This window comes from Lactuca saligna, chromosome 9 (assembly GCF_052625555.1).
Source record: "Lactuca saligna cultivar CGN05327 chromosome 9, ASM5262555v1, whole genome shotgun sequence".
Classification (NCBI taxonomy): Eukaryota; Viridiplantae; Streptophyta; class Magnoliopsida; order Asterales; family Asteraceae; genus Lactuca; species Lactuca saligna.
In genome coordinates, this window is record NC_136425.1 from 197,838,507 (window position 1) to 197,982,685 (window position 144,179).

Consider the following 144,179-nt stretch of genomic DNA (forward strand, 5'->3'; position numbering starts at 1 on the left):
GTTTCCACTTTGTGATACACTTACTTTTGGCACAATTATACTTCACGATACGAATCCACTTGTTACAAACTCAAGCGTAGTTAAATGTATGTCTGTTCATGTCTAGATGCATATAAGTAATGATTGAAGGACTTAGGAAGGCTTGCCCGCCCTATTTCCTTTTCTTCGTTGAGATGTGGTCTGGTTGGATCGGATGGTCGTCCGAAGGTCGTTTGATTAATTAGTTATATATTATGTATACGAGCATAGCCATACAGGAATTCTCTAGTCATTTCAGTTAAAAGTCTCTACTCTAGTCTACACTTACATTAGAAACACACTACCCACTATTTGGAAGTCTCTACCTCTAGTTCAGCACTTACACACTACCCACTATTTGGAAGTCTTTACCCACTATTTGGGATGCATCTTCAGGACACGGCCTTCTCCGTCATTTAGTTGGTAACCAGAATTTCCTGTAGGGAGAGCGTACATTGTGTGTATAGATCTATACGGGATTGACACCCCCGCACCCTGATTGCTAGCTACAGTCCACGGCTCACCAAGCCAAGGGGTGACAAATGTCACATTATATAGATTCTTGTAGGGTATCTGGTACTCTAGTATCGGTTAGTATGGTTACGAGTATCCCGGGTTATCTTATTTTTCATGGCCTTAAGGTAACGGTATTTCACCGGCAGTTTACACTGTAAGCTGGTAACTCATTTTCAGAGTCACACTGTTTTGACCTTGCAAGATGTATCTTTCATTAATACTGTCTGCGGTATATAATCTCTGTTTTGACCTTGCAAGATGTATCTTTCATTGATACTGTCTGCCGTCGGTAATCTATGTTTTGACCTTGCAAGATGTATCTTTCATTGATACTGTCTGCGGTCTGTAATCTCTGTTTTGACCTTGCAAGATGTATCTTTCATTGATACTGTCTGCGGTCTGTAATCTCTGTTTTGACCTTGCAAGATGTATCTTTCATTTGATACTGTCTGCGGTCTGTATTCACTGTTTTAAGACCTTGCCAGTTGTACTTTTCATTTGGTACCTTCTGGGGTCTGCGTCTCCATTTGTTAGACTGAACCAGACGTGTCGTTCATTCAATGCTCTCCTGGAGTCTATGATTCCTTTGCCTTAGTCAGCAGTCCTCACTGCTGAGGCATATGTTATTTCCCTGTCGTCTCTTGCTTTCTTTAATAATCAAATTCAATATTTTGATAATGATAGCAATTAAGGGAAAACCACTTTTTACCACATAACACTGACCAGTCTTGGTAGAAGGCTGCTTTGATTAACGAAAATATAGGATTTTCTGGAAAGAACTCTAATACATTATAAACACTTAAACTATTATTTTATGAAGTTATTTGAATGAAATGTTACTAAATACTTATGAACTCACCAGCATTTGTAAAAATGCTGATACTCGCTTTTCAAATAACTTGTATTCTCAGGTTAGCATTAGACAGGTACATCTCGGAGCTGTTGGTGAAGATAGCTTAGTACTGCGTTGTTTCTATTCGATTATTTGTATTACTTTGATGTATTGATGTAACCATGTAAAACTATTACTATTAATGCAATGTTTTGTTGTACTTTGATTACTATAATGCATGTGTTGTGATACTTGACATGACGTCATCCACCCCAGAACGTTTCCGCTGTTCCGGTTTTGGGGTGTGACAGATTGGTATCAGAGTATTGTTTTTAGTGAGCTAAGTATATCAATTCATAAAAGATATACAACCTATAAACACAAAGAGATAAAAAACTCTGACCAAGGATTATACTTTAAAATATAACCATATTTTACCAAAGTATAATAACATCCAAAATCTAAACACTCGAACAAAAGTATCACAAGAAGAACAATAATAAAAGTCTTCGGATGTTGAGAATTACAGTCAAATCTGGGCAGTTATGTAATCGTAAGCTGGGATAAATGTAACCTAATCAACTACATTTATCCAAGATGCGATGAACGTGTGCTTGGGAGTGATAGTGGTGTACAACAGGTCTGAAACTTACCAACTAGGATTGCTAGAGCCAAACATAAAGTTAAAATACTATAGGAGCATTTTAGAACGCTAAAAGATCCACACTAATCCCAGAATGAAACTCAGAAGATAAGAATCGAACAAGAATTAAGATGCCATAGGGGTATTTTAGAATCCATAAACAACCTTGCGTGAATAACTAAAAAGATCCTTATTGATATACCTACAACTACAGAGGGTGTACTCCCAAGGTTATATATAATAAGGATCCCATAGGCTAAGAAGGTGTGATTTCGCTCAATTTCCTTTTCCTCGTTGGGATGTGGTTCTAGATTAGTATCACATATTCGAAGGCCTATCGAATCTAAGCTATATATGATTTGTATATCCTGTGTAATCGTAGCACGACTCGATATGGATAATCCAGTGAAATGTTAATAATCTCTTAGGATTCTTTAGACATTTCCATTCTCGCGCGAATCCTGTAGACAACCCTATCCACTTCAGTACCGGCAGATTAGTTGATTCAGACCCAGAGAAGGTTCATTGAGAAGATTTCCTGTTCGGAAATAAATGGACTGGGTCGAGACTATTGAATTCACCAGGTGCCTATATTCTTTTAGGGACATCGGTGAGGAAATCCGCCTAAACTTCGGAAATTCCCACTCATCCATCACGAAGTGGTGACACCCAGAGTCAGAAATCAGAAGGAAGGCGGAGTGGAAATTCAATATATCCATACGAGAAGGGAACCCTAGGAAACCACCCGAAGGAAACCAACGCCGATTCCAGTCAAAGATACGAGGTAGACCGAGGGAGCTAGTACAGGGAACCCGAGAATTGTCTTTTCCTCGTGTTCATCACACTAATAAACCCTTAAAATAATACAATTTAGTGAGTTAGTGGTTACACTACTCATGCTATGTGTTAGGTAAATCGTCGATTCCCGTTGCCAGATACACGATTAGGGCGGATCCCCGCACCTTTATTGTGAGTGTATAGCCATGAGCTTTCATGAGCCTCTCTTTCCGCAGTTTCGTTCCGAACTGTTCTCAAATCTCTCCAGGCCGGAGAGTGAAACCTTTCCCAGTATAAAGGTAACTTAGTAGGAACGACTCGCAACTTATGGCCTTTTTCCGATACTCCTACTCCTACCTTGATTACCAGGACTACATCATAGGGATGTAGGTCGACACTCAGACAACCAATACCCGAGGCACGGGAAAAATATTATGCCTAATACGTTCAGGACAGAAATGTCCAGGGTAACCATCATCTCTCATTACCTTGTATTCCTTTCCGTGTAGGAAAACCATGCCACCGAAGAAGCGTAACCTATCCACAAGCAAGAAACCTACTCTCTTATTCGATGAAGCTACGTTCCAAGCTGCAGTCTCAGCAGCCGTAGCAGCTGTCATGACTCACCTGAATGCTAACACCGCCAATGTTAGCAAGGGCGCTGTCGGGATTTCCAATCCTGGCGATGGACAGGAACAACCAACACTTCCATACCCAGTCACCCAAGAACCTCAAACGAACCCACTAAAGATAAAACTCAAGATGGAGGAGGGAAGTACCTAGGCCCAAGGCCTTTCTAAGGGCAACGAGTTGAAGCAACCCCTGTCAACCCTTCCCTCCCGACTTCAAGCAGACCATACCTAGGAGACCTTCCCCACTGCGGCAAGTGCAACTACCATCATCATGGTGTCTGTCGGGAACTCCACTGTATTAGATGCAACAGGAAGGGGCATACCTCCCGTACCTGCAGAGCCCTGGTGGAGCTTATTACACCAACCACTAGCGCGGAAACCAATATAGTTTGTCACCTATGTGGTGGAAAGGGACACTTCAAAAGGGATTGCCCAACTGAAAGAAACAACAAAGACACAGAAGGAGCCTGACACTACCACTTTGGGAGAAGCGGCAAGAAACTCGATAGATTTTGGTATGTCTCTCGATCTTGGATAACTAAACTAAGAACAATAATAGACTAATTCAAATGTAAATTCTTCCCAGTAAGGCGAAAGTCGCAGCACTGTTATAAAATTTAAAATTCATTAGGTAAAACTATAATGGCTAAACATATATGTTACGACAATGTATATTTAAGATGGACAGACCTAGAGTGAGCGAATGCCGCCTCATTTCCTGTTCCACGTTTGGTTGTGGATTTAGGGCGGGGTCGCTCAGTCAACAGTCCTCCCCACCTTAAATATACATGACTAGTATATTTGAGGCGATTATAGAAATGCCTCGTGAGAATCCATTCATGAAAAGGTACTCTATTTGGAAACACTTAGAACTCTCTATAGTTCCACGTCGACTCTATCAGTCCAGGTATCCGCGATAGTGATACATAGGACGAAACCCGAAACGCCTAGAACTTGTGTGCCTGTTCGGCACATGACTCTATCGATCTTCATTATATATCATGTCAGAGTGTGCCAACTTCGACGACTCTATTGATCATGGTTCGACTTCGTGCAACCATGTGTATATCCTTAGTGCTGTGTAAAAAGAACTTTCTCCGTAGCCTCATCGGCAAATAAAGGTTCTTCCGAACCTAAACATAACACAAATGATTAAACCTAATGTGATCTGTCAATCGTCCCTCTTATCTCAACCCTTCCGAAGTACCCAAGAAAGGGTACCTCGTGCCGTTGACTGACCCCTCGTAGTCAGATGGAAACCGAAGCAAAAGATACTGTAGATACTCTAGAAGATGATAACCATCTGAAGCGTACTTCATAGTTTCCCCAAAAAGACCTTTCGCACCTTGCACGTCAGGTTCGTAAGCATAGAGATTAGAACTCATAAGGAATGACCACCATAACCAGGTATATGTGTAAAGGTGGTATACAATTGAGATCAAAAAGATTTAAGGTGTGTGTTTCCTCCCTACTCCCTGTTCCTCGTTGGGTTGTGGGTTTGGGGTGGAGTCGCACAGCTGAACATCCTGCCGACCTCAATTGTATACTACTTGCATACACCAAGTACTGGTGGTTAAGCCAAGCATGAGCTCTACCACGAACCTCTTCGCAAAACACTTTCACCCTATTCCATAACATAGGAGCCGGAGTCAAGAGAATCACCGCGGGTTGAGCTATTAAAGTTCCAAGCAATGAGACCCTATACTCACTAGAATTGGCCTAGACCGAGGAGACTCAGAACCTTCAGAAGAGTAGTTGCAGTAGATACTCTTACTACTCAGGCACCTGCCCACCCTGTTATAGACAGGTAGTGCCTATTACCCTCCACCCTCTCGTATGGAGGAAATCGTCGTCGCCCTGTAGACGATAGACTTCATTCTCCGAAGTGAACACTAGAATACTGAGAACCACAGGATAACCTCCGCAAACAAGAATCCTTGATCAAAGTGAGAAAGTAGTTGCGTTAAACCTCGTGACCTAGATCCCGAAGAGATTACCGACTGGACGCCAGCCCAGGTGTCAGTCGAGGGGTTGTGCAAGAACATGCGCTTTCCACACTAGAATAAATCAAAGTCTTGGACAACCCTTGGACTATTAGGTGTTCCACGAATACCATCTCACGCAGAGATAGTAGAACCACCTCCCAAGATAGCCCAACACTCGTCTACTGAAACCCTATCTCCCCGACCCTCAGGGTTTCCGCATCTCAAGAGCCTTTAGTGCAGATTCTATTTGCACAAGCTTGAGATAAGACAATCTACAGGAAACAGACAACCATAGTCACGCAACTCACTTGATGATCTAGAAAGTCTCTATCGGTCAGTTGACAAAAAACATGAAACCAAAGACCACTCGAGATTCCTAAGAACCAACCTGAAGGACTACACTACTAGTACGAGTGAGAATGTTAGTAACTTCGGAATGGTGATCACGCTAGTGATGATCTTGCCATAGAAGTACACTATGTTCTGAGTACGGAAAAGCTCTACCCTTCCGAGAGCTTAGGACCATATGAGAATCCCCATGAAGACTTGGTCCAACCCGCTTCAGACCGCCACTACATTCGGATACCCCACAAGATTCACACCCGATCGATCCACTTCTTAGACTTGATATGTGATTTCCCGACATGACTCTTCGTGCCTCAGTCATCTAGATAGAATCCATTGAGAACCCTAACCTCGTAGATACACTAGTTGGAACCCACTAGCTACACTAGACGGAATCCGCATCCCGTATGTGAAGGTCTATTGGAATGACAAACACAGACTAGAGTTCACTTGGGAATGCGAGGACAAACCGTGTAGGAGGTGCTCTCTTATCTCTACTTGGCCATTCATACCTACTTCCTTGCCTAGACCTGAATTTCAGGACAAACTTCCCTCTAACGGGAGGATGATGTGACAACCCAACTTGTCCCGTTACATTTTCCCCGTTACCATTAACGGAATATTCCACTGTATAAAAGTTCCGATAATTAGAGGGCATCAATTTAATAAACATTCCATTGGTTCACATTAACATTCCGTTAAGTCGTGATAAAAGAAAATAAAAACACATAACACATATTTCCATTTAATTGGAAATGTTAAATTTTATTATTACGACCACTAAATCGGGTGCGACCAAAAGCCCCGTATAACGGCAGTATCAGGTAGAATTCCACTGAGCTCCAATTCCCACTCATATATAAAGGGGAGTAAACTCCATTTGGAGCTTTTCCACCCTCTCTTTCTATACTCTCTCTCTCTCTCTAGACTCCTTTTCGCCCCGAATCCGCAACCAAACGCTTCCAAATCGTAAGTCCGCTTACCCTAGCTTATTCTAAACGTATTGATTCGTGTTTATAGCTAAACATTCGGACTTAGAAGCTGTTAGAATGGAGTTTACGGCCTAAGCCCCTCCTTAGGCCGTAAACCCCTTAAACAAGGCCAAAATAACCCAAACTTGTCCCTAATGGCTTGGAAATAAATAGAGGAATTAGTCTAGGAGTGTTTGCACATTTAAAACAATCATTTTGGGGCATAAAAGAGAGTTTACGGCCCAAGCACTTGCTTAGGCCGTAAACACCTCTAAACTATGTCAAAATGCCTCCAAAACACTCCCAAACCACCCTTAGGCTTCATACATAATTTAGGGACTTAGTATTTGGGGTTTTGATCACTTAAACACATCAAAATGAAGGGGAAAAAGGAGTTCATGTCCCAAGTATGTACCAAGGCCGTAAACTCCCCAAAACATGCCCAAATGTTGGTTTTTGCCCCCCCAAATGGCCTTAGACTATTTCTATAAAATGCTAGGAAGGTATTAAGGGCTTAAAATCAAAGAATGATGGGTGTATGAGAGTTCACAGCCAAGCCATAGAGCTTACAACCGTAAACTCTCAAGGATTGGTCTTTTGGTCCATAAACTCTAAAGGAGTGCCCTTTTGGAACCCCAAACACCCCCTATAGCCTTGAATAATTACTAGAAGTGAGTTAAGGGCTTGAAACTTCACAAAACTCAAGGAATGAGGGTTTACGGCCGTAAACTCCCTTAGGAGTTGCCCTAGGCTGTAAACTCCTCTAAAATGCCCTTAGAAGCCTCAAACCCACTCATGTCTTTTTAGAATTGTACTTAGAAAAATCCCACTAATAAGATTAAGCTTTGAAACACACTAGATACCCTTACCATGAGTTTACGGCCGTAAACTCATGGTGAGATGTCCCTGGGCCGTAAACTAAGCTTTGGGAGTTTACTCTTGGAGAGTAAACTCCATTCCTTAGCCATACATACCTTTAGACGCTACCCGGGACACCCAAACACTTAACCAAAGTGTTTTCCACTCCTTTGAGTGCGTATATTTGTTTAATTAGTATTAAATATACTAATTGTCTATGAACATATGTTATCATATGTTAAATAGGTCATTGTGTGTGTTCAAGTCCTTGCATGACACCGAACGCCCAAACGACACCTTCGTCGAACCTACTTACACCAAGTGAGTTCATACCCCTGAATGAACCTTTTAAATGTTTTAACATGTTTTATAGGGGGGGGAATACAAGTTAAACATGCTAGTTATCATATCAATCACATGTGATTGATAACCCGCATGCACAAGATTTTACCATTGTACACTGTTTTACCGAGTAGGACACTATAAATGGCTTTAAAAAGGGTTTTCATTTGTTCAAGTTCTTACTTTTATTGTTTTATCAAAGTTCCATTTTCAAACCGATTTATGAAAGATTCCCAAAGATTTCTAAAGGTTTTTACACTTAATTTACCAAAGAATACAAATGCGATTTTCCTGAGTATAAAGGTTTTTCCAAGGTTTTCATGTATACTTTTACTTGTTAGTTACTGCTGCTTCACTTATACTTATTTTTTTTAAACTCATACTCAATAACGCTTTCACTTTGGGATGCGTTTATACGTGGTATTGTCTCTATTTCGCTTATACTTGTAGTCGCTTATACTTAATAGACGCCCTTACTTCACTTATCGTCGTTTCCACTTTGTGATACACTTACTTTTGGCACACTTATACTTCACGATACGAATCCACTTGTTACACACTCAAGCATAGTTAAATGTATGTCTGTGCATGTATAGATGCATATAAGTAATGATTGAAGGACTTAGGAAGGCTTGTCTTCCCTATTTCCTTTTCTTCGTTGAGATGTGGTCTGGTGGGATCGGATGGCCGTTCGAAGGTCGTTTGATTCATAAGTTATATATGATGTATACGAGCATAGCCATACAGGAATTCTCTTGTCAGTTCAGTTAAGAGTCTCTACCTCTAGTCTACACTTACATTAGAAACACACTACCCACTATTTGGAAGTCTCTACCTCTAGTTCAGCACTTACATACTACCCACTATTTGGAAGTCTTTACCCACTATTTGGGATGCATCTTCAGGACATGGCCTTCTCCGTCGTCTAGTTGGTAACCAGAATCTCCTGTAGGGAGAGCGGACATTGTGTGTATAGATCTATACGGGATTGACACCCCCGCACCCTGACTGCTAGCTATAGTCCACTGCTCACCAAGCCAAGGGGTGACAAATGTCACATTATATAGATGCTTGTAGGTCGTCTGGTACTCTAGTGTCGGTTAGTATGGTTACGAGTATCCTGGGTTATCTTATAATTCATGGCCTTACGGTAACGGTATTTCACCGGCAATTTACACTGTATGCTGGTAACTCATTTTCAGAGTCACACTGTTTTGCCCTTGCAAGATGTATCTTTCATTAATACTTTCTGCGGTCTGTAATCTCTGTTTTGACCTTGCAAGATGTATCTTTCATTGATATTATCTGCGGTCTGTAATCTCTGTTTTGACCTTGCAAGATGCATCTTTCATTGATACTATCTGCGGTCTGTAATCTCTGTTTTGACCTTGCAAGATGTATCTTTCATTGATACTGTCTGCGGTCTGTAATCTCTGTTTTGACCTTGCTAGATATATCTGTCATTGATACTGTCTGCGGTCTGTAATCTCTGTTTTGACCTTGCAAGATGTATCTTTCATTTGATACTGTCTGCGGTCTGTATTCATTGTTTTAAGACCTTGCCAGCTGTACTTTTCATTTGGTACCTTCTGGGGTCGGCGTCTCCATTTGTTAGACTGAACCAGGCGTGCCGTTCATTCAATGCTCTCCTGGAGTCTATGATTCCTTTGCCTTAGTCAGCAGTCCTCACTGCTGAGGCATATGTTATTTCCCTGTCGTCTCTTGCTTTCTTTAATAATCAAATTCAGTATTTTGATAATGATAGCAATTAAGGGAAAACCACTTTTTACCACATAACACTGACCAGTCTTGGTAGAAGGCTGCTTTGATTAAAGAAAATATATGATTTTCTGGAAAGAACTCTAATACATTGTGAACACTTAAACTATTACTTTATGAAGTAATTTGAATGAAATGTCACTAAATACTTATGAACTCACCAACATTTGTAAAAATGCTGATACTCGCTTTTCAAATAACTTGTATTCTCAGGTTAGCATTAGACAGGTACATCTCGGAGCTGTTGGTGAAGATAGCTTAGTACTGCGATGTATCTATTCGATTATTTGTATTACTTTGATGTATTGATGTAACCATGTAAAACTATTACTATTAATGCAATGTTTTGTTGTACTTTGATTACTATAATGCATGTGTTGTGATACTTGACATGATGTCATCCACCCCAGAACGTTTCCGCCGTTCCGGTTTTGGGGTGTGACAGTTTGTCAAGAAGTTCTTGTAGTTGGCTAGACAATTCTTGCATTTCAGATGGAGCCAACCAATAAGGAGATTTTGCTACCTGTACTGCTCCTGGAATTAAGTCGATTCGAAACTCAACTTTTCGAACAGGAGGTATTCCAGGTAGATCTTCAGGAAACACGTCAGGGAAATCACATACTTGAGGTATGTCCTTGATTTCTTTTGTCTTTCTCTTCCTATCTACAATGTGGGCTAAGAATGCCCTACATTTCTTATGTAGATATTGTTGGAATAGTGTCTAAGGCTGCAACTATATTAGGCAAGTATTTGATCCGGTTGTGCATGGTCCTTTTGGGTTGCCTTCACCATAGCAACTTGATGGATGATTTGTTAAGAGAGAGTAAATATTATAAGGAATAATATATGGTTATTTGATTAATATAAGTCATAGATTAATTGGAATTAATTTGGTGACTTAAAGAGATTAATTAAATAAGAGGGTATAAACTGTCAATTGTTTGATAGTTACACTTTAGACTATAAATCCTTATCCTAGATAGGATGGACGATTTCTAGGGCTTGGATAAGCCAAAATCGTCCATAGGGTTATCAAGGAAAGGATATGGATCAACTTAAAGTCTAAGTTATCCAATTAGGGTTTAGGTTGTAACCCTTAAGGAGTCTACAAGTATAAATTGACCCTAGGGTTGAGGGAATTCGACACACCATAAAAAGTAGAGATACTCTGGCCGAATTCCTCCCCTCTCCTCTCTCCTAAATCATCTTGCTTGCTATTGGTGTTTGTAAGCCATTAGAGGAGTGACATTTGTGACTCTAGAAGCTCCAAGACAACAAGATCAACAAGGAACTCAAAGGTATGATTCTAGATCTGTTTCAATGTTGTTATTTAACCTAATTAGCCATTAGAAGTCTTGGATTCAAAGCATGTTTAATTAGAAAGCCTAGATCCAAGCATTAGGGTTTTGCATGCGCACATAGGAAAGTTCTTATGGCTAAAACCCATCAGTGGTATCAGAGCCTAGCTTGGTTTTCTTTAAATTGTTGCTTGATTAACTGAAACAAACCTGCAAAATTCGATTTTGGGTTTATGAGTCATGTACTCGGCGAGTCCGAGCGTCTGGATTAGGCAAAACCGGGATTTTTCCATGTTTATCTTATGGAAACTTACCTTAATCATATTAGATCAACCCTAATCCGATTTTTTGATATATATGACTATTATCTTGATCAAATTAAAGATATTTATCATCTAATAAAATATTTAATTTCCTTATGTGATAAATGATTAATTATGTTGATAATTATCTTAAAAGAAATCATGAATAAATCAAATATAGATAATTAGGATATTAATTGTTAATTGGAATTATTTGTTATTTGATCCTTCATGTTTTAAATGTTTAAAACCTACCCTAAAGTTTTGAAATTTATATTTGTGATTAAAAGTTTTAATTTAGACAGCTTAAATTTCAAACCCTAGATTTTAAAAGGTTTTAAAATACAACCCCATACTAATATGGTATTACTAGAATAATATATATATGTATAACTAAATGCTAGTCTTACCGTTAGTAGGCATCATTCACGAAGCCGATCTATAAGGTGGGTATAAGGTTGCGGCCTATAAAATGGCGCTTAATGGGTGTACACTCACACCCACCGCTTGCTTGATTGGTGGAGGGTCGTTAGCCGAACGGGTAGGATAGGGCAATCTCACCCTCTCATTAAAAGTATAATAAGAAATACAACGTAACTACACGTTTTAAAAAATTTCCCAATCTTAGTTACTTTAGGAAAAGTGAATTGATGCAATCCCATGAAATTACACTTTGCACCTTGCTAAGAAGTTAGTGGAGCGTGTGTGGTTTACCGGCACACTAATTGGTTCTAAGCGAAGGTGGCAAAGGGTGATTCATTGTTTATCATAGTTCGATGGAGTGTGTGTGGTTTACCGGCACATCGAATAGGTGATCGTTACAATGAAGGCACCATGTGAATTTGCATGGTAATTCACACCCGCTTTGTGATCCTCGGCATCCCAGTCACAAACGAGAGGGGCATATCGAGATTTAAACATGCCATTGAATAGTTCAATGAATCTCATCCGAACCTAGGAATTCTCAAAAACACTTAGGACTAATAGTTTAAGTTTTGTAATGGAGAATTAGTGAATTGTCATTCACTTACCTTCAATTTATTTGCATGTTAGATTACGACATCCCTTTTCTAGTATGTAAATGTTATTGTTGGATCCTAGCCCTAATTTTTCTTATTAGGTGATAATTAGGGATTCTTATTCTAATCTATCTTTGTCCTTTTCTAATTGAAGATGTCGAACGCAAACAACGCTGCTGCTAGTTCTTTCACGTTGATGAGCCTTTGCCAAAAGGTCACCTTCGATGGAACGAACTTTAGCGAATGGATAAGATACATTCGCACCATTGCTCGCTATGAGGATAAAGAGTATGTCCTCGATGAAAAGCTCGAGAAAATCAACCCCGAAGTTGCTACTCCCGAAGAAATCACCGCCTTTGAAACTCATGAGCGAGATGCAACGAAGGTACATTGCATCATGATCGCCACCATGAACTCCGGATTCCAAAGTCCTACGAGGACATGTATCCATACGAGATGCATTAAGACTTGTTGGAGAGATACCACCAAAACGCGAGACAAGAGCGTTATGAGATTTTCACTAACATGATCTCCGCTAAGATGGGTCATGGAGAATCTCTTACCGTGCACCTGCAAAAGATGCAAAGGTATGTCGACCGCCTTCGCAAGTTAAATGTTGACTTCGGTGAAGACTTGGCGATCGACATGGTGCTTCACTCTTTGCCTCCAATGTACAACCAATTTAGGATGACCTACCACATGAACAAAGAAGAGGTCACCCTAAGCAAACTCCAAGGTCTCTTGAGGGTCGCTGAGAGCAACTTCAAGGACAAGTCTGTTGCACCAACTCCCAATCCGTCCGCTGCTCCTGTCTTGGCTATTGGTCAAGGGAAGGGAAAGAAGAGGAAAGCTTCATCGAACAACTATCGCAAGGTGAAAGCCTGAGATGGTGCCTCTTCTAGTGGGACCAAAGTTGATCCCGCTAAGCCCTGCTCCAACCCAAAGGAGGTAGAGTGCCACCACTGCCACAAGATAGGACATTGGAAGAGAAGCTGCCCGGATTACCTGCAAGCGATCAAGGAAGGAAAGATCAAGCCATCTTTCACAGGTATATACACAATCAAATCTAACGATTCTAATCATGCTATTTCTTGGGTTCTTGATACCGGTTGTGGTTATCACATTTGTTCTAATGTGCAGGGACTAAGAAGAAGTAGGGATGTAGAGCAAGGAAGGATCAATCTAATCATGGGGAACAGAAGATCGTCGCCTGTGACCAAGATTGGAGTGTATTCTTTAGTTCTTAGGAATAGTTTGGTTTTAGATTTGAACAATTGTTGCTATTCGCCAGAAATGGCTAGAAACATCATTTCATTTCATGGTTTATATAGACAAGGATTTAGATTTTCTTTTAATAATGAGAATGGTTCTATTTTGACTTATCTAAATGGTGTCTTTTACTTTGAAGCTATACCATGTAATGGAATATATGAAACTGTTATGATTGTTGATAACTTAGGAAATGATGTTTTGAATATTGATTCTTCCACTAGTATGGATAAATCATCCTTGTGGCATTGCCGTCTTGGACATGTCAACAAGAAACGCATAGCCCAACTCCAAAAGGATGGAGTGTTGGAGTCATTCGACCTTAGGGAAGATGATACATGCGAGTCTTGTTTACTTGGAAAGATGACTAAGTCACCCTTCACGAGTACTTGTGAAAGGGGTGAGGGGCTATTGGACCTAATACATACCGATGTATGTGGACCCTTTAGATCAACCACGAAGGATGGGAACCGCTTCTATGTGACTTTTACCGATGACTATAGTAGATATGGGTATATCTACTTAATCAAGCAAAAGTCAGACACCTTTGAAAAGTTCAAAGAGTTCAAGAATGAAGTGGAGAATCAATTGGGCAGGAAAATCAAGATGCTTCGATCCGATCGAGGAGGAGAGTACCTAAGTCTTGAATTCCACGATTATCTCAAGGAGTGTGGAATAGTTTCGCAATTGACGCCTCCTAGGACACCGCAGTTGAATGGTGTGGCAGAAAGGCATAATCGGACCTTATTGGATATGGTTCGCTCTATGATGAGTCGTGCTTCACTACCTATCTTTTTTTGGGGGTATGCCTTAGAGACTGCCGCCCATGTCCTTAACCGAGTCCCTACTAAGAAGGTTGCCAAAACACCTCACGAGATGTGGACGGGGAAAGCTCCCTAGTTGGCACATATCAAGGTTTGGGGTTACGAGGCTTTCGTAAGACGAGATACTCACGACAAGCTTGAACCTCGAAGTGAGCCATGTATTTTCATCGGCTACCCGCAAACATCCTTTGGATATCTCTTCTATAGACCGAAAGACAATGTTGTCTTTGTTGCGAGGAGAGGAGTTTTCCGAGAGCGAGAACTCATAAGCCAAGGAGATAGTGGGAGGCAAATCGAACTTGAAGAAATTCAAGAGTCGATAGATGAAGGAACCTCTACCGCTGGCATTCAACCCGAGGAGGAAACTCCGGTTGAACCGATTGACGAATCCTTACCTCTCAGACGTTCCGATAGATTTAGAGTTCAACCCCAGTTTTATGGTTTTCATATTACTACCGAAGGGGACACGTATATTAGTGATGGTACACTAGTAAATCTTGATGAACCTAATAGCTATAAGGAAGCCATGGCAGGCCCGGAGTCTGCGAAATGGAAAGAGGCAATGGATAGCGAGATCCAATCCATGTACGATAACCAAGTTTGGAATTTGGTTGATTATGTGCCCGAACGTAAGACCATTGGGTGCAAATGGATCTTCAAGAAGAAGACCGATGTGGATGGGAATGTACACACATATAAAGCGCGATTGGTCGCGAAGGGCTTTACTCAAACTCCCGAAGTTGACTATGATGAGACCTTCTCACCAGTTGCGAAGATTAAATCTATTAGAGTGATGCTAGCAATTGCCGCATTTCATGATTATGAGATTTGGCAAATGTTGTCAAGACCGCTTTCCTTAACGGAAAGTTGGCTAAGGATGTTTACATGGCTCAGCCAGAGGGGTTTGTGGATCCGAAGCATCCGAATAGAGTGTGTAAGCTTGAGAAGTCCATTTATGGACTTAAGCAAGCGTCTCGCAGATGGAATCTTTGCTTCGATGAGAAAGTCAAAGAGTTTGGATTTGTACGAAGCGAAGACGAATCTTGTGTATATGTCAAAGCCAGTGGGAGTATAGTAAGCTTTCTCGTTCTATATGTCGATGACATATTACTCATAGGGAATGACATCCCGACTCTGCAGGAGGTTAAGTCCTGGCTCGGGAAGTGCTTCGCTATGAAGGACCTCGGAGAGGCTTCTTACATTTTGGGAATAAGGATAGTAAGAGAAAGAAGTAAGAGACTAATTGGACTTAGTCAGAATACTTACTTAGAGAAGGTACTAAAACGTTTTAGTATGGAAAACTCAAAGAAGGGAGAACTACCGATACAAGGAAATGCCAAGTTGAGTAAGACTCAAAGTCCGAGTACCGAAGCTGAGATAGCAGAAATGAGCCGAGTACCATACGCTTCCGCAGTTGGCTCAATCATGTACGCTATGACTTGTACTCGCCCTGATGTAGCCTTCGCTTTGAGCATGGTTAGCAGATATCAAGGGAACCCTGGCAAAGCACATTGGATTGCGGTGAAGAACATCCTTAAGTACCTTCGGAGGACGAAAGAATGGTTCTTAGTCCTTGGAGGGAGTGATGACTTGAAGGTGCGAGGGTATAGTGACGCCAGCTTTCAGACCGACAGGGACAACTACCGTTCACAGTCGGGCTGGGTCTTTACCCTAAATGGAGGAGCAGTGACATGGAAGAGTTCCAAGCAGGAAACTGTAGCTGATTCAACGTGCGAATCAGAGTACATTGCAGCGAGCGAAGCATCGAAGGAGGCAATATGGCTAAAGAACTTCATTGGTGATCTTGGAGTTGTGCCGGCCATAAAGGAGCCCATGGAGATTTTCTGTGATAACGAAGGTGCGGTTTCCTTGACCAAGGAACCGAGGGATCATGGTAGATCTCGACATATCGACAGAAAATATCACTTCATTAGACATCGTGTAGAAGAAGGACAGCTAGTAGTGAAGAGAATATCATCAGAAGATAACCCAGCAGATCCGCTTACGAAGGGACTAAGTAGGGTGAAGCACTTGCAGCATGCTAGGAGTATTGGGCTGAAGGATGATATTAGTATAGATTAGATAGTGTTAGAAACGTATAATAGATAAATGTAATTAACATTTGATGATTAAATAAAGGAGTTTTATTTATGAGTAAAGTTACTGTCACATGTTAATTGTTTAACTATTGTTTCACTTTGCATGTTTTGACTTCTAGAATAATTGAGTTTAGTAGGAATAATCGAATTATTCAAATGGTCCACAATCGTTCATATGTTGGGAGTAGATATGAATGAAGATTGTCATGAATTGGTGTGTAGAATGTCTAAATGGTGTTAGACATAGCAAGGGTTGCTGCAACGTTCATGAGTGCTTATGAACTGGTTTTGAGCATTGGAATAAACCCGTGCTTGCTGGAATCACCTTATGGAATACGATATAAAAGGGTGATCGCAAGACGATAATATCATATAGTCTTAAAACCTAGATATATGATTTATTATTTGTTAATTGATTGTACATTGATAATGCGAAAACGCATCAGTAACTCGTTGTTATAAAACGCATTGTTGTGTATAGTTGGTTAATGAATAAGTAAATGCATATAAGTCGAAGTTTATCTGTAAATTTTATCCTAAGAGGGTAGAAGAGATATCTTGGCCACTCGATGATTTGATTTGACTTATGTGCCGGGCCCGGTCAGAACTGAATTTATGTGTTTGATTAAGTTCTATGTCAAATAAATCGGAGATCGAGAAATTAAGTGCTTGACTAACCATTCCATAGGATTGTCAGCATGATATCTAACAAAGGACTGTAAGATCCCTTATCTAAAGGACAAGATTGATTTGATCAGAGTTGATAGTGTCTTTGAGAGCTACGATTGCAAACCGAATTGTACTTGTATAGTTACTAGACTTATCCAAGTGGGAGACTGTTGGAATAGTGTCTAAGGCTGCAACTATATTAGGCAAGTATTTGATCCGGTTGTGCATGGTCCTTTTGGGTTGCCTTCACCATAGCAACTTGATGGATGATTTGTTAAGAGAGAGTAAATATTATAAGGAATAATATATGGTTATTTGATTAATATAAGTCATAGATTAATTGGAATTAATTTGGTGACTTAAAGAGATTAATTAAATAAGAGGGTATAAACTGTCAATTGTTTGATAGTTACACTTTAGACTATAAATCCTTATCCTAGATAGGATGGATGATTTCTAGGGCTTGGATAAGCCAAAATCGTCCATAGGGTTATCAAGGAAAGGATATGGATCAACTTAAAGTTTAAGTTATCCAATTAGGGTTTAGGTTGTAACCCTTAAGGAGTCTACAAGTATAAATAGACCCTAGGGGTGAGGGAATTCGACACACCATAAAAAGTAGAGATACTCTGGCCGAATTCCTCCCCTCTCCTCTCTACTAAATCATCTTGCTTGCTATTGGTGTTTGTAAGCCATTAGAGGAGTGACATTTGTGACTCTAGAAGCTCTAAGACAACAAGATCAACAAGGAACTCAAAGGTATGATTCTAGATCTGTTTCAATGTTGTTATTTAACCTAATTAGCCATTAGAAGTCTTGGATTCAAAGCATGTTTAATTAGAAAGCCTAGATCCAAGCATTAGGGTTTTGCATGCGCACATAGGAAAGTTCTTATGGCTAAAACCCATCAGATATTTATGGGTCTTAGTACAAGAGATGACTTTGAGGTTCTTCCCAGATGTATCACCATAGATAATCAGGGCTTCGCCGTTTGGTAAGGGTAGTCGTATGGCTTTCTCATGACATAAAATTTCGGTGCAGTGAGAAGATAACCAATCCATGACAATTATGACATCAAAACTACCGATAGGCATTGGCATGAGGTTGACGTGAAAAAAGTAGTTATTAAGAGTTAACAGACAGTTTTCTAGGATTTCATGTGTTTTCTCAGATTGTCCGTTGGCGATTTCTACTTCATAGATTTCTTTTAATCTGCTAGACTTATGACTTAACAATTTTCTAAATGTCGGAGTTATAAAACTTCGCTTTGCTCCAGAGTCGAAGAGTATGGTAGCATATAAATTATCTATGAGAAACATACCAGATACGACCGAAGGGTCCTGGATAGCCTCTCTACTTCCGATTACAAACGCCGTGCCACGTCCTATGCCTCCTTGACTCCTTAACTTTGGACATTCTTTCTTGATATGTCCAACCTCCCCACACTCGTAGCATTTTCTTCCTTCACCACGACCTATGCCATTATTGGTTTGTTGATTTACTGTTGCATGTGTTGTGCTCCTGCAGTAACGAGCACTATGCCCCTTTTTCTTGCACTTCATGTAGGCAAAACAGTCACATGGATGATGATGGTTGCACTGATTGCACCATGAAGATTTTGGTTGTGTAGGTACTGCTGTTGTAGCTGCATAATTGGTTGCCACTTCTTGTCTTTTCTCAGATGATTATTTGGGATTCTTCCTAGTAAACTTGCGCTTGTTTGTTGTAGATTTGGGAGACTCAGCCTTTGAGATTACTTCTGTTCCTTGGATCTCTGTAAGGGTTAGCTGATGAGCTATCCTCTTGGTGCTATCATAAGTCATAGGCTTTGATGCGATCACCATGCCTTTGATTTTTTATGCTAAACCCCAGATATATCGCTCAATCTTCTTATATTCAGGGGTTACAAGTGCTGGAAACATTACTGCAAGATCATTAAATCTAGCAGTATAAGCTTTTATCTCTGAAACCTTCATGGTTAGGGTCCACAATTCTTGTTCCAACTTATGTATTTCCTCCTTAGGACAATACTCCTCTACTAGCACCATTTTTAGCTCTTCCCATTTCATGGAATTTGCAGTATCAATCCCCATTGTATTCACATGCCTATTCCACCATGTAAGTGCTGCATCAGCGAAAGTACATGCTGCAAATCGTACTTTACAATCGTCTGGACAAAAGCTTATTTGAAAGCCATATTCTGTCTTTTCTATCCACCTTGTCGAATTAACTACCCCTTCATTTCCTTGAAAGCTTTTTGGCTTGCAATTCATAAAATCTTTGTAGGTACATGTTCTAGTGGTCCCTACATCTCCTTCATTTCTAACTCCATCTCTTGTAACATTAGATAGAGTCGAAGCAATTCTTTGAGCTATGATTTCTTCAAGTTGTACTGTACTTATTGAGGGGTTTATTTCTGGTGGTGGTTGAGGTTGTTTTTGTTGTTGTGGTGTTGATAGTCGGTTAGGGTTTAGCCGATTACTCCTTCTAGGCATTTTGTTTTAGTTCCTATTATAAATAATAAGAATTTTATGAGTTTTGTTATTCAATTATTCTTCAAAGTGTAATACATAATGGATAACACAATGATTATTGTAATATATGCTTCATATTATTATTGGTGGTTACATCAGTTTATTTAGGCTTATAAGAGAAAAGTTTCTATAAACATTACAAAATATGCAAGGTTTTCTACATTCTTGCTATAAGATTTTACTCTTCTTGCCTTAACTAGTCTGATTTTCTATATTTACACAACCACTAGTTTTAGCTTATCTACCAGAAACCCAAGTGATGACCTAACACATCAGTGACATTAACCACTTGCTCCTCAAGTTCTCGAGTTCTCTGCTTAAGACCTCCTGTGCGCTCCTCGTTTCTTAAGGTTTGATTGTATAGCTCTAACTCTACAATCCTTGCATCGTAAGTAATCATATCGTTATAAGCAAAATTTATACGATGATGGACATCCATCACTGATTCCTGATCTCGCGTCCTTTGTCCTTCTAGCCTTCGTACTCTTCCGGAGAGATGAGTAGCCCTTCCTTCAACAATTTCAATCTTATCTTCAATTTTCGCACTTTTCTCAAACAGTTGAGATAAGGCGTTCACTTCAGAAGAATGTGGGGGATGTGGTCGAGATGATTGACTAGTCTCATACATCTTAGTAGCTCTTTCTTCTGCCACCCACCTATCTTCGGTTTGGGCTATTCGTGCAGGTTCATCTTAAACTCTATGACTTCCTGAAGATGTCGCCTCCTGATTCTTCTTATTCTTTATCCATATTGGTATGGATTTATGTGTTGTGCGTTTCATCTTTGCTCCTCCGGGAACTTGACGATAAAGAGTGTTCATTGGTGGTAAAGATGATGCTACTGATTCTGTCTCCTCCATTGGTTCGCTCTCTTCCATTGGTTCACTCTCTTCCCATTCATTGGAAGGTAAAGGTTCTCCATCGTCAGAAGGTATTGGATGAAAGGTGGTTGGATTTATAAGGTAGTAAGGATCGCCTACCATAATGGGGAATGAAACTTCCTCTTCTTCATCCGTATCCTCGATGATTATCCATTATCGTGAATGTGCCATGTCGAATTCCTATACATCTTGGATCATCAAGATTTTTGTCTATCAAATATTTCTCCCAAATTAAATATCCCATATGATCTGATCAATAATAAAATTTAGTTGCGCACCTACACCTAGTTTTGATAGGATCTATGCACATATAAACTTTAGTTGGAATATTTGATCTAAATCCTTGAGATCAAAAGCATTCCGGGTATTAAGGTGTATTCTCTTCGTGGGTCTGAGTCTTTGTATATGACTTTATATTCTTATTTATTGTATTCACGCTTTAATTATTGTTTGTTACTTTAGTAGAATAATTAATAATAATTTTTATCATAGGCTAAGGGATATACCTAAACCTAATAGAGTAAGCCCTAAACTATAGACGTGCTTTCCTAAGAAAGTACTAGTTCACTATAGTTAATAGCTCTGATACCAAATCTGTCACACCCCGGCCATCGGCGGAAACACCGGGTGGTGCAACGTCATTCTTCGTATCACAGTTATATAACATACATTGAACAATACTAAAGAAAATACATACCTTTATTGATATTTGAAAGTTACATAACTATTTTTTCTAGAACCTATTACATAATATCCGACTATGACATACTTCTTAATGAACAAAAAGATAATAGTAAAACTTCTCCTGTATGAATACATACCAGCTTTTCAAGATCCATAAAACACATAAATTTTAAAATACGTCAACATAAAGTTGGTGAGTCCACATGTTTTGACTCTATAAAAATAACACATTTTCCATGTTCAAAAGTATAGTTTTGAAAGTATCATTTTTGACTCTTCAACATTTAGTATATATATCAGGTATACTATTCTACTTATCAAATAAGTGTTATACCTAAACGTTCTTTAAACCTAGAGTATAGTAGGGGGAAACTTATACATAACATTAATACTTGTATACGAAAAAGTTTAATGTTTCTAACAAATTGCTACCATGAGCCTGTAACCACTGCTACGACACAATACCTCTGATAAAACACACTCATGATTTCCATGAGAAACAACACCGTACGCTTCATCGACGCCGGAACAATAACAAGTAAAAGGATAGTTCATCACTTGTTTATGGTTTACTGTAGCTAACAATCACAAGTGGGGTTGTCAAACCGTATACTAATTATACATGACTTCCTCACTCACACAGGATCAACGGTCATAGTTCAGAGGATTTCCGCTAAGATCCCCAATCTTAGTTGATGAATACAATTACTCATGTACACTTCGACGAATTCCTATAACTCTAACAACAATAGCATTTTCGTGTCTAAAACTCTAAGTTACTAGACTTTGCTTTTAAACATTACTCCTAACTTCATAACATTTAGGCAGTATAACAGCTATTACTTGAAATAAAACCAGGTTTTATCTTGACATTATACCAATAACAAAAACAACATATAACATAACAAGTTTTATATTGATATAAAACCAACAATAACAACGTACATACTTTTTAACACATAGAACTTCCGAATATAACTTTGGAACTATATTTCACACAACATATATAGAATCTTAAGTATAACTTAAGATTCCACATTAATATATTTCTATAACACTAGCATGCTAACAAGTTAACAATAGTTGTATATATTCAAAGTATTATAGTTAGAACAACTATCTATATTGATACTAATATACCATCATATAGAACTAATGGGGCCGTGAAACTCACCCTAGTAGTGTGATTTTATGTAATTGAAGCAGAAACGGTCAGCGATACGAGGTCGTCGGGGCTCGGGATGCAAGACGGCTTCAGCAAGGGAGAGAGGAGAAAGGAAAATGGTGTAAGGAATAGTTGAGGTCATACCTGATATTTATAGTAAGGATTTTGGAGTCTCACATCGTGAATTTTTTAAAACTCACGTCGTGAGTCTTGCATGCTCATCCCGTAGACTTTCCATTTGTGTCCCTAGCTTCGGAGGGTGGCCATGTGACTCCTCACGTCGTGAGTTATTCTTGCTCACGTTGTGAGTTTGGATCATATCCCTTCATAGCCTCGTCACACACCTTCTAGATTCCGAGATGTTGAAAAATGACACCTCACGTCGTGAATAAACCCTTGTTCACGTCGTGAGTTCGGTCAGATTAGGGTTTCTGAAAGCCAATTATTCGGAAGGTCGTAACTTTCGCATACGAACTCCATTTTTGACGTTCTTTATATCCACACGTAGGTATTTACGAGTACTACAACTCTGTTCTAGAATCTAATGGCTAATTCGAAGTCTATTATAAATTTCTATTATTATAGAGATATATAGTGTTCGGTTTATCACAACTTCCTTAGTCAGATTCAAATGTTCTCTGTATCTTTGGAAGCCTATGGACATATACTTGGAGTTGTATTATAAAGAAAGTTTGTATTTGTATTAGAATTTATCATGAACTACATAGTACATTTATCACATTACTAGTTTACAAAATTATATGATTGTTATAATCACATGTGATTGTCTATCGACCTATTCTGACTGGTGTTACAATTATAATCATTCTCTCTGTTCATGTGTTGTTTCCCGATTTTCGATTTAAGATGACTGACAATAAACTTCAGTTGAACACAACAACTTAGTCCAGGCTTGGCCAAGGGCTTAGGGTGTCATCACTAAATCATCGAGGGGCCCATAGATATTGCTTTTATCCCTCTTAGGATAAAAGGAACATATATACTTCGACTCAAATTCTTGCTTGTACTTACTCATGAGATCACACACAACAATATGTTTTATAACAGCAAGTTACTGGTGCGGTTACATATGTCAATGTGCAACCAACTTGCAAACTACAACTCACATGTCTCCTTTTCAAGAATATAAGATATTATCATCTCATAACCACTCGTGATATAAAGCTCGTCGAAAACGGACTTAGAATGAAGAAGTTATAGCACTTTGAAGTTGTGGGCAATATTGGTCCCTAATGGAGAAAAGTGTTAAGAAGTACCATGCATGCAAGGTGGACAACGTGGAAGTACGCCCAACGTAATCTGGGGGTACGTCCAACGTAGAGGAAGTAAGTGGACGTGGGTGTGGGAGAAGTATGCTTAACATACGAGAAGTACGCCCAACATATACTCAGAGTTCCTAAACCCTAATTTTGGGGATAAGCACTATATAAAGAACAAAATGCCCTAGATATCAGGCTCCCTCTCATTCTTAGACAACCACCACAAAACCCTAATCCCTCCTTGAGTGTTATTGGAGCTTAGGAGGCTATTAGAGAGCATTCTAGTGTTGTGAAGTGATTTTCCAAGAAAGTGAAGAGAAAATCAAGGTGGTGGTTCAAAGGAGAAGCTGTAGATCCGAGATTGTTGTTCCATTTCAGATCATATTGAGGTATAAAGCCTTGAATGCTCCTCAAGTATGCTTAGATCTAGTGTAGTGATGATTTGGACAATTTTGGTCCCACAAATAGAGCTTTATGGTTCAAATCAGATTCCTAGGCTTAGAGTTGCCACTCTCAGTGCTAAATGAGTCCCAAAGGCAGAAAGTTGCCATCTTGGATGTCTTATTGGGTTCATGCATGATTTAATATCACTCTCATGAAAATAGAATGTCATTTTGGATTTAGGGCTAATTAGGGTCATGTAAAGTCACCAAGTCGGTGACTTTATAGATTAAGACATTGAAGAGGACTTGGATCTGTGATTATAGCCGTTGGAATAGAGTATTAAGTGCTTAATGGGAAGAGTGACTTAACAGAGTAGTACGCTGGGAGTACATGTAGGTACGCGCAGCGTACACACCATGCAGCCTGTACGCTTAGCATACAGAGGAATACACCCTACGTACTCATCAGATATGGGTTTGGCGTGTTTTGGGCCTCAGATTAGGCCATACATTGGATTTTGGTTCCTTGGGCGTTAGTGGGCCATCAGAAGTCAGATAATTTGTGCCAAGAATATGTTTGGGCTTAGGTTAAGGCTTATTAGAGGGATTGGGCCCAATTTAGCAAAGCAAATTGGGCCATTAGTGGGCAACTAGTGGGCTTGGGAAGCCTACCTAGTTTTAGGCCTTTTTATATTATAGTTTTGGGCTTTAGATATGGACCAAGTTGGATTAGGGGTAAAATGGCCATTTTACCCTAATGAGAGTTATTGGTTTGGACTAATTGTTATTTTGGGTAACGGTAGCTCAAGGAGTCGAGAGATCAACAGTTTAGAGATCTACCAGCTAGCAACGAGAGGTTTATTCATAGGATTCTATAGTCAGCTTGTGAAGTGAGTTTTCTCTTGTAGGAATGGGTCTAAGGCACCAATGTCAGCCCGTTTATGTATGTTAGTGTATACCAGATTTAGATCCGATGTCGGGGTTAGCCCGATGTAGTTTATATGCTTCCGGATTACTGTTCGATGCTGGGCAAGGCCCGAGGAATGTGTATATGTATGTTTCTGAACTACGGTTCGATGCCGGGTGGTACCCGAGGAAGGAATGCATGCTTACTTATATTTGTTGTCTTTGTGATACTTGCATGTGCCTGGTAGGGAGGTGAGTGTGGGCGGGGGCCCATAGCTCATCACTAACTGAGTATGGACGGGGTTCCGTATCTCATTATTAACATAGTAGGGGCGGGGCCCAAGATAGGTGGGGCCTTAAGACTAGCAGTTACAATGTTGTGTTTTTCTGTTATGTACTAGTGTAACAACGCAAATTTTCAAATAAATTTTTTCATTTAAAATAAAGTAGTTTCATTCAGCCAATAATATTTATCTCATATTTCATATCAAATACATATATAAAATCCCCAAGATCTCAAATAGCAGCAGTGTGTATGCATCATGCCGGCGCCTTCCCACGGTCCTCGCTAGTACCTGAAACACATACATAACAACTTGTAAGCATAAATGCTTAGTGAGTTCCCCAATATACCACTACACATATACGCCTTTCCAGGCCCGAACCTTACGGTCCACAGTACAACGCCTTCCGGCCCATGAGATAATCGCCTTCCGGCCCATAATATTTTGCCTTCCGGCCCATAACATATTGCCTTCCGGCCTGTAACATATTGCCTTCCGGCCCGTAACATATTGCCTTCCGGCCCACAAACATATGCAACACATAGTACAATTACTTAAACACATATAGCACATATATCATATAACATACCTGACCTTTCTGTCACATAATACTTTGCCTTCCGGCCCATAGAACATACATAGCATGCATAGCAACTACCTTTTCAATTATAGCATATATATAACACATAACATATCCGACCTTCCGGTCACACATAGATACCCTTCCGGGTACAGTATAGTGAGAAGACTCACCTCGTGGTAATGTAAGCTATCAACTCTTGAAACTACTCGCACTCGATCCGCCGATCTGCAGACTCCCTATAATACCATATACCCTTATTAATACTCTTATCATTCAAGACAACTGACCCTAAGAATTTACATGCAGGTCAACTCTGGTCAACGGTCAACTTGACCGGACTCGTCGAGTGCAAAGGCGACTCGGCGAGTCTAGACGTCCTCCCCAATTTTCCCTGTTGTTCTCCTTTCTACTCGTCGAGTATCCCTCTTGACTCGACGAGGTCCTCATGGAAGAATCGCGGGGCCACCCCGACTCCACTCGCCGAGTCTGAAGAACAACTCGGCGAGTCCCAGTGAATCTTCAAGCTACTCGCCGAGTCTGCTCATCCAACTCGGCGAGTCCATGCCATGCAGTCGATCAACTGCTTCCTGAAACACGTATGATCCCGAAATACACACTCATGGGACTATCTGGACCTCTAAACATCCTATTACTGGGGTATAAACACTTGGGTAACAACATAATAATCCATCTAATCATCAAATGGGTTCTATAAACCCTAACTTCATTTACACATCAATCACAGAAGAACGAAATCCGAGATATTACCTGATTGATGCACTTTCTGTGTCCCCAATCCTCAAAACGTGATTCTCTTGCTGTTCCTTTAGCTAAACCTTCCTCTTCCTTGCACACAACTCTTCCAAACCCAACAATGGTCTTCAATCCTTGCTCCAGATGCACACAATCGTTCTAGGGTTCTTCTCAGTAAGCAAAACGAACAATGACGGCCTAAGAGGCATTATATACGTTCCAAACTAAACGGATAGGGTTTCTGCTGAACAGCGTCGACTCGCCGAGTCCATATATGGACTCGTCGAGTCCAGTCGCGCATCCGCGACCAAGCCTGTGGTCCTACTCGGCGAGTCAGGCACCAACTCGCCGAGTCCCTTCCTAAAATGTCCCAAAAATAGATTTAAAACAATACCTGAAATTACGGGCTGTTACAACTCCCCCCCACTAGAACTAGACTTCGCCCTCGAAGTCTCACTCTGCGAATAACTCCGGATGTTGCTCCCGCATTTCACGCTCCGGCTCCCAAGTCATCTCCGATCCCTTCCGGTGTTGCCACTGAACCAACACCAGAGGTACCTCCTTGTTCCGCAGAACCTTGATCTTCCGATTCCTTATAGCTACCGGTCTCTCGGCGTAATTCAGGCTCGCATCCACCTGAATATCCTCTAACGGGACCACTGCCGATTCATCGGCTATACACTTCCTCAACTGTGATACGTGAAAGGTATTATGAATCTGTCCCAACTCTGCTGGCAACTCCAACCGATAAGCTACCCGACCTACCCTTGCAATTACACGAAATGGACCTATGAACCGGGGCCCCAACTTGCCCCTCTTTCTGAACCGGATCACTCCCTTCCAAGGAGAAACCTTCAGGAGAACGAAGTCGCCAACCTGGAATTCTAGCTCGGACCGGCGTCTGTCCGCATAACTCTTCTGTCGGCTCTGGGCGGTCAATAACCTCTGCCTAACCTGCTGAATCTGCTCTGTCGTCTGGAGTACGATCTCGGTACTGCCCATCACTCTCTGTCCCACCTCTCCCCAGCAAATGGGAGTCCGACACCTCCTACCATACAACAACTCAAAAGGTGGCATACCAATGCTCGAATGATGGCTGTTGTTGTAGGAAAACTCAGCCAAAGGCAAATGTGCATCCCAGCTACCCCCGAAGTCTAACACACACGCTCTAAGCATGTCTTCCAATGTCTGAATCGTCCGCTCGCTCTGACCGTCTGTCTGGGGATGGTATGCGGTACTAAAATGCAGTTTAGTACCCAGCTCCTCATGGAATTTCTTCCAGAACCTGGAAGTGAAGCGTACATCACGGTCTGAAACAATCGAGATTGGCACTCCATGCCGAGATACTATCTCTCTCACGTATAACTCCGCCAACTTCTCCGCTGATGAACTCTCGCTAATGGCAAGGAAGTGTGCACTCTTCGTCAACCTATCCACAATCACCCAAATTGCATCGACTCCTCTGGCAGTTCTCGGCAATTTGGTGATGAAATCCATCGTAATCTATTCCCACTTCCACTCAGGAATCTCCAAGGGCTGCAACTTACCATGCGGTCTCTGGTGCTCGACCTTAACCCTACGGCAGGTCAAACACCTCTCAACGAACCAAGCGACGTCTCTCTTCATGCAAGGCCACCAATATTCCTTTCTCAAGTCCAAATACATCTTCGTAGCACCGGGATGGATCGAGAATTTCGATCTATGAGCCTCCTCCATCAAAGTAGCACGCGTACCGCCCACGAATGGTACCCAAATCCGACCCTGAAACGTCAGAAGTCCTCGTCCATCCTTAACGAACTCCGAAACTAACCCAGCGACCCGCTCTTTCTTCTGCATTTCGGATCTCACAACCTCGGCCTGTGCCCCACGAATAGCATCTAATACCGGAGTCATCACCGTCAGTCTCAGACATACGTCTCGCAATGGAGTGCTCTCCGCCCTACGACTCAACGCATCGGCTACCACATTAGCCTTGCCTGGGTGGTATAGGATCTCACAGTCATAATCCTTAACCACGTCCAACCATCTCCTCTGACGCATATTTAGGTTGGGTTGATCCATCAAATACTTCAAACTCTTATGGTCCGTGTATATAGTACAACGAACCCCGTACAGGTAGTGAGGCCAAATTTTGAGAGCGAACACTACTGCCCCCAACTCTAAGTCATGCATGGGATACCTCGCCTCGTGAGGCTTTAGCTGCCTCGATGCATAAGCTATCACATGGCCCCTCTGCATCAACACTGCACCCAGTCCCGAAATCGACGCGTCGCAATACACGACAAAATCCTCCATCCCTTCCAGGAGAGCTAATACCGGGGCTTCGCACAGTCTCTGACGAAGTGTCTCGAAGGAAGTCTGCTGCTCGGGTCCCCATGAGAATGTAACACCCTTCCGGGTCAATCTGGTGAGCGGTACCGCAATCTTGGCGAAGTCCCTAATAAACCTCCGATAGTACCCCGCCAACCCAAGGAAACTTCTGATCTCGGAAGGTGACTTCGGTGCCTCCCAACTCATCACTGCTTCCACCTTGGCGGGATCGACCAATATCCCTACCTGATTAACAACATGTCCAAGAAATTGGACCTCCCGCAACCAGAAGTCACATTTGGAGAATTTTGCATATAGCTTCTCCGACCTCAGTACCTCAAGGACCTCCCTCAAATGTCCCTCATGCTGCTCTCTAGTTCGCGAATATACTAGGATGTCGTCGATAAATACAATCACAGACCGATCCAGCATCGGCCTGCATACCCTGTTCATGAGGTCCATGAACACTGCCGGGGCATTGGTGAGCCCGAAAGGCATCACCACGAACTCGTAATGCCCATACCGTGTCCTGAATGTTGTCTTCTGGACGTCCTCATCCCGCACTCTTACCTGATGGTACCCTGATCTCAGATCGATCTTGGAAAACCAAAATGCCCCTTGCAACTGATCGAATAGATCATCGATCCTCGGTAACGGATAGCGGTTCTTGACCGTCACCTTGTTCAACTCCGGGTAATCAATACACATCCGGTGTGAACCATCCTTCTTCTTGACGAATAGAATCGGTGCTCCCCACGGCGAGCTACTCGGCTGAATAAATCCCTTCCCCAATAACTCCTGGAGTTGCGAGGACAACTCTTGCATCTCTGGAGGTGCAAGATGATAAGGCACCTTCGCAATAGGTGCAGCCCCCGGAATCAGATCGATACCAAACTCTACTTGCCTCGCAGGAGGTATTCCCGGCAAATCCTCAGGAAAAACATCTGAAAACTCACGCACCACTGGAACCTCCTCCACTGTCCTCGGTCTCTCGGAAGCCTCCCACGTATCCATCACATACGCCACAAAACCTCTACATCCCTGCTGTAGGCATTGCCTCGCCCTAGCGGCCGAACAAAAAGCTGATCCCGAACGGGTACCCTCGCCGTACACCGTAAGAACTCCCCCACTAGGGTCTCGTATAGTCACCAGCTGGCGCTCACAGTCGATGACGGCGCTGAAACGGCTCAACCAGTCCATGCCCACGATGACACAGACATCACCCATCGCAATAGGAATTAGGTCAATCGGAAACGCAATCCCAAAAATCTCTAGTACGCATCCCCAAAGAACCTCCGTAGCACAAACCACCCTCTCGGCCGCTATAGAAACGCTCAGAGGCCGACTTAACGACTCACGACTAATGCTGATATGCTGACTAAAAGCTAAAGATACAAAGGATCTACTCGCACCCGAATCAAATAACACAAGAGCAGGCATAGAGTTCACAAGAAAAGTACCTACACATATATTAACATAAGCATAACATTTCAACTTTAAATAAATACGCGAATTACAGTATACCTGCCAAAACATCGGGTGCAGCGCGGACCTCCTCCGCAGTCAGCTGAAAGGCTCTCCCGCGAGCCCTCGGGGCCTCGACCTTCGCCGGTCGTGTCTCGGTAGTCCTGGTAGTAGGTGTAGATCCCTGACGAAGCTGCGGGCACTCGGCCTTCCGATGGCCTGTCTGGTTGCAATGAAAGCAAACCATAAACCCCTTAGGGCAATCCCTGGCAATGTGTCCTTCCTTGCCACACTTGTAGCAACCCCCCGCTCGACACGCCCCCTCATGACTCTTTCCGCACTTTCCGCAAGTGCGGCCCTTCGAACCTCCCATCCTCGAATCAGCGGACTTGGTCCGCTTGGCTGCCGGCTGAAACTGAGCTGGTCGCCGGTCCGCCCGCCGAGACTCGGCCTCCTCCCTGGCCTGGGTCTCTAACTCGATCTCGCGCTTCCTGGCGTTCGCCTGAAGCTCAGTAAAAGTACGATAGGTGGAGTTTGACACAAACTCTTGGATATCCCTCCTCAACACGCCCAAGTACCGGCTCATCCGTGACTGCTCTGTAGACACCAGCTCGGGGCAGAACATCGCCCTCTCGTGAAACTTCCGTGTGACCACCGCAACGGAATCAGTACCCTGCTTAAGGGTCAAGAACTCCTGAATCAATCGTTCCTTCTCCACTGGGGGAACGTACTCATCCCTGAACATCTCAGTAAACCTCTCCCATGTCACCGCTGAAATCTCCGCCAGAGTGAAGTTCGCCGTTACGAACTTCCACCAATCCTTCGCTCCCAGACGGAGCTGTTTCAAGGCGAACCGTACCCTCAGGTGCTCCGGGCATGAGCAAGTATAGAAGCACCCCTCAATGTCGGCGATCCACCTCATCGCCGCAATCGGATCCTGCGTCCCATCGAACTCAGGGGGTTTCGTGTTGCTGAATTCCCGGAATAGCAACGAATCACCCCCTTGCGGCCTAGCAGCGGCCACAGCTGCGGTAGCGACAACGACTGCAGCTTCAGTCAGTGCGGCGTACCGCTCCTCAAACTCCTCCATCAGGGTGGTCTTAATGGACCCAAACATCTCCGGGATCTCAGCCCGAACCGCCGCAGCTACCTCCTCTTGAATCATCTGACGAATCTCCTCGTCACTCATACTGCTCGAACTCGCTCCATGGCGTGTCATAACCATAATGTCTCTGAAATATAACATAAGATTATCAGAGACTCCATCAAGTACTGTTGCACTCGATAACGCAACCCTACTCAGTCTCCGACATCCAGGGATTCTTACTTGGGTCGCCCACCGACCCGGTGTCTTCGGTAGTACGAGCCCAATACTACCGACCACACCGTATCAGCATTCGTCCCAAATCTTCCTCCCTGAACCCCGAATAGTGAGTACTCTACTTCTAATATGCACTACCTACCTGCACGCTACCGAATATCTCATATAAGCAATCTTCCTAGACTAAGGCATCACAAAACAGGCCATTCTAGTCCTATCATGTATACCTAGTCTTCTAGCATGCATAACAATTCATAATTCAGTGCATAACATAACATTGTAAGGTATTCTGGGGATCTTTACCGTTCGGGCGCTGGCTGATCGTACACACTGCTTCTTTCTTGTTTACCACTTTACCATTTATAAAAGTTTATGTACTTATTATTTTTAAAAGATTTTTCCTCAAATCCTCGGTTTGAGTTCAGTTACACCCGAAGGTACACCCGAATCCCTCAAACCAAGGCTCTGATACCAATTGTAACAACGCAAATTTTCAAATAAAATTTTCATTTAAAATAAAGTAGTTTCATTCAACCAATAATATTTATTTCATATTTCATATCAAATACATATATAAAATCCCCAAGATCTCAAATAGCAGCAGTGTGTATGCATCATGCCGGCGCCTTCCCACGGTCCTCGCTAGTACCTGAAACACATACATAACAACTTGTAAGCATAAATGCTTAGTGAGTTCCCCAGTATACCACTACACATATACGCCTTTCCAGGCCCGAACCTTACGGTCCACAGTACAACGCCTTCCGGCCCATGAGATAATCGCCTTCCGGCCCATAATATTTTGCCTTCCGGCCCATAACATATTGCCTTCCGGCCTGTAACATATTTCCTTCCGGCCCGTAACATATTGCCTTCCGGCCCACAAACATATGCAACACATAGTACAATTACTTAAACACATATAGCACATATATCATATAACATACCTGACCTTTCTGTCACATAATACTTTGCCTTCCGGCCCATAGAACATACATAGCATGCATAGCAACTACCTTTTCAATTATAGCATATATATAACACATAACATATCCGACCTTCCGGTCACACATAGATACCCTTCCGGGTACAGTATAGTGAGAAGACTCACCTCGTGGTAATGTAAGCTATCAACTCTTGAAACTACTTGCACTCGATCCGCCGATCTGCAGACTCCCTATAATACCATATACCCTTATTAATACTCTTATCATTCAAGACAACTGACCCTAAGAATTTACATGCAGGTCAACTCTGGTCAACGGTCAACTTGACCGGACTTGTCGAGTGCAAAGGCGACTCGGCGAGTCTAGACGTCCTCCCCAAATTTCCCTGTTGTTCTCCTTTCTACTCGTCGAGTATCCCTCTTGACTCGACGAGGTCCTAGTGGAAGAATCGTGGGGCCACCCCGACTCCACTCGCCGAGTCTGAAGAACAACTCGGCGAGTCCCAGTGAATCTTCAAGCTACTCGCCGAGTCTGCTCATCCGACTCGGCGAGTCCATGCCATGCAGTCGATCAACTGCTTCCTGAAACACGTATGATCCCAAAATACACACTCATGGGACTATCTGGACCTCTAAACATCCTATTACTGGGGTATAAACACTTGGGTAACAACATAATAATCCATCTAATCATCAAATGGGTTCTATAAACCCTAACTTCATTTACACATCAATCACAGAAGAACGAAATCCGAGATATTACCTGATTGATGCACTTTCTGTGTCCCCAATCCTCAGAACGTGATTCTCTTGCTGTTCCTTTAGCTAAACCTTCCTCTTCCTTGCACACAACTCTTCCGAACCCAACAATGGTCTTCAATCCTTGCTCCAGATGCACACAATCATTCTAGGGTTCTTCTCAGTAAGCAAAACGAACAATGACGGCCTAAGAGGCATTATATACGTTCCAAACTAAACGGCTAGGGTTTCTGCTGAACAGCGTCGACTCGCCGAGTCCATATATGGACTCGTCGAGTCCAGTCGCGCATCCGCGACCAAGCCTGTGGTCCTACTCGGCGAGTCAGGCACCAACTCGCCGAGTCCCTTCCTAAAATGTCCCAAAAATAGATTTAAAACAATACCTGAAATTTCGGGCTGTTACAACTAGTATGATTATGGATATGTTTGTATGTGTATAATGAGTGGAGCCAGGAGACAGGCAGGGCCTGGTATAAACAGATCAATATATCGAGCAGGGCTCGATGCCAGGCGGGGACTAATGTCGGATTTATCCGATGTCGGGCGGTGCTCGAGGTAGCGGGCTAGGCCCAATGTATGTAGTTATGTGATTATGTGTATGGTATGTGGTAGTTTGGGGAGACTCACTAAGCTTTGTGCTTAGTGTCTTCAGTTTTGGTTTCATGTGCTTCTAGTAGTAGAGAGAAGAGCTCGGGATGACTACATTGCACACACCATAATGATTTAGCTTGGTATGGTTACTCTGATGTTTGATATGATACTCTAATAATGTTTTGAAATACTTTGACTTATATTGGATGAAATGTTTTGATAACTATGGTTTATTAAATGGTTTAAAATGAAATTTTTGGCCTATATTTTTGGGATGTTTCAGTGTGGGTATAGCAGGCCAGTTGAGGAATGATTAGCCAATCTTGATATATTGAGGATAGGATGTATACACATCCTAGTTGCAGGTTCGCTTTCAGGTACTTTGTGATGATCCATTAAAACAAATACGGGTAGGTGTGGAAGGTAGTATAGGCCCGTACTACTCGAAGCACAAGACCCATATTCGTATTAAGGAAGGCAAAAACTCCGAGGGTTTAGTCTATCTGTGATGGTATTAATTGTGTCATTTCTGATACATTTTGGTTCATTTTTCAGTATGGTGTTCATGAGAGGATCTAATTCTAGATCTGGAGGTGGGGGGGGGGGGGGGGAGATAGGCTTGGGTTGAATGATTACCAAATACGAGAGATGATTTTCACCGAGGTGGATACTACTGTCCGGGTATCTATTTTGGAGATATTTGGTTCTATCAAGACCATTATGATTGAACTATTTGATGATCGCTATGTTTTCCTCTGGAGGCTGCTGCTGCTTCAGCTACAATGACTGTTGATACTGCAGGGATTCGAAGAGAGAGATCATTCTAGTATCAGGACTTCAAGAACACAAACCCCCGGAGTTTGATTGGGTCAAGGATCTGATTGTGGTGATGAGGTGGTTGTCTGATGTGGAAGGTTGTTTCTTCACATGTTCTTGCTCGGATGACCATATGTTCAAGTGCTCCCAAAACCTTCTCCGATTAGGGGCGAAGGATTGTTGGGGATTGGTGACTGGTTCATATACTCTTGAGCAGAGGGTTATTATTCCTTGTGAGCAGTTCTCAGAGATGTTGCATGCGAGATATGTTTACCTAGTGGAGAGGGAGAGATTGGCTCAGGAGTACCTAGATCTAAGACAGATGACTGAGTCAATGACGGAGATCACCAAGATATTCACTGAGAGGGCTTTGTGTTTGTCCTGTGTTCATTGCTTCGTAACGGACACATATGAAGAGGTACTTGAGTATACTCAAGACCGACATTCTACAGTTTGTGTCTACTCAGCGTTATAGTGCCCTTGCCGAGCTTTATGATGTCATGGAGAGGCGAGAAATTGAGATGTAGATCCAGACAAGGGAGTAGCGGCAGGCTCCCATTCAGTCACATCATGAAGTAAAGCGGTTCAACCTTGCTGATTCACAATCTGGGGGCATAGGGTTCGTACTTGTGGCAAGTGTGGCAAGGTTCATGAGGGTGCTTGTTGATCTTCTTCTAGGTGCCAAAAATGTGGCAGGGAGGGCCACATTGTTAGGGATTGTTGTCAGCAGACCCTACCGGCGAGCACCAGGATTTGTTACCACTGTGAGAAGGTCGGCCATGTAAAGGCCGAATGTCCCTTACTCGCTGCAAGATCAGAATTGGCTCCATCACCGGCTACTTTGAGGATCACGAATGGACGCTAGGGCAGGGCGGAGCTCCTTAGGACATGGGGTCATGCTTTCTAGCTCACAACGAAGGAGGCTAGGGAGACACCATATGTCATTCCTAGTATGTTTTCATTTATTATTTTGTCAGTTATTTTATGGTATGCTTATGTTTATGATTCTACTAGGTGCCTTCTTAGCTAATCCCACCGTGATTGACTTGTCACTTCCCAATAAACTAGCTATTCCATACATATTTGCAACCCTAAACACAAATACTAACACTGCCCAAACGCTAAAACTGCCCGAACACTGAAGTGCCTGAAGCAGTATGTTGCCACATGGCTACTTTCCAAAATTTAACGAGACCTCCCTAGTCTCAATTTGTTCACCAATCATCTAAAATATCAGGTTCCGAACCGGCTGTGGAGCCAAAGGACTCCAACTTAGTTGCCTCAAATGACTTCTGAATGAAATCCTTCTCTAGAACTAGTTGCCACTAGTTATCATGCCACTATGGCTCTAACAACCTCCCGATCTAACCGATCAGGTCCATGCGTCGAATCCTGTCATCATAAAATCCAAGGCTAAAAGTGATTGCCACCTAACTGATGGTAGCCTTGCATCACAAGCAATGTTATACGGTCCATTGCTTTTTTGATCCCATAACTGAAGTGGCGCTCCTATAGTCCTATCACTGGCTTAACCAGATCTAATCCATCTGGGTAATTCCAAAATCCAACCCATGGATTCCCTTATCCTCACTGTTGCACCCAAACTGGTGGTTACTACTGTTCCTTCCACGATCTAACAACACGCTCATGCCATCTACGAAACTAGTGAATGCTACACCTACACCCGCAGTCTCATGACACTCTATCGCTATCCGCCAACCTCATGAATGCTACGGCTACACTCACAGATTTACCATGCTCTATTGCTATCTGACCGCTAGTGAATGCTACTGATACCCCACAGTCTTACAACATTTTCCATGCTAACTGACTGCTAGTGAATGCTACGGCTACACCCGCAAACTTACAACACTCTAACACTATCTGGCTGCTAGTGAATGCTACGGCTACACCCACATACTTACAATACTCAAACGCTATCTGGCAGTTAGTGAATGCTACGGATACACCTGCGGACTTACAACAATCTAACACTATCTGGCTGCTAGTGAATGCTACGGCTACACCCGCAGACTTACAACACTTTCCATACTGGGTCGGACACGCACTGGACCTAACACACAACTGAACTTGAATCCTAATTGGAGCTCTATCCTGGTTCCCGAAACATGCTGTCCGAGAGTCTCGAAGGCTGTCTATTGTTTAGGCCCCCAACGAAAGGCCACCAATTTCTTGGTCAGTCAGGTCAAAGGAACCGCAACTTCGGAGAAGTCCAGTATAAATCTCGGATAATAACCCGCTAGACCCAGGAACTCCAAATCTCAATTTGAGACCTCAAAATCTCCCACTGCATCTCTGCCTCTATCTTGGCCGGATCGACCAGAATATGATTTCGGTTGACAAGGTGCTCAAGAGATTTCACCTCGCGCAACCAGAACTCATATTTGGAGAACTTTACAAAAAGTCTCTACTCCACTTAGATTCGACTAAGTCTTCACGGCTCGTGAAAATTGAAGGACTCCCAATCCTTCTCGCTTCCTAGTATCCCACTAATGACAACCTGGGCTTACTAATGCTAGCGATCAATCACCAGTTACATCCTCAGATTGCTCATCCTCTAAAATCTTAAAGAGTACTCATGAAACCTTGTCCAGTTTGACACCTCAGTCCACCTCCAATGCTGACACCTAGAAGCCTCAAACTTCATCCCAAATGACAAATTATCGTCTCTACTTTCAATCTTGCAGCACCACGGAGCTCTAACCAAACACAACCCATGCGAAAATACCATTCTTTTGAACATCCAATGACAGAAGACTTATGCATCTAACCCCCGCAACTAACACTACCATCTTTATGATACCAATCCTTTCTTAGCAACGGTAGTGCCTTGAAATCCAAAGTTCTTCCATTGACAGTTATCAGCCATAACTTAACCATGATAGAACTATTGAACTCTATCTCCCCCGAAGAAGTATCACTCAAACCATGACTTAATATCCTCTAAACACTACTCCTTTATAGATCCTGAAAAATATTCGGAATTATAATAGTACACACGGAGCCCATTCTGCAAGATACGTTCCTTTGTAGGTTCATCAAGGACCTTTCGGCATGCAGGATGGCATATAACAATCCTTGATAAACCCAAGCAATAGCATAGAACCTACTAGAGATCTGAATTATCCAATTCCCTCATAATTTTGAAGCGATACAAATTCCCAACATCCACCTGGAAGTGGCATAAGATGACATACCTGCAAACATCTAACGAAATCCTGATCTTGATGATAGGGACCAACTATGGAATCTTCCTTCCCAAAGGATTCTAAGGGTCCACAGACCTTGGGTTTCAAATGAACCCTTAACTTCCCCATGACAAACCTAGCTGAAAAGGCCCCGAGACAACTACCGAGAGCTTCTAAAGTCTTTCCTTGGCTGAACAAAAGACCACCAAGGTCCATTCCCAAACTCCACAAGTAATCTATGACGAGATGAACTTCTCTGATCGTGCATCGACTGATTTAGGCTCTACTCCTGAGCTGGAACCAGAATCTGAGTTTCATTCTTGGGTTCTTAATCTCATACTGAAATGACATTCCAAGGATTCATATATACCAAATAATCCTTATCACATTTTACTGATATGACCAATCCTGCTACGTTGTAGCAGCCTAATCCCTTGGAGCGACAAACTCCCTTGTACACCTTCCCGTACGTGCTGTACTGAGTCCATCCCCCCTGGCCTTTCACCCGATGATCAGAAGTCAGGGGTCTCTTCCCGATACCCTCTACTATACTCACCTGGCACAACCCTTTCTTCCCAGGGCGCTCCAAACCAATCTCGCATACACAACTCTTGGAAGTTATATCCTTCAGGGTCTGACACCCTGTCACGCTCACTAGCTCACTTGCCAATGGCTAATCTGCAATAACTGGAACATCCTCTATTCCCAAATCGGATCACAAACTCTTCACCAAAGCTCCTTAGAATCTCCAAGACTCTCACCGATTCGAGTATGGATCATGTGCTTTCAGTAGTACAGGCCCAATACTACCTTCCACACCTATCCATACTTTCCTCAGCAATCCTCCCGAATCCTCCGAGTCACTTCCTCAAACTGGTACAGCCAAGTCTCATCCATCCTCACTACTAACCCACTGAATCATATCCTAGGCTTTCCAAGGTTCCCGAACTCACCCAATCCTCAGCTGCTGAATGATTGCCAATAATGTCAACTAGCTACCTCATGAATATAGCTAGCTCACATTACTAAGAGTCCCACAAAGCACAAAGCAAGCAACATTCAAACAATGGAAAATCTAACCATCATATTCCAGTCAAACCATTCTATCCTCTACTCAGGAATCTATACATGCAAATTAAAGGCTCATACAATCACGCATAACCTAAACGGGCTATCATATCATTGACTGATCAGTACTAGCATGCAAGTCTACAAGCATATACAGTAGGTATATAAGGCATCCTCCTATATCCTCAGACCTAATCTAGGATGTAGTTCTCATAATCATATCATAACATAACATGTATGGGTATCTTGGGGAAAATTTACTTGAGCTCGGCGGATTGCACGCATCACACACCTTGTTCTTTTCAAAGTCCTTTTCCCTTTTTCAAATTCTTTTCAAACTTCTTTTTATAAAATGATTTTTCCTTTGAAAATTTTCATACCAAGTCCTTAGTTTGAGTCCAGAAAGACCCAAGAGTGTGCCCGAATCCCTCAAACCAAGGCTCTGATACCAACTTGTAACATCCCAATATTCAAGGCCAAAAATTTTATTTTTAAATAAGTTATTATAAAACCAACAGTATAATAAAACATCCATAATATCATGTCATGTCAAAACCAAAGTAGAAATAATCAAAACATGTTATCATAAACAATATTAGAGTGTAATCCCAAAGATCTCATTTGCGGAAAACCATAGTGTGATGCGCTGTGATCGAGCAGGCTCCTTCACTTTGAAAACGAAGTACCTGAAACCAAAACTGAAAACCATAAGCACCAAGCTTAGTGAGTTCCCCCATAAAACCACATACCATACAACACACATGGTGCCAAGCATATCCGGGTGATGGCCTACCCCTGCGGTATCTTTCAACCGGTATCCAGGATTGTTTCACCCCTATCACTACCACATAATAACATAGCATAACATACATAAATATACTGTCAGGCATATTTGGGTGCCCGACCTACCCCTTCGGTATCTTTCAACCGGTAACCGGGAGCTAACCTCCCCTTCGGTATCTTTCAACTGGTAACCAGGAGCTAACCTCCCATTCGGTGTCTTTCAATCGGTAACCCGGGACTATTTCACCCTTACCCCTACCACATAATAACATAACATAACGTACTGCTAGGAATGCATGGTTTCTGACGACCCCTTAGGTATCTTTCAATCGGTATCCAGGGACTATTTCACCCCTAATACTACTAACACATATAACAAAGCATCCTAGAAAATAGAACAAATCAGATAGTTGCAATCCAGAAAATTATCACAAAGAGAATGATCTCATACATAGTCACCTACTAGTGGGCCGGCATTGGTGCCTTATGATGGGTTTTACACAAAATAACATCCTATGTGCTCATGCAAACCCTAATGTTTAGATCTACGCTTCTCTATTGTACATGCAATTCATCCAAGACTTGAAAACACAAGACCTAGTGTATATAATTCGAAATTGACATAACAAATCAGATCTAGATTATTATCTTGTTGTTGATTGAGGATCTTGAAGCCTTGATAACTTTAGCACCTCAAATGTTGTGCCTTTAATGAATCACAAACACCAAGAGCAATTAGAGGAAGTAAGAGAGAGAGAGAGAGAGAGAGAGAGAGAGAGAGAGAGGGGGGGGGTAGAGGAGAAATCCGGCTCTAGGACTTCTAGGGTTCAAGTGGCTGAATTTCCCATGCCCAAGGGGTCTTTATATAGGTGTAGGAATTAGGTTTTCAATCATTATCCTTATCTGGTTACTTAGCCACCAAGTAGCCTATAAGATAATTCTAGAATCCCTATCATGGACGAATTCTTAAGGCTTTATCCCTAGAATTCGTCCACCCTATCATCTAGGGTTTCCTTGCCCAACTTTGCAACTATCACATAATTACAGTTCACAGTTCAATTAACTTCTTTTGATCACAAAACTAGTTCTTATTTAATTTTTGGCCAATGTTAATTAAACAAATATGATTTCTCTTTTAATATATTAGTCTTATAATATATATTAATCAACCATAATCACATCTTTTTGTATTATTCCTCCAGTCAAATTGCTTTGGTGAAGGCAACCCAAAAGGACCATGTACAACCGGGTCAAGTACATATCAAATATAGTTATGGACTTAGACACTAATCCAACAGTCTCCCACTTGGATAAGTCTAATAATTATAAATGAAAATGCAACTTCTGGATCTGATTAGCAATTGCAGTTCTGAAAACTCTTGATCTTATCAATAAGTTGTCCTTCAGATGAAGGATTATATAGTCCTCCATTCTAGATATCGTGCGGACAATTACATTGAACTTAGTCATACTTATTGTCTAGTACTTTGTTTCTCAATCTCAGATTTGTCTGACATAGAACTTAATCGAACACATCAATTCAGTCCTGACTGGACCCGTCACATAAGTCAAACCAAATCATTGAGGGGCCCTGATATCACTTTTACCCTCTTAGGGTAAAATGAACATATAAACTTCGACTTATATGCATTTACCATTCACTAATCAAATCATACACAACAATGTGTTTTATAACATCAAGTTACTGATGCGTTTTTGCATTATCAATGTACAACCAACTAGCAAACAATAAGCCATATATCTAGGTTTTAGGACCATATGATATTATCATTTTGCGATCAATCGGGATGAATTCCATCAAGTGATTCCAGGAAGCGTGGGTTTATTCCAATGCTCAAAACTTGTTCATAAGCACTCGTGAACGTTGTAGCAAACTATTTCTATGTCTAATACACTTTAGACAATCTACACACCAATTCATGATAATCTTCATTCATACCTACTTCCAACATATGAACGACAGTGGACAGTTCAAATAATTTAATTATCCAGGAAGTCAAAACATGAAAAATGAAACAATAGGTAAATAATTAACATAAGATAGTACCTTTACTCATAAATAATACCCATTTATTTAACCATCAAATGTCAATTACATTTATCTATTACACATTTCTGAACTATCTAATCTAAACTAATATCATCCTTTAACCCAATGCTCCTAGCGTGCTGCAAGTGCTTAACCATACTCAGCCCCTTCGTAAGCGAATCTGCTGGATTATCCTCCGACTACACCCTCTTCACTACGAGGAGTCCTTCTTCTACCCGATGTCGAATAAAGTGATATTTTCTGTTGATATGTCGAGATCTACCATGATCCCTTAGTTCCTTGGTCAAGGCAACCACTTCTTCATTATCACAGAAAATTTCCATAGGCTCTTGTATGGCTGGCACAACTCCTAGGTCTCTGATGAAATTCTTTATCCGTATTGCCTCCTTTGACGCTTCGTTTGCTGTAATATACTCTGATTCGCACGTTGAATCAGCTACAGTCTCATGCTTGGAAATTTTCGAAGTCACTGCTCCTCCATTAAGGGTAAAGACCCAGCCCGACTGTGAAAGGTAGTTGTCTCTGTCGGTCTGAAAACTGGCATCATTGTATCCTCGTACCTTTAAGTCATCACTCCCACCGAGGACTAGAAACCATTCATTGGTCCTCCGAATGTACTTAAGAATATTCTTGACTGCGGTCCAATGTGCTTTGTCAGGGTTCCCTTGATATCTGCTGACCATGCTTATAGCAAAGGCCACATCAGGGCGAGTACAAGTCATAACATACATGATCGAGCCAACTGTAGAAGCGTAAGGTACTTGGATTATCTCTGCTATCTTGACTTCGGTACTTGGACTTTGAGTCTTACTCAACTTGGCATTACTTTGGATTGGTAACTCCCCATTCTTGGAATTCTCCATAATAAAACATTTTAGTACCTTGTCCAAATAAGTATTCTGACTAAGTCCTATTATTCTTTTACTCCTATTTCTCGCTATCCGTATTCCCAAAATATAGGCAACCTCTCCGAGGTCCTTCACAGCGAAGCACTTCCCAAGCCAGGACTTTACTTCTTGCAGCGTCGGGATGTCGTTTCCTATGAGTAGTATGTCATCGACATATAATATGAGGAAGATTACTATACTCCCACTGGCTTTGACATATACACATGATTCATCCTCGCTTTACAAAAAACCAAACTCTTTGACTTTCTCATTCAAACAACGATTCCATCTGTGAGACACTTGCTTTAGTCCATAAATGGACTTCTCAAACTTACACACTCTATTGGGATGCTTCATATTGACAAAACCCTCTAGATGAGCCATGTAAACATCCTCATCCAACTTCCCATTAAGGAAAGCGATTTTGACATCCATTTGCCAGATTTCATAATCATCAAATGTAGTAATGGCCAGCATCACCCTAATATACTTTATCTTCGCAACTAGTAAGAAGGTCTCATCATAGTAAACTATGGGAGTTTGAGGAAAGCCCTTCACAACCAATCGCGCCTTATAAGTGTGCACATTCCCATCCATGTTGGTCTTCTTCTTGAAGATCCATTTGCACCCGACCGTCTTACGACCTGGTACATGATCAACCAAGCTCCAAACTTGGTTATCGTACATGGACTGAATCTCGCTGTCCATCGCCTCTTTCCACTTTGCAGACTCCGGGCCTGCTATGGAATCCTTATAGTTATTAGGTTCGTCCAAATTTATTAGTGTAATATCAATAATATAAGTATCACCCTCACTAGTTATATGAAAACCATACAACACGGGTGGAACCCTAACTATATTGGAACGTCTAAGAGGTAATGATTCGTCAATAGGTTCAACCGGAGTTTCCTCCTCGGGTTGAGTGCCAACGTTAGAAGTTCCTTCATCGCTCGACTCTTGAATCTCTTCAAGATCGATTTTCCTCCCACTGTCCCATTGGCTTAGGAGTTCTTGCTATCGGAAAACCCCTCTCCTCGCAACGAAAACAACATTGTCACTCGGTCTATAGAATATATATACACAGAACTTCTGCGGGTAGTCGATGAAAATACACCGCTTACTACGAGGTTTGATCTTGTCGTGAGTCTCTCGTCTTACAAAATCCTTGCAACCCCAAACCTTGATATGTGCTAATGAGGGAGCCTTCCGTGTCCACATCTCGTGAGGTGTTTTGGCAACCTTCTTCGTAGGGACTAAGTTAAGGATATGGGAGGTATTCTCTAAGGCATACCCTCAGAATGAGATAGGTAGTGAAGCACAACTCATCATGGGACGAACCATTTCTAGCAAGGTTTAATTATGCCTCTCAGCAACACCATTCAACTGCGGTGTCCTAGGTGGCATCAATTGCAAAACAATTCCACATTCCTTGAGATAGTCATGGAACTCAAGACTTAGTTAATCTCCTCCTTGATCGGATCGAAGCATCTTGACTTTTCTACCCAACTAATTCTCCACTTCTTGTTTAAACTCTTTGAACTTTTCAAAGGTTTCTGACTTGTGCTTGATTAAGTAGATATACCCATATATACTATAATCATCGGTGAAAGTCACATAGAAGTGATTTGCATCCCTTGTGTGGATCTAAAGGGCCCACACACATCAGTATGTATGATATCTAATAAACCTTCACCCCTTTCACAAGTGCCAGTGAAGGGTGACTTGGTCATCTTTCCAAGTAAACAAGACTCGCACACGTCATCGTCCCTAAGGTCGAATGACTCCAACACTCCATCCTTTTGGAATTTGGCTATGTGTTTCTTATTGACATGTCCAAGACGACAATGCCACAAGCATGAATTACCCATACTGTAACGTCCCAAAAATCACGACCAAAAATTTCTTTAAAAACATTACTAGAATCATATTTATAAAAGTTGTATCATAAGTCACAACATAAATTCTTGAGTATTAATTCAAAGCATAATATCATTATCAGAGTCGAACATTCCCAGGCTAACTGACTACGGTGTGTGCACTGCAATCTCCCCGAGCTCCTCTTTTGAAAACTGGGTACCTGAAACCAAAACTGAAAACCGTAAGCACGAAGCTTAGTGAGCTCCCCCAATCTAACACATACCATGCAAAAACATATAAAGCACATACTGGGCCTTGCCCACTGCATCGGACCAATGTCCGGACTAACTGGGGCCTTGCCCCCTACATCGGACCGAAGTCCGGAAACTGACTGGGACCTTGTCCCCTGCATCGGACCGAAGTCCGGACTAACTAGGGCCTTGCCCCCTGCATCGGACCGAAGTCCGGAGACTGTCTGGGACCTTGTCCCCTGCAACGGACCGAAGTCCAGGCTAACTGGGGCCTTGCCCCCTGCATCAGACCGAAGTCCGGAGACTGACTGGGACCTTGTCCCCTGCATCGGACCGAAGTCCGGGCTAACTGGGGCCTTGCCCCCTGCATCGGACCGAAGTCCGGAGACTGACTGGGACCTTGTCCCCTGCATCGGACCGAAGTCCGGGCTAACTATCTGAACATAGCATAGCATAACATATCAACTAGCATGAACACATATACTGCATACTACATCGGGCCGTAGCCCGGAACACATAACACATAACACATAAAACATAGCACATAAATCCTGTCTGAGCCACGAAGGCATCAAACATGCTAACTACTGCATCGGAAACTACTGCTAACTGGACGGGCCGGCATTGTGGCCTTAGACCCGTCCCTACTGGAAGGAAACTCACCTGAGACTGCTGAACCCTACTGATAAATCTCTGGCTGCTACTCGACAATCCCCTGATCCGCTGCTCCTCCAGCTCTCCGAGCTATCAATACACATATAACACTTAGTCTGACAGTCAACTAAGTCAACTCTGGTCAAAGTCAACCTTCCAGGTCAACCCTACTCGCCGAGTCTTCCTAAAGACTCGCCGAGTTCATAAACTCAGGGTCTTTCTTATTCGCGACCCGACTCGCCGAGTCAGTCCATGACTCGCCGAGTCCTAGACAATCTTCAACCAACTCGCCGAGTTGCTCATCCAACTCGACGAGTCCATGCCTAACTTCATCCGACTCGACGAGTTGTTCATCCTACTCGTCGAGTTCCTCCTTATCTTCAAGCTACTCGCCGAGTCCACTCGAAGGACTCGCCGAGTCCAGTCGGTTCTACATACATGCAGAGGACCTTTGAGTCATGCATGGACTCCAAACTGTAGATCCACTCTTTTAAGGTCTATTCCTTACGTAAAGTTGCAAACTTTACGTGTAGAGAAGGAGATCTAGGCAAGATACGCCATTAACTAGGGTGTAAGGCCAAGGGACTTCAAAATCAACACAATGACTGATACTTTATGCTTCTCCAGGCCCTAAAACACTTGAATCTGAAGTAGCAACTCCAGATCCGGCTTCTAACCCAAAATAATAACATTATGGCAAAAGAGCCCCAACAACCACACATAGATCTAGGTGCAAAAAGGGTCCAGGAACTAGTTTATTACCTCCAAGTGCTCAAAATGAACTCACAATCCCAGATCTATAGCTCCTTCTTGCTCCTCCAAGTTCCTTCTTCCTTTTCCAAGCTTTAAAGCACCTTCCAAGGCTCAACAAGGAGATATGACGGCTAGGGTTTGATATCCAGGGCAAAAGAGGCAGTAAGGAACCCTGGGAAGAAGATTAAGACATTTATATAGGCCCCAAGTCCCGAATTTAGGGTTTTCCACGCACAGACCAGACTCGCCGAGTCACCCTGGTCGACTCGCCGAGTCGGTCACTTACTTCCCGACCCGGATCCCGCTCGGACTCGCCGAGTCCCTCCTTAGACTCGCCGAGTCGACACCAAAACTTAGGGTTTTCTTTCCTTTCTTGGTCTTCGAAACCTTGGGTGTTACAACTCTCTCCCACTTAAACTAAACTTCGTCCTCGAAGTCTGCTATGGCCCACTGCCTGCGAGCTGCCTCTAAACCCAACCAACTATTCCAACACCAGCTGCCTACCCTTGCTGGCTTTAGCTCGATCCTTCCGACTAACCTTAATCCCTGCATATAACATCTCGGGTCAACCCTGACCCTGAACATCCTGGAGACCCAACTTACTCAACCGGCAATCCTTCTGGTACTCACCGAGTACTGAACTGAACCTATAGGGGTTCGCCCCTTCCTGTCCTTGCGCAAATCCCTTGCCTTCCTAAGGCAAGGTTCTATAACCAACTATTTCTCTGTAACTGTGAAGGTCCTATACTTCACCAACTCCATCACCCCCGCCAATTCTAGTACGGGTCAATACCGCCAACAACCACCGACGCCCCTATCTGACATAACTTGGTGCCGAGCACCCCCGGTCCTTACTGACGTCTCCATATTTGGGTTACCGAACCCTACCGGTTACTACACCCCTTCACAATCTCCTAGTCGCTTCCCGCGACTCCTGAAAATACTTCGACTATCTATAACTGTTCTATCCATTCTTCCGCTCATACTGAAACGATGTTGATGGGCATAGCTTGCTTATATCCCATCTGATTTCTCAACTCCTACTAACTCGAGTCTTTCATCCCGAAGAAAAGCTACTTGCCTAGCTATCTTTACATGTCACTTATACTCGGCCGAAGGCTCAACTGATCCTGCTGAGAGAGACTTGTCATTTCCACATCAACCAATTATACCGTCAACACTAGTATTCCAACTCAAATACAATACTGACCCAAAACTCCGAAACCTTTCAAACACTGAATTGTCTGCAATACCGAACCTGCCTGAAACATTAAACTGCCGGAAACGCTGATCTGGATGAATCACTGAGCTGCCTGAGACACTGAGTTGGCCGAAACACTGAGCTGCCTGAAACACTAAACTGGCTGAAACACTGAGCTGCCTGAAACACTAAACTCAAGTCCAACTGTGGAGTCAAGGGACTCCTCCCTTAGTCGCTTCCACGACTTCTGAATGGAATCTTCCTCAAGGACTAGTTTCCACTAGTTATCCTATCACTGTGGCTCTAACAACCTTCCGATCCAACCGATCGGGTCCATACTTCACATCCTGACATCATCCATTCTATGACTAATAACATGATGGCTCCCAGACTGACGGTAGCCCTTAACATACCCGAACCTCAACGGTCCACTGCTACTCTGATCTCATAACTGATGTGACGATCTATAGCCAAGATTCGCTGACTTAGCCATAACTGAACCATTTGGGAAATCCGAATCTAATCCGTGGATTCCCATATTCCCACCGCTGCACCCGAACGGGTGGGAATTACTACATTCCCGCATTCAGCCACGTGCTCATGCTGCTACCAATCTGATAAAAGCCACGGCTACACCCGCGGATTCACAAGTCTCAAATACTATCTGGTTGCTAATGAACGCTACGGCTACCCCCGCAGGCTTACAACACTCTACTACTATCTGACTACTAGTGAATGCTACGGCTACCCCCGCAGACTTACAACACTCTACTACTACCACCCCGAGGACATCCTGACTATCCCTAGTCCCGCTAGTGATTCTTCATCCCAATTTCTCACACCAGCCCTCAGTCTTTGAATTCTGCATCATCCTCGACATCTTATATCCTTGATATACTTAGTGCTTCGTCGAGGAATTCTCCGGCTTGGTTCCCAAACCAACCGTCTACTAATCTGAATACAAGAAGCTATTGTTGGGAAGTTTCCAACCTCCCAACTCCTGAATCTACGCAATCTACATGCTGCCTCAGACACTGGCTACCAATGCTAAAACATCTCCTGCTACCCGTTCTCAGGGTCTTCATTCCGACTCTCATGCGTCCGACAGGTGGCCCTCAATCTTGGATTCCCAACCAGCTTCTAACCATCTCGATTACATGAACTAACTGCTGGGAAAAGTTCTTGAACTCCTAATTCTGAACTCCTCAATCCATCCATCACTGAGCTACTACCATTTCTTCTTAGAGGCCGCGCACTCATTCTGAGTCCACAAGACTCTTATCCAAATATACCCGGAGGGTTCTCCCCCACTTCGATCCTGCTTAACCCTTGCGGCTTCACACTCAAAAGAGATCCCGATCCTTTACTACCATTCCAAAACTTCTACTGGGGAACCCAAGCCCGCTAGGTAGGAATTTGACCATTCCATCCAACCCACTATCCACTCCGAACTAGCGAAACGATCCAGATCTCTCCCTACCATGCTACAGTTACTGCATCCTCCAAAACTTCTCCATATGAGCACATCCCTTAACTACCAACCAATTATCCGAGGTATGAAAATGGCATATGACGTAATCACAAGCAAGCCACTCCATAACACAACACTTATACCACAATTGATGCAAAAACCATAACAATATAATCATAACATAAGCTGACAAACACAAAGTTACATACCTCCATTACTCAGTGCTGCTCGAATCCCTGCTGAAATCTACCGGAGAAACTCGGCTCCGAGCCGTAGGCACCCTTGCCCGGCCTTGACAACCACTGACGGTACTTGAAGTTCCAAGGGCAGGAGCTGGCGCCTGCCCTGCTGAATACAAACTCGGACAGTGGGCCTTCTTGTGGCCCCTCTGACAGCAATGGAAACACAACGGATCAAGTCCCTGGGCGATGGTAACAACACAGTCTCTGCTCAAATGACCAATCTGGCCGCACTTGAAACACCCAGCATCGCCACCACTTCTACGCCTACACACACCCATGTGCGTCCTCCCGCACTTCCCGCATCGACTGCGGCTCTGATAGTTCCTCGTCCTCAAATTTGAACTCTTGGGCCTCTTACTCGAACCTGTGGAAGCCTGAGTCTCATCCATTTTCCTTTTCCCTTCCGACTCCCTGCCCGACTCTCGCTCCTGTGTTACCCCAACGGTAACGTCTGCTGACTGAACAACAGATGTCTGATCCTGAAGCCTCGCTATCAATCTATCAATGATCCTCACGACCATGTCTGGCAGACCCTCGCGAATCGCTCGCGAAACTTCCTCAACTATCCAATCATGCAATGGTTTCTCTTGGAGACAGAATGCCCCACACACCCCCGCCCCCTGATAGCAGAAACTAGAAATGGGATCTCCCTCCCTGATGGATCCTTGAACTCCATAAGATTCGGGACCTAGACGAGCCCCAATCTGTCCTGAAACTAACCCGGCCCTAAAGGCCTCAAGATGACTGTCCATGAGCTCCACAATAGCCTCTCTAACTGAACCGAAAATCACTGGAGTCCGATCGATGATGTTGCGCATAATCTCTGCAGAAATGAAATCCCTCATCTGATCATCAAGCTGCCCGGCTCTAAAGCCCGAGCCAGACCCCTCCCCTGCACCTGAACTGCCAACTGATGTCTCGTGCAACGTCACCATGCTGAAAATATAACAATCCCTGATCAATTACATACTACTGCTGAGGGATCTCTCACATACTCTACTAGTTCCTTGGTTTCGCCTCGGCCCCTCTTGAATCGAGTACGGATCCTCTACTTTCAGTAGTATGGGCCCCTACTACCTTCCACATCTATCCGTACTTACCTAAAGAGTTACCTCAACTCCACCAAGTCCCCTTTACTCTTCTACTGATCTCTGCTACTCTCATCCTAGGCTTGCCCTAAGGAACCTCTAACTCTACCCAAACAATCCTCAGCTGCTGAAGGCCTCCTTGTAATGCCAATTAGTCACCACCTGAATACCATCACATGTGACGAGGCTCAGATAATCCTTCAAGTAAAGGACTCGTTCCTACAACGGTTGGACTCAAACGAGAGCTGCGCAGTAGGGCCAAATCCAGCACTCTGAGATTATTCAACCCTAATCACATGTGATGAAACGTATTCACCTAATGGCTAACTCTCATCACTCAGAGTCCCACAAAGCACAAAGCAAGCAGCATTTGGATAAGGGAAACATACTCAAGCAAAACAATTCTCATAACAAGAAACTGCACTAGCATATAAAGCTAAGCTTATACTTTCAGGCATAGCCTACACAGGCTATCCTACTACTGTCTACTCATTACTAGCATGCAATACTCATCAAGCTGGAACACATAAAGCAAGCACATAAGGCATCATCCTAGATCCTTAGTCCTATTCTAGCATGTTGTTCTACTGAAGCTGGAAACTGAAACTGAACTGAAACTGATACTGAAACTGATATCGAAAATAATAACATAACTTGTATGGGTAAATTGGGAGTACTTACTTGAGCTCGGCTGATTGCATGCACCACACCCTTTTCTCGTTTTCAAAAAAAAATCTTTTCTTTCTATGTTCTTTTTCCAAAACCCTTATTCAAAAATGTTTTTCTTTTGAAAATCCCTTATCGTGTCCTTAGTTTGAGTTCAAATACACTCGAATGCATATCTGAATCCCTCAAACCAAGGCTCTGATACCAACTTGTAACGTCCCAAAAATCACGACCAAAAATTTCTTTAAAAACATTACTAGAATCATATTTATAAAAGCTGTATCATAAGTCACAACATAAATTCTCGAGTATTAATTCAAAGCATAATATCATTATCAGAGTCGAACATTCCCAGGCTAACTGACTACGGTGTGTACACTGCAATCTCCCCGAGCTCCTCTTTTGAAAACTGGGTACCTAAAACCAAAACTGAAAACCGTAAGCACGAAGCTTAGTGAGCTCCCCCAATCTAACACATACCATGCAAAAACATATAAAGCACATACTGGGCCTTGCCCACTGCATCGGACCAATGTCCGGACTAACTGGGGCCTTGCCCCCTACATCGGACCGAAGTCCGGAAACTGACTGGGACCTTGTCCCCTGCATCGGACCGAAGTCCGGACTAACTAGGGCCTTGCCCCCTGCATCGGACCGAAGTTCGGAGAATGTCTGGGACCTTGTCCCCTGCAACGGACCGAAGTCCGGGCTAACTGGGGCCTTGCCCCCTGCATCAGACCGAAGTCCGGAGACTGACTGGGACCTTGTCCCCTGCATCGGACCGAAGTCCGGGCTAACTGGGGCCTTGCCCCCTGCATCGGACCGAAGTCCGGAGACTGACTGGGACCTTGTCCCCTGCATCGGACCGAAGTCCGGGCTAACTGTCTGAACATAGCATAGCATAACATATCAACTAGCATGAACACATATACTGCATACTACATCGGGCCGTAGCCCGGAACACATAACACATAACACATAAAACATAGCACATAAATCCTGTCTGAGCCACGAAGGCATCAAACATGCTAACTACTGCATCGGAAACTACTGCTAACTGGACGGGCCGGCATTGTGGCCTTAGACCCATCCCTACTGGAAGGAAACTCACCTGAGGCTGCTGAACCCTACTGATAAATCTCTGGCTGCTACTCGACAATCCCCTGATCCGCTGCTCCTCCAGCTCTCCGAGCTATCAATATACATATAACACTTAGTCTGACAGTCAACTAAGTCAACTCTGGTCAAAGTCAACCTTCCAGGTCAACCCTACTCGCCGAGTCTTCCTAAATACTCGCCGAGTTCATAAACTCAGGGTCTTTCTTATTCGCGACCCGACTCGCCGAGTCAGTCCATGACTCGCCGAGTCCTAGACAATCTTCAACCAACTCGCCGAGTTGCTCATCCAACTCGCCGAGTCCATGCCTAACTTCATCCGACTCGACGAGTTGTTCATCCTACTCGTCGAGTTCCTCCTTATCTTCAAGCTACTCGCCGAGTCCACTCGAAGGACTCGCCGAGTCCAGTCGGTTCTACATACATGCAAAGGACCTTTGAGTCATGCATGGACTCCAAACTGTAGATCCACTCTTTTAAGGTCTATTCCTTACGTAAAGTTGCAAACTTTACGTGTGGAGAAGGAGATCTAGGCAAGATACGCCATTAACTAGGGTGTAAGGCCAAGGGACTTCAAAATCAACACAATGACTGATACTTTATGCTTCTCCAGGCCCTAAAACACTTGAATCTGAAGTAGCAACTCCAGATCCGGCTTCTAACCCAAAATAATAACATTATGGCAAAAGAGCCCCAACAACCACACATAGATCTAGGTGCAAAAAGGGTCCAGGAACTAGTTTATTACCTCCAAGTGCTCAAAATGAACTCACAATCCCAGATCTATAGCTCCTTCTTGCTCCTCCAATTTCCTTCTTCCTTTTCCAAGCTTTAAAGCACCTTCCAAGGCTCAACAAGGAGATATGACGGCTAGGGTTTGATATCCAGGGCTAAAGAGGCAGTAAGGAACCCTGGGAAGAAGATTAAGACATTTATATAGGCCCCAAGTCCCGAATTTAGGGTTTTCCACGCACAGACCAGACTCGCCGAGTCACCCTGGTCGACTCGCCGAGTCGGTCACTTACTCCCCGACCCGGATCCCGCTCGGACTCGCCGAGTCCCTCCTTAGACTCGCCGAGTCGACCCCTAAACTTAGGGTTTTCTTTCCTTTCTTGGTCTTCGAAACCTTGGGTGTTACACATACTATTGGAATAATCACAACACATCATTTCCTAAGTTATCTACAACCACCACCGTTTCATATATTCCATTACAAGGCAATGCTTCAGAATATAAAACACTATTAAGATAAGCATAAATAGAACCCTTTTCATTATCAAATGAATATCTAAATCCTTGTCTATATAAACCATGAAATGAAATGATGTTTCAGGCTATATCTGGCGAATAGCATCAATTATTTAAATCTAAACCTAATCCATTACTAAGCACTAAGGAATAAAGTCCAATCTTGGTGACAGGAGACAATCTTTTGTTTCCCATGATTACGTTTATATTCCCATGCTCCACATCCCTATTTCTTCTTAGTCCCTACAAATCAGAACATATGTGAAAACCACATCTTGTATCAAGAACCCAAGAAATAGCATGCAATGAATCATTAGATTTAACAGTGTAAATACCTTCAAAGGACAGCTTGATCTTCCTATCCTTGATAGCTTGCAGATATTCTGGGCAGCTTCTTTTCCATTGCCCTATCTTGTGGTAGTGGTGGCACTCTACCTCCTTGGGGTTAGAGTTGGGTTTAGCAGAACCAACTTTGGTTCCACTAGAAGAGGTACCATCTTGGTACTTTCCCTTGTGGTGGCCCTTTGAGGGAGTCTTCCTCTTCTTACCCTTCCGTTGCCCTATTGCCAAGACAGGGGCAGCGGCGGGAGCAGGAGTTGATGCAATAGACTTATCCTTGATATTGCTCTCATCAGTCCTTAGCAAGCCTTGAAGCTTGCTTAAGGTGACTTCTTCCTTATTCATGTGGTAGGTCATGCGGAACTTGTTGTAGTAGGGAGGCAAGGAGTGAAGGATGATGTCGATTTCCAGCTCTTCATCGAAGTTAGCATTTAACTTCAGCAGGCGATCAACATATCTCTGCATCTTTTGCAGATGAGCGGTAAGGGACTCTCCATTACCCATTTTGGCAGTGATCATCAAAGTAATGATCTCATACCTTTCTTGCCTAGCACTTTGGTGGTACCGATCTAGCAAGTTTTGATGCATTTCATAGGGATACGTGTCCTCATAGGACTTTTGGAGTTCTACAGTCATGGTCGCTAGCATGATGCAATGAACTTTCGTAGCATCAAGCTCGTGGGCCTCAAAGGCAGCGATTTCATCAGGAGTGGTAGTGTTAAGATTGATTTCCTTCAGCTTTTCATCTAAGACATACTCTTTGTCTTCATAGCGAGTGACCATTTGTATGTTGCGGATCTAATCAATGAAATTGGACCCGTCAAAGATCACTCTCCCACTCAAGTTCATGAGTATGAATGAGCCGGAGGAGTTCGAATCAGAAGTGTTGTTGTTGACATTCGACATCTGAAATAGAAAAGGAAAAAGTGTGATTAGAAATGAATCCCAAATTAAACACCCAAAAGAGAAATTAGGGCTAGGATCCAACAACATTATTTACAAATTAGAAGAGGGATCCCGTAATCTTACATGCAAATAATTTGAAGGTAAGTAATTTGAAGGTAAGTGAATGCCGATTCACTAATTTTCCACCATGAAAAACGAAAAGGAAAATAAGTTTTAAATGTATTGAACTCCTAGATCTTTTGAGATTCATTGAAATTTTCAATGACATGTTTAAATATCGATATTCCCCTCTAGTTTGTGATTGGGATGTCGAGGATCACAAAACAGGTGTGAATAACCATACAAATGTACATGGTTCCCTCATTGTGACAGTCACCTATTTGATGTGCCGGTTAACCGCACGCGCTCCATCAAACTATGACAAACAATAAGTCACCCTTTTCCACCTTTGCTTAGAGCCCAATTAGTGTGTCGGTTAACCACACACGCTCTACTAACGTCTTAGCAAGGGCACAAAGTGTAATTTCATGGAATTGCATCAATTCACTTTTTCCTAAAGTAACTAGCATTGGGAATTTTTTAAAAACATTTAGTTACTTTTATAAATTCATTATACTTTTAATGATGAAAGGGTTGTCATATCCTACCCGTTTGGCTAACAACCCCCCATCAATCAAGGAAGTGGTGGGTGAGAATGGACACCCATTAAACGACTATTTTATAGGCCATAACCTTATTACCCCCTTATAGATCGGCTTCGTGAATGAGGCCTACTAACGGTAAGACTAGCATTTTAAGCTATATATATATATATATATATATATATATATATATATATATATATATATATATATATATATATATATATTAATCTTGTAATGTAGTATAGGGTGAATTTTAAACTTGTAAAATTCTAAGGTTTGAATTATATATATATATATATATATATATATATATATATATATATATATATATATATATATATATATATATTAATCTTGTAATGTAGTATAGGGTGAATTTTAAACTTGTAAAAGTCTAGGGTTTGAATTCTAGGGTCTATGATTTGTATATATATATATATATATATATATATATATATATATATATATATATATATATATATATATATATATACAAATTATAGACCTTAGAATTCAAACCCTAGAATTTTACAAGTTTAAAATTCACCATATACTACATTACAAGATTAATAATTCAAATTAAACTTTTACGCAAAAATTTAAATTTCAAAACTTGAGGATAAGTTTTGAACTTTTCAAAACACAGAGGATCAAACAGCAAATAATTTGAAATGAAACATTTAACTTAATGATTATCTAGATTTGACCTAATCCATTTTATTTTCAAGAAAATTGAACAATTAATTTAAATAATCAAATAATTATCAAATAAGGAATTTATTATTCTAACAATTGATAATTATCTTTTGGTTTGGCAAAGATAATCATAAACTAACAATAAAACTTGGATTTTATTAGTTAAAAATGATTTAGGTCATTATCCTTAAGCAAAACAACAAGAAATGCTAGTCTTACCGTAGAATTCAAACCCTAGAATTTTAAGCCCTACTAACGGTAAGACTAGCATTTTAAGCTATATATATATATATATATATATATATATATATATATATATATATATATATATATATATATATATATATATATATATTAATCTTGTAATGTAGTATAGGGTGAATTTTAAACTTGTAAAATTCTAGGGTGTATGATTTGTATTCTATGTTAGAATTTTGGGACGAAATTCCCTCTATCGGGGGGATGATGTGACAACCCGAACCTTTTTATGTCAACGTCAGTCAAATGATGTTAAATAAAATTTTGAGTTTTATTTATTCCGTTAAATTCTTATGTTTTAGAAAATCATTTAATTTATATAATTAAATTTTATATAAGAGTCGGAACGTAAATCATGTGAAAACCCGAGTTTTTCTTCGAAAAACAGCCAAAGTCTTGTCTATCCCGGTGTTCACGGCCAGGGACCACCTCCGACAGTGAACCCAGCATATATATATATATATATATATATATATATATATATATATATATATATATATATATATATGTATGTATGTATGTATTCTTACCCTCGTTTTCAAACTTCTACCCGAAAATACTACTTTCTCGCTTTAAAAACGCCAACCGAAAACTGAAGTTTTCTCTCAAAAATCATCTAAATCCACTTTGGAACTTGTTTTGGAGCATCAAGTGTAACATCCTATTCCAGATCGTTTGAGATTAGGGTTTGTGGGCTACAACCCGGGATTAGGGAAGCCTCGGGGTTACGATGAGTTGCTAGTAGTGTTGGGCGTCTCGACATGTTTCTGTGGGTATGAGTTTTGGTGGAATCGTAGTTATATCGAGGAAGTTATGGAAATTTTAAGTTTGGCAAGATAAGTTCCTCATTTGAGAAAGGTGGTAGCAGAGTACGCTGGGCGTACGTGTGTGTATGCTTATCGTACTCATGTGTGTAGGTTTTAAGCAGAGCCACCTAGTACGTTGAGCGTACCATAGGGTACGTTGGGAGTACTAGGTACATAATGGAGAACCCTAATTTAGATGTGTCCCTATATAAAGAATGAGATGGCCTCATTCCTTGCCACCATTCTTAGACAACAAACCCTCCTAACCCTAAATCTTTGTTCTTATAGCTGGAGTGTGCATTTGAGAACTTGTGAGTGTAATATTGTGTTCTTGAAGTACAGAAGAAGCTTTGGAGAAGAAGGAGTGAGAGACCATAAGCTTGGATCTGAGCTTAGCTGTGTGGGAAGCTTCACATAGAGGTATAAAGCCTCAAGCTTTCTCACTCCTTTGATTTGTACATTTATATGAAGTATTTTAGAGTTTTGTCCCAAAAGATGGAGACTTTATGATATAATGAGCTCCAAAGACCTTGATCTAACCCTTTTCAATGTATTTTGTGGAGTAGAGTCATAAAAATCCAATCATGGATGTTAGGAGTAAGCCATGCATGAGTTATAAGCTTCATGAGGAAAGAGGATGGGTGTTTTGAGTGTTTGTGACCTAATCAACCATGAAAAGGCTTAAAGTCACTGATTTAATGGATTAAGAGACATTAGGGAGTCCAAATCTAAGGAATGATCTAAGGTCTTAATGGGCTAAGAGCAAGGGAATGGTCTAAAGCAAATTGAGCGTACGCCCAACGTAAGATCCAGTACGCCCCGCGTACTGGGTTGGTGTCCATGATCAGATTCGGGCACGCTAGTGTATGCTAAGCGTACCAAGGGAGGTACGCCCCGTGTAACCTCTCTGTGAGCTTGTTGGGCTGAATTTATTATTGGGCCTTAAGGGTTGGGCCGGGATCTTTGGGCTTGTGTATTAGTGACTGTGAGCAGAGAAATATTATATTGTGCTTTGAGCCCTTCAGTTGGGATTGCCATTTAGATTGGGAATTAGGCCTTAGGAGATCCCATTTATTAATTGGCCTTGGTGGGCCCAATGGGTTTTAGGTCATTGATGGACTGGTTAGTGGACTACCTTTAGACCTAATGAGTAAGAGTTTGGACTTAGCTACTAATAGGGTTAATTGTGTGTTTGGCACAGAGTTAATGGCCGGTGCGTACCAACAACGTTATAGGGATTGTACATCATCCGAGGTGAGTCTTCTCACTATACTTACCTAGAGTGGTAATTATGTGTGACCATAGGGTCTTATACGCTAGCTTGAGTTATGCATTTTCTGTGTGATATGTACTGTGTGCTATATTATGAGATACTTAGACCGGACCGGAGGGTCCAACGAACTATGAGACCGGAGGGTCCTCACTTAGACCGGACCGATGGATCCAACGAGCAGTGAGACCAGAGGGTGCTCACTTAGACCGGACCAGAGGGTCCAACGAACTGTGGGATTGGAGGATCCCACTAAGACATCGACTCGATTGTACACACTAGAGAAGGAGTTACATTTTGAGGATCCTGGATTATTATTAAATAGTTATAGAGTTATGTTTTGTAAATGAATTAAAAGGGACTTTTGCGAAACGTGTTATGAGAATTATGTGATTTTAAAATGAAACTTTTGTTTGAAATTCCGGTGTTACAAGTTGGTATCAGAGTGTTGGTTTGAGGGATTCGGATGCACCTCTGGGTGTGTTTGAACTCAAACTATGGATTTGAGAATGATTTTCAAAAGAGATAAATTTATCTAAAAATGAGAAAGAAATTAAGATAAAACGGGTTGGAACAGTGTATACAATCAGCCAAGGCCCGAATGGTGATTTCCCAAAATACCCTCACTTTTGTGTTATGAGATATTTTATGAGATATTATGCATGCTAGAGATAGGCTTGGTATTTCATATATTAGGACTAGAGTGGCCTGATATGTGATTCCTTAGCCTAGGAGTTGCTGCTATCTGTGATTTGCTTTTGAGTATGTGTGGAGTAAGAGTATCCAGCATGAATCTTTTTTTAGAGAGGGATTTGAGTAGGGGAGTGATCTAGGAGAGATACCTAGATGAGCATTTGAGGAGCCTACTGAGCGAATACGACGATATTCAAGAGGTAGAAGGCTGGCATCATGAGGAGTTCTTCAGGAGCTGATGGCAGAGAAGTGTGAGAACCTAGGAAGAGCCTAGGGAGTGAATTTAGCCAGATGAGTACGCTGACAGAGGGGAGTATTCGCTGGAGGGAGAACTTGCGTAATGGGATTGGTGATCGAGGAGGTTGAACAACTACTTAGGAAATCTGGGACAATCCTTGTGGAAAGTATGGGTAGATGTGGCAGGTAGTATGGGGGGAAATTCTAGAAGTTCTAAGTAGAGGATTGAGAAGAGAGAACATGGTTTGAGTACCATGATTTTTAGCGGATTGAGAAGATAGAACCTGGTTCGAGTACCATGTTTCATAGCAAATTAAGAGGAGATAGCATGGTTCTGGTACCTTGACTCATAGTCGATCGAGAGGTGGCCACATGGTTCGAGTACCATGACTCGTGGCGGTTAGTGCTTCTGTTTTTACCAATTATTTCATTGTGATTAGTTGGACTAATATTAGATGTGAAAGAATATGGGACCAGAGGGCCATGTTGAACGAGTTTTAAGAGAGAAGACCTGGAGAGGGAAATCGAGTTAGTTCCCGAGGGATTTTTAGTGAGATGCTAGTGGAGTCGCAAGACTCAGGGACGAGTAGGATATGGTGATTTATGGAGGATTATGATCTGAATTAAGAAATCAGACGATAGGGGAGATGTCACTTTCTGTGACCAGAGTTGCGTTATTTTTGTTCTTATGAGAAGTAGAAGAGATACCGAGTTTCCGATTTCTGAGCTTGGAGGTAAACCCTGTGGGTTAGCATTGGTTGCAATTTTTTCACGAGCATATCGGGACAGTATGTTACCGTAAGGTAATATTATTGCATGAGAGAGTCATCAGTAGGGACTGAGATGGGCGAGAGCAAGGATGTACCCTATTTGAGTATAGTAGAGCATATGTTAGCACCAGTTTCGGGTGATCAAGAGGAGTATATCAGGGCGGTGGATCTCTTTGACTATGATGAATATCGGGTTTGGGAGTGAGGTCTCTGCTGTCATGATAATTCTCATAATGGGACGTTGGTTGGAGAGTCGGAGATGAGGAATGTGATAGTCCATTATCTTCAGACTGAGATTCATGACGGCTACGGGACAAGTGAGATGTCCGGTGGTGTGACAAGTATGAGATTTAGATGACATGTTAGGAAGTTTCTGAGGATTTTATCTGAGATTCGGTGTGACAACCCGAAATTTCCATTGTACGAACATTATCTATTCAATAGAAGCTAGTCCAATTTCTGTAAATTTCAGACTTGTCCGAACAAGTTTGTGTACATTAGGGTTTACGTTTCTGGACGTATCAGGAGAGTGGATGCTCCTGTAATTGTGAAACTTGAACATTTTAAGTTTCATAATGTTATAGTCCGACTTCTGGAATAAAAATATTTTCTGTCAAAATATTCTAGGACTATAAATAGATTTCTGAATTTAATTAATTCATTATTCACAATTCCAACTAGAGAAAAGCCAATTCTCTCTGACGGATCTTCGGGTTTTCATCCCAGATTGTGAGTCTACTTTCCTAAACGTGTTTTAATACTTGTTATATGCTTTATAACATCAATTACATGTCCAAAATACAAGATCCGTGAGTTTACCGCCCAAGAACGTTCTTGGGGAGTAAACTCAAAAATGGAACTTTAAGGCTTCCTAGTCCCGATTCCGTGTTAGACAACGTGTAAAGGACCTTGTGTATGATCTTTATAGACTAGAAAGCATCCAAAATCAACAAGTTAGAGGAGTTTACGGCCAAGGAACTTTCTTGAGCCGTAAACCCCTTTTTAAGGGTCAAACATGCCCTAACTTGCCTCCTTGAGCCTAAGGACTTTAACCACTAATACTTGTGCTTAGTTTGGACTTCAAAACACTTCAAAATGATAATATTATAGGAGTTTACGGCCAAGGAAGGATCTTGGGCCGTAAACCCCTTTTCTAAGGGTAAAAATCATTCCAAGCACACCTTAGGCCTTAAGACAATTTACCTTGAGTACTTGGGACTAGAATGGAGAGTAGAACACATAAAAATCACTCCTTGAAAGTAGTTTACGGCCAAGGAACATATCTTGGGCCGTAAACTCCAAGTGAAGGCACAAAAGTGTGCCTCTTGTCCCCATTAGCCTTAGATAAATTCATGGAAGCCATCCTTGATGTGTAAGAGCCTCAAAACAATTAAAAGCCATCACCCCATAGGAGTTTACGGCCGTAAACTCTAGGGTGAATGGACTTTAGGCCGAAAACTCCACTATGGGGTATTCTAGAGCCTTAAACTACTTCATGTGTTATTCCAACAAAGCTAGGAGTGTTCTAGGATCAAGATAGCACCATAAAACACCCAAGACCACCCTTTGAGGAGTTCACGGCCATAAACCCATGAGTTTATGGCCGTAAACTCCAAGGTGTGGGGTTTGTTGGATGGTGAACTCCTATGCAAGGCCATTTGATGTTTCAAACCCTTTTGCCTTGTCCCGTAGGAACTTAGATGCAACCATTTGAACCTTAAACACTCATAAAAGTGTTTACATGTTTCCTAAGTGTCTTAACTTATTTATTTAAGTTATTATTTGTCTAATTAGTTATATATATGCTTATTATATAATAACTAGGCTCGTGCGAGTAAACAAGTCTCCGTTTGCCACCTAGCACGGTATCCGACACTGCAATTCAAACGACTCACCACAAGTGAGTTCATACCCCTTGAATCAACCTTTGAAATGATTTTAAATGTTTTAAATACTTTAGGGGGGGGGGGGGGGGAATACAAGTCAAATACTTATAGTTATTGCTTCAATCACATGTGATTGCATTTAATCACATGTGATTAATAACTAGGAAAACAACGATTTTTACCAATGTTCAAACTGTTTATCAAACTGTTTCACTTCAAATGTTTTACAAACTCTTTTTACTTATCAAATGCTTTTATTAAACTTTGTTTTACTTCTTATAAATTGCATGCCCATATATGTATATATATATATATATATATATATATATATATATATATATATATATATATATATAAGTAATGTTTAAAGGGCTTAGGAAGGCCATCCGCCCTATTTCCTTTTCGCGCACTGAGATGTGGTCTGGTGGGATTTCGGGTGACCATCCGAAGGTCGTTTCAACATTAGTTATATATCATATATACATGTATAGACATAAAAGTACTTCCATATTCATATTTATCAGTACATCAATAGTTAGTTACCATCGGGGTAACAAAATACATAAAACAATACATATACAATGATGCTAGAAACAATACATATACATATACTAGAAACAATACTTATACAATGATGCTAGAAACAATACATATACATATACTAGAAACAATACATGTACAATGATGCTATAAACAATACATATACATATACTAGAACGAGAAACAGTACATATACATGAATACTTTATTATTGTGATTTAAATCGGAGCATGACTTAACTGTCATGGCTCGAGTTGTAACTAGAATTCTCTTGAAGGGAGAGCGTGAGTTTGCGTATAGATCTATACTGGATTGACAATCCTACACCTTGCTGCTAGCTACAGCCGGACCTGCAAGTCTGCGGGTGCCAAACGTCATTCCGTTATTACGACCATTCATTTGTCGTTGTTACTAGTCGATAGTATGGTGCAATTTATCACGTAATGCCTTAATATAAATCCGGTTTAAGGTAGTTAGTACAGCAGTAGTTCTTATAATACAAGGCTACAATACTACAATAATTTACCCATTACATATTTTTAGTGATAACCTCACTTAAACATTTATGTACAAACTATATTTTGTTAAATGATAGTTACATTTGGGAAATTACACACTTTTACATCAAATGAGCATACAAAACAGTTAAGCCTTGGTAGAAGGCTACTTTAATAGAAAATATAGGTTTTTCTGAGAGATTCAGACTTTTACAAATAATTGCAAATCTTTACGTACATTTTACAAACTTATACTTTATACATGTTCAAACATTTGGATGACAAATACCGACACAAAAATACTTATGAACTCACCAGCTTAATGCTGATAAACCTCTTTCAAAATAACTTGTATTCTCAGGTCATCAGTAGACAGGTACCGAGGCCAGCTTTTGAGAAGATGGAGCGCATTCAAGACTTATCTTATTATTTTGATATACGTTATTTTTGGTGTCTATAATGTACAGAACACACTTGTATTAAAATTATATATTTAATGCAATGGATGATGTTGTTTGCTTATTTACATTTACTGTGTTGTGATACTTACATGACGTCCTCCACCCCAGAATGTTTCCGCCGTTCTTGGTTTTGGGGTGTGACATTCGGGATATTGGGAATTGCTGGTCCTTATCGGGAAGATCATCAAGCATTGCGTAGTACATTCCAAGAGTAAGTGTGATGTACTTGGTGAAACAGTCTGTGGAATGGATTGCAGGTGTGTCAATGGTGACGGTTCGAACCCTGAGTAGGGGGAGAACCAGGTATTTAATTGAGAGGCTTAGAGATCTGTTCAAAGATTAGTTAGAGAGCTGTACGTAAAGACCTGCGATTCAGAATCTTAGAGTCTTTGGTATTGGTGGACAAGGAAATGGTGCATAGTGAGATAATGCATGTTGTACGTGTTCACGGAAGGATGAGTGTCTCCATGGAAAGTGGCCGATGGTCAGAGACCCTGTGGTGGTTAGAAATTTTTCGAGGTTGTGATGGTGAGTTTGAGACGGTTAGCTCGTAAGGATAGTTTCGACGATTGAGAATTTCTGGTTCAGTGTATGGGTTGTTATATGCACTTTGGGAAGGGTAGGAGATGATTAGGAAGCCAACTTCCGGGTCGTTATGAGTATTCTTGCATGAGATTTGTGGGGTGATAAGAGAAGGTGTTGTGATACTTTCGGGAGCCGTAATACTCAATAGTCAGCGAGAAGGTGTTGTGATACTTCGGGGAGCCGTAGTACTCACTAGTCAGCAAGAAGGTGTTGTGATACTATAGGGAGCCGTAGTACTCACTAGTTAGCAAGAAGGTGTTATGATACTGCAGGGAGCCGTACTACTCACTAGTCAGTGATAGGTTTGTTGGGTTTTGAGCAATCTAACACTTCCTAAGTGTGCATGCAACCCTAATAAACCTTGGATCTATGTTTGTCTAAATACATGCAAAATAATAATTTTCCAAGGTTTATAACCTATCTAACATGGCATGGGGAACATTTCAACATAAAATAGTTAGAAGAGATTACATACCTTTTGAAGAGTTGGGTTCTAAGGAGTTTGAGGGCCAAGCACCAATAGTGTGAATGCCTCAAATGGAATCACAAACACCACAAACTCTTGGAAAACTTTGAGAGAGTATACACATTGTATAGAAATCGGCCACACACATGCACACACACACTAGATCACTAGTTTTCTCTTAGGCTTCATTTCATGCTCCATAAGCATGCTTATATAGTATGCATGGTTAGGGTGAAACCCTAATAACCCATGTCTTTTCCTTTTCCAAGGATCCATGGGTTAAAAGCTCCATGGATCATCCATGGACTTCCACATAAGCCTAGCCCATTAACAAATGAGTATTAGCCCACACTATATAAAACAAATAGCCCATAATTTAATTAGTATTCCTTTTAATCTCTAAATTAATCCATAATTAATTTAAGACTAAAACTAATTAAATAACGTAACTTCATATTAATATATTATAACTCATAATATATTAATAAACATATGTGTATAACTCTCATAAAATTATCCATAATAGTTTGGATGAGATGCAACCCAAATGGACCATGCCGGTCGGGTCAAGTATATACCAAATAAGTTATGGACTTAGACACCTTATCCAACAGACTCCCACTTGGATAAGTCTAATAACTATATTTGCCTATAACTTCAGGAACCAACCAACAATCGTAGCTCTCGAAAACTCCCTCGAACAATGAAGACTCTGTCGAACTATGAAGCGCCATTTTAGATAAGTGATCACATAATCCTCTGTTCTCATGATATCAGCCGGACAAACACATGGAACTATGTCTTGCTTATTGTCTAGCAGTTGTTTCTCGATTTTCCGATTTGTTTGACGAAGAACTTCACTGAACACATCGGTTTAGTTCTAACCAGGCCTGGTTCATGGGTCAACACAAAATCATCGAGGGGCCCAGATATCGCTTCTATTTCTAGAAGGAACAGATAAACTTCGACTGATATGCTTGTTCTACTACTCATTGAATTGTACACAAAGGCACGTTTTATAACATCAAGTTACTGATGCGTTTACGTGCAATCAATGCACAACCAACTCATAGGTAACAACTCATATCTCTAGGTTTAAAGATTTATATGATGTTATCGTCTCACGATCACTCGAGATAAATTCCATGAAGTGATACAAGTGAGCGTGGGTTTATACCAATACTCATAACTTATGAGTACTCATGAATGTTGCAGCAACCATTGCCATGTCTAAACACCTTTAAGGCATCTACAAACCCAATTCATGACAATCTTGATTCATACCTACTTCCGACATATGATCGATTGTGGAGGTTTGAATAAATTAATTATTCTGGAAGTCAAAACATGCAAAAACTGAAACAATAGTAAATAATTGACAATGATAGTAACACTTTACTCATAAATAAATCACAAATTTTATTCATCATCAAACGTCGATTACATTTTACAAGTTTCAGGAAAACTATCTAATCTGTAAAACTAATATCGTCCCTCAGCCCGATGCGTCTCGCATGCTGAAAATGCTTAAGCCTCGTCAGTCCCTTCGTAAGGGGATCTGCAGGATTCTCATCTGACGATATCCTCCTTGTCACAAGGAGTCCTTCTTCAATCTTGTGTCTTATGAAGTGATATTTTCTGTCAATGTGTCGGGATCTGCCATGATCTCTTGGTTCCTTGGATAAGGTAACCGCACTATTGTTGTCACAGAAAATCTCTATAGGTTCCTTAATAGCTGGTACAACTCCAAGGTCTCCGATGAAGTTCTTTAGCCATATCGCCTCCTTCGCTGCTTCACTCGCTGCTATATACTCTGATTCACAAGTCGAATCAGCCACTGTCTCCTGTTTGGAACTCTTCCAAGAAATTGCCCCTCCATTTAAGGTAAAGATCCAGCCCGACTGAGAGCGGAAATTATCCCTATCAGTCTGAAAACCAGCATCACTATACCCTAATATTCTCAAGTCATCACTGCCACCAAGGGTAAGGACCCAATCCTTAGTCCTCCGCAGGTACTTGAGAATGTTCTTTACCGCGGTCCAATGAGCCTTGCCAGGGTTCCCCTGATACCTGCTGACCATGCTCAAAGCAAATGCCACATCAGGACGGGTACAAGTCATAGCATACGTGATCGAGCCAACTGCGGAAGCATATGGTAATTGGCTCATCTCAGCTATCTCTGCCTCTGTACTCGGACTCTGAGTCTTACTCAGTTTGGTATTGCTTTGGATCGGTAAATCTCCTTTCTTGGAATTCTCCATGTTGAACCTTTTCAACACCTTATCCAAGTAGATACTCTGACTAAGTCCAATTAGTCTTCTACTCCTTTCTCTTAATATCCTTATCCCTAGGATATAGGTAGCCTCCCCTAGGTCCTTCATAGCAAAGCACTTCCCAAGCCAGGACTTAACCTCCTGCAAGGTTGGGATGTCATTTCCTATGAGTAGTATGTCATCCACATACAGTACCAAGAAGCTAACTATACTCCCACTAGCTCTGACATACACGCAAGACTCATCTTCGCTTCTCAAGAAGCCAAACTCTTTTACCTTCTCATCAAAACAAAGATTCCAGCTACGAGATGCTTGTTTTAATCCATAAATGGATTTCTCAAGCTTGCATACTCTATTAGGGTACTCTGCATTGACAAAACCCTCTGGCTGATTCATGTACACATCCTCAGCCAACTTTCCATTAAGGGAAGCGGTTTTGACATCCATTTGCCATATTTCATAATCATGAAATGCTGCAATGGCTAACATAACCCTAATAGACTTAATCTTGGCCACCGGCGAGAAGGTTTCGTCATAATCAATACCTTGAGTTTGAGTAAAACCCTTCGCAACCAGTCGAGCCTTATAAGTATGCACTTTTCCTTCCATGTCGGTCTTCTTTTTGAAGATCCATTTGCTCCCGACTGTTTTACGGCCTGGTACATTGTCAACCAAGTTCCAAACTTGATTGTCATACATGGACTGTATCTCGCTGTCCATAGCCTCCTTCCATTTAGCAGACTCCGGGCCTGCCATGGCTTCCTTAACACTGCTAGGTTCATCCAAATTTGCTAGTGTACTATCACTAATAAACGTATCACCTTCCGTAGTAATATGAAAACCATAATAAAACGAAGGTGTGTTCCTAACCCGTGTGGAACGTCTCGGAGGTACAGACTCGTCAGCTGGATCAACAGGAGTTTCTTCCTCAGGTTGATTGCTAGTGTCTGAGGTTCCTTCACCAATTGATTCTTGAATTTCTTCAAGATCAATCTGCCTCCCACTGTCTCCTTGGCTTATAAATTCTTTCTCGCGAAAGATCCCTCTTCGTGCTACAAAGACCACATTCTCACTGGGTCTGTAGAAAAGGTAACCGAAGGATTTCTGTGGGTAGCCGATGAAAATACACCTTTCACTTCGGGGTTCAAGCTTATCATGAGTTTCACGCCTCACGAAGGCTTCGCAACCCCAAATTTTGATGTGGTCCAAATTGGGAACCTTCCCAGTCCACATCTCATGAGGTGTTTTGGTAACCTTCTTTGTAGGGACTAGATTAAGGATATGGGCGGCAGTCTCTAAGGCATACCCCCAAAAAGAGATTGGTAACGAAACTCGACTCATCATAGAGCGAACCATGTCCAACAAGGTACGATTACGCCTCTCAGCTACACCATTCAGCTGTGGTGTCCTGGGAGGAGTCAATTGTGAGACAATCCCACACTCCTTAAGGTAGTCAAGGAACTCGGTACTAAGATACTCACCACCTCGATCGGATCGAAGAATCTTAATGTTCCTGCCCAATTGATTTTCTACTTCCTGCTTGAATTCCTTAAACCTTTCAAAGGTTTCTGACTTATGTTTGATTAAGTAGACATACCCATATCTACTATAATCATCAATAAAAGTCACATAATACCGATTAGCGTCCCTTGTGGCGGTTTTGAATGGCCCACATACATCAGTATGTATTAGGTCCAACAAACCTTCACCCCTCTCACAAGTTCCAGTGAAGGGTGATTTTGTCATTTTTCCAAGTAGACAAGATTCACAACTATCATCTGATTTGAGGTCAAATGATTCCAAGACTCCACTCTTTTGGAGTTGGCCTATGCGTTTCTTGTTTACATGTCCAAGACGACAATGCCACAATGATGCTTTATCTAGGCTAGTAGAAGAATCAATATACAACACATTATTTCCTAAGTTGTCTACAATCGACACAGTTTCATACACACCATCACAAGGTAATGCTTTAAAATAAAACACATTATTAAAGAAAGCATTAATACCACCACATTCATTATCAAACGAAAAGGTAAAACCTTGTTTGTACAAAGCATGAAAAGAAATAATATTCCTCGCCATTTCAGACGAGTACACACATTTATTCAAATCTAATTTTAACCCATTATTAAGCAACAAAGTATAAACTCCAATCTTGGAAACAGGTGAAGCCTTCCTATTCCCCATGATTAAGTTTATCTTCCCGTGCTCCACATCCTCACTTCTTCTTAGGCCCTGCAAATCAGAACATATGTGAATACCACATCCTGTATCAAGCACCCAAGAGTTAGAATATGTTGAGTAATTAGACAATATAGTGTAAATCCCTGCATAGGTGGGTTTCACTTTCCCATCCTTTAGATCCTGCAAGTACTTAGGGCAGTTTCGCTTCCAGTGTGCCTTTTCATGGCAATAAAAGCATTCAGCATCCTTTGGAATGGCAGAAGGAGTGACAGAACCATTCTTAGTCTTTGATGAGGAGCCTTCAAGAGACTTTCCCTTGGTACCCTTCGAAGGGTGCTTCCTCTTTTTCCCTTTGCCTTGCCCAATAGCTAAAACAGGGGTAGAAGTTGGAGTAGGAGTAGTAGAGGTAACAACCGCTTTACCCTTAAGACCGGTTTCAGCGGTCTTCAAGAGTCCTTGAAGCTTGCTGAGGGTAACTTCCTCCTTGTTCATATGATATGTCATTCGGAAATGATCATAACAAGAAGGCAAGGAGTGCAAAATGATGTCAATTGCTAACTCCTCGGGGATGTTAACATTCAGCTTCAGCAAACGGTCCACATACCTTTGCATCTTTTGCATGTGGCCCGTGACGGATTCACCGTCCTTCATGCGGGTAGTTATTATGGAGGAGATTATTTCATACCGCTCCTGACGAGCACTCTGATGGTACCTTTCCATCAGGTCTTGGTGCATCTCAAAAGGGTAGAAATCTTCATACGACTTTTGGAGCTCGGCTGTCATCGTGGCCATCATGATACATGCCACCTTAGTAGCATCTCTCTCATGAGTCCTGAATTCAGCGATCTCCTCAGGAGTAGCAGTAGACTCATCAAGTTCTTTCAACTCCTTATCGAGGACATATTCCTTGTCCTCGTAACGAGTAACCATCCTGATGTTCCTAATCCAATCCATGAAGTTGGAACCATCAAAGATGACCCTCCTACAAAGATTCATGAGAGAGAAAGAACCAGTTGGGTTAGAGCCTGAAGCATTAGTGTTGGAAGACATCTGAAAGAAGAAAGTAAGTTTAGATTAGATATTTAGGATCCTTAATAAGACACCCAAATGTAATATTAAGGCTAGGATCCAATCACAATATATTACACTTAGAAGAGGGATGCCGTAATCTAAGTAATAATATATTTGAAAGGTAGGTGAATGACGATTCACCAATTTCCACCATAAAAACGAAATGATTTATTAGGTTTAATTGGATTTGAAATTCCTAGATTCTTTTGAGATTCATTGAACTTTTCAATGGCATGTGTCAATCTCGATTGTGCCCTTCAAGTTTTGTGACTGGGATGCCGAGGATCACAAAACAAGGTGTGAATAACCATGCTAACTCACTTGGTACTCTTAATATTATCACCTAATCAATGTGCCGGTTAACCACACACGCTCCATTGATCTATGACAACATTAAGTTACCCTTCGTGATCCTTACTAGTCCTAGTTAGTGTGCCGGTTAACCACACACGCTCCACCAACGACTTGGTAAGGTACAAAGTGTGAATTCCATGGATTAGCACCATGTTCACATTTTCCTAAAATAACTAAGATTGGGAATTAAAAGAGTTTAGTTATTTTATAATATTCATTATACTTTTAATGAGGATTTAAAGTCATTGTTCTACCCGTTCGGCTAACGACCCTCCACCGATCAAGCAAGCGGTGGGTGAGAGTATACACCCATTAAGTCGCCATTTTATAGGCAACAACCTTATACCCACCTTATAGACCGGCTTCGTGAATGAGGCCTACTAACGGTAAAACGACTTATTCTTATACATATATATATAATAATTAACCATTAATGTTATAAATAGTATAAGGGTTGAATTTTAACTATTAAAACTCTAAGGTTTGGAATTAAAGTTTATTAAAGTGTGTGAAACTTTACAAATTCCAAAACTTGAGGGCAAGTTTTGTAACTTTGCAAAACTTCTTCATTTCATAACTTATGAATTAAAGGTTCATAAAAATGAAGACTCTTCATTTTCATGTAACTTATGTGTTTTAAGTGTGTGTTAAATGAAAGTGACCTTTGGTAATCCATAACTTGAGGACAAATTATGGACTCCATTAAAACACATAAATGATAAAGAATTAATTCTAAACAATTCAGCAAATAATTCCTATCATTTTCTAAATTCATAAGAACATGAACATGATCATCAAAAATTCAAGAATTATATGAACACATAAAATCATGGAATTTTGATATATGCTATTGTAAATGGATTAGAACAACCATTACACCAACTAAAATAAGTTTTATAACACCAAAACAGTTTAGGGTAATGTTTCTAGTCCATTTCCAGTAGCAAAAGTCGAGATTCTGCATTCTTTCGATCCTACTCGCCGAGTGCACGAACTGACTCGTCGAGTAGGTTGAAGTTTGCCTTGGACTCGTCGAGTCCCCCCAATGGACTCGGCGAGTCCATCATGCAGACAGCAACGATTTCGACTTTTTTTCACTATTTTGCATCAAGTATCAAACAAGCAAGCCTAGGCTCTGATACCACTGTTGGGTTTTGAGCAATCTAACACTTCCTAAGTGTGCATGCAACCCTAATAAACCTTGGATCTATGTTTGTCTAAATACATGCAAAATAATAATTTTCCAAGGTTTATAACCTATCTAACATGGCATGGGGAACATTTCAACATAAAATAGTTAGAAGAGATTACATACCTTTTGAAGAGTTGGGTTCTAAGGAGTTTGAGGGCCAAGCACCAATAGTGTGAATGCCTCAAATGGAATCACAAACACCACAAACTCTTGGAAAACTTTGAGAGAGTATACACCTTGTATAGAAATCGGCCACACACATGCACACACACACTAGATCACTAGTTTTCTCTTAGGCTTCATTTCATGCTCCATAAGCATGCTTATATAGTATGCATGGTTAGGGTGAAACCCTAATAACCCATGTCTTTTCCTTTTCCAAGGATCCATGGGTTAAAAGCTCCATGGATCATCCATGGACTTCCACATAAGCCTAGCCCATTAACAAATGAGTATTAGCCCACACTATATAAAACAAATAGCCCATAATTTAATTAGTATTCCTTTTAATCTCTAAATTAATCCATAATTAATTTAAGACTAAAACTAATTAAATAACGTAACTTCATATTAATATATTATAACTCATAATATATTAATAAACATATGTGTATAACTCTCATAAAATTATCCATAATAGTTTGGATGAGATGCAACCCAAATGGACCATGCCGGTCGGGTCAAGTATATACCAAATAAGTTATGGACTTAGACACCTTATCCAACAAGGTTGTTGTGATACTACGGGGAGCCTTAGTACTTACTATCCAGTGAAAGAGTGTCGTGGTGCTGCGGAGGGTCGTGTTCTTTGTTAGTCAGAGCATGACGGACGAGAGTTCTTAGTCTTGAGTAGCCTTATGGGATTGAGTCTTTGGGAACCCGGTGGCCAGATCGGGAAAGAGACAAAGGTCTCCATAATGGTCCGGAATCATTATATTCTGAGTTAGGTTGTGGAGACCACAATCGGAATGAAGCACACATGGGTTGTGGGTCATGGGTCATGAGTGAGTGCATTATACGGACGATATGTTCCAATTCGGTGTCGGACCAAATGCTTGAGTTTGAGTTTGGCATGGGTGGTGAATTGAGCAGGCGAATGAGACTCCGGATTCATAGATGGGTTTCATTTTAAAGGGCATTGGGTGTCATCTGATGTCTTAGACCTTAGTGGGTCAGTTTGTTGCATGGGAAGGACCGCAAGGTGCATGTAACTAATGAGTAGTAGACGGTAGAGGTCGAAGGTAAGACGATTTTAGTTGGGATTGTGATATCCGTTTGGGGTAAAGCGAACTTTGTGACTTGTGTGTCACAATGGGCCGAGATAGATGTTGTGAGAAGAAAGTCAGTGAGACGTTTTGGGGCATGCAATGGCTAACTTTTGGAGGTTCAACTGTGGGGTCGGGAGTTGACCTGGTACACAGTGTTAAAAGGGATATTGGAGAGGAAGCTGGGACTTATGTCTATAGATATCAGAGGATAATTCCAAGCAAGCATGGACTTTCCTTGAGATTTAGGTCAGAGTTTTGGGGTTCATTCTTTTCAATGATTTCTAATAGTTGTTCAGCCGATGGGTCCTTAGTGGGTTATGACCTTTCCATTTCTTTTGAGTTCGATTGGGATCGATTAGAAAATCAGAGTTTGTAAAGTGTTCTTAGAGTCTGATAATCGATGAGTGACTAACATGATATTTTGTGAGGGTGGTCTGACAGGGAGATAGATAACTAGGATTTTCAAGTTCTGGAGAGTCAGATCGAGTATCACAATGGCAGATGGGTCTGTCCTTCTTCAAATCGGGAGTCTCGGTTGGGTTTAGGTGTCTTTGGAAGAGACTATTATATGATATGAGGTCCTTCAGTGGTGTTTCTTGGGTTATTAGGTTCGATCTATGTGTTTACAAAGAGCGATTTCGAGGGCGAAATCTAATTCAAGTGGGGGAGAATTGTAACATCTTGTTCCAAATCGTTTGAGATTAGGATTTGTGGGCTGCAACATGGGATTGGGGAAGTCTCGGGGTTGCGATGAGTTGCAAGTAGCGTTGGGTGTCTGAACACTTTTCCGTGGGTATGAGTTTTAATGGAATTAGAGTTATATCGAGGAAGTTATGGAAATTTGAATTTTGGCAGGATAAGTCCCTCATTTGAGAAAGGTGGCAGCTGAGTACGCTGGGCGTATGTGTTTGTACGCTTAGCGTACTCATTTGCGTGGGTTTTAAGCGGAGCCTCCTAGTACATTAGGCGTACCAGAGGGTACGTGATGTGTGTAAAATGAACTAGTTTTAATCCTACTACCATAGACACAGAAACAAACACACGAAAGGCAGTGTACCTAGCGATAAGCAGCTTAGTTCAAGTAAGTAGGGTATTGAACACAGAGAACGGTAAACAATTAAGATTATTACTAATATCATCTAAATAAAACAAGTAAAAAGAAGGGTTTTTCTCTAGTTTTACAAGACTAGAAACTTAAGTAGCTACTTAAACTATTTAACAAAGGACAATTAACAAACTAAGGAGAAACAAAAGACAACTAGATTCAATAATGGAGGAGACTTCTGTTTAGGTTTGAATCATTAATTCCTATGGTTGATTTTATGGTAAGTGCAATGGATTAATTGGCATTGGCTACCGATTAGTGTGATTAGGTTCACGTTCGCTATTACTAATCCTTAGAAAACAAATTAATTCAAGCAGTGATCAAGTGATTAAATTAATAGATTTCTTAGTTTATTGATTCGGATTAAGTAAGACTTGTAATGAATTAATCAAATATGCTAATTCAATTAACTCCTTGTTAATGGTTCATCACACAAGCCCACACATTAACGTACCTATTTTCTAGTTAACCCTAGTGTCACGTTCTCTATTTTTACGCATATAACAATGTTTTCACATAAATTATATGAGATTAGCAACTAAGAGATGTTCATGCAACTTAATTACTAGTTAATTAACAGAAAATAGTTGTAATTAACACATAAGCTTCTTTAACAAGCTTAACAAAACAAAATCACCAAATTAAATTAATCCAATTATAAAATCAAACCATATTCATAAAATCATCTGTCCTAAACAGAAGTTGTAAGTTTTTAGCTCATATCTACAGCAAATAACAAACTAAAAACATAATATAATGATTGAAACATGGTTCATGCAAAAGATTAAGATAAAAGTAATGTGTTATTGCCTTTGATCTTCTTCCAAATTGATATCTAAGTTGAAATCTCGCAAACCACAACTTCTAAGAACCCTTCTGGCCTCCAAAAATCATACTAAACTTCCCCCATTTGTTAGGGTTCAAATAAGAAGCGTTTCTATATATAAATTATGAAAACTGGGGCGACTCGGCGAGTCCATCACTTAAAATCTTGTGTATGGCAAAGCAGCATCCAGAAGCGCAAACTTTCTGATAAACTCGTCGAGTTCATTTGGAGTCAACATTTTCTCAAAACATGAAAGTCATCCGAAATTGTGTCTGGTTTTCAGAACATTTTGAATCTCGTCAATCGGAGTTACGGTTCATGAGATATTGCTAAAATACTGACGAGGAGTCAATCTGTCCAGCAACATCCTTCTTTCTTCAAAATCCAAGATTCAAGCTTCCAATTGCTAAATCCGCTTCCTTTTCCATCCGGGCATTTCATTGTTGCTGAAAGAAATGGAATTATAAACTAATTAAGCACCTTTTGTTCATTAAATTAGATAAAATCAACATGAAGTATTAAGATAATGCATGAATTTTATAACCAAATATGCCCATATCAAAATACCCCACACTTGAATTTTGCTTGCCCCCAAGCAAAACTAAATTTTAACATACTAATACCACATAAGACAATCCCAATCGAACCCAACAATTATGCCAAGACCGTAACACATGCATTTGTGTCTAAAAATTTTCCTAAGGATCCCCTCAATTCTAAATACTTACAATCCTCAAAACACTCTCTCACCTCTTTTGAACAATGCTCATTTTATGCATCCCTCCGAATCTATCCCTATAAAACTTTCTTAACCTCAAGGTATTTTTGGTCAAGCAACTCAAGCATACATAATCTAGAAAATTACAACTTTTTGATACCACTATGGAGCTATTGGAATTCTTCACTTCTTTGATATTTGGTATCTTCAACTTTTTGACTCTTCGAAATTTTGATCTTTTGATCTTCACTTTGATTGCTCCAAAATTCTTACTACTTTTCTTGTAATTGTCTTTTTTTTCACATGTAACTCACTTTTTTTCACTCAAAACCTCCATGCTTAAGCAAGGGTGCTCCACTTCAACCTTTATTTGTTAAAGTATTAGTCTTAGTGCAATGACTACTTAAGCTTTCCTGGATACATTTCTGGTACACGATGTTAAACATATTACGATCCTCAAACTAAGCGATTTTGTGTTTTTGTCACACGATTTCACTAGAATAAAGGGGGCCACAAATGCATTATAACGTATGTAGGATCAACTAAACATTTGGGTCCACATAAAGTCATCAAACATAATACTAGCATGGAATCCTAATTGCTTTTACCAACATTTTCTAATTTAGCCCTACCAATTTGTATGTAAAATTACAAATTTTTAACTAAAATTTCAACCAATATAACCAACCCCCAACTCACACTTAATTTATGCAATGTCCTCATTGCATATCATGCATGATAAAGAAAATAACCAAGTAAAAAAGGAATTGGAACAAACTCCTCTGGGATAGTAGTGGCGAGGTTGATATTTCTTCTTTTAAAACTCCCACTTCAATTGACTTTAGACATAAGAACAGCTCATCCATGCCTTGGGTTTCATTCGTCTTGTGTGTTTGACAACTCTAAATATTCATGAAAATGCTTCTTGGAAAACTTCAAAAATGGACTTTAAAAAATATGGACAATGCCCTCCTTGAATGGAATCAAGTCGATGACTCGAAATTAAAAGACTGAGCAACTCGCCGAGTTGTAAGTGAAGACTCGTCGAGTTGGATCGTGACTCAGGCAGAAACCGTAAATTTTCTCTTGGACTCATCGAGTTGTAAGAGAGCACTCGACGAGTTTTTGTCGCTGATCGTGTAAATTCTTCTTTCTGCTTCAATTCTGATTTTGTGGTCAAAGAGGGCATTAAGGTAATTCATCCTCTTATATTCTTCAGTGACGAGACTCTTTTTTAACCATTATAAACACCAGACTTAAAGTATCACTCAAAATTTCAATTCTTCTCGTTAACGACTCGGCCCCTCATTTTAATCCCCTCAAACTTTAATTATCAGATTAATTCTCACCCTAACTTCTGCAAAGATCAAAATCAAAAAACCAAATTATAAAAAAGAAAATAATCATTAAATTAAAATCCTACATTACCCTAATAAACTAGAAGTTTAAAAAGAAAAAGAAAAGCAAACTCTAATGACGGGTTGCCTCCCGCAAGCGCTTCTTTTTGTGCGAGTCTTGAACTTGACTCCCAACTTAATAAACTTCCAATAAACTCAATGCCAATCCATCCATTGAATTAAATATTTTCTTTGGACTAATTTGTAAAATTTGGCTATTTGCTTCAAAAATTGGCCAAACGAGCTTTAATTCATAAAACACAAGAATCTTGACAAGGGTTGGAACCGGTTGGATCCTAATCAGAAATGGATCGCGCTTCAGAACTTTCTCCAAAGTTGGAATAGTCACCCCGTGCTTCAAAACACAAACCGGAAATACACGGGGCCATGTCGTGGTAATGGTCAAACCACAGCTTGGTTCCTGTAATTCAGCTTGTTCTTGTTCTTCGTCTGATCTCTCTGCTAGCAACCTTTCCGGCTCCTCCAAATCTCTTTCTGGATTAAATTCTTCATCTTGTAACTTTATCTCTTGTGAATCAGATTGCTCTTGTTCGTTGGGCAAGATGTTATCTAACCATCTTCCAAATTTCTTCAAATCATCATCTAAGTCATACTCCTCATCTTATTGCAGGTTTGCATTACAAAAACATTTTATGAACTCACTAACTTAGTGCTGATACTCTTTCAAAATCGCTTGTATTCTCAGGAAATCAGTAGACAGGTACTCCCGCAGGCTTTTGAGAAGACGGAGCATATAGGGTCACGTCTTTTATATTTTACTATACTTTTTATGTATACAACTATGCATCAAACAGATGTAAATATCTATATTTCAATGTAATGGTTGTGTTTAATTTGATTACTGTGATACAATTATTGTGATACTGTACATGACGGCCTCCACTCCCGAACGTTTCCGCCGTTTCAGTTTGGGGGTGTGACAATCTCTAATGGAGTCACAAACACCTAATGCAAAGAATGATGATGGAGAGAAGAGGAAATCAGCCAGGGTTCTTCCAAAGATCAAATTAGCCGAAAATCCAAGCAAGAGGGTCTTTAAATAGCTGTGGCTGCTAGGGTTTTTAGGTGGAAACTCTAATACCTTACTTAGGCACCAAGCAACCCATGGACCTCCCTTTTGGAAGGCCTTAGACGATTTCTATAGGGCCTCCCTATAGAAATCCGTCCACCGTATTCCAAGGGAGTCCAGCATCCCAGTTTGCAACTATCGACGATTTGCAAAACAACCCTTCCATTATTAATCCGATCCTTTAATCCCAAAATTAATATCACATAAATTTCTGCTTAATTACTAATTAATTATATGATTTCCAAATAACATATTAATCTTATAATATATTAATAAAATCATTCTGAGTACCAATTTATTATTCATATAATAAATCATACTCTCTTTCTCCACTAGTCATCCCATCAAGTTGCATGAGTGAAGGCAACCCAAAAGGACCATGCTCATAATCAAATCAAGTACATACCAAATATAGTATTACTGGATTCAGATTTTAACAATAAAATAATAGATACTCACTAAAAATAACCTTATTAATTGAATTAAGCAATCCAAAACATAAAAAATCGATTTTTAGAGAAGCATGGCGTGCCCTACAAAATTTGGTTTTGTTTTGTAGGTTTCATTTACTATGCACATATAATTGTAAGACATGACTCTGATATCACTGATGGAATTTATAGGTTAGAAAATTAATGTACTTACGAAAATTCACTTAACACTTAGGGTACATGTAATCTAATGGATCTATGTCTTTACATATTAATAGCAACATACTTATGAAACTTAAAACAAGAAATATTATAATTGAAATCTATAAGTTTTGATTACATACCTTTAATATTGTTATAGTAAATAATATCCTGGAATCCCTTCTTGATCTTTAGAAATCTTGCACCAAAATATGGTTGCCTCTAATGGCCCACACCCAACCAAAACGCTAGAACTCCTAGAATGATGAGGGGAGAGAGAGAGAGAGAGAGGAAGGATGAAGAAATTTTGGATATAAGCCTCTTGGAAAGAGTATGAACGAAATTTTCACTCCTTAGGGTTCTATTTATAGTGTAGGTGGTACAAGTAAAACCCTATATTTGATTAATAAAATAATACTAATTTATCTATTCAAATATGTTAATCCTTATTAGCTTTTCAAGTATTCTAGAATCCTCCAAGAGCCTTGTAAAATCGTCCACCACCCTAAGAGGGTCCTAGAATTGTTTCCTTGCTCAACTATGAACAATTACAATTCAACCCTTAGATCTCTAGTTAATTATAATTAATACCAAATTAATTCTATAATTATTATCAATTTCTAATTAATATATCAATCATATAATATATTAAAAATCATTTTATCTACCTCCTAATATCAATTCTAGGTATTTCTAGTAATGAGGGCAACCCAAAAGGACTTTGCTTTTACTCACTAAGTATATACCAATTTAATTAAGACCTTATAGACCTAATCTAACAAGATGTTCCTTCGAGGATAAAAGATAGAGATTCCTCTGGGAACAAGAGTAAGGTGCCTACGGGAACAAGAGTAATGTTCCTTCGGGAAAAAGAATAAGGTTCCTACGGGAACAAAAGTAAGGTTCCTTCAGGGATAAGGGTAAGGTTCCTTTGGGGACAAGAGTATGGTCCTTCAGGACAAAGATATAAATATTCCTTGGGAAACAAAAGATAGAGGTTCCTAAGTGAACAAGAGTATGATTCCTTTAAGAATAAGGGTAAGGTTACTTTGGGGATAAGAATATGGTTCCTGCGGGAAGAAGAGTATGACTCCTTTAGGAACAAGTGATAGAAGGTTCTTTCAGGAACAAGAGATAGATGCTCCTTCGGGAATGAGATATAGGTTCCTTTTAGGGACACAAGTATAGTTCCATCGGCGACAAGAGTATGATTCCTTCGGGAATAAGAGTATGGTCCTTCGGGCACAAAGATTAAGATTCCTTCGGGAATGGGATTATGTCCCTACGGGGAAAGAGATGGATGACTCCCTTTGGGAATGTAGATAAATGATTCTTATGAGAATCTAAATAGGTATAGTTAGAGAAGATAGAGAAAGGTTCCTTGAGAGGAACAAGATAAGAGAGTTCTTTATAAGAACTTAAATGTAATCCGTGATGGATTAAATGTAAGGAATTCGTGATTGATTCAATAGTAACATAAACATTAAGGGTCGACGAGGGATCACAAGAGAGAGGAGAAAAACCAGGTGAGCGTGCCTGGTAATATAATAGGAAGTTGTTTCCCTTAGAGTAGGGTATGAGATGTGACTGCTTGGTCTAGATGAGAAGAGCATGTTACGAGGCTATGAGAAGAGATAAAGTATGCACATAGTATGAGAAAAGCATGTTAAGAGGCTAAGATAAGAGTATGAAAGGAGCTTGTTAAGAAGCTAAGATAAGAGAAAAGGAAAAGATTATAGAATAAAGATAGATGAGATGAGAAAGATGAAAGAATAAGAACAATACTGTGTTCTATTATAGAAAGAACTAGAGGATAAAGTATGAGAAAGAGAAAGAAGGATGAAAAATAAGAAAAGACAACATAGTAACTCACTAGACACATTGTATTTGATGGTGCAGAGGTTTTATGTTTTGCAGGTTCAGGTTGTAGTAGTCGTTCCAACAGAGAAGATAGGACCACGAAGTCAAGATTTAGATAATAGGATGCTAATCTTTGTAATTCCTTGTTGTTCTAATTTGTATGTAATATTCTTATTGTAAACCTGTGATTATTCCTGGGAAGTAAAATGTTATAATTAGAGTAGAATTCCGCATTATAAGAAAAACAATGATATTTCCCTTAAATATTATGTATAGAAATCCAGGTCGTTACACCATACATACATACCACCACAAACCACCTACCACCAATATTATCCATCCCCAACAACAAACACCACAATACGTCACCACCCATCTCCGCTATTCACCACCACCACACTAAGAAATTAATCTAAAATTCTTGAACAAATGTCATTACTAGTATCACATGCTTCAAGAAGAAAGGAGTTTGAGGGAGTGTGAGGATAAGGTGATTTTCACAATGTATCATGAGCAAGAAATGTGTGAATAACAATAATAGTAAGACAAAGGGTGGAAGCATTTTCACCACAGAAGAGAATGAGGAGATTTTTGTGTTTTAGTTTTTTTATTAACAAAAACATGTAAAATGACGTTATTTTTCTTTTTGGCAATTAGGGGCAAGAAAATATGACCGAAAATCCACTAATGGTTGAAAATATAAAAATGATTAAATCTATAATAGTCAGTTAAAATGGTAGTTTTTGAACAACATATATAAGTTTAATGGTAAATTATGTAATAGACATAAAAGAGATTTATGTTGAATAAAAGTGATACATGATAATTCTACAAAGTCATTGTCTCGTAATTAAGTCACTAAAATTTTCCAATCATGTTAAATATAAGAAATTTACGTGTAGCTATCATTTATATATTTTTGAAGAAGATAAATAAAGTATAAAGTTTATGTCACAAAAAAAAGTTCCAATCATGTTAGGAAATTTACATTCAGTTACATGGTAACGTTCATATAATTTTTAACAAGACAAATGAAATATGAATTGTATGTCATTAAAATAGTTATAGAGACTTGATTGATTGACTACAATGAAATAATCAGTAATTTTATGTTAAAAAAATTTTTAAGACTAAATTTTTTATGTTAAATTTTTTTTAAGACTAAACGAAAATTTTGAAAATATTAAGATTTTTGTAACAATTTCCTATTTTTATTTAGATTTTTGTAACAATTTCCTATTTGTATTTTTGATAAATTTTAAACTAAACTGCACAAATGGTCTCTGTGGTTTACTCAAAATTGCTACTTTGATCCAAAAAGGTTTGTGCTAGTACCAAAGGTTCAAAGTTTTTATTTTGTTGCTTGTTTGGTCCAATCTGTTTTGATTTTTTTTTAAAATGATGAATTTGCCCCTGTTAATATGATTTTCTTTTTTTTTTCTTTTTTTTTCAGACTTTCAGATTAAAAATAATAAAAAATAAAAATAAAATAAATCTCTCTCTCTCTCTCTCTCTCTCTCTCTCTCTTTCTCTCTCTCTCTCTCTCTTATATTTATTTATCTAATTTTTAGATTTAAAAAAAATAAAAAAATAATAATAAAAATAAATCCCTCTCTCTCTCTCTCTCTCTCTCTCTCTCTCTCTCTCCCTCCCTCCCATACTTATTGTTACTGCATCCCTTCTTCTTCTTCTTCTTCTTCTTCTTCTTCTTCTTCTTTTTCTTCTTCTTCTTCTGTTTTAATCGAGAAAACCTCCACCGAAGGTGGGGTTTTTCGGTTATCAAGAGGGCAACAACCCCCTCCCGTTTTCCTTCTGCTTATCTTCAACTTCATAGTAACCCAAATGCCCCCACTTATTGGAGTCGTCGATCTAGAAACCCTTCATCGGAGCCAGCAGAGTCGTCGATCTAGAAACTCTTCGATCTGGAAACCCTTAGTCGGAGTTGTTACCACAACCACTAGTCCACACCGCCTCTGCTGTTGAACCTCTATGAAAACCCTTTGATCTTGAAAACCCTATGATTTGATAGCCTTCGTCAACCAGAGAAGAATCGATGAAGAAGAACGAAGATATGAAAGATCTAGGGTTTTCTGAGGAAGATCGAGAGAGAGAGAGAGAAAGAGAGAGAGAGAGAGAGAGAGAGAGAGAGAGAGATTTTCCTTTGATGGTTTTCACATTTTCGTTAGGGTTTCAAGACAGTGGTTGCAACACTCGTGGTGAGGGTTTCTTTGTGGGGAATATGACGTTGATGATAGGAACAGCTAAATCTGAGCAGACATATTGGTTGTCATACATCGAAGTCGCTGAACACATTCTCATGATAGACGTCAGAGTCGTTGGATTCACCACTATTTTCTCTGTTCGTCTTCTTCGGTGGCCGTTTTTGTTCTCCGATTTCAAGTAAAGACTAGGTTTTCTGTGGAAAATTTGATGGATTTGAGAGAGAGAGAGAGAGAGAGAGAGAGAGAGAGAGAGATTTATTATTATTATTTTTAATTTTTTTTTAAATCTGAAAATCATAAAAATAATATGAAAGAAAGAGAGATTTATTTTATTTTTATTTTTATTTATTTTTTTAAATCTGGAAATCAGAAAAAAAAATAAGGAAAAAAAAATATTATTAACAGGGGGAAATTCATCATTTTGAAAAAAATCAAAACAGTTTGAAACAAACAAGCAACAAAATGAAAACTTTGAATTTCTGGTGCTAATTCAAACTTTTTTAGATCAAAATAGCAATTTTGAGCAAACCAAGACCGTGCACTTTAGTCTAAATTTTATTTTGACAGAATCTTCTTCCCAAGCTTGGGGCGGCATACCATCTTACCTTCCCTGTCTCATTTACATTGGACTGCGGTAATTGTTGTGTTGTATATTAAGGCCGGGAGGACCAAGTCAAACGCTCTCCAATTTCATTTCCTTCAGGTTCGGTGTGCTGCTGGACGCCCACTCTTAACACACCTATCTCAGGTTATCGATTTTTTCCCCTTAATTGTTATATATATATATATATATATATATATATATATATATATATATATATATATATATATATATATATATATATATATTTGAAGCTTTTTTGATGATCCTTTGGGATAACTTACTTTCTCCGGTCATATGTTGCTCTCTGTAGTCATATAGGTTAGTTTTAGCCTCTACTTGTTGTTTGTTCGATTGGATCTACATCATCGTTTTTATTCGATTTCAGTGTAGTTGTGAATGAACTTAGGTTAAATCATCCACATGCCCTTTCTGATCTGTGTCACTGACTCGGTGTAAATTGTAATGCTATTTCTCTGTTGACAGCAAGTGTAAGAGAGCTGCCGCTTTAAACTTGTATCATTCGCCTTCTTAGGCTCATAATCTGAAATTGAAATCACAGCCCACATTCAACAAACAAATAATTATTCAATAGTGTTGTATAAACTCCAATCCAAATAATAAATAAAACCCTAATTTTCATCATTCTCCAAAATCACTCATACAAATATAGATTACTACTACTTACTAGGCATAACTCACTATCAAAATTCAAAACACAGATCCAAAAGGAATGAAACTTTGAACAACTCTTTCATAATACCACTTACTCACGAGGATTCGAAATAAAGACTGAATTAAGGGTAGGGTTGGGTGGTAAGTGCCCTAATGGAATAATTCCATCAATACCCTTTGATGCTGTTGAAAACACTTTTAACCATTTTTTTTTTTTGTGTGTGTGTGTGTATTTTGTCTCTCAGGTTATTAGGGAATATGAATTGGGTTCAACGCAAAATCTACCTTTACAATGTCACATTTGGGCTATACATGTTGGACTGGTGGGAGCGATATTTGTTCAGTATCTTTATCTTTTAGATTAAATTACACTTTTGGTCCCTGTGGCATATCTCTCTTTTATTTGTAGAACCAGGGATGGAAACCCAACCATTAGGTGAGGGTATTTAGGTCATTTCATTTTTCTCTCTTTTGTTTCACTTGACTGTTTGTTAAGATAGCTTGGTTGTGGTCTTGATGTGGTTCATCTTCTACAACGGATATCGTAACATTAGTGAATTTGGAAAAAGGTGCATTATTATTATTATTATTATTATTATTATTATTATTATTATTATTATTATTATTATTATTATTAATCTGCTTATTCTATGGTTTCACTTTCATACATTTATTTTAAGTCATTATTTGGTTGCTTAAAATCTTTCTCAGGTATCTGTGGTGAATTTAAACATAGTTTCAACTTCAAGATGAAACATGGTGAAGTTGTATGATCCAATTACTATCCTAAAGTTTGTGTGTGTGTGTGTGTTAGCTTTGCTGGTATGTAAGTTCCCACATAGTAAGTTAAGCATGTATGAATCGTGAGAGACCTTTGAACAACAATGGTCAATAAATCTCTGCATTTTAGCCAAGTATTAAAATAGGATGAGAGGAAATAAGTTTGTATAATTTAGGATATGTAATATCTTTTTTGAAGAGTTTTTGAGATTTGAACATGTTTGAATTGCAATATGGTGGTCTTTTACTTTGAAATAAATCAAGACGTGGTTGAAGGAGATTAAAAAACTAGTGCTTTTTTTTTTTCTTCAGAATTAAGCCTTTTGAAATTTGTATATATAGGGCTTGTTTGGTATCGATATTTTATTAGTTTTTAGCTTTTAAGAAAAAATTTGAAAAAAGATAGTTTTGTTTGACACCAGAAATTTTTTAGTTTTTATTTTAAACAAAAAGCTCAGAAGAGTTTTTAGTTTTTAACTAATTTTATGCTTTTAAAATCTAATAACTGTCACCTAGCACTTCTGCATAAATTAAAGCTATAGCTTGTATAAATAAAAGCTATATCTTTCTATTACAAGTTTATTAATATATTTAACAAAATAGATATAATTTATCCAACTCTCCGCCTAGATCGAATACTTGTTAGGTGTTAGTCAGCCGCCATGGAAACACCTAATGAATTTTGCAACATTACCCGTGTATATGTATGATGTCTATCAATTAAGTTGGTACGATGTTTAATGAGTTGAGGCATTATTATTTTAATGACTTGTTAGAAATAATTTCAATAACACTAACAATATTGATCAGAGTTACATACGTTTAATCTGTGAATAAAATAATGGGCAGTATACTATGATAAGTGTTGATTGCCTAATTGTGTTAATTTGAACTAAATGCATTAAGAATACTAATCACTGATGTGGAGGCTCTCTCGTGTTTTGTTTTGTTTTTTTTTTTTTTTTTTTTTTTTTTAGGAATAATATGTATCATCACACCGATTGGTATAGAAAGCACGAAGATGCTTGTGGCTTACGTGGCGTGCTGGCCACGGTTGTGCTTTGATCTCGGTGTCTGGTGACCTGTGGTGCAACATATGTGATGCATTATCGTAATGGCACGAGAGGCAACGACCTATCAAAGGGTTTTGTGCAATCAATTTCTCTGACTACTAACGACTATATATATATTTTTTAAAATCATTAAAAATTAACCAATTCATTATTCTTATAAATACCAACCATTTTACTATAGTTTTTTCATACTATTTCTTTCTTCATTTGCTATACAAACAAAACAACCATCAAACTTTGAACTCCTACCATGGAACAATTTCCTTAACCATCAAATATCCAAACCCAACAATGTTAGGAGGAAAATGAAAAACCGCGTTAGCTCATGCTTTGATCTTGGTGTCCAATGACCTCCTCACTTTAAAAACGAAACCTTATGGTAATATCAAAATAATAATCTCCTTATCTAATAAACAAGTAGATTTTTGCCACGTGGCAATTGATAATCCCCTCCCAACTAATTTTCCCTCTCAAAATGTTGAACTAAAATTCCACATTTGCCCTTAAAGTCAAACATATTGTCACTAGCCGATAGTATTTAAAAAATTCAGCAAGAAATTAGAAAATCTTCTATTTGTTCAACCGTTTCTTCTCAAATTTCTCCAATAATTTTGGAAACCAAATTAGTGATTGAAATTTTAAAACACGTCAAATCTCCAAATCTTAGAGATTGTATTTATATTTAAATCGAGCTGTGGTTTCCCCTAAATCACTTTAAAGCGGGCGACCACGACCACAAACTTGACGTATCGGAGCCTTTATCTGGAAGAAGATCGGAACATCTTGTATATCTACAAAAGCGGGCGACCACGACCACAACCACGACCACGACCACGATCATACCATCATCGGTCATGTTCATTCAGATAAAATTTCTTTCATCTTCGTCTTCTCTGTCGCCAAACCCTAAACCGCCTCCGTCACAGTCATTAGTTTTGAAAGAATTGATAACTACAAAAGGAAATTGCTTCCATTTTGTATATCTATTTTGAGGTTAGTACATTGTTTCATATTTTGCTTCCACCATCCATCTGTAAAAGCCATTGTTGAACAAATTGTTTGATTTGTGCTTCAGATTCTCATAGATCGCTCTATCTATTCTCTTTCTTTCGATTTTCTATCATCAATTGTTTTTGGGGTTTTGTGTGACCGGCTCCCATTTATTTATGCCATATCTGATACGATCCAACTTTTGACACCTTCTCATCCCCTTTCGATTCATGTATGATGTTTTTCTTTGTGTGGTTGTTTAAGTTTTATATGTATATATTTTTAATATTTCTTCTTGATTCCCTACGATGACAACTTAGCCAAACATGTAAAGCACCAGAATTTCATAACTGCATAGAAGCTTCAAATGGACTTCAGTGATTTCGTCTATTTGAAAACCAATGTTTGATTGTGTGGAAATATGAATTTGACGATACCGTGTGAATTATCTGATTATATACAAGGTAATTTCTCTGGTATGCAAATGTTGGACTTTAGTCTTCCGAATCTTTATCGGATTTTTGAAGGTTAAAACCTTTTTCCTTTGTGACCCTTACAATCTTCTGTGCTGTTTTTTTTTTGGCTTAAGCTTTCTTTTGCAAAATAACGCCATAAATGTAAGTTATTTATTCAAGTTAATTTCAACCTTAAAATCCTTTTTAGTTGATTCGCAGTTTGAGAATTGGATTTTTGATAGTTTTAAGAGTTTATTGTCCTTAACTGATTTTTGGATCTTAGTTTATAGCCATGATGGAAGAATAATGAGATTTACATGATTTTATAAATGTTGTATGACTTAATATTTTATTATGCAAATTCCATGTAAAGTTCTTATTAGCTGATAAACCGTTTATGCTGAGATGATGTAGATAAACTCTTTAGGTGACTGATTAACTAATATTGTAGATGAGACATCTCAACATACTTAAAATGCATGCATCATCAGTATTTGTTGCATTGCTAAAAATGTTTACATGGTAAATAAGCTATTGAGTTTTCAAGTTCTTATTATAAGACAGTCTTCAATCATCCCCATATAGTTTAAGTGGAGGAATGCATGCATCATCATTATTTTTATGATCTTTTGATCATGACATGATTGAAGCATTTTTGTTTCTGTTTGGCAAAAACAAATGTTTTGGTTAGTTAATAATTTGTTAAAAGTTGACCAACTTCGTTTTGATGGATGCTTTATGTTCTAAATAATTTAAGTAGGAGCTTGTGTGGCTTTTGTTTTCAAATGCCAATATTGAATCTTATGATACGATGTCTTTTTGTTTTCCGGTAACAATCTTAATATATTCATTAGTTTTTTCTTGCGAATGTATGAGCTTAGAAAATACCCTCCCAACACATATCTCCAACAACAAGATTATCTGTTGTATATAGACAAATATTGTTTTTTTATATTAGGGAAAATTAAGCATTATATTATAATTTTTACTCATCATAGTAATATACTTGCTATATTTTACCAGCTATCATAACTTTTAACAAGCTATCATATCAAAACTATGAAAGCTATGAAGTGTTATACAAGAAGCTACTTACTTACTTGAAGAAAGAAAACATATCTCTACCAAAGGATCTTGTTGTCAAACAGGAGAAACCAAAGAAGTGGGTAGATGAAGAAGAGTCTTCTGATAATGAGGAGCCAAAAGGAAAGTGTATAATGGTTCACATTGATGAATTTCACACTGAAAAATGTGACAACAGATCCAACATGGTTGATGATGACCTCTCTCTAGCTGCAAGAGATTCAAAGAGGCAAGATTGGGTTCCTTCTTTCATATTGTTCTCTCTTCCAGACGATTTACACGGTTGATACTATTTTGCTTGATAAGCAATTATTTCTTTATGATTGCTTTATGTTTTAATTTTTTTACTGATTTTCTTTTTATAACTCAAAAACTTAAGTTTTTATGATTTAAGCTTCAAGAATCATAACATTTTAGCCCGCGTTCTACCAAAGGAGTATACATTGCATGCTTCTAATCTAATGATCTATAGTATTTTGTTTTCTTATAACCTTTTTTACTGTGACACTAGCAAATATATTCTTATCCTTAAGGAAATGACCAACTCTCTTAAACATGAACTTCTCTTGTTACAAGGTCTTATCAGTGGATTTGACTTTGCATCTTTTCTTCAACTCTTGCATGTTTCAATATGAAGCTGATGGTTAGGATATGAGACACTGAGCGTCTAACTATTTGCACATGATTAGGAAGAATTGTATATGAACTATATGTTTTGGATTCTCCTCATGTCCTTTCTGGATGCCTATTTCTATTGAAATGTGGCTATTTGAAGAAATTGAGCATGCATTGACTAATATTCATTAACAATCTCACTGCTAAAGCAAAACCCCATTAGAGATATAATAAACACATTATCAATACAATGCTCCATGTCTCTCATTTGATAGTTCCCAATGCCTTGTTTCTTCGAGTCTCCTTCTACTGGCCTGCATAACGCTAAGATTACATAGATTGGACACCCTTTGATCTTGATAAATATGAAATTTGGCATCCATATGTAGTATTTTCTTGGATAGGAACATTTCTCTCTATCTTTGTGTGTGTGAATCTTTATTTTAACTTGTTTTGTGATGCAATTATGTTCTTTTTATAGACACAAAATGTGTGGTATATTTCTTGGAAAGAAGAATGTCATTAATGACCATTTAATTCAAAAGATTTGTCAAATATGTTCTTTATGACTCTTCTGAAAAAGCTGCATTAATGTCTCCTTCCTTGACTAATTCTTTTTTATTTTTTTATTTCTGTCTATACTAGATTTAATGAATTAATGGTGAATCTTTGATTCTAAAATACAACTAGCTTCATGATACAAGGATTAAACAACTTTTTGTTGATGAGTTACGCCCTGTCTATGATTCACGCTGATGTCACCTCATCATGATTGAGACATTCTATATCTTTCATTTCAAGTCTTCTATCAAAAAACTTGACGATTCGCTGTGTAATACCACACACTGGTACAAGTTCAAAAATCTATGCCGATGGTTAGACTATGTACCATAGTCTATCACATGCACCAACCCATTTATACACCAATTATTTCTTTAAAAGTTCTATGATTCAACATATGATACTAGACACTGATGAGAAATTGACAACTCTATGCCGATGGTTAGACTATGTACTATAGTCTATCACATGCATCAATCCCTTCTTACCCTTTATTCTTCTTTGAAAAGTTGTATGATTTAGTGTATGATGCCAGACACTGATGAGAATTTCAAAAATTTGTTTCGATGGGTATATCATGTACCCTGGTATATTACACGCACCTTCCCACTCTCGCCTTATAAAGCTTCTAACAAAGAAGTTAATGATTCACTGTACTAACAATAGACTGATAAAACTTCGACATTCTATGCCAATGGGTACATTTAAAAACCAAAATGTAATACATGTATCGTACCTTTCTTATCCTTATTCATCTAATAAAAGAAGTTCATGATTAAGTGTATCAAACCATATGCTGATGGGAATTTGCAATACTATGTCAATGAGACATCACAATCCCATCCATTATTCCACTACAACTAATGACAAGCTGATTATTTTAGCTGCAAATCATGATATGTTTCTATCATCCATTGCACTACTTGTTGATATTCCATGTCACTCTGATTATAATGGTACCTATAACAGTAACTTTCCGATAAGGACAAGGATGTAAACCGTCATCTTGGAGCTCGAGACTTTTACGACATTTCTCTATCCATAATGATTACGTGAAAAATGGGAGACTTTTTAATATAAATAGGAGCATTCTCTCTTATAGGTTACTTTAACCCTCAAGTGAAACTCATAAAAACCCTTTCCAATTATATTCTTCGTTGCTTAAAGTTCTGCAATTGCATTCAAGTTTTTATTAGAAATCATCTATGGCTTGTGTCCTATTCTCCTTTGTTCCTATACAAACGTCGTTAAAGCTCGAAAAACTCCTGATACTCATTTTTTATCTAAGCCAATAATATCGCATTCTCAGACACCACCATCTCCACTCTGCCAATTGGTAAAATCCTCCAGCTCCATTTCAACCATTTCCTCTATCAAATCCTCCTCCTTCAACTCCATCTCTATCTCACAACACTCCTCTGAGTTCTACTCGAGGTTCTTCTCCTCATGCTGATGATGCCAAAAAGGGGGAGAATGATAAAGCAATTGTATTTCACACTGATCATGTGGAAAATGTTGATGAACCACATGATACTGATACTGATGATGAGGAAGGCTTTCTAGATATGGATTTCATGTTACAAGCTGTGCCTCTGAACATTATTTATCTAGAAGCTAATATTAAATGGGAGTTTCATCAGGGCTTTGAAAGTGATGTTGAGTGTGATAATAATCTGCTCATCACAAGAAAAAGAATACCATCTCCTTAGGGAGCTCGTGATGCTGATGAAGGTTCCTCTACTCCTCTTAGCAAGAAAAGGAAGCTCGCCGTCAAATAATTTGAGAATGTTCTAGCTCAAAGAATTAAGCCTGACCCTATTATAAATATTAGGTGTACTAAACCCAAGGATCGAACATTGAAGATCCACCTGGTCAGAAAGAAAGTTGAGTATTAATACACTGAAATTATGTTTTCTCGTGAATTGGTCAAGTACGGTTACAGTGAGTGGACTCAAATTCAAGAGTTAATATCTTAGTATAAAGGTATTCATGATGAGGAGATGAAATTAGCACAGCAACAAATGATCAATTAAGTAAAAAAAAACTAAATTTAGTGCCCTCAGCTCCTCCTTCTTGACCTTCTAGCTTAGTTTCAACACCAAAGCAAAATCTATCCAAATATGCAAAGTTCCTTCTTCGTTTTTCCATTATCTACATCAACAACATGTTTCCAGTAAGTGTTGAGCCGATTCATTATTTGTTCATTCGAGAGCCTAAGCATGTTATTTGCTATCTTGATGTACCAAATTAGATGTTCTTTCAACATAATAAAGATCTTCACACTGCTCCGACTGAGCACCTTTTTCATCTTCGACTGGAATGCATGGTACATGAAGAAGTAGAACAAGATTATCATTCCCTGATCTTAGTGGAACTAAGAAATCACAGTGAAGAGGTTAAAGGAAATAACTTTTAATGGATGAAGCAACAAATCTTGAAAGAAGTTGACGAATGCTATTGAAGCTAGTTTTGACATCATCAGATTGAGGGAGATTGTAAGGCTGAACCTTATAATCCGATTAGTCAAACACTATCACACGCTGATCACCAACACAACACCAACGCTAGCACGCAAAAGCCCAATAGTAACCCTTGTATAATTTACTGTAGTCTATAATTGTAATTATAGTAACTATAACTTTTATCCAACTAATCTAATATCTTTGTGATTAGGATGGGTCCATATTATAGACTTAATACAATCCTGTTAATGTAGGGATTTCTATAGTCGTCTCTTTATATATTCTTGTATTAGAGTCCAACCCTAATAGCCGCTTTGTGCACCTCATTATCTTTGTGATAACCATTCTTAGTGAAAACCATCTTTGTGATAATTGTATTGTTCTTACTTGTTTGTATCTGATCATGGAACCTACATATACTATCATGCATAATTTTACCTGGGTGTTGTCTTATTTACCTCGTAGATGCAAGGCATTATGATGTAAATGGATCCTCAAAAGAAAGATTAAATGGACAGAATAATAAGGATAACTTTTTCAAACATGTCAATTGAATAGGATAACTTTTGGAGAGAGAAGAATGATTTATTGATTTATTACTTGGTTAATAAATTAACTAAAAATCTAAATAAATGAATTATTAATGTATTATGGAAATAAGATATTAATTAGAAATTATATTGTTTAATTAATATTTAATCAGAAATTAATTTGGAATTAATTTTGGGGTTAAAGGAATTAAATAAAACTACAGGGACTAAAGGTGAAAATATTTAAAAGTCGCGCATTGGGCAGTTCTAGAACCTCCCTAAAAAGGTGTAGGTGTGTGTGTGTGTGTGTGGGGGGGGGGGGGTGGGACAAAATCAAGAGTGTCTCTAGGGTTTCCTTGGGCTCTAAGGGTGCCATGGATACCTTAGGGAGGAAGTTAAGGGATTAGGGTTATCTTGGAGATACCTTCCTAATCCAATACCTTCCTAACACCTATATAAACCCTCCTTAGGGTAGAATTTTGGCCATGACTTCTTTCTAAGTTCCTTGGATGAAATTTAGGCTTCTCGCCTCTCTCTCTCTCTCTATAGTTTTCCTTGGTTGCTAGGGCTTGTTTGCGAACCATTAGAGGCGCGACACTTGTGGCGCTTGCTACCAAAGGTCTATCAATCTTTAAGAACTCTTGGATCCACATTGTTATTTCTACATATCAATTAGAGGTATGCCTACTATCTCTTAATATAAATTTCGAAAATAGTAGGTAGCTCCTAGGGTTTATTCTTTTGTGTTCAATACTTGTATGTTCAATTAGAGAAAACCTAGATCCTACAAATTAGGGTTGCATGCACACATAGAGATTGTTTGTTCTGCTCAAAATCCACCAGTGATATCAGAGCCTAGGATTGTTTTCTATTAAATATGATGCATTTGGTTTAAGTTGAAAATTAGGGTTTATGGAAATTAAACCCATTGGAATTATGGTTTTCGCAATTCAGGGTTTCCTAACCGTAATTTAAAAAAATTGCCTAAGGGTTTTAATCCTTTTCCCTTGGCCTCCAAAATTTCAAAATCTAGGGTTTCCTAACCCTAGGGATTTTTGAATATAAGGCAAGGATTGAAATCTTTGCCTTCTTCCCAAGATTTACCATATTATGGAACTTAGAGATTTGGTGGGATTTTTAAAATTTTTTTTTTGGTAATTATCTTGTTCTTGTTTATCAAGATTATTGGAAGATTTTGTAGGACCCCTCCCATATTTTTGAGATCTAGGGGATATGGATTAAGTTAAATTAATTTGATTAATTTAATTGGATAATCCTTAGATGATTTAATAAATTAATTAAAAGTTTTAATTAATAGATAGTTATTAAATAAAATTTCTTTTAAATTCAATTAAAATTGCTTTTAGTTTCAAAAAATTTAAATGATTAAAAACCTTAGTATTTAGAAAAGTTAAAATACATCCTTATGGATCTTATTGTTAATTTAATTAATTGATTTGTTAAAGGATAATTAATACATCTATAATTGGTTTAAATTTAATTAAATTAAAAGTTTAATTTATTATAAGATTAAACTCTTGGAATTTTAAAATGTTTAAAATTCATCTTATGCTATATATATAATTAAGAGTCTAATATATATATTATATGTATAAGAAAAGTCAGTCGAACCGCTAGTACGCCTCATTCACGAAGCCACGCTATAAGGGGAGTTTAAGGAAGTGACATGTATAATGACCGCCATTGGGTATCCATTCTTACCTACCCCTATCTTGTATGGTGGAGGGTCGTTATCCGAATGGGTTCGATAGGACAATTAATCCTCATTAAGAGTATAATGATAAAGTAACTAAACCATTTTCTAAAATCCCATTCTTAGTTACTTTAGAAAAAATGTGAATTTAATGCTAATCCATGAAGTTGCACGTTGCACCTTATTCGTCGTTAGTGGATTGTGTATTGTTAACCGACACACTAATATGTGACTAATATTGTTGGCAATGGGTGTCTCGTAAATTATCATTGAACTAATGGAGTGAGTGTGGTTAACCGACACATTTATTTCAGATGATAAATGACACCGAGAGTATCAAGCTAATTTGAATGGTTATTTACATATCGTTTGAGATCCTCGGTATCCCAGTCACAAAGTGAGAGCATAACCTAGATTAAACATGCCATTGAATAGTTTAATGAATCTCATAAGATCTAAGAGTTTCATAAGATTGAAATTGGTAAATGCTTTGCCTACCTAAAATAGACTCGAATTTGATTATGATATCCTTCGTCAGAATTCGAATCAAAAATATGGATCGTAGCTTTAATTTAACATTTTGGGTTAATAATTAAGGTTTAAAATCAACTAACTTGAATTATTTATTCTCCCTTTATAGATGTCAAGTTCAGAGAACAATGGTCTTCCTCCTTCTTCTGGAAATGTTTTTCCTTCTCTATCTGAAGATGATCTTCCACATATTTATTAAGGTGAAAGAATGTTCCCTTCTTCAAGCAATGGTGGAACTGGAAATCATGCTTCTCCAAATCTTCCTCCACCTCCTCCAGTGACTCTCCTAAGTCATTTCTTCATCAAGTTGAAAAATATGAAACTACTCAAGTCCTATTGGCATGGAAAGTCTGTACGTATGCATGTTTTGAAAATGAAACTGCACATTGATAGATTGGGGATGTTGGGTGTCGTTTTCCCCTGGGAGCTGGCCATTGACTTGGTTCTAGTTCCGCTTCCTGAATCGTATAGTCAGTTCATTAAAGACTACTATATGAGAGACCACAATGTGACCCTAATGGATCTAGCATATATGTTGATTGCTGCTGAAGCTCAAATGCTTCAGAGCACAACTCAAGAAAATATGTTTGAAGGATCTATCTCCCAATTTCTGTGGACATTGACAATGGAAATATTGGTAGTCCAGAAAAGGTTTCTCTTCCCAATGGAAAGGGATAAGCCAAGGTCAAACTGTTTGACCATGTGGTAAAGAGAAATGCTAATTATGAGATAGTTCCATGTGCTAATCCCAAAAGGTCCATGTGTTTCTATTGCCAATTGAAGGGGGATTGGTTGCGAAGCTGCCCGGACTACCTAAAATATCTTAAAGATAGTAAAGTCAAGTTGTATGACTCTACTTCAGGTACATCCACTATATAACTCCATTATTTTATTAAGTTCCTATTCATAGATTCTTAATACATGATGTGATAGTCACATTTTGCTGTTTTGAAAAATCTAAGAGAAAGAAGGAAGCTTAAGAAGAATAAGTCGAATCTGATCGTGAGAGATGGATTTCGGTCTCATAGTTCGATGATCAGATTTTTGAGTTGCTTCATAGGAGTTATGATAGATTACTTAGGAAATATCTAGAAACATAGTTTTCATACATTTGTATTGTAAGGACAAAATTTTTCTATTCATTATCAATAAAGTGAATTTTTGTTTTTATCTGGTTTCTTTTATGTTTCCTTATAATGGCATTTATGAAAATTGGTGGTTACATTTCTATTACTAGAAATGTTGAATATGGATTTGATTCTTAATTATGTCATTTGTGGAAATGTCATAATCAAGCAAGTGAAAAGGAATTCTCATCACCCAAGTTTCAATTGGACAGAGACTTGGAGTTGATGTATGAGAATATTGATCATTGGAAGATCATGACTAATTCGTTGATCACATGTTTATGTGAGTCAAGTGAAGGACTAAAGGATCTAGTACACATTGATGTGGAATATTCAGATCTGCCACAAAGGATGATAACTTTATTCGTCATGATTTGCTGATTCTTTCAATAAATATGGTTGTGCATAATTCTAACTTTTTGAAAAGTTTCAAAGAGTAGTGGAATGAATAAGAAGAATCTATTAGGCAAAAAGATAAAGGTTTCTCCAATTTGAAAGGAAAGGAGAGTACTTTAGTATCATATTTTATGATCATCTTAATGATTATAGAATCATGTCACAAATTGATCCATGAAGAACATCTTAGTGCAATTGTTTGAATAAGAAGAGGAATCAGATATTGGTGAAATGGTTTAGTCAAGAGACGAATCATACTTCGTTTCCAATCAATTTTTTGAGTCATACTCTAGTAAGTATAAATTGTATCTTGAAGCTTGTTTCGTACTAAGTAGGTTTATAACACCTCATAAAATGTAGAGTAATACTTTCTTACTTTTGCACATTTTGAATTGGTAGTTGTAATGTTTTTGGATTTAAAAAACAAACGATGGAATAAGACCAATTCAATAAAGTGTTTTCTTGACAAGAATCCACACTAGCTTTTGAATATTTGTTTTGCTCGTCAAGGAGTGTTCCTTGAGAGAGAAACTTATATGTTAAGAAGTCAGTGAGAGTCTTATTGATCTTAAAGAGTTTCAGGAGTAAGTCAAGAATAAACCTTTTAGTTATCACTAGCACATAACCTGAGGTTGATAACATATCGTGTTCAGTTTACACATTCTTGTTTTTGTGCACCTTCCTATTGTGTTGGCAATGCTTAGGATTTCTATGGTTCTCATGTGACTGCAAAAGGCAGAGCACGCTGGTCTGTGATAATACATTGGTCAATGGAAGTAAGCTGCTTGAATACTTGGGAGCATTGGTAGACCCTTGTGCCACCAGAAGGCGAGAAATTAATAATAAGCAAAGTTTAGTCCATGAAACCTAAATTTAATTTTGGTTTTGTCCTCAACCTTATCTTATGATTTTAAGCTGGAAATGACAAATTCATATGCATAGGAACACATACACCATAAAATCTAAGTGGCAAAAAGTTTCACTCTAATTCATGAAAATGATTATGAGGAAACACTTTCTCTAGTAGATTTTAAATCTGGTTAATATCATTATGGTTAGCAGTTGTGATAATTGCGTTCTCAAATTCACAATATGATTACGGCATCCCTTTTCATAGTTCGAATTGCGAGAAATGGCAAGAAGTAGTTTGAACATTCAGGACTTATAGCTCTAAGTTCTGAAAGGGTTTAAACACAAACATATGCTATATAATGAAGGTGTATGGGCTTGAGAAGTCTAGATAATGACTTATCAAAGCATCATGTACCAAAATTGTGCACTTTAGTAAGAAAGTCAACAATATTGATTTCTTGAAGTCAAGTTGATTTCTGGGTATATGTCAAAGCTAGTGGGAGCATAATTGTTATGCTAGTGGGAGCATAATTGTTATACTAAGTGCTGCAAGTTAGAAATGCTATTGGTAGGAAACAAAGATTTCAAATTTTCAAATTGCAAATTTTAGGAATTGTTTCTCTATAGTAAGGCTTAAGGGAGAGGAAACTCATACTTCATTTCAAATATAAGAGTTTGGATTGAAGTTTTAGTAAGACTTAGTCATATACATATGTGAATATCGTGTTGAAATGATTCAACATAGGAAATTCGATATATGGAAATATTATAGCAAGAGACTGAGCAGATATCAGGTCGAGTCCTATATGCTTCAGATAATGGATCGATTACATATGCTATAATATACACTTGTTATGATTTTCCAAATGCCTAGGGTAATGAGAGGAAAAAAGGACTAGAACAAGATGTAACTAAAGTTATTAAACAATTGTCAAGAACAGTCTGAGGTTTACCAAAAGATTGGTTGTTTGTGGACAATTGGAAGTATAGTGATTTTTGGACGGACCATAGTGTTTGGTTGTTGAAATTACATGTGAGTTAGGAACTTTAATGCAAGGAAGATGTTCAAGGAATGTATCTTGAATTTGAGACTTCGTTACCATGAAATTGTTTTAAGTAACAAAGTTTCAATGGAACATTTTTTTTAATATCATTGGCAAAGTCTCTGTGAATTTGAAGCCTTGACATCACAAAAGGATATTGCATGTAACGTTGAACTCTAATGCATGTAGTAGTATAAGAATTTGGAATTGTGAAATGGTCATCATTGGGATAGTGTCCAATCAATCCGTTCACAAAGGAAGGACCATATAGAAACATACTATGTATGTTTACTACATGGCATGACTGGTGTTTAATTCAAGTGCTTAGTTGATTAGTTGAAACATTATACAATGAATAAAGTCTAATTAATATGGTGATTAAATAATAAGAGTTTTATTTATATTCAATAGTGTTGAGACCATAGTTAATTAGGTTATTATTGTGTTTCACTTTGCATGTTTTACTTCTCGAATAAGTGGATTATTCAAACATCCATAGTTGCTCGAACTTTTGGAAGCAAGTATCGAATCAAGACTGTCATGAATTGAATTGTAGATTGTGTAAGGTTTTACACATAGCATTGGTTTTGCTACAATGTTCATGAATACTTGAAAATGGGGATTTTAAGTATTGGATAAACCCACGCTCAGAGAATTACTTCATGCATTTTATCACTAGTAATTTTGAGACGATAATATCTTATATTCTTGAAACAGAGATCTTTGAGTTGTTGTTTTATGAGTCAGTTGTGCGTTGATAATACGTAAACACATCATTAACTTAATGTTATAAAACGTATGTTGTATGCGATTTGATGAGTAAATAGTGAAAGCATATAAGTCGAAGTTTATCCGTTCCTTTTTTTCCCTAACGGGAAAAGTGATATCTGTGGGCCCCTCGATGATTTCAAGATGACATCTTAAGAGCTTGGCCATGCCTAGACTGAATTGATGTGTTCAATTGGTAGTCTGATTTCAGTCGCCATAAATCAGAAATCAGGAAAAACTCTTCGGCAGAGAGAATGATTATAATCCATGTCTCATGTCTATAAGATATATTGTAGAACGGAGGAATATTTTACCACTTATCTAAGGACACATCACCGACTAGGTCAGAGTTTGACAACGGCTTTTGGTAGCTATAATTTTCTAGTCAATTTAGTAGTTATACTGGCAGTTATATTTATTAGACTTATCTATGTGGGAGACTGTTGGATTAGGTGTCTAAGCCCATAACTCATTAGTTTAGGATACACACAAGAGTGTGTCCTAAAAATAATGTAAACTTTCCTAAATGAAAAAGGAATTAGGATACATATTTTTTTTCATGTCATAAAATACATGGCAAGTAAGAATGTCATTTTACAATTTTTTTCATGAAACACACGTTCGTCCATCCTCGATCTCCAAAAGTTAAAAGCTCTGCCTTGTACATAGGTCGTGAGTTCCAAAACCATCATTAATCACGTACAAATCTATGTTAGGGTTTCTGATTCACTACAATCATCTTTTCTAGAGCTCTAAAGACAATAAATCATATGTTGATTAGTCAACACAACCGTGAGTCCTCATGCCCCTAAACATTGGATCTCCATTGTTTTCCATTTCTCATAGTTCAAGGTCGGACTTTCATCAATTGACTCCCAAAGTCTATGCTAGGGTTTCTCTACAGACTGATCTAATGGGTTTTGAGCATTCTAATACTCCCTATAAACCTTGGATCTATGTTTTCTCTATTATACATGCAAATATTCAATATTCCAAGGTTATATCCTAACTAGCATGATATGAAGTCTTGAACTTTAAGAGCTTAGCCCCAATAGTGTGGAAGCCTCAAGTGGAATCATAAATCACCAAAACCACATTGGAAAACTTGAGAGAATAGTAAGCACACTAGAAATTGGCCCACTATTGTTTACTCATACACTAGTGCCATTTCATGGGCCAAGGACCCCTTTATATAGTGTGATGAATTAGGGTTACATTCATGTAAACCCTAATACCCATGACCTTTCATTTCCATATGATCCATAGGCTAAAGTTCCTGTTGGGCTTTGAAGATTGCGTCTTTTGGGCTCATCTGTTTATGCTTTTATTTATATTCCGGATTGGGCCTGTCCAACCATGAGTCTTTTATGTTTTGTATATAAGCTAATGCTTGCATGCATATTAGGTTAAGGTTTTAGAGATTTGAGTATACGATTTTTCCAGACGACAAAAGGTTTCTTTGATCGTTCTTGTAACCTTCCAATCCTCTACAGTTGATGTTCTTAATCGAGCTCTTCTGAGGATTTTGTTTTAATCATTCGACACGTTTTGATTCAATCTTGTTCTGTTCTTTTATTGTGTTCATATCGTCATTATTTACATACTTATTCAAGATCTAATCGATCTTCATAGATTAAAAGAAAGTTTAATCTCATCAATTGGTATCAGAGCAGGAGGCTGTGTAATTGATACACATCTTTTCTGTGAAAAAGATTTCAATTAGGGTTTTTCCGCAATCATTAATATTTATTGAGCCGTCATCTCTTTATTGACGTATCTCGATATTTATTACTTTGCCCTAATCTGCTTTATTACAAGTCTGATCTTTGAACAGGTTTTTTCGATCATAATGGACGCGACACAATCAAACGTTATTAATATTTCCAACAGCATTGGTTCGACGACAAAGATTCCGATCTTATACACCCACGATTATGAAGTATGGGCACATCATTTCGAAGACTATGTTATTGGATCTGAGGAAAATGGGTATTTGATTTGGGAAGCCATCACCAACGGACCGTTTTCTCATTCTGCAACATCCAGAATCATCAAAACTCAAAAAGAATACAATGATTTGCTCAAGGACGTGAAAGATATTGCACAAGATGAAAAGGATAAGTTCCAATGCAATATCAAGGCATTAAGATTGATCCGGTTCTCCCTTCAGTCCGATACATTTAGATTGGTTAGCTCGTGCACGACGGCGAAGGATGTTTGGGACAGACTTCGCGAACTGTATTCTACAGACGAAGATCTTGAACATTCTATTCAAACTTTGCTTCTATCTGAGTTTGGAGAATTCAGACAAGGGGCTGAAGAATCTGTGACCCAGACGTTCGATCGCTTCAATCATCTTCTCAGCAAGATGATCAAACATGATATCGGAAGGAAGCTCATCGAACAGAAGGTTACATTCCTGAATGGTCTGAGATCTGAATGGAGAGCAGTCGTTTCCACGGTTAAAGCCCATGAGCAATTTAAATCATACTCTTTGGCGAAACTGGTGGGAATTCTCAAGTCTCAAGAGAAAAACATGGTGCAAGAAAAGAATGTCGTTTCCGGTCTCGGTTCGTTGGCTCTCTTGTCAAAAAGTAAAGCTGTTATGGAGGATGAAGACCTCAGCCTGGAAGAATATGATCTCACATCAGAAGATTATGCATTGATGGTATCCAATCCCAAAAGGTTCATAAAGAAGAAATTTCCCAGCAACAAAAACCGAAACTGGCAGGGGAGTTACAGCTCTGAAAAGGTGGTTAATGAACCGAGAGCTGAGGAGCACAAGAAGGAACCGAAGGTTGACGGTGACTCTGGAGTGAGCTGTTTCTACTGTGGTGGGAAAAATCATTATGCTAAGGACTGTGTCCTCAAGAAAATGGCTGAAAAAGATGATGGGAACGACGAGGAAGCTGTGTTGCAGAAAAGATTGGATGAGTTGAGAAAGAAGAAGTCTGCTGCTAACCTGCCTATTAATGCTCTTATTGTGCAGGGTTCTGTTCTAGGTGATGAGTTCGGTAGCACGGAAGTTTGGTCCACCGACTCAGAAGACGAGGAAGTGAGGCAGCCTACTCATGGAAAGGCGTTCGTGTCTAAGAAAGACAGCAGTGGTGGAAAATGCCTCATGGTTTCTGACGTATCTCAAATGAGGGGATACAACACCGATGGAGGCTGTGATGGACAGAAAGTGAAGGAGGACATGTGCTTTACAGCCAAACCGCTCAGCCAGCAGTTCAATGAGCTTGATGAACTGATAAAGAAGGTACAATCTGTTTTTATTTCATGCAAAGTACCATCATCCTCTTATGAGAAAGAACTAAAAAATGTCAATACAAGAATATCTCATCTAGATAGTAGCTTAACTCAAACTCGGGTAACAAATTCTAACCTAACTGATCAATTGAGCAGGGCAGCATCGAAGAGTGAGGAGCGGAGAATGTGGATAGAGTTAAAGGAGTCGGAATTAGTCAAAGTTAAAGATGAAAACATTTATTTGCAAAGAGACAATTTGAAATTGTTAAAACAACGAAATGCTTTTTTGTTTAATTGCTAAACGTTTGTACTCTAATATTACTCAGCTTCACTTAGATTGTGAAATAGGCCAAAGGATTCACCGCATGATTTTGCCCTTCCTAGAGTTTAAGGAAGATGAAATCGATGCTGAAGCTTATAATTGTGAGAGTGTGATATCGTCTGGTGATATCAATCCCACCTACATGTATGGACTGGACAAAATTGAATCCTTCATTAAATCCAAAGACCACAAAGACATGCTCAAAAATCTTTTGGATGAAAATGACAAACTTAAACTGAGAACCGAAACCATGCAAAAATTTGAATCTTTAAACGCCAACGTAAGCTCAGAAAACAAAATTGATGTTGAAAAGGCATCTGAGCTTAACGAGGACAATAACATGAGCGAAATTTCTGTAGAGGACACGGTTGACTGCTCAGAATTTGTTAAAACCGAACCTGAAAATCACAAGAATCTAATTTCTGAAAATTCAGTAGAGTTCGCTCGGTTGTCCCATCAAAAGTCCCCAAAATTAGTCGAGAAAGCTGTGGTGTATCAAAAGGTCAGGACCACTCCAAATCAAGTTTACAAGGTGACAGGAGTAACTGAACATCAAACAGCTGAGCTTGCAGCCATTGTAAACGAAGACAATGCCGATGGCTGTGATGAGTACTTCTGGGAAGCTCCAATTGATAATGCAGACGAAACCATTGGATTATCTGAAAGAACTTCCTAGAAGAGCAAAGGAAGATACATACCTGAGCCCTTGAATAAACCGAACAACTTCAATGAGCCGAGCACCAGTGGTACAAAAGATATTCCTCAGAAGAAGGATCATTCGGCAAAAGAAAAAGTTCTCTCTGCTTCCTCAGCTCAAAGTAAAACTCCTACAGTTAAAAAGGTACTTGCCAGGGAGACAACGAATACGAAAGCAAATGTTCATCATCAACCTTCTCAGATGAGGAACATGAAGAGGGAAAGAAATAACAAATACCGGAAGAACCTTTCGGAAAGGAAACAATTCTGGCATTCCCAGAATGAATATTTCACTCATCAAAACAAGTATCTGAAATGTGAAAACAATCCAGGAGGAAAGAGTGAAAGTCACAAAAACCGAAAGCCAAGGTTCGGTTCACAAGAAGAAATTAACCGAAACCAGAGGCTCGGTTCTGACAAGGATTTCAACCAGAACCAAAGGTTCGGTTCCAAAGGCAGCTCCAACCGAACGCAAAGGTTCGGTTCTGAAGACAAAAGAGAACAAAACTCTAAGGTCGGTCCCTCCAATGATCAAAAACAAAAGGGTCACCTAGAGTCTCCTTCCAAGACTTCCTCCCCCTCTAACTCTTCTCATTCTTCTAATTCCTCCTCATCCTCTATTTTATCTCAATCTCATTCTAAATCTGCTTCTTCTTATTCTCGAAAATCTCGTTCATCTGCTGAGCAAAAGTGGAAGCGGAAGGTCAATAAATCCACACCAGGGTCCAAATCTAACTCACCTAATCTTAACAAAATCAAGGTTTATACCATTAAAAGGAAAGATGAAGCAACTCTTATAAAACGAACTTATTTTGTTGATGTCTCTATTATTGTTCCCGTTCCCATGCAAAGCTCACATGGACCCAAGAAAGTTTGGGTTCCTAAATCTATCTAATTCTTGCAGGTTATTAGTGACGAGCAGTTCGACGAAGAATGGTACATCGATAGTGGCTGCTCGCGTCACATAACATGGAGGAAAGAGGGGCTTAGGGAATACAGATCTCTTGCAAATGGTGGCAACGTCAAGTTTGGAAACAATTCATTCGGCACTATAAAGGGATACGGGATGATAACCAATGGGGACTTCTCTATAAGGAAGGTGGCTTATGTGGAAGGACTCCAACACATCCTCATTAGTGTATCTCAGCTTGTTGGAGGTACAGGACTCAAAGTCTCATTCGATGATGAAGGTTCTGAAATCATAGAGAAAAAGTCAAATAAAGTGATTCTCAAGTCGGAGCGAAAGGGTGAAATGTTTCCCTTAAACATCAAACCCATCAAAGGAAACCCAGCTATATGCTTGTTGTCAAAAGCTCAATCCGACAAAAGCTGGTTGTGGCACCGAAGATTATCTCATCTTAATTTTAAAGATATCAACCGTCTTGTTACTGGAGGTCATGTAAGGGGCCTTCCATTGCTCAAGTTTGACAGGGATCATCTGTGTGCTGCATGCGAAATGGGAAAGCAGAGTCGTCAAAGTCATCCGTCTATAATCAAAACAAAAGTTGTTGAACCACTCGAATTAATTCATATTGATTTATGTGGTCCTTCATCTATTGAAAGCATCGGTGGTAGCAAGTATATTCTTGTTATTGTTGATGACTTTTCACGATTTACATGGGTGTTCTTTCTAAAGCTCAAATCTGAAGCGACTCAAAAGCTGAAAGTGTTTATCAAGCAAATTGAAGTACAGCTCAAGAAGGTAGTTCGTAACATCAGAAGCGACAATGGTCTCGAATTCAAGAACAGGGAGTTTGAAGAGTTTCTTGCAGAAAAGGGAATCAGTCATAATTTCTCAGCTCCCTACACACCACAACAGAACGGAATAGTCGAAAGACGAAACCGATCCTTGTGTGAAGCTGCCCGAACTATGCTAAGTTTCGCTTCTTTACCTCTTTACTTTTGGGCTGATGCTATTTCTGCTGCTTGTTTTACACAGAACAGGTCATATCTCAACAAAAGGTTCGCGCTCACTCCATATGAGATACTGAACAACAGGAAGCCAAATGTGAAATTTTTCCATGTCTTCGACTCAAGGTGTTTCATCTTCAACTCTAAAGAACACCGCAACAAGTTTGATGTCAAGGCCGACGAGGGAATATTTCTGGGTTACTCGCTCACATCCAAGGCATACAGGGTCCTGAACAAGCGTTCGAGAAAGATTGAAGAGACGTATTATGTGACCTTTGACGACAACTATGTCAAGAAGCTACAGGCTAAAGAAGATATCACCGGGGAAATCTTTCCTCTCAATGGCCAAGTTTCAGTCTCGGTCGCTAACTTATTCGAGACATTCATGGACCTCTTTGACGAACCGGAGAATGCTTCACTCTCTGAAGCAGGTGCAGCCGACAACAAGGTTGATCACATGAAGCAGATTGTCGAAGAAGCTGCAAGAAGGATGCATGAAGATTCATCAACCTCTAATGACTCTCCTTTTCCAAATGCCCAAGTCGAGGGGGAGCCAAATGCTCAAGTCGAGGGGGAGTCAAGTGCTCAAGCTGAGGGGGAGCCAAACGCTCAAGTCCAGGGGGAGCAAAATCCCACAACTTCAACCGAAGAGGCCTCAACACCAGGAAGCTCAGGACCACTAGAATCACATGAACCTCAGGTCTTTCAAAGTGCATCAATTGAGGTGGAACATAATGATGTGACACTCGGTTATGACAGCCAATCTGAGCTAGACGAAATAACTAATGCTGAACTAGACCCAACTTTTGATCCAAATTACCCTCCTCTTATCAAATGGACCAGAGATCATCCCGTCTCTCAAGTAGTTGGGGATGTATCTGAAAAGGTTCTGACCCGATCACAACTGAATGCAAAACAGACTTCCTTATTTTCAAAGGTTGAGTTTTGCATGTTCAACTCATTCGTATCAAAAGTTGAACCAAAGACAGTTAACACTGCTCTCGATCACTCTGATTGGGTTCAAGCAATGCAAGACGAGCTGAACGAATTTGAAAGGAACAAAGTCTGGCGCCTAATTCCAACTCCTCCAGATGCTTCGGTTGTTGGTCTCAAATGGGTTTTTAGGAACAAAATGGACAAGGAAGGTAATGTTATACGGAACAAGGCACGTCTGGTTGTAAAGGGTTATTGTCAGGAGGAAGGGATAGATTATGAAGAGACTTTCGCTCCAGTAGCTCGGCTGGAATCTGTTAGAATATTTCTGGCTTATGCTGCCCACAAGAACTTTGAGGTTTTCCAAATGGACGTCAAATGTGCATTTCGCAATGGAGAACTTGAAGAAACGGTGTACGTGGAGCAACCTCCTGGGTTCGTGAACGAAAAGCATCCAAATCATTGCTATATTTTGGATAAAGCTGTGTACGGTCTTAAACAAGCTCCGAGAGCCTGGTATGAAACGCTTACAAAATTTTTAAAGATGTCTAAATTCAAACAAGGTTCGGTTGACCCAACCTTCTTTCGTAAAAAGGAAGGTAACCACCTTATGATAGTTCAAATTTACGTCGATGACATCATCTTTGGCTCCACGAATCCCAGCTTAACAGCTGAATTCAGAAAGCTGATGGAGACTAAGTTTGAAATGAGCTCAATGGGTCCAATTAACTTTTTCCTTGGTTTAAACATAAGACAGGGACCCGAAGGCATCTTTATTAATCAGGAAGCTTACACGAAGACTCTCCTAGCAAAGTTTGGTATGATGGGAGACTCAAAAGTTAAAGTCCCAATGGCATTCGGCACTAAGCTTACCCCATCTCTAGACAAACCAGCTGTTGATATCACGCTCTATCGTCAAATGATTGGATCGTTAATGTATCTAACTGCTAGCAGGCCTGATATCATGTTTTATGTGTGTTATTGTGCTCGATTTCAGGCAAACCCACGTGAACCTCACATGCTTGCAGTGAAGAACATCTTACGATATCTCAAGCGAACCACCTCCTTAGGTCTGTGGTATCCATCCAACTCAGGCTTCTTTGTTCAAGCCTATTCTGATGCTGACCTTGGAGGATGTGGACTCGACCGTAAAAGCACAACTGGTGGATGTCAATTTCTTGACGGGAAGTTAGTCAGCTGGCAATCCAAGAAACAGACATGCGTGTCGCTGTCTACTGCCGAAGCGGAATATATTGCAGCTGCATCCTGCACATCACAAGTGATTTGGATCCAAAGCCAACTTCGAGACTACGGACTCAATATGAAGAAGATTCCACTATATTGTGACTCTGAAAATGCAATTAGGATCTGTCATAACCCAGTGCAGCACTCCAAAACCAAACACATAGCACTGAGGTATCACTTCATCAAAGATCATGTGGAGGATGGAAACATCGAAGTTCACTTTGTAAGAACCACTGATCAACTGGCTGACGTCTTTACAAAAGCTCTTCCTGAAGCATCATTCAATCAGATATTGCAAGGCTTAGGTATGATGATTGCAGAATCGGTCCCAAATCCTCAAGTCTCTAGTTAAGATTCAGGAACCGAAGCTAACAGATCGCTCTGTTGCTTTCTGCTCTGGTGCTTTAAAAGAACCGAAGCTAACAGATCGCTCGGTCACTCTCTGCTCTGGTAAAATAAAAGAACCGAACCAACCAGACCGCTCGGTCACTCTCTGCTCTGGTAAAATAAAAGAACCGAACCAACCAGACCGCTCGGTCACTCTCTGCTCTGGTAAAATAAAAGAACCGAACCAACCAGACCGCTCGATCACTCTCTGCTCTGGTAAAATAAAAGAACCGAACCAACCAGATCGCTCGGTCACTCTCTGCTCTGGTAAAATAAAAGAACCGAACCAACCAGACCGCTCGGTCACTCTCTGCTCTGGTAAAATAAAAGAACCGAACCAACCAGACCGCTCGGTCCCTCTCTGTCTCTGCAACATAAAGGCGCTCATTCAAACAGACCGCTCGGTTCTTCCTGATCATGAAACCCTCATCGAAATACTCCGTTCGCTCGGTCTATCTCTGCTTCTTTTGTTTGTACAAACTTATTTATCTGTTTTTATTTCTTTTTCAGAAAAGTCCAAATTAACAAAAATATTTTCTCTTTCTGTTTTTATTTTTTTTAGAAAATTCCAAAATTACAAAAATATTTTGTTTTTCAGTATTTATTTATCTCTTAATAAATTTCAAAATTACAAAAACATTTTATACTTCTAGTATGTGTACTTTTTGCTCGAGTGTATACAAGCATCTCCTCATGTAATGTTCATCCAGGTATAATTTATTACTGTCAGACTAGTTAAACGTCCCTAGAAGCATGCTGCTGTATGTTGTCTCAAGCCTCTATGACCTCGAGCATGCCTTAATGATTCGATCAATACCTATCGTTTCTTCCCAATCAGGCTATTCTCAAACTCGGTCTAGAGCTACCTTCTTTTACTCATCTGAAACATGAGTTGCTCTACTTTGTCCCATTTCAGTAGCAGAAGGTACGTTCGGTCTCTTAACCATCTCTTCAACTTCTTCATCTGCATTCGCTCCCCAAAGTAACCCTTGATGCTCTCGGTCATTACCACCGAGGCTTATGGTTGCACAACATCTGTGTTTATGATCTTAGATTCGTTTACCACGTTCTGAGTGAAACCCAAAATCCAACACCTAAAATGAATTGACGGTGAGTAATTAACTCAATCTTTTACTTGGAAATCTCCTTTTCTTTATGAGTGATCTTTTATGAAACTGTCTCGTCCTAAGACATTTCTTCCCAAAGAGGTCCAGTTTATTTTTTTTTTTTTGAGATTTCTGTCTATATCATTCCTATCACGAAATACTTCCTACCTACCTGTTCAACAGATCACATCGGTCTCACAGGTAACTCTACCAACACTCAGTTTTATGTCAAGACTTAATGTTTGGTTTGAGTTCAGCCACCCTTTAGCCATCATCAAAAGATGCCTTTCACTGTTTCTCTAAAGACAACTGATCGTATTTCTTGGGAAACCACACAAACACTTCAGGTCTCTCTTGGCTCTGAAGGAAGCGATTCTTGCCCGGAATCTTCTGCTTTCTGTCTTCTATCTAGACAACACCCACTTCCAAACACATTTGATTTATTTCCTTGTCTTTCACACTCTTATGCACGGAATTTTTTTTCCCAACATTCTAATTGCTGTTTGGCACCTGGTTCTAAGTTTCAGTTGTAACCAAACAAGGGCACAAGGAATTTCAAACGGTACGAAAACGATTTGGGCGCGTGCAAAGGATTCGTTTCACACCCACGTGTGCTGACGTATTCCTGGGATACACCATAACTTCTAATCGCGCTTTTTCAGGCGACGTTTTGGGTTCCTCATCATCACGATTTTCTCTCTCCTGAGAACGGTATAAATAAGACGTGATCGTGTTCTTTGGCAGTTACCTCTCAAAGCATTACTTCTCTGAAAAAGTTACCACTGTTCATCTTCTTCCAAAACTCAACAATGGCGACTTCTTCTTCCGCTCACGATCAATCTGCATCTTCTTCTCTACTCACAATCAAACCAAATCAGAACATGATCATAGAGATGTCTCCATTCCTCTATGACTCATACATGCTATACGTGGTGGAATGTCTCAAATATTCCCCATTGTTATTAGCACTTACGCAAGTGGAGGCCGTCCCAATGTCCCTGCTCTCCCAAGTCTACACCACGCCCAGCTACGACAGGCACAAAGACCGCATCTTCTTTTCTATTCACGACAAGAAGACTTCCGTATCCAAAACACGGTTTTGCTCTCTTCTAGGGATTGCCGTCGACTCCTCTGTCATCTCACCGGACTTCATCACCACCGCCCAGATCTTTACGATGATGTACGAGATGGGGTATACAGATGTTCTAACATCTATTGCCAAAGTCAAGAAATCATGTCTTCCATCTCAGTGGAACGGATTGCTTACCCTTTTGATTAAGGGTTTGGCGGAGAGATGTGGTGGTTCCGACACCACAAGCAAAGGATTTCTAACAATCCTGTACGGTCTTTACAATGGCATTAATCTAGATTATGGGTCTATTATTTGGGCTCAAGTAGTTCAGAGTCTCAACACTACAGCCCGGCACTCCGAGATTTCTTGCGCCAGGTTTTGGACCCTTATCACCAGAAGGGCTATTACTTCTCTCGACATCCCAGTAATGAAGGATGTTCTTACGGCTTCAATTGCCACTTACCACACCAAGAAAATAATAGTCTCAGATCCAACTAAGTTTCAGCACTATGGACTAATCCCTGAGTCCATGTATAGGTGCGTCACGCCACACAGCAAGATCATGGCAGACTACAGCTCAAGGACCCCCTTTCCTCCTAGGGTTCTTTCTGAGGAACAACGTGCTGCTCTTGAGGCTCTGGATCAGCCTGCTAACCGGGGCAAGAGAGTGAGCAAAAAGGAGAAGGCAGAGAAGAAAGAAACCGCACCCCAAAAGGAGAAAAAGAGAAGGTCCTCCAAACGCAAATCTGAGGCAGAGGCACCTTCTCAGTCCTGATCGAAAAAGATCAAGAAGATGGCTAAAAGAGCCAAAGGATCTCCCTCTTCTAAGTCCGAACCGAATGCACCATCTGAAACAGAAGATGCTGCTCCTCAACCCGAAACTACACCCGTTTCGTCTCCACAACAACCATCCTCACCAGTCTCTCCTCATATTCCTAACTCACCCACCCCACCTAAATCTCCCCAAATTACCAAATCACCTTCTCCTCCTACTTCCCCAAAATTTCCAACCCCAACCCTATCACCCGAACAGAACGTCACAAGTTCTATTCCAACATCAATTCCCCAAACCACAACCGAACATACTATTCTGTTGGGCTTAGAAGATTGCGTCTTTTGGGCTCGTTTGTTTTTATTTCTTTGTATTACGGTTTGGGCCTGTCCAACCGTATGTCTTTTATGCTTTGTATATAAGCTTATGCTTGCATGCATATTAGGTTAAGGTTTGAGAGATCTGAGAATACGATATTTTCCAGACGACTAAAGGTTTATTTGATAATACTTGTAACCTTCCAATCCTCTACAGTTGATGTTCTTGATCGAGCTCTTCTGAGGATTTTGTTTTAATCATTCGACTCGTTTGATTCAATCTTGTTTTATTATTTTACTGTGTTTGAACCGTCATTGTTTATTTACTTGTTCAAGATCTAATCGATCTTTATAGATTAAAAGACTCTATAATCTCATCAATTGGTATCAGAGCAGGAGGCTGTGTAATTGATACACATTTTTTCTGTGAAAAAGATTTTCATTAGGGTTTTTCCGCAATCATTAATATTTATTGAGCCGTCATCTTTATTGACGTATCTTGATATTTATTATTTTGCCCTAATCCGCTTTATTACAAGTCTGATCTTTGAACAGGTTTTTACGATCATAATGGACGCGACACAATCAAACGTTATCAATATTTCAAACAGCATTGGTTCGACGACAAGGATTCCGATCTTATACACCAACGATTATGAAGTATGGGCACATCATTTCGAAGACTACGTTATTGGGTCGGAGGAAAATGGGTATTTGATTTGGGAATCCATCACCAACGGACCGTTTTCTCATTCTGCAACGTCCAGAGTCATTAAAACTCAAAAAGAATACAATGATCTGCTTAAGGACGTGAAAGACATTGCACAAGATGAAAAAGACAAGTTCCAATGCAATATCAAAGCACTAAGATTGATCCGGTTCGCCCTTCAGTCCGATACATTCAGATTGGTTAGCTCTTGCACGACGGCGAAGGATGTATGGGACAGACTTCGTGAATTGTATTCTACAGATGAAGATCTCGAACATTCTATTCAAACTCTGCTTCTATCTGAGTTTGGTGAATTTAGACAAGGGGCTGAAGAATCTGTAACCCAGACATTCGATCGCTTCAATCATCTTCTCAGCAAGATGATCAAACATGATATCGAAAGGAAGCTCATCGAACAGAAAGTTACATTCCTGAATGGTCTAAGGTCTGAGTGGAGAGCAGTAGTTTCCACAGTTAAAGCCCATGAGCAATTTAAATCATACTCTTTGGCGAAATTGGTAGGAATTCTCAAGTCTCAAGAGAAAAACGTGGTGCAAGAAAAGAATGTCGTTTCCGGTCTCGGTTCGTTGGCTCTCTTGTCAAAAAGTAAAGCCGTTATGGAGGATGAAGACCTCAGCCTGGAAGAATATGATCTCACATCAGAAGATTATGCCTTGATGGTATCCAATCCCAAAAGGTTCATAAAGAAGAAATTTCCCAGCAACAAAAACCGAAACTGGCAGGGAAGTTACAGCTCAGAAAAGGTGGTTAATGAACCGAAAGTTGAGGAGCACAAGAAGGAACCAAAGGTTGACGGCGACTCTGTAGTGAGCTGCTTTTACTGTGGTGGGAAAAACCATTATGCTAAGGACTGTGTCCTCAAGAAAATGGCTGAGAAAGATGATGGAAACGATGAGGAAGCTGTGTTGCAGAAAAGGCTAGATGAGTTGAGAAAGAAGAAGTCTGCTGCTAACCCGCCTTGTAATGCCCTTATTGTGCAGGGTTCTGTTCCAGGTGATGAGTTCGGTAGCACGGAAGTTTGGTCTACTGACTCAGAAGACGAGGAAGTGAGGCAGCCTACTCATGGAAAGGCGTTCGTGTCTAAGGAAGAAGGCAGTGGTGGTAAATGCCTTATGGTTTCTGACGTATCTCAATTGAGGGGATACAACACCGATGGAGGCAATGATGGACAGAATGCAAAAGAGGATATGTGCTTCACAGCCAAACCACTCAGCCAGCAGTTCAATGAGCTTGATGAACTGATAAAGAAGGTACAATCTGTTTTTGTTTCATGTAAAATACCATCATCCTCTTATGAGAAAGAACTAAAAGGTGTTAATACAAGAATATCTCATCTAGATAGTAGCTTAACTCAAACTCGGGTCACAAATTCTAACCTAACTGATCAATTGAGCAGGGCAGCGTCGAAGAGTGAGGAGCGGAGAATGTGGATAGAGTTAAAGGAATCGGAATTAGTCAGAGTTAAAGATGAAAACATTTATTTGCAAAGAGACAATTTGAAATTGTTAAAACAACGAAATGTTTTTTGTTTAATTGCTAAACGTCTGTATTCTAATATTACTCAGCTCCACTTGGATTGTGAAATAGGCCAAAGAATTCACCGCATGATTTTGCCCTTCCTGGAATTTAAGGAAGATGAAATCGATGCTGAAGCTTATAACTGTGAAAGTGTGATATCATCTGATAACATAAATCCCACCTACATGTATGGACTGGACAAAATTGAGTCCTTCATTAAATCTAAAGACCACAAGCTCATGCTTAAAAATCTTTTGGATGAAAATGACAGACTTAAACTGAGGACCGAAACCATGCAAAAATTTGACTCTTTAAACACCAAAGTAAGCTCAGAAAACAAAATTGATGTTGAAAATGCATCTGAGCTTGATGAGGATGACAATATGAGTGAAATTTCTGTAGAGGACACGGTTGATTGCTCAGAATTTATTAAAACCGAGCCAGAAAATCACAAGAATCTAATTTCTGAAAATTCGGTAGAGTTCGCTCGGTTGTCCCATCAAAAGTCCCCAAAATTAGTTGAGAAAGCTGTTGTGTATCAAAAGGTTAGGACTACTCCAAATCAAGTATACAAGGTAACAGGAGTAACTGAACATCAAACAGCCGAACTTGCAGCCATTGTAGACAAAGACAATGTTGATGGCTGTGATGAATACTTCTGGGAAGCTCCTATTGATAATGCAGACGAAACCATTGGTTTATCTGAACGAACTTCATGGAAGAGCAAAGGAAGATATATACCCGAACCTTTGAATAAGTCAAACAACTTCAGTGAGCCGAGCACTAGTGGTACAAAAGATACTCCTCAGAAGGATGTTCACTCACCAACAGAAACCATTCCTTCAGCTTCTTCAGCTCAAAGTAATTCCACCACAGTTCAAATGGAACCGATCAAGGGGTCAGCAAAAACAAAAGCAAATGTTCATCATCAACCTTCTCAGATGCGGAACAGGAAGATAGAAAGGAACATCAGATACCGGAAGAACCTTTCGGAAAGGAAACAATTTTGGCGTTCCCAGAATGCATACTTCACTCATCAAGACAAGAATCTAAAGTATGAAGACATTCCTGAAGAAAAGCTTGAAAGTCCCAAAAACTGAAAGCCGAGGTTCGGTTCACAAAAGGACAACAACCGAAAGCAGAAGTTCGGTTCTGAAAAGGATATCAACCAGAACCAAAGGTTCTGTTCCAAAAGTGGCTCGAACCAAAAACAAAGGTTCGGTTCTGAAGACAAAAGAGTTCAAAACTCTAAGGTCGGTCCCTCCAATGATCAAAAACAAAAGGGTCACCTAAAGTCTCCTTCTAAGTCTGATTCTTTTCATTCTTCCAATTCTTCTTCATCCTCAGTTTCATATCAATCTCGTTCTAAATCTCATTCATCAACTGAGCAAAAGTGGAAGCAGAAAGTCGATAAATCCACATCAAAGACCGAATCTAACTCTACTAATCTTAACAAAATAAAAGTGTATACCATTAAAAGGAAAGATAAAACAACTCTAGTAAAAAGAACTTATCTTGTTGATATCTCTATTATTGCTCCTGTTTTCATGCAAAGCTCACGTGGACCCAAGAAACTTTGGGTTCCTAAATCTCTCTAAATTTTGCAGATTATAAGTGACGAGCAGTTCGACGAAGAATGGTACATTGATAGTGGCTGCTCACGTCACATGACAGGAAGGAAAGAAGAGCTTAGGGAGTACAGATCGCTTGCAAATGGTGGCAACGTCAAGTTCGGAAACAATTCTTTCGGCACCATAAAGGGATACGGAATGATAACCAATGGGGATTTCTCAATAAGGAAGGTGGCATATGTGGAAGGACTCCAACACAACCTCATTAGTGTATCTCAACTGGTTGGAGGCACAGGTCTCAAAGTCTCATTCGATGATGAAGGTTCAGAGATTATAGAGAAAAAGTCAAATAAAATAATTCTCAAGTCAGAGCGAAAGGGTGAAATGTTTCCCTTAAACATGAAACCCATCAAAGGAAATCCAGTTGTATGCTTATTGTCAAAAGCGCAATCCAATGAAAGCTGGTTGTGGCACTGAAGATTATCTCATCTTAACTTCAAAGATATCAATCGTCTTGTTACAGGAGGTCATGTAAGGGGACTTCCATTACTCAAGTTCGACAGGGATCATCTATGTGTTGCATGCGAAATGGGAAAGCAGAGTCGTCAAAGTCATCCATCTATTATCAATACAAAAGTTGTTGAACCACTCGAATTAATTCATATTGATTTGTGTGGTCCTTCATCTATCGAAAGCATCGGTGGTAGCAAGTATATTCTTGTTATCGTTGATGACTTTTCTCGATTTACATGGGTGTTCTTTCTAAAGCTCAAATCTGAAGCGACTCAAAAGCTGAAAACGTTTATTACGCAAATTGAAGTACAGCTCAAAAAGGTTGTCCGCAACATCCGAAGCGACAATGGTCTCGAATTCAAGAACAGGGAGTTTGAAGAGTTTCTTGCAGAGAAGGGAATTAGTCATAATTTCTCAGCTCCCTACACACCACAACAGAACGGAATAGTCGAAAGACGAAACCGATCCTTGTGTGAAGCTGCCCGAACTATGCTAAGTTTTGCTTCTTTACCTCTTTATTTTTGGGCTGATGCTATTTGCGCTGCTTGTTTTACACAGAACAGGTCATATCTCAACAAAAGGTTCGCACTCACCCCATATGAGATATTAAACAACAGGAAGCCAAATGTGAAATTTTTCCATGTGTTCGGCTCAAGGTGTTTCATCTTCAACTCCAAAGAACACCGCAACAAGTTTGATGTCAAAGCCGACGAAGGAATTTTCCTGGGTTACTCTCTCACATCCAAGGCATACAGGGTCCTAAATAAGCGTTCAACAAAAATTGAAGAGACGTATTATGTGACCTTTGACGACAACTATGTCAAGAAGCTACAGGCTAAAGAAAATATCACTGGGGAAATCTTTCCTCTAAATGGCATGACTACAGTCTCGGTCGCTAATCTATTTGAGACATTTCTGGAGCTCTTTGACGAACCAGAGAATGCTTCACTCTCTGAAGCTGGTGCAGCAGATAACAAAGTTGATCATATGGAGCAGATTGTTGAAGATGCTGCAAGGAGAATGTATGGAGAAGAATCAATCAGTAACGACTCTCCTTCCAACGAAGCTCAAGTCGAGGGGGAGCCATGTACTCAAATCGAGGGGGAGCCAAATGCTCAAGTCCAGGGGGAGCCAAATTCCACAACTTCAACCGAAGAGGTCTCAACACCAGCAAGCTCAGGTCCACTAGAATCACACGAACCTCATATCTTCCAAAGTACACCAACTGAGGTAGAACATGACGATGTGACACTCGGTTATGATAGCCAATCTGAACTAGAAGAAATAATCAATGCCGACTTAGACCCAACCGTTGATCCAAATTACCCTCCTCTTATCAAATGGACCAGAGATCATCCTGTCTCTCAAGTAGTTGGGGATGTATCTGAAAAGGTTCTGACCCGATCACAACTGAAGGCAAAACAGACTTCCTTATTTTCAAAGGTAGAGTTTTGCATGTTCAATTCATTCGTATCAAAAGTTGAACCAAAGACAGTTAACACTGCTCTCGACCACTCTGATTGGGTTCAAGCAATGCAAGACGAGTTGAACGAATTTGAAAGAAACAAAGTCTGGCGCCTAATTCCAACTCCTCCAGATGCTTCAGTTGTTGGTCTCAAATGGGTCTTTAGGAACAAAATGGACAAGGAAGGTAATGTTATACGGAACAAGGCTCGTCTGGTGGTCAAGGGATATTGTCAAGAGGAAGGGATAGACTACGAAGAGACTTTCGCTCCAGTAGCTCGGCTAGAATCTGTTAGAATATTCCTAGCTTATGCTGCTCACAAGAACTTTGAAGTTTTCCAAATGGACGTCAAGTGTGCATTTCTCAATGGAGAACTTGAAGAGACGGTGTACGTAGAGCAACCTCCTGGATTCGTGAACGAAAAGCATCCAAATCATTGCTATATTCTGGATAAAGCTGTGTACGGCCTTAAACAAGCTCCGAGAGCCTGGTATGAAACGCTTACAAAATTTTTAAAGATGTCTAAATTCAAACAAGGTTCGGTTGACCCAACCTTCTTTCGCAAAAAGGAAGGTAACCACCTTATGATAGTTCAAATTTATGTCGATGATATCATCTTTGGCTCCACAAATCCAAGCTTAACGGCTGAATTCAGAAAGCTGATGGAGACTAAGTTTGAAATGAGCTCAATGGGTCCTATTAACTTTTTCCTTGGTTTAAACATAAGACAGGGACCCGAAGGCATCTTTATTAATCAGGAAGCTTACACGAAGACTCTCCTAGCAAAGTTCGGTATGATGGGAGACTCAAAAGTCAAAGTCCCAATGGCATTCGGCACTAAGCTTACCCCATCTCTAGACAAACCAGCTATTGATATCACACTCTATCGTCAAATGATTGGATCGTTAATGTATCTTACTGCTAGCAGACCTGATATCATGTTTTCTGTGTGTTATTGTGCTCGATTTCAGGCAAACCCCCGTGAACCTCACATGCTTGTAGTGAAGAACATCCTCCGATATCTCAAGCGAACCACCTCCTTAGGTCTTTGGTATCCATCCAACTCAGGCTTCTTCGTTCAAGCCTATTCTGATGCTGACCTTGGAGGATGTGGACTCGACCGAAAAAGCACGACCGGTGGATGTCAATTTCTTGACGGGAAGTTAGTTAGCTGGCAATCCAAGAAACAGACATGCGTGTCGCTATCTACAGCCGAAGCAGAATACATTGCAGCCGCATCATGCACATCACAAGTGATTTGGATCCAAAGTCAACTTCGAGACTATGGACTCAATATGAAGAAGATCCCACTATATTGTGACTCCGAAAGTGCAATTAGGATTTGTCATAACCCAGTGCAACACTCCAAAACCAAACACTTAGCACTAAGGTATCACTTCATCAAAGATCATGTGGAAGATGGAAATGTCGAAGTTCACTTCGTAAGAACCACTGATCAGCTGGCTGACATCTTTACAAAAGCTCTTCCTGAAGCATCATTCAATCAGATATTGCAAGGCTTAGGCATGATGGTTGCAGAATCGGTCCCAAATCCTCATGTCTCTATTTAAAAAAAAAAAAAAAGAAAAAAAAAAAAAAGGACCGAACCTAACAGACCGCTCGGTCACTCTCTGTTCTGGTAAAATTCAAGAACCGAACCTAACAGACCGCTCGGTCACTCTCTGTTCTGGTAAAATTCAAGAACTGAACCTAACAGACCGCTCGGTTGCTCTCTGTTCTGGTAAAATTCAAGAACCGAACCTAACAGACCGCTCTGTTACTCTCTGCTCTGGTAAAATCAAAGAACCGAACCTAGCAGAACGCTCTGTTGCTCTCTGCTCTAGTACAATCAAGGAACCGAATCCACCAGACCGCTCGGTTACTCTCTGCTCTGGCAAAATCAAAGAACCGAACCTAGCAGAACGCTCTGTTGCTCTCTGCTCTAGTACAATCAAGGAACCGAATCTACCAGACCGCTCGGTTACTCTCTGCTCTGGCAAAATCAAAGAACCGAACCTAGCAGAACGCTCTGTTGCTCTCTGCTCTAGTAACATAACGGAACCAAATCAACCAGATCGCTCGGTCTCTCTCTGTCTCTACAAGATAGGCACTCATTCAATCAAACCGCTCGGTTCTTCCTAATCTCTACTACTTTTCCTTGTCTAAATTTTGTCTTTCTGTTTTTTTTATTTCTTTTTCAGAAACTTCAAATTTAACAAAAATATTTTATCTTTCTGTTTTTATTCCTTTTTCAGAAAATTAAAAATTAACAAAAATATTTTGTCTTTCAGTATTTATTTATCTCTAAGTAAATTTCAAAAATATTTTATATGTACTTCTTGCTCAAGTGAATACAAGTATGGCCTTATGGAACGTTCATCCAGGTATGTTTTTCTCTTATAAGACTAGTTAGACGTCCCTAGAAGCATGCTGTTGTATGTTGTCCCAAGCCTCTATGACCTCGAGCATGCCTTAATGATTCGATCAATACCTATCGTTTCTTCCCAATCAGGCTATTCTCTCATATTCGGTCTAGAGCTACCTTCTTTTACTCATCTGAAACATGAGTTGCTCTGCTTTGTCCCATTTATGTAGCAGAAGGTACTTTCGGTCTCTTAACCATCTCTTCAACTTCTTCACTTACATTCGCTCCCCAAAGTAACCCTTGATGCTCTCAGTCTTTACCACTGAGGCTTATGGTTGCACAACATCTGAGTTCATGATCTTAGATTCGATTACCACGTTCTGAGTGAAACCCAAAATCCAACACCTAAATAGAATTGACGGTGAGTTATTAACTCAAGCTTTTACTTGGAAATCTTCTTTATGAGTGATCTTTTATGAAACTGTCTCGTCCTAAGACATTTCTTCCCAAAGAGATCCAGTTTAATTTATTTTGAGATTTCTGTCTATATCATTCCCATCACAGAATACTTCCCACCTACCTGTTCAACAGATCACATTTGTCTCACAGGTAACTCTACCAACACTTAAGTTTTATGTCAAGACTTAATGTTTGGATTGAGTTCGGCCACCTCTTAGCCATCATCAGAAGACGCCTTTCATTGTTTCTCTAAAAACAACTGATCGTATTTCTCGGGAAACCACACAAACACTTCAGGTCTCTCTTGACTCTGAAGGAAGCGATTCTTGCCCGGAATCTTCTGCCTTCTGTCTTTTATTTAGACAACACGCACTACCAAACACATTAGATTTATTTCCTTGTCTTTCACACTCTTATGCACGGAATTATTTTCCCACATTCTAATTACTGTTTTGCACATGGTTCTAAGTCTCAACTGTAACCAAACAAGGGCACAAGGGATTTCAAACGGTACGAAAAAGATTTGGGCGCGTGCAAAGGATTCGTTTCAGCCCCACGTGTGCTGACGTCTTCATTGAATACACCATAACTTCTAATCGCGCTTTTTCAGGCGACGTTTTGGGTTCCTAATCATCACGATTTTCTCTCTCCTGAGAACGGTATAAATAAGATGTGATCGTGTTCTTTGGCAGTTACCTCTCAAAGCATTATCTCTCTGAAAAGGTTGCCCCTGTTCATCTTCTTCCAAAAACTCAACAATGGCGACTTCTTCTTCCACTCACGATCAGTCTGCTTCTTCTTCTTTTCTTGCAATCAAACCAAATCAGAACATGATCATAGAGTTGTCTCCATACGTCTATGACTCATATATGCTCTACGTGGTGGAATGCCTCACATATTCCCCATTGGTATTGGCATTAACGCAGGTGGAGGCAGTTCCTATGTCCCTGCTATCTCAAGTCTACTCCACAGCAAGCTATGACAAACACAAAGACCATATCTACTTCTCTATTCACGACAAGAAGACTTCCGTTTCCAAAGCACGGTTTTGCTCTCTTCTAGGGCTTGTCGTAGATGCTTCTGTTATTTCACCAGACTTCATCACAACCGCCCAAATCTTTAAGATGATGTACGAGATGGGGTATACAGATGTTCTAACATCTGTTGGCAAAGTCAAGAAATCATGTCTTCCATCTCAGTGGAATGGATTGCTTACCCTTTTAATTAAGGGTTTAGCGGAGCGATGTGGTGGTTCCGACACCACTAGCAAAGGATTTCTCACAATGCTGTATGGGCTTTACAACGGGATCAATCTGGACTATGGGTTGATTCTCTGGTCTCAAGTGGTTCAGAGTCTCAACTCTACCGCAAGGCACTCAGAAATTTCATGCGCCAGGTTTTGGACCCTCATCACCAGGAGAGCCATTGATTCTCTTGACATCCCTGTCATGAAGGATGTTCTTATGGCTTCAATTGCCACATACCACACCAAGAAAATCATTCTCTCAGATCCAAGTAAGTTCCTCCACTATGGACTAATCCCTGAGTCCATGTACAGATGTGTCACGCCCCACAGCAAGATTATGGCGGACTACAGCTCCAGAACCCCCCTGCCTCCTAGGGTTCTTTCCGAGGAACAACGTGCAGCTCTTGAGGCTCTGGATCAGCCTGCTAACCGGGGCAAAAGAGCGAGCAAAAAGGAGAAGGCTGAGATGAAGGAACCCGCACCCCAAAAGGAGAAAAAGAGAAGGTCCTCCAAACGCAAATCCGAGGCAGAGGCACCTTCTCAGCCGAGATCGAAAAAGGTCAAGAAGATGGCTAAAAGAGCCAAAGGATCTCCTTCAGAATCAAAACAGAATGCACCATCTGAAACAGAAGATGTTGATCCTCAACCCGAAACTGCACCCGTTTCGTCTCCACAAAACTCACCTACCCCACCAGACGTTAATCCCCAAATTACCAAATCTTCTTCTCCTCCTACTTCCCCAAAATTTTCAACCCCAACCCAATCACCCAAACAGAACATCTCAAGTTCTGTTCCAACATCAATTTCCCAAACCACAACCGAAACCACTATTCCTTTCACCATTTCTCAACCTTTATCTTCTATCTCCCAACCTATTATCACCATAACCACAACCCAACCACCAGTAACGGTCAACGTATCTGATACGGGGGCTGCTTCTGTGGTTGAAACCCCGATCATCAACCTTCAATCCTCCCCTTCTCCATCTTCCAACTCCGGTGCTACCCTAGGGGGTGATGATGATGAATTTGATTCCATCTATTACAGCCCTTACCGGATCCCTACCGACACCGATACAGATACCCCTGTGTCAAGTCAGCAACTTCAAGAGATTCACGCAAAACTCGACAGTCTGCTGGCTGACAGTAAAGCATATGGGGGTGCTGTGCTGAAGGCTTTCATCGAGTCAGCAATCCAGACTTACACCGAAGCCTTGGATCGCTCTACTGACGCTGTAGACAATTCAGCAGCCTCATGCTCCAAAGCCACTAAGGAAGTTTCTGAGGTTGTTCATACAACTCAGATCTTTCTTGATTCTCTCAAGGATCATGCTGATTCAAATGCTTCCAAATTTCAAGCGTCAGTAGACTCGTTCGCAGCCACCCTTCAGGGAGAAACCAGGAAATTTGAGGCTCTGCGTGCTGACCTCAAAACTGAATCCACTTCAATTCTCAAATCTTTGGATTCACGTTTTGCCTCTTTAGCAGCCGAGAGCACCCTGAAGGAAGAAGTTATCAAGCACCAGGCAACTATTGACTTACAGAAAGTTCAACTGGCCCAGGCACAACAAGAAATCACTTTACTTCAAACTCAACGGGCAGTTCTTCAGAGTTGCGCTGGTGACGTTAAAAATATGTTAACCGGTGTTCTTGACTCCCATGATCCCTTCCTAACCCTCACTATTCGTCAGCATCTCCAGGCGAAACTCCTTCCGGCGATCACTATCCTAAGTGAAATGAAGGGTGTCTCGGAGAAGCATGTTCTTCCGAGACAAGGGGGAGAGGAAGGTATGTCCAAACAAGAACCGAAGGGTAATGTAGCTTCGGGTTCTGGTAAACATGTCCTAGTTGAGAGCGAATCAGAATCAGATGAAACCATTACTGAAGCTCTTCAACGCAAGAAACGGGACAGAGAGCTTGATGAAACATTGAAGATAGCTCGTGATGCAGAAGCCAGAGAAAGGAAAATCCGGGAGGATGAGGAGGCAATTCAAGCTAAAAAGACTCTGTTCCCAGATTGGGACAGAGACACACTCATCACTCAAGCAATTGAGTTTCCTTCTATTTATTGGTTGGAACCGATTGCATCTTTTGAGTGTGAAAACTCCAAAGACTCGCAGTTCGACATGCCCATTACGCGTAAAGCCTTCACTTTTCACTGCTTTGATGTCACTGCAAACATCCCTCATCCGAACCCGAAGGTTGACAGGGAGCTTATCGATTTCTATCTGAAATTCGGTCAACCTCAGTACTTGACTTGGAGTGCCCAGAAAATTATAAGAGTCAAGGTACTGAAACCAACCCAGGCTGGGAAATTTGTAAACGTCAATTTCAAAATCAACAGAGGAACAGCCAACACCGAACATCTTATTTCTCTGGCAGATCTTCCCAGTCTGAACCCCCACGATTGGATCTTGCTATACAACATTCTTCTCTCCAACCAGAGAGAATATGAACCAATTCTTTCTCATCTTAAAAGAATGTTGGCTTCCTATGTCCATGAGCTAGCCACTATGGATCAGGAAATAGCAAAGGTGATGAATAAGAAACCGACTGTCAAGCCCACTTCCAAAACCGGAGATGTCCATAAAATGAAGTTGGGGCAGATTGATTCTTCCAATCTGACAGTTATGTTCACAAGGGGGGATAAGCACAAATTTCTGTTTGCGTTGGTAGACAAGCATATGTTCTCTACAGAGTGTCTGGAGCACATCATCAATATCATTCACCGATGCAAACAGAACTCAACAGCAGATAAGAAGAACTTTACAGATATGCTTCGTTGGTATATTACCTTCAGGCATCATATTCTAGCTTTGATACCGAAAATTTTTCAAACGGTAAAGAAGCCATCTGCTTTGAAGACAGACTGAACATCTCACCCCAAATTGACGCAAAGGGGGAGATTGTTGGGCTTAGAAGATTGCGTCTTTTGGGCTCGTTTGTTTTTATTTCTTTGTATTACGGTTTGGGCCTGTCCAACCGTATGTCTTTTATGCTTTGTATATAAGCTTATGCTTGCATGCATATTAGGTTAAGGTTTGAGAGATCTGAGAATACGATATTTTCCAGACGACTAAAGGTTTATTTGATAATACTTGTAACCTTCCAATCCTCTACAGTTGATGTTCTTGATCGAGCTCTTCTGAGGATTTTGTTTTAATCATTCGACTCGTTTGATTCAATCTTGTTTTATTATTTTACTGTGTTTGAACCGTCATTGTTTATTTACTTGTTCAAGATCTAATCGATCTTTATAGATTAAAAGACTCTATAATCATCATATTCCCTTCTCCGTTTCTCAACCTTCATCCTCCATCTACAAGCCCATTATCACCGAATCCGTCACCATCACCACTACCCAACCACCAGTAATGGTCAACGTATCTGATACGGGGGCTGCTTCTGTGGTTGAAACCCCTGTCATCAACCTTCAATCCACCCCTTCTCCATCTTCCAACTCCGGTGCTACCTTAGGGGGTGATAACGAAGACTTCGATTCCATCTATTACAGCCCCTACCGGATTCCTACCGACACTGATGCAGATACCCCTGCGTCAAGTCAGCAGCTTCAAGAAATTCATGCCAAACTTGACAGTCTGCTGGCTGACAGTAAAGCCTATGGGGGTGCTGTGCTGAAGGCCTTTATCGAGTCAGCGATCCAGACTTACACCGAAGCCTTGGATCGTTCTACTGACGCCGTAGAGAATTCAGCGGCCTCGTGCTCCAAAGCCACTAAGGAAGTTTCTGAGGTTGTTCATACAACTCAGATCTTTCTTGATTCTCTCAAGGCTCATGCTGACTCTAATGCTTCCAAATTTTAAGCGTCAGTAGACTCGTTTTCAGCCACCCTTCAGGGAGAAACCAGGAAATTTGAGGCTCTGCGTGCTGAGCTCAAAACTGAATCCACTTCTCTCCTCAAATCTTTGGATTCACGTTTTGCCTCTCTGGCAGCCGAGAGCACCCTGAAGGAAGAACTTATCAAACACCAGGCGACTATTGACTTACAGAAGGTTCAACTGGCCCAGGCACAACAAGAAATCACTTTGCTTCAAACTCAGCGGGCAGTTCTTCAAAGTTGCGCTGGTGACGTTAAAAATATGTTAACAGGAATTCTTGACTCCCATGATCCCTTCCTAACCCTCACTATTCGTCAGCATCTCCAGGCAAAACTCCTTCCTGCAATTACAATCTTAAGTGAAATGAAGGGTGTCTCAGAGAAGCTTGTTCTTCCGAGACAAGGGGGAGAGGAAGGTGTGTCCAAAACAGAACCGAAGGGTAATGTAGCTTCGGGTTCTGGTAAACAAGTCCTTGTTGAGAGCGAATCAGAATCAGATGAAACCATTACTGAAGCTCTTCAACGCAAGAAAAGGGACAGAGAGCTTGATGAAACATTGAAAATAGCTCGTGAGGCAGAGGCCAGAGAAAGGAAAATCCGGGAGGATGAGGAGGCTATTCAAGCTAAAAAGACTCTGTTCCCAGATTGGGACAGAGACACACTCATCACTCAAGCGATTAAGTTTCCTTCTATTTACTGGTTGGAACCGATTGCATCTTTTGAGTATGAAAATTCTAAAGACTCGCAGTTCGACATGCCCATTACGTGTAAAGCCTTCACATTTCACTGCTTTGATGTCACTGCTAATGTTCCTCATCCAAACCCGAAGGTTGACAGAGAGCTCATCGATTTCTATCTGAAATTCGGTCAACCACAGTACTTGACTTGGAGTGCCCAGAAAATTATTAAAGTCAAGGTACTGAAACCAACCCAGGCTGGGAGATTTGTGAACGTCAATTTCAAAATCAACAGAGGAACAGCCAACACCGAACATCTTATTTCTCTGGCAGATCTTCCCAGTCTGAACCCACACGATTGGATCTTGCTATACAACATTCTTCTCTCCAACCAGAGAGAATATGAACCAATTCTTTCTCATCTTAAAAGAATGTTGGCTTCCTACGTCCATGAGCTCGCCACTATGGATCAGGAAATAGCAAAAGTGATGAACAAGAAACCAACTGTCAAGCCCACTTCCAAGACTGGAGATGTTCACAAAATGAAGTTGGGGCAGATCGATTCTTCCAATCTGACGGTTATGTTCACCAGGGGCGACAAGCACAAGTTTCTGTTTGCTTTGGTAGACAAGCATATGTTCTCTACAGAGTGTCTGGAGCACATCATCAATATCATTCACCGATGCAAACAGAACTCAACAGCAGATAAAAAGAACTTCACAGATATGCTTCGTTGGTATATTACCTTCAGGCATCATATTCTGGCTTTGATACCGAAAATTTTTGAAACGGTTAAGAAGTCATCTGCTTTGAAAAGAGAGTGAAGGTCTCGCCCCAAATTGACGCAAAGGGGGAGATTGTTGGGCTTTGAAGATTGCGTCTTTTGGGCTCATCTGTTTATGCTTTTATTTATATTTCGGATTGGGCCTGTCCAACCGTGAGTCTTTTATGTTTTGTATATAAGCTAATGCTTGCATGCATATTAGGTTAAGGTTTTAGAGATTTGAGTATACAATTTTTCCAGACGACAAAAGGTTTCTTTGATCGTTCTTGTAACCTTCCAATCCTCTACAGTTGATGTTCTTAATCGAGCTCTTCTGAGGATTTTGTTTTAATCATTCGACACGTTTGATTCAATCTTGTTCTGTTCTTTTATTGTGTTCATATCGTCATTATTTACATACTTATTCAAGATCTAATCGATCTTCATAGATTAAAAGAAAGTTTAATCTCATCAGTTCCATGGACTTTCCATTCAAGCCTAGCCCATTCACAATAAGAATTGGCCTACTCTATATAAATATAAGAGTCCATGTTTAATTAGTTCCTTTTGATCACCAAATTAATTCTAAATTAATTCTTGATCAATACTATGTGACAACCTGAAATTTTCAGGTGTATAATTTCTACAATCAGACACTCCAAATATTAGTCGAAAATATTTCAATACATTTTTGGCCGGATTAAGTCCGTTTGGTGTTTTATTTCATTTTTCGTCAAACGATTAAATAAAAGGAAGTGTCGTTATTAGTGAGGTGTAACAAAAAAAATCAACCAACACCCTAGCTAGGAGTTTACGGCCAAACAAGGGGTGTTTGGGATGTAAACACCCTTTTCCCAAGACTCATGCATATAGCATGAGTTTACACTCTTGTCCTCATTTTTACACTTCCTACTCAAGAACACCAAACTTTTCTCTCAACTATCATAAGTTCATTCTTCCAAATCCACCAAAATGTAAGTTTTCTTCCCTAAATTCGTTCATACAACACTAAATATAGTGTTTATACATCATTTCATCCTTGGACTTTTGATTTTTACATAGATATTCAAGCAATCTTCAAGCACCAAGACCACTCTAGTGTTTTTGGGGTCCTAAAACACTCTTGCAAGCTTCCTATAAGTAAGTGTACTCTTCTTAGCTAGTTATCTACTTAGTGTGCTTGCAAATCCATGGAATGAACACCAAAAACCCCCAAGAACATGAGTTTAGGGTTTGGGAATCTCCCAAAACCGCAAAACACCCTCAAAGGGTGTTTTGATGCCCCTAAACACCTTCAAATGCTTGGACAAGAGGCTAACAACTTGCATGCATGATCTAAGAACCACAAAACATGAAATGGATGGAGTAACCATGAGTTTACGACCTTAAACTCATGGGTTTACGGTAGTAAACTCCCAAAAATGGTCCAAGGATCGTAAACTCCAAAAGTGTACCATTTCGAGCCCTAACCACCTCCTAAGCCCTTGATTCAACCCCAGGACCTTCCTTTGTGAAGCATAAGACCTTGAAGCACTCAAACACACCATTCCCATGAGTTTATGGCCATAAACTCATGCGGGAAATGGTTTAAAAACAATAAACACCCCTTAGGGATACCATTTGAGTAGTAAGCTCCAATGTGAGGCCATACTCTCCTTAGATGCAACCTGTAGCACTCCTAGCACTTGAAGCAAAGTGTTTTCATACATTATGGTGTCTTTACTTACTTAATTATTGATTAATTAACTAAATAGATACATTTATGTATCACTACATGTTACATAGGATCCGTGTGTGTGTGCATGTCCTCACTTGACACCTAGCATCCTACCCGACACTTCCATCAAATATACTCACTGCAAGTGAGTTCATACCCCTAAATCAACCTTTTTAAATGATTTTAAATACTTTTATGCGGGGGGGGGGGGGGGGGGAATACAAGTTGAACCAAACAAGTTATAGTATTATTTTCATGTTATTTATAACTTGTTACCAAAAGGGTTTTCTATACTTTCAAGCTACTTTGCCAACAAAATTGTTTTAAATGTTTATCAAAATCATTTTCATGTTTAATGGTTCAAAAACTATTTCAAATGCTTTTAAACTTATTATGTTTCCAAATCATATCTATACTAATATATTTATATAAGTAAGAATTGAAGGACTTAGAACTGATAGCTCACCTTATTTCATGTTCTTGTTTGATTGTGGATTTAGGGTATTCTGTTATCTGTCCGACTGTCGTTGAATTCTTAGTTATATATATATATATATATATATATATATATATATATATATATATATATATATATATATATATATTTGTGTTGGATATAAAAGTCTTCACTCTAGTTCAATACCTTTGCGTATCAAAGGCATTCAACTAACATCCCTATTTAACTATAATAGGTATAGTTAATGATTACCACTCATTACTATTGTTACTATGACACTTACTATAGTTAGTACAATTATGAGTCTATACATGCTAAACACTATACAAAGAGAACACTATACACTGTACGAAGAGAATACTATATACTATACGAAGAGAATACTATATACTATACGAAGAGAACACTATATACCTGTGACAACCGTCAAATTCAAAGTCAAATAAAGTCAACAAGTCAAACCGGTCAGCTCAACTAACCCTTGTGTACTTGGACTTACGTTCAGTATTTACTAAACAACCCACTATTCTAATAAGAAAACATAAATCGAAAAGTACGTACAACTAGATCTCTTTAACCTAAAAACTGTAGTACGTGGCGAGCCAAACTGATAAAACAATGATGCATACTCATCGGGAGTGTGTAAGATCCTTAAACAAGGCTTAACAGGATTTACGAACCATGCATTGCGACGCCGGACACTCACAATTATCACACATGGATCCTCTCTCAATCGTTTTCACTCTATCTCTCTCTCTATGTCAAATCTCTCCCAAATCTCTCCAAGTATGTGAAATCTCTCTCAAACATCTCTCTGTATGAGAAATCTCTCCAAGAATGTCAAATCTCTCCCAAATCTCTCCAAGTATGTGAAATCTCTCTCAAATATCTCTCTGTATGAGAAATCTCTCCAAGAATGTCAAATCTCTCCCAAATCTCTCCAAGTATGTGAAATCTCTCTCAAATATCTCTCTGTATGAGAAATCTCTCCAAGAATGTCAAATCTCTCCCAAATCTCTCCAAGTATGTGAAACCTCTCTCAAATATCTCTTTGTATGAGGAATCTCTCCAAGAATGTCAAATCTCTCCCAAATCTCTCCAAGTGTGAGAAATCTCTCCCAAATCTCTCTCAAAAGTTTCCCGCAACTTTTTGGAATCATTCGGGTCATTCCGGCCCTTAACCGGGTCAAAAAACGGCTTGAAACGGGGCGAAAACGAGAAAAATAGGCTTTAGGAACTGAAACCGGAGTGAGAGGCTTCTTAGACCAGAGACCGAGCCTCTGGTGGCTAAGCACGCGAGACCGAGCCTCTGGTGGCTAAGAGACCAGAGACCGAGCCTCTGGTGGCTAAGAGACCAGAGACCGAGCCTCTGCCTCTGTCGCTTCACGCTCTGCTCCTCTCGGTCTCTGTTCGCTACTCCGCCCCTCTGTCTCTGTTCACGCCCTCTGTTCCCTTCTTCTCGCTCTGCCTCTGTCTCGCGCCCTCTGTTCTCTCCTTCCCCCTCTCGGTTCCTTCCTTTCTCTTCTCTCCTCTCGGTTCCGCCTCCCTCTCTCTCTCGGTTCAGCACCAGAAGGCCGAGCCTCGGCCAGAACTCGCATTTTTGTCACTTTTAGCCCATTTTTGATATTTTTAACATTTTAAGCTCGTTTTTCGTGATTTTAAAGCGGGATTTTCTCCAGAAATTATATTTTAACGTAATAAACTCTAAATATTCATAATTTAAACATATTTTGATGAAAATCATTATTTAAATAATAAAAATCAAATGGGTGAATTATTAAAGGTGGAGTGTTGACTTTGCCTTATCCAATGTCACAAGCAACCACCCCACACCCACTCTTTGACTAACCACACCTCTCCACCTTACCTAGGTCACATCAAAGTCCTTTCCACCCAATTTACACTCATTCCCACGTTTTTAGAGCTGGAACAAACATCCTCTCTCCTCATTTTCTCTCATTTGCCCTCATTTCACTTAGTATCAAACACCACTTTCTCTCAAACTTTTCCCACTCCAAACTCGAGATTCAAGGCTGATCTTCATGTGTTCTTCCACTCTTAGTAAGTAAAATTCATCCTCCTTATGATTATTTCACTTCATTCTACTCAAATCATGAATATCTTACACAAACTCCATCATATTAGCGTTAGAGCTTCGAATCTTCAAGTGATTCTTCAAGTGTTATTGGGTTGAACACTTCTCTTCTTCAACACTTACCTACTGAAATCACTCAAGGTGAGTTCATACCCCTACATTTTCATGTTTTCTCAAGTTTTCAGGGGGGGAATACAAGTTAAAACACTAAGAACATAACTAAATTTTTCTAACAGCCTTCATCAGAAAAGTTCAACTCCATTCACGGACTGTTTTAGGCATCTTAAACATTTTTGTTTTCAAAACTGTACAAGGTGCAAATAGTTCAAGTTTTTAGCTTTAAAATGGATACTTGCACATCTCCATACGATTTTTCTACAATTTATGGTGATTTTTACAAAACTGCCTATCATTTCAAACAACAATCCGGACCAGTCTGTGATTTTGGACTTTTTCACCCAAGTTGGAGGTCATTAAAAATCGTGATAAAAATTATGAGTAAACTAGACACATTTTGTGAACTCTCAGAATTTACGGATCTAGTTTTCGACTTCGTATGATTTTTCTATGATTTTTCCAAAAACAGGGCAGAATGGCTAAAGTTAGCCAACAGCATGTAAATATCATAACACTTTGTATTATGTTGAGCAAAGTGTATAATCATAAGTTCTAATATTTGAATGTGTTTCCTTATTAGTTTATCATTATGAACCGAAACTAAGACATTCATATTAAATATTATTCATTCATTTTGGAACACGTATTATTTAACTATAAAAAGTATAGTTTGAAAATATTTATAACAATAATACATTTCCATAAAAGGGTTCATACATATTATATACATTTTAGATAAACTATAATAGGTATAGTTTATGATACATCACTCTACGCACTCGTACAAGAAGGGTACATTCATACAAGAAATATTTCTATTCACACACATTTCACGTAAATTTGTTAATCTATGGTTTGATAAATTCACAACACTAATACATTTCCATAAAAGAGTTCATACATATTACATACATTTTAGATAAACTATAATAGGTATAGTTTATGATACATCACTCTACGCACTCGTACAAGAAGGGTACATTCATACAAGAAATATTTATATTCACACATTTCACGTAAACTTGTTACCCTATATTGTGAGACTCTCTCTCTCTCTCTCTCTCTCTCTCTCTCTCTCTCCCCGTACGTCCGAGTGCGGGATATAATTCCTGGTAGTTATAATCAGAATCTCCTTGAGGGAGATCGTGATACTTGTATATAGATCTATATTGGGATTGACACCCCACACCTTGCTGCTGGCTACAGTTGGACCTGCAGGTCTACGGGTGACAAATGTCATTTAATTTTTCGCGACACTGAGAACGTCGTGGCAGGTTCACATAGTCATGGTATGATTATAACGACTCACATAGGGATATAACAATCCATAATTTTACGGGATTTTATTTTAAAAATCTAAATGAGTTTTATGTCGATTTAAAATCACCTTTTTTTTTTTATCTCTATGAGTACAAATATTACTGTACACTTTTGGTTTTGGTAGTTACGACTACACATCATTTGAAACCACATTTATACGTTTAAGTATGGTCAATACTTGTTATTTCTCAGTCCTCTAATTTAGGACTACGTATATACAAAGTGTCGGGTCTCTATACAAAGTTATTATGATATTAAAACAATACTTCCTCTAGAATTGTTAGACTTCAACTATAGTCGCTGAGCGTATATGTTTGAGTCATATAAGAATTTAGTCTTGGTTGGCCTAGAATTGGTGGTGCCCGCTTCATCTCCTGTTCCTCGTTGGGTTGTGGACCTAGGGCAGACCCACTATATTCAACGTTTTATCTAATTTAAATCTTATATAAGTTATATACACTGGACGATTATAGAGGAACTCTACGGGTCATTCTAGGGTTCATTAATGCATCATATAGGAATATTTCTATTCACACTTAAACTAAGAAAATATTGGATTTTATGGAAATCAAACTATATCGATCTTACAAGGAAAAACGGTTTCTACCTCAAGCAAAACTCTTATGAACTCACCAACCTTTGTGTTGACACTTTTTAAAACTACTTGTATTCTCAGGAAATCAGTGAAACAGGAAAACTTCATCGCTTTGAGGATGGGACGTTAAACCGTCAACAAATTTATTTTGTCATCATAATGTAATTACTTTTGAAACATGTAAACATATACTTTGGTGTAACTTTTGCAATTATATTTATGGTGGTTGTTTTTACTTTGAGCACTATTATACAAGTTGTTGTGATACTGTACATGAAGTCCTCCACCCCCAGACGTTTCCGCCATCCTTGGTTTGGGGGTGTGACAGATTGGTATCAGAGCATTGTTTATAGTGAACTAAGTATATCGAACCACATAAGATATACAAACTATAAATGCATTGGGACTAAGGTCTCTGATTTTAAGATTTCAAAACCACTATACCTTTAAGAATAAATAACTTTTGTTAAAAGTATACATGCATGCATACATACTAAGGTCAGCATCATTTTAGGACAAAACAAAAGTAATGATTGTTGGATATCACAGGTAAGCCTGGGGATGTATGGTCAGTCTTGGGAGTGGCATAGCCTGATCAACTATGTTGGTCCGAGGAGTGATTAGCATATGCCCAAGAATGGTTGTGATGTGGCAACAAGTCTAAAAACTTACCAACGCTACCACAATAAAATACGATAGGGGTATTTTGGCATTATTATAATTACATACGTGAGAACTAAATAGATCTTTATCAATAGGTCAATAGTTGCTTAATGGATACATTAAAATTTTATGTATCCAGGACGTCATAGACTTAGAATCTGTGGATCTTTGCTCTACTTCCTGTTCTCGTTGGATTGGGGATTTAGAGTTAGGGTCGCTTATTCGAAGGTCTATTTTGTCCCGAATACATATAACTAGTATGCACTAAACAATATGTTGAAGTACCTGATAAAGATCATTGTATAATTAGCTAATTAGTACGTTTGCTTAGTTATTTCTTATATCCCCATTTCTCGCGAAGATATCATGGCTGGATTCCATCCACATGACGACCCGTACTACCCTAACCACGACTATACCAAATGGCTAAGAGAGGAGCCAGAGAATGATTACCCAACCCCTGTAGATGGTCACCAAGCTGAAGGCTATGCTGATGGTTCTGACTCCGACCCTGAAGTGGAGAACTTAATCCCGATGACTCTTGTTCCGAATCCCAACCCTCGACCGGCTTTCAAGGCCCGACGCCTCCTTGGGTAGAGTGCTTGGAAACCTGGAGCAAAGAACAAGACCAACATATGTCATTTAATAGAGAACGAAGTTTCTACAACATAAACGAAGGAAGCTCAGCAGATAGAATTTTTCCAATCCTAGTCCATAGAGTTGCCCGAAACGAGATTCAGGGTAGAACAACTCTCCATAGTATCGCAGAGGTTGATGCAAATGCAAGAATACATACGATCCGCACCAATCGCCTTGAACACACTCGTGAATTGTCTAAGAGAGACCCTGAAACCTTGCTGCGAGCACAGGCTGAAACACGAACCGAAGTTATAGAACTCTGAGTACACCAGAGGGTATACAAAAGGCACCTGCCTGATATGGAGTGGCAACTAGTTGAACTGAGGGTTCACCAAAGGGATGATCGCCGCTAGTAGTAGATGCCTTACTTCCTTTCCCTATTAACAAGGAAATTTTCTTTTCCTTATCTATGTCCTATGTGGCATCCTATATGAAACCATCTTGTACTGTAAGTACTTTTAGTTAGGCCTTGAGGCGGCCAAAACTCTCCTGCTCCGGATGTGATGTAAGACCCTCTCCAAGGTCAATTTTTCCCCAATTTGCTACATCTTAGACATCAATGACGTTCTCAGTCAGAATAATTCCGTGACACTCTTTGTTCAAATACTTCCTGATGATTCTATCTGAAGCCCACTTTAGTCAAGTTGTTGGACTAGAGTAATTTAGCTCCGGGATCGTTCCCAATTTCTTTCAAAGGTTGAATCATGTTATTCACCAACCAATGGAACCCGGTTTGAACGACAAACGTCATTAGATCATTCTCTGATCTTACTTCTACTCTATAGGTGGACAATCGAAATACATCTAGGTTCAATGATAGCCCTTACTAGGAATTCTAGTTCATCAAGAGGGATTAATAAGAATGTTATTTGTTATGATTTCCGCACATATACATTCCCCAGTTATATATAACGAAGACTTGGTAGACAATAGAATGTGAGATTTCTAACCTAGTTTCTTTTCCTCGTTGGGATGTGAAACTAAAGGAGAATCACACATTTTACTATCCGCCCAGTCTTGGTTATATCATAATGTGTATATGTTAAGTTTTCATGTATAATAACTTATCTTTAGTCAGAACCAAAATAATTCAGAGCCAACCTTAGTCACTCACAATTTCCTTGTGTTTCGTATTACAGAGTCATGTCATCATCCAGAAATAGTCAGCCGAACAATGAAGCCCCTAACCTTCATATCGACGCCGCAACATTTCAAGCCGCGGTAACAGTTGCTATGACAACTGTCCTTACAAACCTCCACACTAACGACGCAACCACGACTGACAAGGGAATTGAAAATTTCGATTGTTGTATCGATCTTGGAAGCCAACAAAGGACAACAATCTCGGACATACAAAGTCGTAAAACCGAGAAGAGGAAACGAAATCGCCGAGCTCAAAAGGAGCGTCAACGATCCCAAAGACTTGCCATGCAACAGCAACAAGTGGCAACTCCTGCCCCTTCAGCAGCAGCACGACCAATTCCTCAAATCCCTGGCATCGGGACAAACCCTGCACACAAGGTTGATGGGAAAACCGGACCCCATAAAAGGAAAGTTTCGAAGTGGATGAATGAGGAGGGCACCCATGTCCATGTAACTCTAACTAAACACCTCACTTCCACCACCAATGCTAGTGCAAGCCAGATATGTCATCAATGCGGCGAGATTGGACACCTTAGAAAGGAATGTCCAATCATAAAGAACTCTGGTGCAGACGGGAGGATACTAAGGATCACTACCGCAGGAGAAACCACTCCGGAACCGCCTGCAAATATCAGTACGTGTTTCTAACATCGACATTTAAATCCCGAATTTCTCTATATGCTAAATCTAGCATCGATTAAAGCATGCATAGTAGTAATCATGTGACATCGGGCGAGTTATTCCTTACCATAATCAAATTCTCGTACTACGAAAAGTTATCCCCATCTTTCCCCTAAATCCCTGGATCCCCATTCGAAGTGCAAATTTCGGGACGAAATTCCCTTTAACGGGGGGATGATGTGACAACCGTCAAATTCAAAGTCAAATAAAGTCAACAAGTCAAACCGGTCAGCTCAACTAACCCTTGTGTACTTGGACTTACGTTCAGTATTTACTAAACAACCCACTATTCTAATAAGAAAACATAAATCGAAAAGTACGTACAACTAGATCTCTTTAACCTAAAAACTGTAGTACGTGGCGAGCCAAACTGATAAAACAATGATGCATACTCATCGGGAGTGTGTAAGATCCTTAAACAAGGCTTAACAGGATTTAAGAACCATGCATTGCGATGTCGGACACTCACAATTGTCACACATGGATCCTCTCTCAATCGTTTTCACTCTATCTCTCTCTATGTCAAATCTCTCCCAAATCTCTCCAAGTATGTGAAGTCTCTCTCAAATATCTCTCTGTATGAGAAATCTCTCCAAGAATGTCAAATCTCTCCCAAATCTCTCCAAGTATGTGAAATCTCTCTCAAATATCTCTCTGTATGAGAAATCTCTCCAAGAATGTCAAATCTCTCCCAAATCTCTCCAAGTATGTGAAATCTCTCTCAAATATCTCTCTGTATGAGAAATCTCTCCAAGAATGTCAAATCTCTCCCAAATCTCTCCAAGTATGTGAAACCTCTCTCAAATATCTCTTTGTATGAGGAATCTCCCCAAGAATGTCAAATCTCTCCCAAATCTCTCCAAGTGTGAGAAATCTCTCCCAAATCTCTCTCAAAAGTTTCCCGTAACTTTTTGGAATCATTCGGGTCATTCCGGCCCTTAACCGGGTCAAAAAACGGCTTGAAACGGGGCGAAAACGAGAAAAATAGGCTTTAGGAACTGAAACCGGAGTGAGAGGCTTCTTAGACCAGAGACCGAGCCTCTGGTGGCTAAGCACGCGAGACCGAGCCTCTGGTGGCTAAGAGACCAGAGACCGAGCCTCTGGTGGCTAAGAGACCAGAGACCGAGCCTCTGGTGGCTAAGAGACCAGAGACCGAGCCTCTGCCTCTGTCGCTTCACGCTCTGCTCCTCTCGGTCTCTGTTCGCTACTCCGCCCCTCTGTCTCTGTTCGCGCCCTCTGTTCCCTTCTTCTCGCTCTGCCTCTGTCTCGCGCCCTCTGTTCTCTCCTTCCCCCTCTCGGCCATAACTCGCATTTTTGTCACTTTTAGCCCATTTTTGATATTTTTAACATTTTAAGCCCATTTTTCGTGATTTTAAAGCGGGATTTTCTCCATAAATTATATTTTAACGTAATAAACTCTAAATATTCATAATTTAAACATATTTTGATGAAAATCATTATTTAAATAATAAAAATCAAATGGGTGAATTATTAAAGGTGGAGTGTTGACTTTGCCTTATCCAATGTCACAAGCAACCACCCCACACCCACTCTTTGACTAACCACACCTCTCCACCTTACCTAGGTCACATCAAAGTCCTTTCCACCCAATTTACACTCATTCCCACGTTTTTAGAGCTGGAACAAACATCCTCTCTCCTCATTTTCTCTCATTTACCCTCATTTCACTAAGTATCAAACACCACTTTCTCTCAAACTTTTCCCACTCCAAACTCGAGATTCAAGGCTGATCTTCACGTGTTCTTCCACTCTTAGTAAGTAAAATTCATCCTCCTTATGATTATTTCACTTCATTCTAGTCAAATCATGAATATCTTACACAAACTCCATCATATTAGCGTTAGAGCTTCGAATCTTCAAGTGATTCTTCAAGTGTTCTTGGGTTGAACACTTCTCTTCTTCAACACTTACCTACTGAAATCACTCAAGGTGAGTTCATACCCCTACATTTTCATGTTTTCTCAAGTTTTCAGGGGGGGAATACAAGTTAAAACACTAAGAACATAACTAAATTTTTCTAACAGCCTTCATCAGAAAAGTTCAACTCCATTCACGGACTGTTTTAGGCATCTTAAACATTTTTGTTTTCAAAACTGTATAAGGTGCAAATAGTTCAAGTTTTTAGCTTTAAAATGGCTACTTGCACATCTCCATACGATTTTTCTACAATTTATGGTGATTTTTACAAAACTGCCTATCATTTCAAACAACAATCCGGACCAGTCTGTGATTTTGGACTTTTTCACCCAAGTTGGAGGTCATTAAAAATCGTGATAAAAATTATGAGTAAACTAGACACATTTTGTGAACTCTCAGAATTTACGGATCTAGTTTTCGACTTCGTATGATTTTTCTATGATTTTTCCAAAAACAGGGCAGAATGGCTAAAGTTAGCCAACAGCATGTAAATATCATAACACTTTGTATTATGTTGAGCAAAGTGTATAATCATAAGTTCTAATATTTGAATGTGTTTCCTTATTAGTTTATCATTATGAACCGAAACTAAGACATTCATATTAAATATTATTCATTCATTTTGGAACACGTATTATTTAACTATAAAAAGTATAGTTTGAAAATATTTATAACAATAATACATTTCCATAAAAGGGTTCATACATATTATATACATTTTAGATAAACTATAATAGGTATAGTTTATGATACATCACTCTACGCACTCGTACAAGAAGGGTACATTCATACAAGAAATATTTCTATTCACACACATTTCACGTAAATTTGTTAATCTATGGTTTGATAAATTCACAACACTAATACATTTCCATAAAAGAGTTCATACATATTACATACATTTTAGATAAACTATAATAGGTATAGTTTATGATACATCACTCTACGCACTCGTACAAGAAGGGTACATTCATACAAGAAATATTTATATTCACACACATTTCACGTAAACTTGTTACCCTATATTGTGAGACTCTCTCTCTCTCTCTCTCTCTCTCTCTCTCTCCCCGTACGTCCGAGTGCGGGATATAATTCCTGGTAGTTATAATCAGAATCTCCTTGAGGGAGAACGTGATACTTGTATATAGATCTATATTGGGATTGACACCCCACACCTTGCTGCTAGCTACAGTTGGACCTGCAGGTCTACGGGTGACAAATGTCATTTCATTTTTCGCGACACTGAGAACGTCGTGGCAGGTTCACATAGTCATAGTATGATTATAATGACTCACATAGGGATATAACAATCCATAAGTTTATGGGATTTTATTTTAAAAATCTAAATGAGTTTTATGTCGATTTAAAATCACCTTTTTTTTTATCTCTATGAGTACAAATATTACTGTACACTTTTGGTTTTGGTAGTTACGACTACACATCATTTGAAACCACATTTATACTTTTAAGTATGGTCAATACTTGTTATTTCTCAGTCCTCTAATTTAGGACTACGTATATACAAAGTGCCGGGTCTCTATACAAAGTTATTATGATATTAAAACTATACTTCCTCTAGAATTGTTAGACTTCAACTATAGTCGCTGAGCGTATGTGTTTGAGTCATATAAGAATTTAGTCTTGGTTGGCCTAGAATTGGTGGTGCCCGCCTCATCTCCTGTTCCTCGTTGGGTTGTGGACCTAGGGCAGACCCACTATATTCAACGTTTTATCTAATTTAAATCTTATATAACTTATATACACTGGACGATTATAGAGGAACTCTACGGGTCATTCTAGGGTTCATTAATGCATCATATAGGAATATTTCTATTCACACTTAAACTAAGAAAATATTGGATTTTCTGGAAATCAAACTATATCGATCTTACAAGGAAAAACGGTTTCTACCTCAAGCAAAACTCTTATGAACTCACCAACCTTTGTGTTGACACTTTTTAAAACTACTTGTATTCTCAGGAAATCAGTGAAACAGGAAAACTTCATCGCTTTGAGGATGGGACGTTAAACCGTCAACAAATTTATTTTGTCATCATAATGTAATTGCTTTTGAAACATGTAAACATATACTTTGGTGTAACTTTTGCAATTATATTTATGGTGGTTGTTTTTACTTTGAGCACTATTATACACGTTGTTGTGATACTGTACATGAAGTCCTCCACCCCCAGACGTTTCCGCCATCCTTGGTTTGGGGGTGTGACAATACCATACGAAGGGAATACTATATATTATACAAGAGAACACTCAATACATTATATTAAGAAGTACATTACACTCTAATATGAGAGAATATACTAAAATAGAATGTGATACACTACTTCTCGATACGACACTTCACTATGCGATCACCGTGTAACCAGAGCCTCCTGGAGGGAGAGTGGACACTATGTTTATAGATCTATACAGGACAGACACTCCCACATCCCGATTGCTAGCTACAATTCGAGCCGACTAGGCCTAGGGGTGATAAAATGTCACTACACTATGTATGACCTGGAGGGTCATCTGTTATTTGATTGTCACTCAGCATGGTTACATACGAGTTCACATTCGATCCTTTAATTAACACATTAAGAATTAAAGGTAAAACAAACTCCCCGAGGTGTATTGTACATTTAGTACTACCTCGAGTTCACATCTTTGTTACATTCAGTAGACAATAACACTGCTGGGGTAAAACACTATTTTCCCAATTACTTTATATGAACGAAATTTAAAAACTATATTTTCAATTGATGGTTTCACTAGGAAAAACTTTTACATTTTCAAAGGATTAAACATACAAATAACCGAGTCTTGGTAGAAGACTACTTTTGCTGGAAAATATAGGATTTTCTAAGGATCATACTATTTTCGAACCTTTATAACAACTATTATATTACTTGGTTGAAAACACTTTTAAACAAGCAATGAAACTAAATACTTATGAACTCACCAGCTTTATGCTGATAGTCGTTTTCAAAATAACTTGTATTCTCAGGTCATCAGTAGGCAGGTACAGATGCAGCTGTTGAGAAGATGGAGTACATACAAGATTCATCTTTATTTGGATTATACTTTTGGTGTCTAACAAACTGTATAAAACACACTTGTATTAGAATTATTATATTAATGCAATGTATGTTGTTGCTTGTCTTTACTATTATGCATTGTTATGATACTGTACATGACGTCCTCCACCCCAGAACGTATTCCACCATTCTTGGTTTTGGGGTGTGACATACTAATTAAATAATATGATTCCATATTAATATATTAGAACTTATAATGTATTAATATAAATCATAAACATACTATTCTCAAAAGACTATCCATGTAAATTGTTTCGGTGAAGTGCAACCCAAATGGACCATGCTACTCTCGGGTCGAATACATAACAATAATGGTTATGAGCTTAGACATCTAATCCAACAGTCTTGCACTTGGATAAGTCTAAAACTATTATTCACGCATGACTCCAAGATCCCGACTACCAATCGTAGCTCTTAAAGCCGCTGCCGAACTCTAACCTAGTCAAATGGCGTGTGCATTAGATATGGGATGATATATTCCTCCATTCAAGATATCATATTGATTGAGAAATGGATTATAATCATTCTATCTGTCCATTTTTTGTTTCACTATTTCCGATTTATGATGACCGACTAATTGAACAAATCAAATCAGTCCAGGCTTGGCCGAGCACTTAGGGGTGTCATCACTAAATCATCGAGGGGCCCTTAAATATCACTTTTATTCCTCCAAGGGTAAAAGGAATGTATAAACTTCGACTCATATGCTTGTTCTACTACTTTTTGAATCATACACAAAGGCACATTTTATAACATCAAGTTATCAATGTGTTTTCGTACAATCAATGTATAACCAACTCATAGTCAACAACTCATATCTCTAGGTTTGAAGAATATAAGATATTATCATCTCATGATCACTCGTGATAAAATCCATGAAGTGATTCAAATGAGCGTGGGTTTAATGCAATACTCAAAACTTATGCGCACTCATGAATGTTGTAGCAACTCTCGTTATGTCCAATACCTTAGACATCTACAAGCCAACTTCATGACAGTCTTGCCTTAATACCTACTTCCAACGTATTATCGACTGTGGATGGTTAGAATAACTTAGGCATTCGGGAAGAATGAACTAGTTATTCTGGAAGTCAAAATATGTAAAGTGAAACACAAGAATAATCGAATCCAATATGGTCTCATAACTTATGAATATATATAAAACACCTTTTATTTATCACCATATTGATTTCAAATTATTCATTGTATAATGTTTCAACTATTGAACTTTATACTTGAATCAAAACAATAGTCATTCCATGCTTTAAGCATGCACACTATGTTTATCCAAACAATAGTCATGCCATACACCAAGTATGCACACTATGTTTGTCCAAACATTAGTTATGCCATACACCAAGTATGAACACTAAGTTTGTCTATGATCTTTACTTTGTTAAATAGATCGATTGTACATAATTCCAATGATTCTCATTTCACAATCCAAAATCCTTACCATAAATGTAAGAATTCCAAATTCCTTCCATTTACTGAAATCTGTTAAATTTAAACTTATATGCACTGATCCTCTTGTAATTATTATGCACAAAGTCACAAAGACTTGTCAATAGACATTACAAAGTATTCCAATGGAGATCAACCCCATAGAAACGAAGTCTCATATTCAAAATACATGGCTCTGAACATCCTTCTTGGATTAAGTTTTCTAATCTTACACAGATTGAATAACTTCCACCTATGGAGACATCTCCATATTCCTATTTTGACTATCACTTCTGAACAAGAGTTGCCTCCTTTCAGAATATGTCAATACGGTCCTTCCAAAATTAGCACTATACTTCCAACTGTTCCTGAGCAGCCAATCTTTGGTAAACCTCATATTATCCTCGATAATTGCTTAATCATTTTAGTCATATCAAATTCTAGACCTGTTCCCCCCTTAACGCCCCAAGGCGTTTGGAAAATTTAGAAAGGATAAATATTATAGTACATGGAATCGATCCTATACCGAAAGCATATGGGACACGATTCATGATGTCTCACATAAAGACATGATTCTAGACCAATCTTTAGCTACAAGATTTTTATTTTCCATGATTTCATAATTCGAATATGAAGAGGGATGCCGTAATCATAATCGAATTTTAAGAACGCAATATATATACACTACTAGAAAAACATCCTTTTACGACGCGCAAATAATAACACACACTGATAGAGGACGCACATTTGCACATGCCTAAAAAGTAATGTCAATTTTCCAAAATTTGAAGGATAGAGGACACGCATATGTGCATGCCCTAGAATTAGTGCCAAAAAAAGAAAAATATAAAACACGGAAGGCGCTTATTTTAAGTGTGTGTCATCTGAAAATGTCGCTTTATATGTTTTTAACTAAACGCGTGTTTTTAAAGGGGGATCTCTAAAATTCTAAAATTTTGAATGCCCCGCTTCTGCACTCTCTCCTCTGGATCGCAAAAAGCCATTATCTACCTCAATTCTCTCTAACTCTAGACACAACCACTGACCTTCGTTGGAGCTATCTTCTTCTCCCCCACCGCCACCAACAAACCACAACCTTATTATTTACCCTAAAAACTAGACTAATTTTCACCTCTCATAATCTCTCTCATAACAATTAGGTTTTTGGCAATGAAAAAAATCGATCCCTACCTTTGACGTGTTCTAATTTCTTACTGTATCTAGGTTAAAAGCAACCATTGCAGCAGAGCATCTTCTTGTGTAGTGTTTAGAGGGAAAGGAAATCCCCAAAAATTTGAAACTCCGCATCTTCTCCTTCCCTTGATATCTTTCTTTGCCCTAATCTTGCTTCTTGACGCCATCATCTTCTTTCTCCTCAAATTGACTGTTAGCTTTATACTTCCCATTCCCAATTCTTAATACCCCATTTCTATTTAGATGAAAATATTTACCCTTCAGTCTAGACGTCTACTTTTCCTCCTTAGAAAATGATTACAACAATGTTGGATGAAGCTGCTCCCCACCTATACATATCCCTTTGCTGCCACCTCCTCATGTCATTGACTTTCCCTATTGGCTACATATTTTGTCTAGTTGAATTGAAGGCTAAAGGTCTTGATTTATTTATTCATCTCGTGCTTCAATTTAACACTTCACGCTTGGATTCTAATTGACTCTTTTTTTTTCTTTTAGGTTTTTGCTGCGCGGCTCTATTCTTTGATATCCAAGACTTCTTGATTTACATACATCTCGAAACAAGATGGTTTTGCTAAACGATGTTGATCTGCTTAATCCCCCAGCTGAGTTGGAGAAGAGGAAGCATACGCTCAAAGGACTTGTTCAATCTTCGAACTCTTTCTTCATGGATTTCAAGTGCCAATGTTGTTTCAATATAACAACCGTATTGAGACACTCTCAAACGGTGGTGGTGTGTGGAAACTGTCAGACGGTGTTGTGCCACTCGATTGGTGGTCGTGCGAGACTTACAGAAGGATGTTCTTTTAGAAGGAAGGAGAATGATCCTATTGCTTACTTTTATGGCTGGTTAATCAGAAGCCGCTTCGGTGCTATTACTTAAAACGTTACAAGTTTAGTCTTTTATTTTGGTTTTTTTGGTTGGACCCCAACTATCATCTTTTAAAATTAGGGATTGTGTTTGAATCATTTCATCAGACCGTCTTCTCACTATTAAGCTTCTATTACGTACAGATTTTTA

At 39.6% G+C, this 144,179-nt stretch overlaps 1 protein-coding gene across 3 annotated transcripts; it reads left to right on the forward strand.

Moving 5' to 3' along the window:
- Positions 1-83,226: 83,226 nt before the first annotated feature.
- On the forward strand, positions 83,227-84,925 carry LOC145014126 (uncharacterized). Of its 3 annotated transcripts, XM_078972500.1 has the most exons (5): positions 83,227-83,399; positions 83,975-84,068; positions 84,173-84,270; positions 84,424-84,496; positions 84,639-84,925. In XM_078972500.1, exons 3-5 carry the CDS (start codon positions 84,186-84,188, stop codon positions 84,649-84,651), a joined length of 171 nt encoding a protein of 56 aa, XP_078828626.1. In that variant the 5' UTR covers positions 83,227-83,399; positions 83,975-84,068; positions 84,173-84,185; the 3' UTR covers positions 84,652-84,925. The 3 variants fall into 3 exon arrangements, with proteins under 3 accessions (XP_078828626.1, XP_078828625.1, XP_078828627.1); XM_078972499.1 differs by lacking the exon at positions 83,975-84,068 and having other exon boundaries at positions 83,234-83,399; XM_078972501.1 differs by lacking the exons at positions 83,227-83,399; positions 83,975-84,068 and adding an exon at positions 83,502-83,573.
- The last annotated feature ends 59,254 nt before the right edge of the window (positions 84,926-144,179 follow it).

Excerpts from the sequence above, each read along its gene's own strand:
- LOC145014126 (XM_078972500.1), top strand. The coding sequence starts at position 84,186 with ATGAATTGGGTTCAACGCAAAATCTACCTTTACAATGTCACATTTGGG. Across the intron at positions 84,271-84,423 it reads GTGGGAGCGATATTTGTTCA|ATAGCTTGGTTGTGGTCTTG; the intron begins GTATCTTTATCT and ends CTGTTTGTTAAG.